This window comes from Ambystoma mexicanum, chromosome 1p, assembly GCF_040938575.1.
Source record: "Ambystoma mexicanum isolate Mex_15411 chromosome 1p, UKY_AmexF1_1, whole genome shotgun sequence".
Lineage (NCBI taxonomy): Eukaryota > Metazoa > Chordata > Amphibia > Caudata > Ambystomatidae > Ambystoma > Ambystoma mexicanum.
Window position 1 is genome coordinate 1,338,219,478 of NC_090921.1, and position 144,179 is coordinate 1,338,363,656.

General features: G+C 46.3%; 2 protein-coding genes across 3 annotated transcripts; one reads left to right on the forward strand and one right to left on the reverse strand.

The window, feature by feature from the left end:
• Window positions 1–17,323: 17,323 nt before the first annotated feature.
• Window positions 17,324–30,902, reverse strand: RPL28 (ribosomal protein L28). Its single transcript, XM_069607006.1, has 5 exons — window positions 30,811–30,902; window positions 20,948–21,038; window positions 19,869–19,992; window positions 19,264–19,382; window positions 17,324–17,457 (listed from the first exon to the last, which is right to left on the reverse strand). Exons 1-5 carry the CDS (start codon window positions 30,879–30,881, stop codon window positions 17,368–17,370), a joined length of 495 nt encoding a protein of 164 aa, XP_069463107.1. The 5' UTR covers window positions 30,882–30,902; the 3' UTR covers window positions 17,324–17,367.
• A 70-nt stretch (window positions 30,903–30,972) lies between these two features.
• C1PH7orf50 (chromosome 1p C7orf50 homolog) lies at window positions 30,973–81,943 on the forward strand. 2 transcript variants are annotated; one of them, XM_069607004.1, is made up of 2 exons: window positions 30,973–31,070; window positions 80,037–81,943. In XM_069607004.1, the coding sequence occupies exon 2, from the start codon at window positions 80,070–80,072 to the stop codon at window positions 80,778–80,780; it is 711 nt and encodes a 236-aa protein (XP_069463105.1). In that variant the 5' UTR covers window positions 30,973–31,070; window positions 80,037–80,069; the 3' UTR covers window positions 80,781–81,943. The 2 variants fall into 2 exon arrangements, with proteins under 2 accessions (XP_069463105.1, XP_069463104.1); XM_069607003.1 differs by lacking the exon at window positions 30,973–31,070 and adding an exon at window positions 31,284–31,455.
• The last annotated feature ends 62,236 nt before the right edge of the window (window positions 81,944–144,179 follow it).

Consider the following 144,179-nt stretch of genomic DNA (forward strand, 5'->3'; position numbering starts at 1 on the left):
AGTGCAGTGTAAGCAGGGAAGCTGATGGATGGGCCAATTACAATGATGGGGCAGCCCGGGAGGAAGTGGGAGCGGGGAGGAGCACACTGGGGAACGAGAACATGAGGGCACCAGAAAGGCTGCAAAAGCACAGGTCAAGTACTCAGGGGGCGAGAGCAGCAACACGCTTACGCTGACCTGCACAATCCAATTGGGACAATACATATAAATGTTAATGAGTGGAGTTACATATATTAGCACTAATGTGAACACTAACAATAATAATGGAAATTATGAGTGGGGGAAACGGTGAAAGATGGTTTACAGCAAGTAGGAGATGGTCTACCACTGCGAAACAATGTTATTTCCGATTGCACTACTAAAGCTGCCATCCTTGAAAGCAGGTATAGAATGATGAAAAGGGAAGTACGACGAAAGCATGACACATATCAAGGGCTGGGTTTGGATGTGATTGAGGCTATGCAACATCCCGAGTTCACCAACTCATGGTATTCTGACATGAGTTGGGTGGGGAGAAACGCTGTGAATAGAAGCTATTGTGCATTCACTCATTACACACGTCAGGCGCTCTCGTGGTGTTAGTACTGCAAGCAGTCCCCAATTATAGAGGCACAACGATTACTACTGGGTCTGTGGCCAACTAGCTTACTTGCACCTGCCACCATCCCTGCTTTGTGCCTCTATAGATGCCTCAAGCCTTCGAAATGCGTCTCCCAGTCTTCACTCTCACTCTGGGATTTTTATATAGCAGCCTGACCCAACAGTGGAACCCATCCCAAAGTGGGCAAGGACACTCAACAACCACTCCCAGTTCACAGAGTCAAAAGCTTTGACAGCGTCTAATGATGGTGTGACGCATTTGCCCAGTCTCTGGTCCACCACATGTAGGAGTACTCGCAGATTCCACGTTGTGTTCCTTCCCGGGACATAGCCCATTTGGTCAGGGTGGATTAGCGTGGGTATCACCTGTTTAAGTCGGTCGGCGAGTACCACCGTGATGATTTTGGAGTTTTGGTTAATCGCAGAGATCGGCCTTTAGGAGTTGCAGTCTAGTGGTGATTTCCCAGGTTTCAGGATCGGTATAATAATCAACTGACATGCTGTCTGGCAACTGCCCAAACGCCTCTTGATAAGTTTCCAACAGTCTCAATGCTAAGGTACGCTTATATTCCTTGTAAAACTCAACTGTCGGGTCCTGGTTCTTTACCAGATGGAAGCTCAGTAATTACAGTCTCCATCTCTTCCACCGTGAGTGGAGCCTCAAGTAGCTGGACCTGCTCTTCTGCTAGTTTTGGTACTCTGATCTCTGCCAGGGTGTCAGCTGTATCACCTGCCTCTACTGCTGGGTTGGGAGCATACAATTGCTCATAAAATAGGGAATAATAAAAAATATTTTTTTGATAACTTCTTGGGTCCTGACCCTCCCCGTCCCGAGCTTCATCTCTTATTAGAAGTTTCGCTATCAACTTGAACTTCGAAAAATATGGACATATGAGAAAGTAAAACTCTATGGCGCAACACTGTAGCCATACCAGATACTAACAAAGAATGAATGTGACATTTGTGTGACCTGCAAGTTTTTTCAATGTGTATTATGTTAATGTTTTTAAGTAAAAAATTTGCTAGGCAAAAACAGGTTCCATGATTAATTTAAAAATGATTTTAAAAAAATGTTTCCTATAATGAAACACAAAAGGTGTTCTATGTGGTCTGTAGAATTTCGATAGATAAATTCCTAGACATCTGTCCTCGGTTTTGACTACAGAGTCAGGGAAACAGGAGCAGGAGGTAGCTTGTGATTCCCCCCCTCTTTTTCTCGTTGTAGAAGTACCCGTATCTCACAGGCCCCTCTAAAAAATAAAAATGTATGGGTACGTCCTTTTACATTACAAGATTTTTCATGAGCAATGTGCATTCTATAGATTTGCATTGCGTGTCCCCACAGGTCTTTACCATTCGAAGTGCTTCGAAGGAAACTTTACTGTATTGTGTGTCTTGGTTGGCCAGCCAAAGGAAGATGTTGGGTTGAATTTGACAGTGGTTGCAAGAGTGACCTACCAAAGGCATACTTTGCCGCCGCACATGCTTCCTCAGAGGTTGATGATCAGATGGGAGATGTTAAAATGTACATCAGGAACAGGAAACATCTTTATTTGTTCATATGGACATGGTGAAATGTATGGGAAGGGAATAGTTTCTTACCTGTAACTCCATTTCTCCAGCATTGGTATCTTTAATGGATTCACATGCTTAGAATATTCCCCGTCGTCAGACTGGGACCCCTCGGTACACATATATAGCCTTTTCCTATAGGAAAACTTCTGACACTTGTGTTCCATCTACATCCTTTTGGGGCCCGCATACGCATGCCCCGTAGGATGTCGCGGTATAAAAGCCCCGCCCCGCGGCTCCCTTCAGATTTCGGCCCCTCCAAAGTAGGAAGGGTCAAACCTATCAAGCATATACATTGCATTCCGGGGAGGCCAGCGGGCGCATGTGAATCCATGAAAGATACCAATGCTGGAGAAATGGAGTTACAGGTAAGAAACTATTCCCTTCTCCAGCATTGGATCTGTCATGGATTCACATGCTTAGAATAGATTGTAAAGCAGTAAACAGGAAGACGGCGGTGAGAATGCAATGCAATATACACCCACAAAAATACACAATGCAGAGGTACACAAGAAATAAGTTTACCCATATATCTGTACCTCCATAAAGCATACGGTCACCAACAGGTAGAAAAACTCTCCAGAGTGTAGAGCTTACCTTATTGAAACAGATGGCGCAGGACTGCTCTTCCCATCTGCACCTCGTCCGCATGCTGCCTCGCAAGGCAGTAGTGACGGGTAAACGTGTGGGGCACCAACCATGCTGCAGCCTGGCATATGTCCGTTAGTGGAATTCCTGCCCATAATGCTGCTGAAGAGGACGTTGATCTTGTAGAATGGGCTCTAGGAGGCCCTTGCAGCGGCCTTCTGGCCTTGGAGTGGCAAAACGCAATCGTCGACGAGACCCACCGAGCCAGACCTTGCTTAGAAATTGCATTTCCTCTCATCGACGGACCATACGCGATGAACAGTTGTCGAGTAGACCCGAGTTCTTGTGTATGATGTAGGTAAAATTTTAGGGCCCTCTTAACGTCCAAGGTATGAAGAGCTTTTTCCACTGCCGATGATGGGGTCACGAAGAAAGTAAGGACGACAATGGACGTGTGTTTGTGATACACTGTAGGAACTTTCGGAACAAAAGTAGGATTAGTTGCCAGAACCACCTTGTCTTTAAAGAATCTTAGGTATGGAGGATCTACGACCAACGGTTGCAGTTCCGAGATTCTCCTAGCTGACGTGATAGCAATTAAGAACGCCAACTTCCACGATATGAATTTCATGTCCGAAGTGGCCATAGGCTCAAAGGGTGGTTTCATTAAGCCTGCCAGCACTAGGTTGTGACTCCATGTTGGTGGAAAACGTTTTACTGAGGGAAAAGTTTGAAATAAACCCCTCCTGAAGTGTTTCACTAATCTGTCGCTGAATAAAGGAGACGACTGTCTCTTCCTCGTGAACCTAGAGATGGCCGCCAGGTGCACCTTTATCGATGTGAAAGATAGACCCCCCTCTGCCAAGTGAAGCAGATAAGGCAGAACTTGCTCCGGAGTCACCTTTAACGGGTGTAAACCTTGTTGTCCTCGACACCACTCACAGAACCTTCGCCACTTACAGGTGTAAGATTTGTTGGTAGAAGGGGCCCGAGCCGCTTGCAGAGTTTTCTGGCAATCCTCCGAAACGTCTAAGGTACCAAATTCCGAAAGGTCAGGAGCCAGGCTGTGGGGTTGAGACTGTCCGGGTCGCAATGCCACACCGTACCTTTGTCCCGGGACAGTAGATTTGGGGCTCTCGGAAACGCTTTTGGTTGTTCCAGCGACAAGTGAAGCAGGTCGGAAAACCACAGTAGCCTCGGCCAGTACGGTGCCACTAGAATTACCCGGCAACTGTACCTGCGTATCCACTGCACCGTCCTCCATATGAGGTGGAACGGAGGAAAAGCGTAAAAGAACTTGTCCGTCCATGGGAAGGAGAACGTCTCCCCCATGGATCCCTCCTGAGGCCATCTGCTTGCGAATTGCTCGCATTTCTTGTTTTCCTTCGTTGCGAAGACGTCCAGTGGGGGTTGACCCCATTTCTCAAAAACCTTCGTCAGCTGAACTGTGTCCATTTCCCATTCGTGTATCTGGGCCATCCTTCTGCTGAGGGAATCCGCTTGCGAGTTCCTCACTCCCGGGAGATGGTGAGCCACAATGGATATCTTGTGCTTTAATGCCCAATGCCACACTTTCTGGGCCTCCATGGAAAGGGTCCTGGATCGCGTCCCCCCCTTGTTTTCTTAAATAAAACATGGCTGTCGTATTGTCCGTCAGCACTCGTACTCTCGATCCCTTGATGTGTGGTAGGAACGCCTTCAAGGCCCATCGCACTGCTCTGAGCTCTAATGTGTAGGAGTGACTCTGTTTGAGACCAACGACCTTGCGTTTGAAGAGTGCCCATGTGAGCTCCCCAGCCGGTTAGAGACGCATCCTTGACTATGGTTAGCTGGAACTCCGGCTCCTGTAGGGGTACACCGTTGTTCAGGTTGTGGAAACTCTGCCACCACTGAAGAGTCCGAAGCAGTTTGTCGTCGATGATCATCTTGTCTGACCACGATCCTTGGGCCTGTGTCCACCGGTCCGCCTGAACTGGCCTCATGAATAGGCGACAGTTGGCCACCAGATGGATGCAGGATGCCATGGCCCCTAGGACCGAAACGTATTTTCTCACTGAAAGCTTGGTGTTTCGCTGTAGTCGACTCACCAGTTAATTGAGTTTTGAGATTCTGTCGAGGGAAGGCATCACTAGCCCCGACTGGGTTTCGAACTGTGTCCCCAGGAACACCAACGTTCTCGATGGCATCAGCGAGGATTTTTTGAAGTTTATGGCAAATCCCAGCTGTTGTAGAAGCTGCATGGTGGCTTGCAAACTTGTGTTGGTCGACGCTGGGGAGGATCCCCTTACCAGCCAGTCGTCGAGATATGGGTATACATGGTGGCCTTGCCTTCTTAGCCAGGCCGCTACTGGGGCCAGGCATTTCGTGAACGTTCTGGGGGAGGTTTTGAGCCCAAAGGGAAGAACCGTGAACTGGTAGTGAGTCCGCCCTATCACAAACCTCAGGAACTTCCTGTGTTTCCGACACATTGGAATATGGAAGTACGCGTCCTGCAAATCCAGGGACGCCAGAAAATCCCCTTCTTGAACAGCTCGGATCACTTCCTGGAGCGTGAGCATTTTGAATTTTAGGCTCTTTAAAGGACTTGTTGAGATCGCGCAAGTCTAGAATGGGACGCCATTTTCTGTTAGGCTTTTTCACGACAAAGTACCTTGAGTAAACCCCTTGACCTTTCTGTGATGCTGGAATTAATTCTATCACACCTTTTGCTAACATGAGTGTCACCTCTTGTTGCAGTACCCTCAGATGGGAATGAGGGTCAAACGCAGGTGGAATGTGCGGAGGGCTGCACTTGAATTGTAGAGAATGCCCGTTCCTTATTGTGTCCAGCACCCATTGATCTGTCGTTATTCGTTCCCATTCGTCGACATAGGCCGATACTCTTCCCCCCCAGAACTGTGTGTTGCTCGTCATTGCTGATCTTTATTTTGCTTCTCTCTCGACGACGACGGATAGGATGGTCTCTTCCTGGAGGTCTGGAAGTTCCGGCGTTGGTTTGCTGTTTGGGAAGCACGCCTGTATCCCTGGGAGGGGTACGCCGACCTACTGAAGGATCTGTCTCCTGACGCAGAGAATCTGGAATTACCTGAAGCCCCTCTAAAGGGACGAAAAGACTTGTAGCTCCGGCCACTCTGGAGGGCACCCAATGAACATGCCGTGTCTGAGTCCTCTTTCATTCCTTTTAGGGCCTCATCTACTTTCTCTCCGAATAGAAGGTCTCCCTCAAAGGGCATATCTAATACTTTGTATTGTACCTCCGGCCTGAAGTAGGTACACTTAAGCCACGACTGTCGTCGTAACACGACCCCATTATTGACTTGCTTGAAGCCCGATTCAGCGAGGTCCACCGTGATGTTTATTGCGTGATTGGAGGCTTCCTCACTCTCAGACAAGTAACATCGCTGCCTTCCTATGCTCTTCCGGAAGATGATCCAGCAACGGAGCCAGCCTGTGCCACATTTCTCTGGCGTATCTGGCTACAACAGCCAGAGAGTTTAGAGCCTTTACTGTAGTTGCTCCCGCAGATAACACTTTTTTGCCAAAGGCATCCTGATGTCTTGCCTCGTTTTCAGGCGGAGTCGTGCACTTGTGCTGGGCCTTCGCTTTCCTAGCCGCTGCCGCCGACACCACCGATTCAGGCGTTGGTTGGGAGGCTAAGCCTTTGGGGGTAGACTCTGGAGCCTTACATTTTTTCTCAAGGCGACCTTTTACCGCCGGTTCCGAAAAGGGGTGACGCATTGTCTGCAAACCCTCCTTCCACACGTGATCTAGTATGGGTATTGAAAACACTGACCTGCTCTTACCCATGTGATCGAAAAGAAAACAGTCCTTTTTCTGTTCTTCCTGGGACAAACCGAATTCCTTACACGCCTTCTCCATCATAGAATGGAATGATGCAATATCATCCGGGGGGATGGGTAAGCCGGGCTCCTTGGGGTTTCTAACTCCACCTCCGACTCCCAGACTGGATCCCTGGAGGGGGATGAGGACATATCCGACATGGCTCCTCTGTCAGACTCCCAATCTGGCAGCTCACCTTCCTCTTGAGGTGCCTGTGGTGCTGAGACTGGCGTGCGAAAGTGAGTCGGTGGACGGGACGGGCCCGGCTCATCGACGGGTGACTGTGGCCGGTTTACCTGAGGTAGTCTCTGGTCCAGCGACTGTACTAAAGACTGAAGCGTGGACAGAATGTCCAACGACAAAACAGATTGAGGATTGAGAAGAGGGGCAGACACCAGAATTCCGGATCCCCTCGTCGACGACTTGTCAACCACTCGTAGCCCGAGGTCTGCCGGGCCAGCTATTCCCCCACTCTCGTCCTCTCCCGAGGACAGCAACGCTGCCTGTTCCTACAGTAAAGTATCCGGAGGGATCGGATCAAAAACTTCAGGCCTCCAGGCTTCCTGTAGAACCTCTGTCGACGAGGCCATCGTCGCAGTCATTGTCGGTGGGACGGTAGATACCGCATGCGTCAGTGGTAGGGAGGAGGCCGATGACTGGACCGCCGTCGATGACGGCGGCTTAGCAGGTGGTTTAGGCGGTCCCGCCTTTTCTGCACTTGGCCCGCTTTTACTCGACTCTCGACTCGTGGTCGATCTATGGTGATCGCCCGAGGAGGATTTCGGCCTTTCCATGTCATGCTTTTTTGACGAAGATGACGATTTTCTCGTCGAAGATTCTTTAGCTGAATGACTCCGAGATGACTCTTTCTCCGCCGGTCGAGATTTCTTCGCCAGTGGTTCCGACGATACAGCGCGGTGTGATGTTTTTGCCGATTGTGTGGAGCCTACCTCCGAAGGGGGGTATGCCCCCGCTCCATTATTCAACCATGCCACCAGCCGTCGATTTTGGTCTTTGAGGGTCTTTTGAGAAAACCCTTTGCATATGTCACAGTTATCAGCCGAATGATGAGGGTGGAGACAGTATATACGATCCATATGTCCATCCCCCTCGTAAACTTTTTTCAAGCCGCACGTCGCGCACAGACGGAACAGCGCCTTTCCCGACATGAAGGAAAAATTCACCTAACTCCCAACTTCAAGTACAGAACCGTGTACAAAATAGTAAGACGACGCAAGGAGATCCCACTACTTTGGAGACGGTTGAAATAAAGATCCAATGCTGGAGAAATACAGTGCAAACAGGATGGGTACTTTTGAAAACGTAGTGTGTGTCTTAAACCCCATATAGCGTGGTTATGAAACAGCAAAACCAAAATAATCGGGTTGGCAGTCTGAAGAAAGACACCCCCTGGGGCCTGCCTACTTGGAGTAACTGTTTTCCAGAATATCCAGTAGTGCTTTTTGAAGCCCTTTCAGCCAAGCTCCTTCATTTGTCCGCTGGCACCCACCTGATTTTCAATAGAGTGTCTTGCTCCGTGGTATTCCTTTTGATTCTGAAAAAGCCTCTTGAAAAAACATTTAGTTTGGTACCCATTTTAAGTGATGGTCTTTTTTTAAAATACTTTAGTAACCTTTAGGGTACAATCATTACCACAAGACTTATGTTTAAGACTTAATAATGATAGCAAGTCCCACACTTAAATGAAATTGAGAATGTTAGCATGTGCCTCACTTACATGGAATCTTGAACATTGTCATGTGCCACTCAGATGAAATTGTGTTAGCCAATACCGAATCTAGATAGAAATGCAAGGATATGCACATGCCACATATAGAAAGAACATAGACACTTAGCAACGGGACAGAACAAATTGGTTGTGTAGATGGAACAGGTAGAATGAATAGAGCGAATAGAATAGGTAGAATAGATGACATTGATAACAGATGAATAGATTGAGTAGACGAAGCAGAAAAATGTACGTAGTGGACTGAATGAATGGGGCAGAATAGAATGAGTGGAACCTGTTGAAATTCACCCCACACCTATCACTGTGCACCTGTTCCCTGTGTTGTTGCCATATATCTGTATCCCCATATATACCTGTATCAATCCCTGTCGCTTTATATTTGTATGTCATGTACGTCCGCACCGGCCTGGTCAAGTGACTGGTCTCAGGCGCTTTAGAGAACCACCATAACACACCACTACGCTTACTATCTACTATACATCATCATTTAACTATAACACAGCGATAACCCTGATAATTCAGCCTAGCAGTTCACATACGAATACGACCCATGAACACCTCATCACCCTAATAAAACGCAGCTAGCTGAGCACATTCCGGCCTAGCTGCTCACATTGGTGTACCTCAGGCCTAACGCAGCCAGAACCCAGTCTGGGTGTCTACCCACCAGACTGCACACAACCAACTGATTGCTTCCTAGCAATAGGTGTGGTGCTGAAGATGTCATCCAATAACTACACCAGCTGCACCCAAGCACCATTCAACACTCACTCTCTCTCTACTGACCTGAACTACGGTTCCCGAGGGTGTTCAACCTACCAGCGCTTTGAGGTCATACCAATTATATATAAAGCGCTATATAAATGCCAAGTAACATAACTTACATTTATCAAAATGTTGTATCTGTGAAATCCTGTTTTATCCAACAAAAAAAAAACTATTCATGAATGTTTTATTGTTTGATATTGCACAGAGGGGTTTGTCAAAAGTGTCAATGGATCTAGTGTATTCATTCTTACTAGGTACTGCGATTAATATACTGGCGTCATCACTAATTACCCCGTGGCGACCACCTCCCATGTGGCCAGATGACGTCAACCGCTACCGGATCCTAACCGTGGGGGCAGCTATATGAGGGTGGATCACATGGAAGGAGACGGCCTCCAGGGAGATGATATGGCTTCATTGTATGAGACATTGTATCCCCCCATTTCCCATAGAAAAAGCCTTCCCATATTCGAAACCCTTATTGCCTATTGTCATGCATCCCCTCCCTTTCCGATGAAGGGCAGGGAAAACCTTTTCACCATGTCCATGGTCCAATCTTTCAACTTTGGTCTGCCTTGTTAATCAACCAGAACAGACTTGCCATTAAGACCATTTAAAAATGTTATCTGAATTCCTTCAGTCAGTTATCAATAATGGACTTCTGTTCACAGAATTCTCAACATGCTGTGACAAGGATGAGGGATCGAGCAATGTGAAGCAAAAGAGACTACCAGCTCAGTGAGCGTTCTAGTTTTTCCTGGCACACACCTGTGCTCGGGAAATTTAAGTAGCCTAAGCAGACTGGCGAGAGACATACGCACCTCTCTGCGAAGAATGGAGAACAGAAAGTCTGGGACTGGTGTGGTGGAGCCAGGCGGCTCACCAACAGTGAAGAATGAAGCTGCTGCAACTGGACATGCTGCGAGAACGCCAGGAACCAGTGAGGGACTCATGGGCATTTGCAGGTGAAAACAAAGCACTGCTTCATTTACCAGAGCCGAGAGGAAAGCAGGGAACAGGCAAACAAAGCAAAGGCAACCATGAGAAAGCAGCAGATGGGCACCCTTCATCAGCTGACTAAGAGTCCAAAAATGCCAAGAAAAGTCTGAGTCTACCCAGGAGCAGCAGGGACACTGGAGGTATCGGCGAGTACGCTGAGTGCAAACAATTGCGAATAACTTGGCTGAGACGTTAACTAACCTAACGCCCATAACGGATAGGGACTTGAAAGGCATCACCCAATTAAAAGCCACAAAAAATAACATTCATACTACTATGATAATCAAGACATGTGCCCCTTCCTTAATCTCATCCATTCGTCACTGTGTAAATACCTCCATTTCAGCTGGTATTGTACCCCAGGAACTTGAGCAATCATTGGTCATGCCATTATTGAAGAAACCAGGGCTTTCAGTCGATAAGCCAAATAATTATCGACCAATAACAAACACAGCATTCCTACTCAAGATTCTTGATCGTGTGGCATACATCCAAATTGCAGAACATCTAAAGGCACACCCCATCCTAAATGACCATCAGTCTGGATTTCGGGTTGGGTATGGCACTGAGACTGCATTACTTGAACTCAAATCTAAATTGATGACCCGTATGGACAAGGAAGCATCCCTGCTTATGTTGCTCGATCTTTCTGCGGCTTTCGACCTGGTGGACCATGACATCGTGGCCACCAGGTTGTGTGAAGTGGCTCATTTTTCACCTTTGGCCTGCAAATGGGTATCGCCTTTCCTTAATAATCGAGACAGTAGAGTCTTTTGCGGTAATGCGGAATCGGAACCTATTGTGACAACTTGTGGCGTTCCACAGGGTGCTTGTACATCTCCCTGTTTCTACAATATATTCACAGCCCCCTTGTTTGCAATGCTCGACTCCCGAGAACATAATTTTTACTAACTATGCGGATGACACGCAATGCGTCATCCGGCTTACTGGCTGTCATAGGGAAGATGAATTAGCCATTAACAGTTTTTACTCTGGAGGCCTGGATGGCCCACAACAAATTAGCACTGAATAAATCAAAAACAGAGCTACTTGTTATATATAGGTTCACCACACACCATTAACAGAATGGGACCAGAGTATGACAACTTCCAATTGGGAGGAGAATCCATTAAGCCCTTAAAAAAAGGTGAAAACCCTTGGAGTAACTTTCGACCAACATATGACCATGAAGCAACATGTCAGCAGCCTAGTATCTTCTTGTGCATACTACATCAAATTGTTAGCACATGTAAGGTCATTGATCTCACAGGAGAACGCTGAAACTATTGCGAGAGCAATAGTAGGTTCTAAAATTGACTATTGCTCTAGCCTACTCATGGGTATCAGTAAATCTGATTGATATAGGTTGCAGGTATCCCAAAATGGGGCCATCAGAGCTGTTATGAATCTTAAATCCAGAGACCATGTCACACTGGCAAGACGTGAGCTACACTGGTTGCCAGTGACCTCCAGATTCCTATTCCGTACTCTGACCATTATACAGAAGTGCAGATCAGGAATTATGCCCGGATACCTACAACAGCTGCTATCCACAAAAAACAAATGTGCGAACACTAAGGTCAAACAATCAGCACTCCTTGGCCGAACCAATATGTCACACTGTCAGAGCAGCTAATTCAGCCTTTGTCTTCAGCGGACTTAGAGACTGGAATACCCTTCCTCTAAACATAAGATCTATGCATTCTCTTGATTTGTTTAAGAAGAGTTTAAAGACATATTTATTCAACTAATTGCTAGAGAGCTTTAACTTCTTTGTATTGGCTCTGCTTCTCGGACTTCTATTTCTTACTCCTTGTTGGTGTCTTGTAGTGCCCTCACGCCTTCGGGTTCATGGCCGCGCTATATAAATGTATTAAAGCAAAGTAAAGAAAGGAAAATAATGGACAAAATGTACAAGGGGGAAGCAGTTTGCAAGCCAACCCTTTGCTAATTAATGTATAAATGTGCACAGTACAGTACAGATATATGAAAAACAGAGGATAATATATCACAAGGATATATTATCCAACACAATATATAAGCAACTTTGGGAGCAAGTGAAGATCCCAAATGAATAGAAGTCCTGGCAGGAGAAAATACCAGGCAGTTCCAAGTGTGTGTAAACCAGAAGCCGTGGCAGAAAAGTATACAAGGCAATTTCAAGTATGTGAACCTAACAGGAGAGCATACCAGGCAATTTGTATTCAACAAAAGGAGCAGCATAACCTCACAGAAAGACATACCAGGTGTCCTGAAAGAAACCAAGATTACAAAGCAAGTTTTGTGTGCAAGTCTTGTAGTTGGCCAAGAGAGGCCCAAAGAACTGCTGTGAATAAAACCTTTAGGAGTTAAGAAGAATCAGGAGGAAGGGATCCAGCCTCTGCAACACAGGCCTTTATCCTTCAGAGGTTCAAGTTTTGTATAAACTCCCAAGAAGCAAAGAAGAATCCAGGGACAGGCAACTACCTCCCGGCACAAGCACCTTTTCCTTGAACCTTTTGTTGGAACCATTTATTCTTTTATGAACACTTTTCTGAACCACCCATTGTTAAAGACATTTTCACATTTCACCTCGGAGTTAGGTTTAAGTGTTAGGGTCAGAATAGAACTTTGGATATGGGACAGTTCTGACAGACAAATGCTTAGTTTTTGGTTTAGGTAGGGAAATTCCTCTTAGGACAGGGTCAGAGACATTTTCCCCAACCCCTTTTTATTTTCAATAAAAGTCTTTAACAACAATCATGGCTGACTTGTGCCAGAGTTTCATTCCAGACTCCTCACAGTACTTTCTTTGAAGATGCTCACTACCTGGCGAGCAATTTGTGGCTGTGTAGCACCTGCCATCATAAGAAAAATGTGCACTGTATTGGTGCCTAATTCAGAGGTTTTTAAGTTAATTGTGCACGTGTTCCAGTCAGTAATGTGTGTAGTAAAGTATGTTCAAAATTGCTACTATTCATCTTCTGTTCATGGGGAGAGTGCCTACTATTGTGCAATATTCTTGGTTGGCCAGCGAGGTCCGAGCCATGGTATAAAGCAGCACATGGGACCACTCCGGTGGTGACCGTGCACGATACAAATATCCTTTAACATTAATAGACACATCTAGCCATGCTCAGATATGTGGTTCAGACCACTGAGTCTGCCCTTAGGAGTCTCTGGGGCAGTACAACAATCGGAGCACATTGCCCAGCATGAATCCCTTTCTGTGCTGGGCAAATCACCAGACAGTGCATGGGTGTGAGTGCATGGACCTATTTTGCTTTAACAGGATTTTCTGCATGAGATCAAACTTAAGTTCATCTAGTTGTGTTGATTTTCTGCTGTATTTAGGAGGAAGGTGCATATTGAGGTTTGTGTCAAATAGTTGATTGCAATAGTGTTCGACCACAAAGCGCGAGTGGAAAACATTTGCATTTCTTCTTTAATATTTTATGTCTCATAGATCATTTTGCATGGCATAAGCAGTTTGGATAAGGCTCGATGGCGCGCCTACTTGTGTGCAGGCATTCTCTAGATTGTACCTCAGTCTGCATAATTATGTCCCGTCCAAATATTGGCTGCAGGACCTTTGAAAAGCATAGGTCTCCAACACACTTGTTTCAGACCCCTCAGCCGTGTGCCATGCTTTCAAATTTGATGGAAAAGGGACCCCAATGTGAATATCTCTGCATTTCTATCTGGATCCGGCACAGACTAATATTCACAATGCTGTCTATATATGACACGCCAATATTCACAATTATATCCAAATGTGACACTGGCCCACCTTCGAAATCTTCTCTAGATGCGAAGCAAGTTAGCATTCACAATTTTATCTAGTTGTTAAGCAGGTTAGTGTTAATATCCTGGTCTGCTATGGTGATGGCAGGCAGAGTGGCAGGGCTTCTGGAAAAGAGCCATTGCTCTACTCCCCCACCCAGGACACACACACCTACCTTGATGGTAGCTGTTGGACAACGGGTGGCCACCCCTGCCGACACAATCTTAGCCGCAGGGGCTGCCCTGCCAAGGTCAGTTATCACCAGGTTGACGTACCAATCACGGGAGGTGGGCGGGTTGGGAGGCGGGACTGGGAAAAGGCCAGTCACAAACAAAGGACTACACCCCAGGGACTGCACACTCTAGATGCAGGTCAGCACAGAAAAACAGTGTCAGAAGCCACAAAAACACTAGAGAAACCCACCATATAGCACACACTAAACAAAATAAACGATTGAAAAACACTCAACCCCGTCCACAAGAGAACATGAAACAGGCCAAAAAACGGATTACAATCAATGTACAACTACTTGATCATCAAACAGCCCATAAAGCTGCTTCTAAAGCCGTTTCCCTGCTCAAAAAGCCCATAAAGCCGCTTCTAAAGCTGTTTCCCTACCAGATCCTTGGAGATTCCAGTCTACAAGTGCTGCACCCATTCCAACACACGTTTGCCCACAAGATTGCGTGCATTTCTTGACACTGCAGAAAAGAGAATCATTCATTCCTCCCAACCAAATGGGGCTTTTAGAATAGTGACCCTACATTATCCAGTTATAATACAGAATGACCTACCCTGCGTGTCCATTGATCAACAAAAGCTAAGTTACAAAGAAAATAAACGTGCGTTTTAAATCTAAAATGTCTAATTTGGATCACTTGCAACTGATACGCATACGTGAACCTTTGATTTTTTTGTTAAAAACATGCAAATCAGCTAAATGCCCAAAGAAAACAATCTCAAAATAGGATAAATGGTCCCCTGTGGTGGGGCAGACAGTAACCAAAGAAAATGATTGTCTTACCAATATTATACCCTCTAGCAATGACCGGCATCCCCTTTAATTATTCCTATTAGGAAATATACTCCATTCGCATACAATTTGTCGAAAATGAAACCCCCAAGAATGTTAAAAAACTTCAGTCAAAAATCAGGCAGGGATCCATTTTAACTTCCTAGCATATAGCCATGCCTTTATTTTACCACGAATCACGTATCATTTAATTGATGGGAGGGGATAAACCGATGAGACCCGAAGCCCTATTACTTCCATTCCACTGGACTGCATACTTAATGAGAAATCAGAAGCTATAAGACCAAAAACTGCTGGTCGAGTACCCCAAAATATTTACTCAGTTCACTAAACTTTAGGGAACCAAAAACAATAAGCTTAGTGTATCCTAAATCTGGCATAATCCCATGTTATTTTTAAAAACATTGGGCCCGTGGGTCGGTAAGAAAATATTGTATAGATACACAAATGGCGCAGGGGAACAAGGCAACTTAAATCACCTAATAGAAACCATCAATAAAAAGAGTAAAGCCTTAAGATCAGACAGCAACTCCCCAACTCCTCTTGTGCTACAGAGCGCTATGGTCAACAGACAACGCACAAGGCCAAAACTCAACTTGCTGGAGATGTAAACATCCTAAGGAAATAGGCTCAATTGAACACATGTCATTTTCCTTGTATCCATGTCCAGATTCTCGAGGGAGATAACACGTCTTGACACATTGCAGCTTAATCCAAATAACTCCGCAAGAGAAGTGTCTCAACCTCTACATGGAGAACACGGTTACCCTCAAATAGCTTTTTTGACTTACTAGCAGTAGACATTCAAAGAATTTTGTCCCACTGGAAAAATCAACCCGTCCCATAGGATATGGCAGAACTCAATATGCCATTCCCCAGTTGGAAAAAAGTCAGGATCCACCCTCGATAGCTAAATGTACCATGTGGCACCCTGTGGAGAACAACCACATCCAGTCTAGTGACCCAAACTACTGTCAAAACTCAGTCGCATTTAACCCCTGAAAACTTTATTTTATTACTTGTGTATATCAAGTTGGCTTGATTTTACAAGACAGCAAAATGTTCATCTTTTTCTTTTGTTTCACTTTCTTACAATGGTTGGGCATGGAGACTCTGAACAGTCCTCGAACGGAGAGAGGGCAAGAAGAGACCTAGTAATTTCAGTTTGTTGCACTCCGCCATAGCTGCTTGTAGGATTTTTGCAGTTGTAATTGTCCATGAGGTTTTCTTCACCACTTAGCAACCAAGGCCACCATTTCTTCTTCTCGTAAAGTATAGGCCGATAGCACTGGGTTAAGGTACGCCTGTCTAATATGTCGCATTGCAGGGCACGACATTAAGAGAGGTCGAACCGACTCAATCTGGTCTGCATCATTACAGAGCCTGCTTTATTTGGACTGCTCCAAACACACACACATTGGGTTACATTGTTCACTACATAGCTCCATCCACGATGCAGCACAAACACCTTCCAGACCCAGCATCAAAACCACTGCATCACCAGAACTTCATATACAACTCTCCCAAACACACTCAAACAGGTCTCAAACCAAACTAGAATAAGGCATACAATGGTTAACTAATGTATAGCTCATGCACACCACGTTATCGGCTGAGTTCTTTTAATCAAAAATAAAAGTTAATTCTCTATTAAACAAAATGTTACAACACTATCACTTCCATACTCCAGTTGTTTGCTCCATATCAATTACACCCTGAAATGTTGACCCCTTATATACCAGCTGTCCAGCTCTATTTCATTCCACCATGTGTCTATACTCCGGATGTGATCTGGAGACTGGCTCTGTGCACATTGCTCGAGCACAATGTCCAGACAAATCTTTTTAAAAGACACCCACCACCATAGTAATAAAAGGGGACAAGGTTCCTTTTCTACGTTTATGGCAGCCGCAGGTGGGACAGAGCTCCAGTCCAGGAGTAAGTGGGTAGGGTACAGGATTTTGGGGAAGAGGAGAGGCTCCCAGTTGCCTCCCCACAACCAAGATGACCGCACCTGGGAATGGCCCCAGGTGGCTGGTGAATGTTCTCGCCCACGTTTCCAACCACCTGATGGCTGGGCACCCTTGCCCAAGTGCAAACGCACAATAGGCCCCTCTGGTATCCGGTAGTAATAAATGCCCAATGCCCATGTCATTCAATTCAGATATTACAATGTGATGATGCTAGTGAACATTGGTCTCTGGATCAAAGCCTCAGACAGAACAAGCGCCAAATGGTACCACAGTGAGAACTCCAGAGTGAAAAATCAAAGCTGCTCAACTTCCATCTCTCACTCGGACATGAGAAACCGATCCAGCGATTGAGAGAAGGCAGAAAGTTAACCTGCGAGCAAAGATTTTAATCTAACCTTGCATGGCACCTAAGCACCTTCTATAACAAAGGACACAAATTTTCTTTTAATATTTATTATGACTGAAACTCTTAGGAAAGAATTTATGTGGTCTTGGTGGCCCTAGTGCGCTTCTTCTTAACTACCACTGGCTTCTGGCTCCTCAGGATCGCACTGGCACGGCGAAGAGCAGCCTAGGAGGGAAACGGAGGGTGAATGAGCAACACAAAATGAAGTCCTGGACACTTAAAACCGTTAGGATGCAAAACCACAATTTAAACAGTGCCATGGAAAGGAAGCATGACAACCACGGAGAAGGATAAAGTAGAAAGGACACGTTTAGGGAAGGCAAAACACAGTAGAAAGGGGAATGTGCACCCCTCATGCTCTGAAAACACACGCAATGCCCAAGTATAATTCCATTTATGCAAGAAAAGCATATCTTTCACGCCTCTCCGTCTAAAAACTGAGCAGAAAAGGATTATTCTAGAACATGCACAATTTGAGCATCAACTTCCCTAATAATGTAGTTGCCCATATGCTCATTTGACTGGACTAAACACTGGGACACTGACAATTGCTGCATTCAGGTCTGAATATGCATTCAGTAACCAGATTAAATAAATACAAATAAAATAACCCACATCTCCTTGAGACGCCAGCACAAATGGTTATCCACGTCCAATAAAATAAAACTAAAAACGCTTTCCTTGACTTACAAAGCCCTCCATAAAGCAGTCCCCAGCTACCTTGTAGACAAACTACAGAGAAGAACTTCTCTCAGACCTACCAGAATTGGGAATGTTAACTGTCTGACCATACCTAAATATAATCTCACCACTACCTGTGGTAATAGCTTTACTGTAAAGGCAGCTAAATTCTGGAACTCACTGCCTCAAGATCTGAGAGCCGACCAACCTTACCTACACTTCAGAAAAAATGTAATAAAACACATCATCGCAACTGACCCCTAGTCTCCCAGTACCCGCTGTGGACCTGCCCACATCAGAAGAGACCCTCTCAGCTTGCATTAATATTGTATTATTGTGTTAAAATTTGAAGACCATGTGTAATCTAGTCTACCTGTGAGCCTAAGTGATATACGAAGGGCTTCAATCCTGTAATATATATTTTTGGTACATTGCTTAATGTTTGTCTGTAATTACATAGGCCATTTTTAGTCTTTGCTTTTGTACATTGTGTATATCTTGTAAGCATGTAAATACTGTATCCTGTGTGTTTCGCAACCTTGTAAGCTTTGCATCTCCATACTGCTGCGGCCTTTTACTTACGAGTCTGGTGCGCATAACAATTGAATAAACAAGCAAGCAGATTACTTTTAAGGTTGATGTATGTACTCAATGCATTCTTATGTGCCTTCTTAGACTGGATGTTTGGATTGTTGCTTCAATAACTTATTTGATCATCCACTTGACAAACCAACAGATAACATTTTGAACAAAGTTTAAAACAAACAGCCATGGGAGAAACGTGTGAAAGACGACACGTGGGGCAGAGTAGCAAAAACATCTGGTCTAGTGCCAGCATGGAAGCAACAAGGCTTCTGATTTAGGCCCCAACATTCCAGAATTACATAATATGGCCACATTGGTGTATTAAACTCAGACCCCAAAACACCCTTTGTCGCATTACCAGTGAGTTCAACATTCTAATGCTACATTTACACAGGATGTAAAACATTGGAAAGTGATTGAATATTTTACAAAATATGGATTTGGACCTACATGGCACGGCACAACAGCAAGACAATTTTTGCCAAACTATGCTGTTTTGTTCAGACCAATACCTTCCCTGGTTTAATCTAGTAACTATAAAACAGTGGCTTTAGGGATTTGTATGGAGGCTCTACACTACAAATAGTTTTTTGGGTTTGCTACATTGGTTTACCAGGCACACGCTCAGCAGTTTAAAGACAGCGCCAAGCTAGGTCACAGAAAGGATTGGAGCTGCAGCATAAAGGGGAAGAGAGGCGAGTTTACCATGCGGAGGTCCTTCCTGTAGTTATTCTTGCGAATAATGTGGCGAAGACTGCTCAAAGTAGCCCGTGCATTCTTGTTAATGGTGATTTTTTCATAGGCAGATGCTGGTTTGCGCTGACCTAAAGAGGAAGCAATGTACAGTGAAAAGAAAGTTACTGACTATTTGGTTTAGAAATCACATGAAACTGAGTTTTAAAAGAAACCGTTTCATATATCAAGCCTGATAACCAGCAACAAAAACAAAAATGGTGTGCAGAAAATATTCAAAGTACTCCAGAAAGTAAGTCTATTAACATGTTAATACCCATGTTATAAAAAAAAGTAGGCCAGCCTCTTGAGGCGTCCGAAAGCCTGGAAACATTGACAAAAAACGATATATGTTTCATGCGAACAATTAGCAATTTTAATGTTCCACAGCATCAAAAATGATTCTTGAGATCTGCATGCAGGTTACAGCAGTACATTCTACCCAACCCAGCAAATTAACTTGCTGCCTCCGCCCCCTATTTGAAAGTACTTGCCCACGTGTGCACTTTACAAAAGCACATTTTATTTAGGTTACCTAACGAGTATTTGTATTAGTCCACTGAAACGACATGAAATACCTGCTCGCTTTTTCAGAACCACAATGACTCCTTTTCCATCAGCTGCTGGCTCCACACCAACTGTTTTCCTATGGATGAGCCCATTGTATCGGAAAGAGTTTCTCGCCTTCAGATTGTTGGGCTCCTACAAAAAAATAAAACATTCAGTTGCACCATTTGATAAGAGGTACAAGAAATCTAAATATTCAATTATTAGAAAAATGACAGTGCAATCGTCAAGAGAAACGGAACACGCAGAATTGCCAATTTAATTTCTGAAAGAGTGCTCGTCTCCGTATAATTTCTGGGAAGATATTTAAAACTAGCAACATGTGACTGACAGCCAGTACAGCCACACCAACCACCCAGGTTTCTGACGGTAATAAAACACTAACAGGTGCCATGAAAAACGTGTTTCCAAAATGTAAATCCCAAATTTCCATTTCCATGGCAGCATCAATAACGTTGCAGGATGTGACCTGAACCACCAGCAGATAAAAGGAGGACAACGGGGCGCACGAGGTGGCTGCAATCAGCTTGTATGGATATATGGCCTTGTATCAACATGCATCTAGCAATTGGAGGAATCTGATGGGTGCCACCTGTCAATACAAACATTCATCAAACCAGAGTGAAAGCAGACAAACTCAATCAAGTGAATTAAAAACAAATTGGCATGAACTACTAACCAATACTGGCAAGAGTACTTAGTGTGTGTTGGGCGCAGGGGGTGCTATAATGTCAATTTACACACGCTGGGAATGGTTTTATGCAGGCACCCTTGCTTACTATGACATTTGCGTTTTTCGCGCCATGATAGTGTCACAACCCTGATTTCATTACGAGAATGACAGCAGTCAGTTACCCATGTCACACCCACCTCCAAAAGCTAAACTCACTAAAAAGCATTGTCATCATACAGGCGTCAAAAAACGTCTGCCCAACTTGGGGTATTTAATCTACAGGAAACCGATGTCAACATTTGACAAATTCACCTTCTCAATCTCTGACTAGCACGCACTCGGGGAGCGTGGTGAAAGCAGTCACTGCAAAGTAGCTGTTAAGCATTGCTGTAGGCCAATCCGAGCCTGCTCACTTACCGTGCTGTAAACCTGTTTGTTCCTTTTAATCAAGAAACTGGAGCAGTTGCGAACGATCATCCATTGCAGGTGAGCAGACATTTTCACGTGCCTGAGAGAAGAAAAAAAAATTAGATCTACTGTTTTCAATCAGACATGCTGCAGGCTTCCCACGGATCACATTCACAGGTTAACTGCGGCCAGAACCCCAAATTGCTATTTAAACTGACGTTTAACAGTCATTTGAAGGGTCACAACCCACACCAGGTGCACCGAGGCGGACAAGAAATTCAGCCCAATGGCGGTGCTCGCTGAATACTTTGAGTAGCAAATATGGATCACATTTGTCAAGTGCGAAAACGCAGGTTCACGTTCTGCAGCGTACAACGAAGGGCTAACGTGTGCAAAGGAGTAACCTACAGTTGCGCAGCTGTTTTCCCACACCTGGGACATCCACGCGTTCATACCATACAATTACATAAGAGCTCACCACAGGTTCATACCATAAGAGCTCAGCGCAGAGAAAAGGTGCAGGTGATGGGAGTGAACTGTACCAAGGAAATGATCCTCTTGAATATTACAAGAGGATTTGGCACTATACACATGCAAGGTCTACAAACGTTAAAACCATCGGAAACAAGAGATTGAAGGAGTCGTGGACAGTGCAATTCTTCCTAAAAGGGAGACCGAACTATACAGCGCTGTGGAGCACCCTGCTAGTGACCTCTACTCAGCTCAAAGAAAAAGCAACAAACTGTACATCCAAAAATCACAGCTCACACTATTACAGGTGCACATAAAGGTAGCCGCCGATTCAAAAACGAAAGTGTGCTTTTTGAAAAACGCCTAGAACCCGGGATGGGGGAGCAATGCTAGTCGTGTAATGCCCCCCTCTGAGGATTCTATTGTATTAGTACCCTGGCACTTTGTACCAAGCTACTAATAGTTCAGCAGCTTGACGTGGCCATTTTGTTCCCCAATACATGAAAACCTGAGTGTCTTCAAGAGAATGGTTTCAGACTTTGCATTTGATGGGGTGTGGGCTACGGCTATGCGAGAACTGATTTCTTGCTAGAGTCATTTGCACCTCTAGCATTGGCACTCTTCAGGCTCATAAGGAGACTGCCAGCTGCCCTTTGAGAGAGTGTCAAGATGTTTGGCGGGTCTCAATGTGGTGCATAAAGTATTCAAGACAGAAACTGACAAAGTGCAATCTCATCACTTGCAGCGCTCCTTTACGGAAACCTGGCAAGCGAAGGATCACCCAGGTGAAGGGAGGAGTATGGATGGCCCCATTTCCAAGTTCCGCCAATCTCAGAAAGGACGAAGTCCTGATGGTGGGCGACCACTATTTCTTTGGCATATGGGAACAATGGTCAGCCGATCCATGTGCCAATTGGGTGAAGAGGCTGGGTTACAAGTTGGTATTTTTGAACCCTCCACTCCCTCCATAATCGATAAGCCCTACAAATAAGGGGTGTATCAGCCACTTTTACTGTGTAAAAAGTAAATATGGAGTAAACCCCCCTACTGCCCCCCCCCCCAAAAAAGACAGAACCCTGTACCCAAGATCCCACCCCCACAGCACCATGGATATGTTTCGACAAGTAGTGCATGTTGTACCACAGGTTTTCGTTAGGTGGACAAATTTGCCGCGTTCAGAGCCTCAAGGGTGGTAGAAAAGCCTTGGTGGTTTCCATCAGTTGATTGATTCAGAATTATTTGTATGTATGGCTTTTTCGACTACAGGGATGGCGATGTCTTGGGCAGATGCACGAGTTTCTCACAAGAAAAAGGGACATGGAAGTAATGCTTAGATTTAGCAGTAACCCTTATCCCTTCCCTTCATCACAGTACTTGTGACCGGTTTACCTCCCAGTGGGGAACAGTAGGGCCCACAAACGTCTGTGGCAAAGGGTGGTATAATACAATACTCACAGGAGCGAAGGGCAGATCACCCACCACGAAGGATGGTTCCAGTCATGGAGGCGTGCCTCAGAAGTATGTGATGAGACGAGGAAGAGAAGGACAAGGAGTAATGATTACCAGTAAGTAATCTAAGCATTATACAAACAGGAAGTTAAAAAAAAGCGCATTGCAGAAAAGCTTTCCCTACACTCCAGTCATTGGGATGGGGTCGTCCATATATTGCATGTAGGAACATCTGTTATCAGTAGCAACTCAACGGTTATCGCCCTCTGAAGAATGGTAAAATGCTGCCCAATCCAAGTTAACTTCACACCTTCACTCCATACTCTACTCAATCCTTTCTGTACCAGAACTGATCGAAGTTCTTCATAATTATCTTACATACTCTAGTCTATGTTGGATATGCTTCGTACCATTCAGCCTTTGATTTACTGAAGGTGTCTCAGTCTTCACTGGCGTATGTTTGAAATACACTACTGCACGCAAACTAAGGTTGTAGAAACAGAGGGTTGCATCTTAAACGCACTAGGCATGCACTGGCAAACATCCCCATTTCACCAGAAACTAAGAATGGAGCCCCCATAACATATGTAACACTCCGAAGAACACATTGGTGCAATAATGTATCCAAGAATCACATTTCACGATGGCAAAAAGATGCTCATTCTTGTAAGCACTCAGCAAGACCAATGATTATCCACACTCACATTGTCAATTTAGTAAAGCCCAACAGCTTGCTAACAATCACGTCCGTTTTTATCACAGCCTTTTCTGAATGCACACCCGAAGAAGGCATTACTATAATAGACACTTCTAGCACCAGTTCGGCGCCTACAGCTAGGCACCCCCCAGTGTAGCGTTGTGGACCAGTCCAACTGCATACATCCTCACTAACAAAATCTTCTCAACAAATAAAATGATCACTCATATTCTGCAATGATTACCCCTTAATTAAGACATCCCCTCGTACATGATTGCAAAAACACCTCTTTCCTAACCAGAAAGCCTAAATGTGCTCATCCAGAATCTCTTCAGCCATGCAAATCCCAGCAAGAAAGACGTTGGGTTTTCTGACCCCAATTTCCACTCCACTAAGACTCAATACAATAAGCTTTAAGTGAACTGGACTACTGCAGCAGCCTAAGCACCTCACTCAAAAATGGCAACCCCTTCCTTTATTATAAAATCACAAGAAGCCTAGTAATATGCAAAATCCATCTACGCTCAATCACAATTTAAGTCCAGACTCCCTCCCCCGTTGAACAATGGCACTGTTCTCTCAAAATCGAAAAGTATTTAGATCCTTGGGCAGGTCTCTGGTTGCTCACCCTCATAACAGCTCAGATTAATTTAATTCCTTCTAACCCACCAGCCGCTTAACCATTTGTGCATGTATCGCACTGAAATCCAAGCATGCTCAATACCCAACATACTGACACTATCCATTGTACCAGCCATGCAAATGTGCATCTTGGTCCAGGGGTTCTATGTGATTTTACAGATTTTATTTTTTTACTAAAGAGGTTTTAAACCATTTTTACAGAAAAACAACTTTTTCTATTGGGGGGGGTCGCTCGTCCACCCCCCATTTCTCAGTGTTTATAACCACACCCCAACTGATCATAGAGCAGAGACTGACCTTTTCTCAGCCTGAGCAAGGGTTCATGCTAGTTGGCAATAAACTAAAATAAGCCTGTGCAATACACTTTTCAAATATTCACAATCCAGAACCTTGTAAATATACCGATTATGTTTAACATTTAAAGACAGCTTACATTTTATAAACATTCTGGACCATCTTCAATGAGGTGTTGGAAGATACTGACTGCACTAGTGGTAGTTTAGCCATTTGCAAATCATGAAAGCACTGCATGATTTGCATTGCAAAGTAGTGAGCATATAACCTGCCACTAAGTCACCATAAACATGCCAAGGGCTCCAGGGCTGTAGTCCATTCATACGAATTTGGGACGAATATGTGGTTTAAACAACATGTTTAATCTGTTTAATCAAGTTGTGTAACCAGTAACAAGTTCACGATTTATTCAGTGCGAGTTTGTCAGCTGTATTTGCCCATCACAGAAGCACATGGTCTTTTGCCATAAAAAAATACTATCAACTGAATGAATTGCTTACACCAATTTCTACGAATTACTCCCCCGACCTGCTACGTGCATACCCAAGTCTGTGGTCCTAAAACAACGGCAAACAAGTCCCTATGGTGTCCCCTACCTCTGAAACACGTTTTGAAAAATCTACACTACAGCACCAAAACTCCAACAGGCTTTTGATAATATTTTGAAACTGGAGTCATAGATCATAATGTCTGAACGTTTTTTATCATGTCTATACGGTGCAAAAGGGCCCAGAGTCCTGCTATGGCATAACTACCAAGGATTCTGGCCCCCGACAAACCTAAAAAAAAACGCTTTCAATTAGATCCATCACACGAACAAGTTAGTGAGGTTTGGGACCCATCAGTTTTCAACCACCATACTAACGAAGATGGATCAGCAGCTGGCATTTCAGATCCTCGCGGCTCCTACCGTGAACCGAAAGACTCACGCCTTCCAGAACCCTAAATGCTACAATCAAGTTAATCTTGTCCCTAAATATGCTATTCCGCAACCTGTACCGTAATTGTCCACCGTATCCATTTCAAAGAGACAGGGTTTGATGGCAAGCTGAAAATGAAGTTATAGGCAGAGGATAGTGGGGACTGAGGGACTATCATGCCTTGCTTTACCCATTAATGTGTTAGGCCTTTTTAAGCTCTCTTGTGTATTTTATGACTTGCTATGTGGCTTCTATACACCTCTCACTAACCCACTCATAGCTAACCACTCGCTACAAAAGAACACCAGCAAGTAACATTTACCCTGCACAAACATACCATACTACCTTTACTACCAGCTGCTCAAATCTTCAGCAGCCCTTGACCCAAACTCAGGGCATAGTTGTAGCACCAAGTGAATAATAACTACACCTGGAGATCCCTTCTTGATACACAAATCCCAAGGGCCCCACAATTTCTTTAAAAAGACAGGACGCCAGTACATCCGATCAGCCAGCAGCAACACCTGCACCTTGCAGACCCCTCACAAAAACATGCCCATTCCTATAAAGCCAAGAACCCTGTCACACTACAAGGCTGTTCATACAGAGATTCCAGTTAAGTGCATTAACGAAAACAAATCTGCAATGCAGAACAGTATGAAGTTGGAATGGTTTGGGTAGGCAGCATGTTACAAGGTTGCATATTGTTAATAGGCTGTTTATTTGTATTTATTAACTTTTATATAGCGCTTTACATTAAACAGTAATACATGAGAAGCAGAATAAAATACATGATTCAAATAAACAAGAACAGCACGAATAACAATTTACTGAGTTTGAGTGGGTAGAAACCTGAAGTGGGGAGGGAAAGGAGAAGGGCAGTTAGGGGGAAGAATGAAGGTGAGATTTTAATGAGGAGCGATAGGAAGAGTAAGGAGTTGGAACGGATGGGGCGAGGTAAGGAGTTCCAATGAAACGGGAGAAGAAGGGAGGAGCAAGATAGTTAAGTGATTTGACGGACGAGGCAGGGGAAGAAAGAGTGGATGGAGAGCCAGCCAAGGGAGGAGAGTGAAGAGGAGATGGAGTCAAAAGGAGACGAAGCAAAGGGTGCGGATGGCGGAGTGGTTGGGGGATTTGAGGGGGGCAAGAGGAGGGGAGGCCAAATAGGAGGGCTGAGCAGTAGAAGAGACAGGAGAAGATAAGGAAGATAAGGGAGGAAATTAAAAGTTAGGAGGCGTGGAAGGTGAGAGGAACGGATTTTACAGATGTTTTGAAGATGGAAGTGACAGGCACGAGAGATATGGTGGGTAAAGGCGAGATTGGTATCAAAATGGAGGCCAAGATAGCGGGCAGAAGTAGAGAAAGCAAGATTAGAGGGAGGAAAGAGGATGGAAGGAGGGCGAAGAGTGTTGGCAGGGAAGACTAAGATTTCAATTTTGTCAGAGTTTAAAGGGAGAAAGTGGGATGACATCCATGTTTTGATAGCAGTGAGACAGGAGATTTTAAGGTGAATGTCCCGGGTGAAGGAGGAGAAAGAGGAAGAATTGGGTGTAATCAGCATAAAAGTGATGAGATGCTGAAGGAAGAGATGATGGGGCAAGAAGAGAAGTAGTGAGAAGAGGAGGGGGCCAAGTACGGAGCCTTAGGGAACACCAAATCCGAGAGAGTGAGTAGGGGAAGAGCGGCCGCCCCAGGAGGACGAAGGAGCGATTGGAGAGGTAGGAGGAGCACCAATTGAGGACAGAGCTTTTGAGACCAAAAGTGCAGAGTGTGTTGAGGATTAAAGGGTAATCGACGGTGTCAAATGCTGCAGCGAATAAGAATAGAAGATTGTTTAGAATAGCGAGCAGTAAGAAGAGAATTTAGAACAGAGGTAAGAGCAGTCTCGGTGGAAAGCAAAGGGCGAAATCCAGATTAAGTAGGGGGGAGGAGTTTAGAGACGAAAGCAGAGTTGAGAGAGGACCAGTCGTTCGAGCATCTTAGAGGGGAAAGGTAAAAGATGGTACAAAATTTGGAAGCTTGGAGAGGGTCAGCTGAGGGTGTTTTCCGATGGGGATGATGGTGGCATGAAGGCAGCAGTTGAAAGGCATATGTTGAAGAAAGAGGGGAGGTAAGGAATGAGAAGGGGTAGACTTTGGGAATAAGAGGAGGGGGTCATCCCGGGAGGATAGCTCAGCGGCAGCGCGCGCGTCTTGGAAGCAAGACACGAAGCAACATCAGGTTTGATCCCCGGGTCCGCGCTTAGAAACCTCTGTGTTTAAGAGCATTATAACTACGTAACTAAGACAAAAAAAACCAATTACGCAACCAAGAAAAACAAACAATGCCTGTAACAGCGCCTCAATGCCTGCGGGCTGTGTGAGCGCTTTATAAATGTAAAATAAAATAAAAAAGGGAAGGGGTGGCGGTAGGGTGAGTTTTGGACAGGAGGGGGATATGTCAGCGTTGGAGACAGGGGAGAAGTTGGACAAGGAGGAAGGGGTGGAGTGGGGGAGAGGATATTTTGGCGCAAGGCTAGAATTTTAGAGAAGTCCACGAAATCAGAGGGAGAGAAGTAGCGGAATGGGTCAGGGGTAGGTTGGGGAAGAAGACTAGTAACGGTTTGGAAGATACGTTTGGGAGAAGCTTGAGAATGGAGAAGATTAAAAAGTAGGAGCGTTTGGCTGAGCTAATGCAGGAGTCATACAGGGAATGGTAAGGGAAGTAGGAGGATTGGTTGGTGGGCGAAGGATGTTTAAACCAGCGTCTTTCAAGCCGCCGAAGAAGGCAGCGCATAGACAGAAGGTGGGAGGAAAGCCAGGTCTGGGCAGATATGCGAGAGGGACAGAAGGGGGAAGATGGGTGGATGGTCAGGGCTGTGGGAGAGAGATGAGGAAAGAGAAGGTGAATGATTCGATGAATTGAGAAGGGTCAAAGTTGAAGAGGTCTCGTCTGTAGAAAGAAAGATGGGGGAAGGGGAGAGTAAGGAAGAAGGGCATGGTCAGACAGGTAAGTAGGGATGGTAGAGACAGGAGGGGGGAGAGATTAATGAGATTGAGAGTGGAGCCAGAGGAGTGGGTGGGTGAGGTAGGAAGGGGGATAGAGGATAGGAGTCTGGAATGGAAAGAGGGGAAGATTAAAGTCACTGAGAACGGTGAGGGGACTGGGGGTAGGGGTTATGAGGGAGAGGAGGTGATCAAGATCATCATAGAAAGAGGTGAGAGGACGGTATATAAGAAAGGAGATGGCATGGGGGTAGGTGAATGTTTTAAACAGGTATTCAAAGGAGGGGTAGACTCGGAGAGGAGTAGAACAGGGGGAAAATAGACAATTAGGGTGATAGAGAAGGCCAAGGCCGCCTCCACGGCCAGAGTGGCGAGAGACATGAGTAAAGGAGGAAGTGAGAGAAGCAGGTACGGTTGGAATTAAAGGGGGGTGTCCAGGCTTCAGAAATGCATAGAAAATGAAGATTTAGTCGAAGAAACAGATCGACAGCTGTGGTCTTGTTGCAGAGAGAGCGGGCATTCCAGAGGGCGATGTTGGAGGGAGGGACAATAGGGGATAGAGGGGGCGTTGAGAAAGGGGGGGGGGGGGGAGTAGAGTGAGGAGATGGCCATGGCTAGGAGGAAGAGGGTTAAGAAGGGAGGTTAACAGTGGATTGGGGAAAAGGGGGGAAGGTAGAGGAGAGAGTAGGGGAGAGAAAATTAGAAACTCATGTCTTGAGAAAGGTTAGAGTAAATCAATAGTGGGAGAAGAAAAAGGGGAGTGAAAGGGAATGTCAGGATGGAATGAGCAACAGAAGACGGAGGAGTGAAAAAATCAGGTAGGAGGGCGCGGTGAGGAGGATCAGGAGGAGGGGAAGATGAAAAGATAAACAAATAAATTCACAGTCATGGGGCATAAAAACAGAAAGTGGTAGATCTCAACATGGGAGCAAAATATGACGGGTAACCAGGTAAAACAGCTTAAAAGATAGTGAGTACTGAATCTGACAGTAACAGGTCAGGAAAGACACTCTGGGACAAGATCAGGGTGGGGCACAGGATCACAACGGTGAGGGAGCAGGCAGAATAATAGGCTGTTTATACTATGCGAAATCACCATACAGCATAGAAGTAGGTACCCGAAAAAAGTAACTTATGCATCCCATATTCACAATATTTCCCAATTAAAGCAGAGGAAGTTGGCCCGCTAAATCATCTATATAGTTTAGCTCTCGCATTACCTTGAACTAACTGCCCAACTTCACTAGTATGGAATCCCCACCCAAAGCCAATAGACTTTCTGGCGAGTGAAGGGACACATCCCAAAGCCAAGTTCCTTGGAAAGGTCTCCAGTAACACAAATTAATATTCTATGTAAAAGTTGACCACTGGCCCAATTGTTTAGAGTTTCATCGCCTAATGATTGTCCCTAGTCCATTTTCTTAGGCATTATCCCTTCTTAGTATGGCACACGACATCATTAGCAACCTCTCCTCCAAAATGCATCTGTACAACCGTTGTGGTAGCAACAACATCCCAGCTTCTACTATATACACATACTACTGCTTCCATCTTCCAAACCCTAGTATTTACACATCACTACCCTGCTCTTTTTGATCCTATGGACCTCCTCACTCTGCCCACCTGGTCGAGGAGATAATGTCCATCCAGTACCTGTACATATACTGTCCCTACTATATTTTGTAATCATGTCTGCCTTTTGTAAATTATAATTGCCTACTTCCTGCGATATCTGTATTCGTATCCTGTACTCTGTATGTAACCAATACTACCCTGTAACTTAAGCTTTGCATCTTCTTGACTGTTGCGCCCGGTTACTCTCTGGTCTGCCGCGCATTATAAGTGAATAAAACAAACAAACCAGTAAAACATTAATCTGATACAAAAAACAAAATGAAGATAAAGCAGCATCAAATAAGTTGCATTGACCGGTTGTAGTTTAGCAATGTATAAACATGAACTATCGGTTCCAAAACGCAGATAAGGTCAATACAGGGCGATACTGTACACCAGACGTAGTCAATTTCGCGATGACAACTTTTCAATGTTACCCGGGACTTTTAATCGTTCGAGATTGAAGGGCAATCAGAAGCTTAACAAGGATCCTCTAACAGCCCTATCCGGCCGACGTGTAATACATAGGATTTGCATGGCAAAAGACGGGTCACTCTAGGAACATTAGGGCACATGAAAGACAGGATATGGGCCACAGGCCACACTAGAAGCGTTGACTTCGTGTTCCGTCTTTCAACTTATGTGTGTGGGCCCGCTGTTGTGTACTACACGACCGAGAGCAGGGGGCCTATGTACAACGAAGAAATCGTACTACGGAGAAGCGGTCTCCCAACACGGGCTTTCGTGGTGTATTAATCTTTTTCCGAAAGTAGGCACCGCAAACGCTCCCAAGCACGTTACCTCGCTCCGCGGTGCTCGCCTAAAAAGAAAAGGAAGTGGGCGGGGAAAAGGTAGGACTTATCACCTCCCATCCAGTCAATGGGGCCACGTAAAGAGGAAGTGACGCCATTCCGCAGACGTTCGTAGAGAACTGCTAAACAGAGAAAGCGGACAGCGGTATCTGACCATCAGTCTATCACTCAACCATGTGACGTTTCCCGATCCAGACAAAATACATTTGTTCCCAACCCTAACGGGAGCAGAGCAGTCATTTAGAAATGGTATTTTTCCTAGAGCGTTCCTTGTAGTACTGAAATTTAAACACAGCCTCTTTGTATATATTTTAGCACTATACTTCAAACTATCGAAACCATTTCAACGTGTTGCTTATTATCTGTACGTGTCATTGAAAACTGCTTTGCATCTCTTTCCACAATATGTAGTATGTTTTCTCTTTCATATAGTTAATCATTAGTCTTTCACAGGTGGCTGCCACGCTTCTTAGCACGGGAACACCGTCCCTTGTTGTCCTCTCCTTTGTGTCTATGGAACATAAACCTGGCGGCCATATTGAAATGGATTACAATTCTTATACTTGACGCGGTACACGACACGCCACGGTGATCTATACTTCTTTTGGGCTAAGGCTTCTCTGTGATCTAGGAGGTACTCAATAACTTTGTTTTCTCGTTTGTGTCTGTTGTAGAGGCATGGTGATTATGGCGAAGAAGTCGGAGTACTACCAAACCGTTGAAAAGTAGTTGAAAGCCCTCACATGTCAAGATTGTTTACCAATAACCCTATCACTTTGAGTGTCTCTGTTCTTCATCCAATTCCTTGCGTTATCTTTAGGTCCTCGTCCCAGTACTTCCTTATTTCCTCCCGTCCCTCATCAGGAATCCATTCAGTAACAGCACGTGTACCACCTTTTATTTGGCCAGTTTATAGGCCCACATAGCATCCCAAAATAGGTACTCCATGAGTTAGTAAAGCTAAACTACAGTGCAAGACTACACTGCTTCCAGGGCTTTCATAATGGCAGCACGATGACGATAAACAGCGGTCTGTAAGGCATTTCTGCAGGGCTGACCCCTTTAAAAAGTGCCATGCTATGACCTGCTCAACACGTTTCTGCTATCACCATGTAATCTGGTTAATGGGGCATTACCTCCACTTCCCTCATCCTCGTCTCAGTACTTACTTTTTAGTATGCCCATACTCAAAGGAACTTTTTCAAGCTGGCCTCCTCTGGCGCCTACCCTCCCAAAGGTATAAACTCCCACGTACCCAATGCACAGCAGTTCTTTTGTTCCTGCCAGATCCTCTCGGTGCAGGGCTCTCAACGGGAAACAGCTGGTATCCCATGCCCGGCAGCTCTTGGTTGCTGCGGGGTGCTGGTGTCCCCCACTGGGAACTCCTGCATTGTTGTGGGGCAGAAGTGGCGGTGCTTGCAAGTGTCCTAGGGCAAACTGACTGTGCCTGTTGGCCTTCTGCTGGAGGTCGTCTTCAGCACCGGGCACGGGGGTCCTGTGCCCTACCCTGTGTGTTCGGTGAGTGTGCTGGGGGTTGCGGTTGCAGGGCCTCCGGCCTCCGCTTCCCGTTTGACGTCCAAGGGCCTCTGCCCACCTTCGGACGGTCTGCTGCTGGTTCATTGTGGCACGACTCGCTGGCCTGCAGTAACGAGGGGCCGAGGGCTCCCGCCTCTCCTGTCACCGTGGCCAGGCTGTGTGCCCTGGTGGATGCTGCCCTACGGGGCAGGGGCAGCCTGGGTGGCTCGTGTTTTGTGGCATGCAGCACTGATAGCTTTTCCACTGGGGGGTGGCAGGCTTGTTGGGCCTTCTCTTTCGGTCTGTGTTGTTGCTAGGGCAGCAGGGATGCCACACAGGGATTTCCCAGGCTTTTCTGTGGATATTTCAGGCACAGTAGCAGGAGTGGGCTGCGTTGTTCGCTCAGTGTGTGTAGAGATGATGAAGCTTGCTAAGAAAAGAATGCTCCCGGGCCTGCCCCCCCTTCTTCCTCCAGGCTGCCGAAAAGGCAGAAGCTGGCTGGCCCTGCTCCTGGGGTTTCTAGTAAGGACTTTAAAGCCCTGTTTAAAGAATTCCTGACTTCACGTGCTACATGTCCTGGTGTGTCTGCGGCTGTCCATAGGTCTTCCACTTATGGTTTCTCTTCCTCGTACGCTGCTGGGTCCTCCCTTTCGTTGGACAATAAGGATGACTCTGGCAAATACTTGGACCGGGCTGAGGTCCAGGACCAGATTTACATTTCTATGGAGTTTCAGGGGCTGTTGTGGATTGGGTTGTGCAGCATTCATTTCGCCGATATAAACAGTCTCCAAAACTGGATCCTCCGTTGATCTCTGACATTCGGGACAAGATCCTGAGTGGGCCAGATTGGAACAGATCTCCATGCCCCATTTTATGACTACGTCTTACCCCCTCTGGGGTGAGAGTCCGCCTGCTGCCTGTGGTGGAGGTTGATGACATTCTGGTCAGCCTTGTGGGCCGTTTCTCCATGTCTGCTGAGGAGGCTGCTTTCACGGACCCGGTGGACCGCAAGGTGGATTCTGCCCTCAAGAAGTCGTACGTGGGGCCTCAGCTGGCTCTGCAGGCCAGCACCTATGGGTCCTATGCCGCAGATATTGTGTTGGCTAAGCTTTTGTAGTCTGCGGCAATCCCTGGAAGATTGCCCTGACTGCTCCCAACTCCTTATTGACATGCAGCGACAGACTGAGTTTATGCCGGACGTTTTCTTTGATGAGGTTCAGGGGACTGCTATGGCCATGGGCGCTGGTAGGTGCCATTTGTGTCTGCAGGATTGGAAGTCGGAGGGGTCCCAAAAGCTTTCAGCTTTGAAGCTTCCCTTTGAGAGTCAGAAACTATTTGGTGACGCTCTGGAGTCCAAGGCTCACTGGTTCTTTAAGGCTGATAATCATGCAGGCAAATTTAGGAAGAATGTGGTTCCTGCGTCCGCTGGTGGTTTTCATCCTCCTCGCAAGTCGTATGTTCCTCGTCCCTGGACGGATCGAAGGAAGCAGGGTTTCCAGGGTCCTTTCTGTCGTCCCAGGTCCCCCCTAAGACTCAGAAGTCCTGATGCCTAGTCTTGTCGGTGGGTGGGTGTTTCCCTCACTTTTCTCGGATCTGGGACGGTTGGCCTCCGTCTTCGGGCTCAGACCACGGTTTGTCTGGGGTACGGCTGGATTTTGTTCCCCCCCTCTGGATTCCGGTCTCCTAGTGACACCTCTGCCCAGGGACTTCCGTCTGCGGGACGCCTTGCATTCTACTGTTGTGGACCTTCTTCACAAGCGGGCTGTGGTCCCGTACCGTTGGATTCCTGTGTGTTTCTGGTCCCCAAGCTGGGGAGGGTGAGGGGGGCGGGAGTCTCTCCTTTAGTCTCATCATCAACCTGCAGAATCTGAATGCCGTGGTTCGGTCTTTGCTCTTCAAAATGGAAACCCTCTAGTCTGTCATCCTGGAGGTGACGAGGTGGGATTGGTTGGTTTCCCTCGACCTACCGGATGCCGATTACCATGTCCCCATCTTCCAGATTCGTCATCGGTTCCTGCAGTTTGCCTTATGGCAGAATCATTTCCAGGGAAATGCTGGGGAAGTGTCTTGAGAGTTGTTCCATGAATACGATTTTTAGTTCTTTTTAAATTGCCAAGCAAGTAAAAAGGATAAAGCAAGTAGATTTCACCTGCAAGGCACTTGCCACACTAGTTAGGTTCATAAATGTAAAGTTGTGCTTTATACAACAAAGTAGTGACTGCGGTGGAATAGTCATAGGGCAAGACTCTGATCTATCCCCTCACGCTAGATAAGCGGCCCATCAGCGCTGTCTAGGGCCATCCACCTCGCTAGGGAATAGAAAGTATTGTTGGAGGGCAAGTTATGCAGTAGTTACACAGAGGGTAACTTAAAAGAGGAAAATAACATTGAATGTTTTACCTGATGATTTGTTGTGTGATAAAATATTGGGGTATATTGTCGGGTACAATACCTTTGTAGTCCCCTAAGTGTGTTTATGGTATCAAGAGAAACTCAGACTCAAAAGTAACAGTTTGAAAACCTTTATTCAATATAGTTCTGGGGTTGGTATATTACCTAACTGGCCCTAACTCTAAAGGGATTGTTCCGTCAACTGATGTTTCTTAGGGCCGTCAATGTCTTTAAATCCAAACTAAAATCCTTCTGTTTCTAAACCTATGCTTGCCCTCACTAGTTGACAAAATGTGATAGGGAGTCTTCTTCAAAGAAAAATAGTGGTTAAAAAGGAAAGTAAACCAAGACTGGTTTCAGGTAGTCTTAACTACCAGGTGTGGTTCTGCCAATATCAAAGGAATTAGTTAAATCCACATAAATTGTCGTAAACACCTTCTCCATGAGGTTCTTGCAACAGTTCTAGGTAATTTACAACGTTTCTAAGGTCCTTGGGTTTCCCTTCCCCAAGTTTCAAGACTTCCAATTTCTAACAAAACAAAACGGGTCGCAGTTTGTTAGGCCTTTCAGGGTTCCCTTCCCCAAGTCTAGGCCCCTCTGATGCAACACAAAAGTTCACCTTCTAATAACTCTCTAAGCCTCTCGGGGTTCCCTTCCCCACGCTTAGGCTCTTTTGATGCGACACAAAAGTTCACCTTCTAATAACTCTGTAGGGCTCTCGGGGTTCCCTTCCCCAAGCTGAGGCCCCTTAAACTCAAAACAAACGTTCAGTTTGTAGGATGCGCCTTTCTTTATTCACGGTTCTTTCAGGGGCAGTATCAGAGACTTTTGTGAATGGCAGGCTCTTTGCTCCTCCTTAGCGCGACCACACTGATGAACAACCCCTCTCCTTTTCTTCTACTTTACAATTCTCTTCCTTTGTTGCGGTCTCCTGCACCCCTTTTCACACTTTCCATATCTTTCATATTTTCTTCTCGCTTTCTTGTGCACACTTGCACCTGTTTGTTGCTCCTTTTCACTTTACTGTGCCTCTTGCACAGTATTTCCTCTCTTTCGTGCTCACTTGCACCCTTTTCCGTTTTTTGGTTGACTCGCACCCTCTCTGTGTTTCGCCTTTTTTATAATTCCCTTCTTTTCTTGTATCCGTGACTTTCACTTTTATAGTTCATTTCTCCTTTTAACTCCATGCCTCTTTGCGCAATAAACCTTGCTTTCCTTTCTGTCTTCTTTCCTTTCGTAACGCTTGCAACAAGCTTTCCTTTATACTTTCTTTGCTTCCATGCTGCTTGCAACGTTTAAATTCCGTTCCAGCCACCTGGACGCTGCTGAGTTTCTCTCTTTCTTTTCTTATGAAACTCACTGGTAAGCATGGCGCTGGCAAGTGGTCTTCCTCCAGCTGCTTGGGTTGAGGCCAGGGTCTTACCACCTTCCCCTCTGACCGGCACATGTCCCAAGGGAACAAGCAATTCCATGAACACAGCCAGCCGCCTACAGTGGAGTTCCTCACTCCGGCTCCTTGGAGACACAGCTCCATACCCACACTGCACCCGCTCTTGCATACCGGGTCAGGATCTCAGCACTCCGTTCTACTCCAAGTTCTCCCGATTATTCTCACTGCTTCCTTCTGCTGCTTGAATCCCGTGCTCCACACTGCATTTCCAGCTCGCTCTTTTTAGAACCACACCTTTTTATACTGCTGTAAAGAGTCAAGTGCAGTCCGGTGTGAATAGTCCGAATAAAGTGCCTGACCCTGCATGACTCCATCAATGGGACAGCCTATTGGTAGGTTGTAGTAGGCCCTGTCCTGCCACCCAATGCTTTTTCTATGGGTAATCCTCATTTTTCTTGGTTGTATCTTCTCTGTATTTGTTGAAAATGGGGGTGGGGAGATGAAATAGATTTAGATTAGATGTATTTATTGAAACATTAGTAGGTGACTGACGGGGGATATAGGAAAACCCTCTAGCCTGGGTTTTATTTAAAGGGATAGATTTCTCTCAGTAGATCACTCTGTAACCCTGACATACTGGCATACAAGCATGGGATTTGATAGTATTCCTGTAGTCCACCTAGTTTTCTATACTAACATTCTTTCTTGTCCTCGCTTGGATCGAGGTTAATGAGGCCTAGATCAGGGATGATGGAACCATCATATCCCATAAAAGCTTCCAGGACTTCTTCCCCTACTGTCCCATTAATATACTGCGACTCGCCTGGGGTATTCCCATAAGCGCAACCCCAGACATCCCTACCCAGGTAATTCTCCCTCGTTCAACCACCCCCAGGGTTGGGATCCGAAAGCGATGGCCCTCCCCTGGGCACCTGAATAGAGGATTCTCAGGGTCTACTTTGGAGAATACCCCCTGGTTTCTCACAGTAGCCAGGAGCTGCTTTTAGCTCTTGTTTATCCAATCGTTATTTCAATCCATGCACTGGCTCACCACATTGAATAAGTACCCATTTACAAAAAGAGCAAACCGTGTTTGTATACTTGCAAGCCGTGATTGCAACGTGTGCGTTGCACAGTAGGGATTGAATATGTGCCTGTGTGTGTAATTGCATAGCTATTTACCCACTTTGTATAAAAATGTAGCTGTAAAATGCACCACTTATTTAAAAAATAAATCTTGGGTTAAGAACCGCCGCCACTACCCTCACCACTCACCCCCAGAACCTGCTGACGTATGTTTGGGCTCCTTCACTACTCTTGGTCGCTCACACACATTCTGGGGAAATATTCACACTCCTGAATGCTCCTACAGCCGCAACTGATCTACTATCATTTAAAATGAAAGTGCCTCATCGGGAGCCCCAATCCCTGGCACCAAAGGCTGCCTCCACCACTGGTGATTAGCAGCACTCCTCACCAAATAAGGACTAGCACAAGGATCTGTGGACCTGAGGGTAAAGACTGCTGCTGACCAGGTTTATTGTGGTAAAACTAGCCCGGAGAGGAGAACTCATTTTGCAAACATTAATGTGCTCAATCCCTGAGTGAAAGTTAAGAGCAACTGTATAACCTTGGAAGCCACATATTCTTCATCTCTTTACTTGTTTCATTTTCCTTTCTTTAGGGTTTCCAATACAATTTCGTTTTTTACATTATTTTGTGAGTAAAAAGTATGTCCACATTTTGTTTTAAATTCAACACACATCGCGTCTTTATTTGGCTCTTGGCAGCGAACGCGAGAAATATAACAGTGAATAGCCTGTGCAGATTCCTTACCGCTTAGAAGCACCACGCTCCCGTTTGGGAGGTTTCAATTATCCTCTTACACACAGGAGACTTGCCAACTATGTGTGCGATACATGAAAGACACGTTTCCAGCCTAAAAGTGGGCATTATTTCCAGACTACGGAAGTCTGAGCTCCTGAAAACTTCCCCACAAAACCAGATAACAGAACATTTGTTAGGAGGTTGGATTCGATGACCAGCATACCTCATACCCATTCCCTGGGTTAAGATATATTTTGAGGGTACGCTTTAGAACACCCATCCAGTTGCCCTGAAGAGACGTAGCCGGCCATGTTTACATCTTCACTGATACTAGAAAACAAGATCAAAATGGCTTGCATACATCGAAACACGTGTCGGCAATTTAAGATTTACATTCAAGATATGCTGTGTTTATTTAGCATCGTATTATAGATGATTCTCTTTTGTTAAAAATGTAAGTAGTTGCTCACATTTCGTTATCTAGATCAGTGATTAATGAATTCACGAGTGACTGTATGACAGATGAGGTATTCACCATCTTGTCTTCTTTACACACACTTGTGGTCTGATCTCGCAAAACCACTGTTGGTATCATCAATATATGACAAATGCATATATTTTGTAAATAACTATAGATATAAATATTATTAAGGTGCGCAACACCATTCTAACTGTTTGCACATTATTGATCAGTAAATCCATTTGCGAGTTTGAATTGTATGATAAGCGTCCTTAGTAAAAAAAATAACAAATGTTTGTCTCGGTTGGTCGCTATGTTTAATTTTTGGCTGTTAAATTCAACCCTGGCATTAATATTATTGTCCTCATTGGTATTTTTAAACAAAACTATTCGACATATCACACACAAACCTTGTTTATAAATCTGCGACCACAGACAAAGTCATACTGAGAAGTCTCAGTCTTTTGGGTTTTAAGTAACCAACCCCTAGGGGGGTGTGGCCAGCAGCCATGCAGTGAAGACGTTTGCTCTGTGAGCTCCCGCCGGATCCAACAAAGAAGATGTGCCCTGCAGTTGTATATTAGTAGGAATCGGTTGAAAGTGCAGAGAAACCAGCCATAGTACGTTGCCAATGCCGGTGGAAAAGCAGGAGCTTCAGGGTGCCTGCAGTACCACAGTAGCGGGAACGAAAGACAGCAGAGCCAGTGGCAGAAAATGGCGACAGGGAGGAAGCGGTGGGCAACATGGCAGGCGCAACTTTGCTGAGGCAGATTGAGCCTGCCCCACTGGATGCATAGCAGCAGACTGAAGGAAGGGGAGCTGAGGCTGCACCCTTGTACACAAAACTGTGTTAGGAGGCTAAGGCGTGGCCAGAGACATGGGACAGGACACCGCCACCGGGGCAATCTCAGGGTCCCAAGAGACGTACTGGATTGAGGTGCGCCTGAACCCCAAGAAGAGCTCCCCACAGAACGAAAGGCACCAGGGCAGCAAACCACGAAGGAAAAGACACAACAGAGAGAGACTGGAGCACTGCTAGGGGCCCACCCTCAGTAAACGGAGGGCAGATCTTGTAGGGGGGGTCTGGCCTCGGACGGCCGGGCAGACTGCACCACAGAAATACATCCAGGCACGAGAAGACATCAGGGGGAGCGCCATAAGGGGGACTTTCCCCTAACTTGTCGGACAGACAACATAAAGGGAAGACCAGGCAGACCATAATGGAGGCCTTTGCGTGCAAAGAAGAAGGTGGTGGTGAAGCATCGCAAGAGTGTAGTAACGCGCAGATGGAGGCTAAATCGGATGAGAACCAAATCTTAAAGGTCATAGCAGCGCTCCAGACCACTTTGTAGAGGAAGATAGACAAGGTCATAACGGATGTGGGGCTGCTGAGGCAGGAAGTCCGGATGCTGGCCAAAAGAGTGCGGAGAGTAGAAACCCAAGCGGATGAGAACAAGGAACATATAGCAAGAACAATGTCGGAGGTGCATGAGCTAAAACTGAATTTGGCAGCGCTGGAAAGTGGGGCCGAAGATGCTGAAGGAAGGGCAAGCCGGAATAGGATCCTGGGTGTACCGTACGGAGCAAAGGGAAAGGACGTTTGTGGAAAACATGCTGCTAAAGGAAGTGGGGCCGGGCGACCTGATTTGACAATTCATGAGCGCACAGAGTGAGATGAATGTTTACTTCGTACTGCTTCCTTATGTCTGTTTCTTTCCCCACTCATTTCTGTGTAGCCTACTGTTTGTTTGCTGAAATGCAAAAAAAAAAAGTAACAAACCCCTACTACAAGTGCCAGCATGCAATATACTAAACCAGGTTTGTCTGAAAGGGGAATCCAGTAGGTATCTATTGCCCCTTTTATGGTATATACATCCTTTTTGCGGCCTTAAAAACATGAAAACATTTCCCAAGGTATGCACGAGTAATGTCAAGTGGTCGGGAATTACAAACGTTAGACAAGACATTCCATGTTCAAGGGGCACTGGTGCTTCCCCAGGTGCAGCAAATGCAGCATGCGCAAATTCTCTGTATCTCTTCAACATTTTCCCCTGTATGGGATTCTAACACTCGTAGCCGGATGAATAGGTTTTTCAGGGGCAATGCTAGCATATATCCTTTGTGATAGGCAGATATTTTTGCAGGGGATCCAGTTCCAACTAGAGTTATTGTTTTACCAGAAGTGGCTATTTAACGTAACAATTTCTAACTATACAAAGATATTACACTTCACACTCAGTTGACGCCTGTGGGACAGTTGGAAAAGGTTCCTTTTAAGGCATTAGTTATGCATCAAAAATGTGTGTACAATGGACACACAAGTGGCTAAGAAAATTGCCTGTAAAAATGATTTCAGATTCAAGTTATGACTTTACGAGTTAATTGATCCTGAAGAATGCTGGGATCTATTGAACAAAAGATCCCTGTAAGCCGATACTCTAGTTGAGTTGATCTTGCAATTATGCACACATGTATTTTCAAACAGCTTTGTACAAACGGAGAGTGCTGACAAAAGAACATTATCAAACTCTATGTAGTCAATTTGATGTTCACATTGTTATATATTGTTTCCTTGATGTGATTGCATCTCGTAGGAAACAAATGATTTTGCATTTGATATGTGATCAGTTATTTTATATATTCTTTTCATTGTCTTGGGTGTCTGTCATACACATTCTATATGTTTGATAGTATCCAACATTTATAGGTAAATTCATTCTAATTGCTATTCAAGTTCGCTTTTTAAGTGTATGTGCCAGAAGAATATATTATTATTTCCTTTCGGACAGGAGTTCGAATTTTCTTTTGGCCCACCTAACTTCGAAGGGTGGTTGCAGCATTGGCATATATTGTTGAGGCAACTTCCCACATGTGGCAACTTTCTAAGACCTGGAGACTATTTGAGGATATATGGTCTAACAGCCAGAACTAAATGTAAATAAAGAGACATTTAGGTACTGCTCCAATCTTGTATAAAATTAGTTTTTGAAATGTTATTAGCTGTAATCTTAATCACAGTCAAACACGCATCCCAGATGTTATGTTATTTCATTTTTTAAGCGTCAAAGCCTGTGGGCATCCAGGCGCTATCACAGAGAAAAAAACACTGCAACAAGTATGCAGTTGAAGTATACAGTTTACTCGAACAATCTGGTTTTCAGCAGTTTTCTAAAGGCTAAAAGATCCTCCTCCTTGCGGAGACGCTCTGGCAATTCGTTCCAGGTCATTGCCGCCTGGAACTTGAAGGCACGCCCATTTCTCCGGGCCCTTTTTACTCAATCGACCCTGAGGTAGAAGGCCTGTCCCGATTTCTCTTTGGCTGGTGAATAACTACTTTTTCATTAAGTTATTGGGGGCAAGTCCAAAGATGCATTTGTGACATACTGTCAATACTTTGAAAGAAATCCTAGTGGAAATTGGGAGCCAATGCAGCTCCCTTCGTGCCGCAGATGTAGGTTCATTCCGACCCAGTTGATGGACTACTCGGACTGCAGCATTTTGGACCTTGTGCGATATTTTTTTAATTTTTTTTATTTTTAAATTTTTTTTTTTTTTTATGTTTTCCTTATTGGCCCCACACTGCAGTAGTCAAGTCATGGGAGTATTACGGCCCTGACTAGTTTGGTACGATTTTCTTTTGAAACTAAAGGGGCTACCTGCCTTAGTACTCTTAAATGGTAATTACTGCTCTTTACAATGGCTTCTACATGGGCCCCTGCATCCAGACTTGCCTCCATGTAGGTCGACCTCAAAGTTGTCAAACTTTTGGTCTAGACTGTCTCGCGCATGTTGTGATCCGTACTCTGGTATGCCTGATTTAGCTTTTCTTGATCTGTAGCATGATTTCCATTCAGCTCTTCCAGCGGATGGAAGTCTCAGCATAATTTGTAAAGAGGAAGCCAAGTTCTTCCAATTTCCTACATAACAGGAAGATATATATATGTTAAAAAGCAGGAGGGATAAACCAGCCCCCTGAGGGACTCCACAAAAGATGACTTCTGATTCAGATGATGAGTCTACCCAGTAAACCCTTGACTTGCGACCTTCCAAGAAGTATTTCAGCCGCATTCTCAGAAAGGTTACCCACGGAAACCAGTCTTTCCAGCAAGATTCCATGGTCGAGCAGATCGAACGCTGCCGATAAATCCAATAAAACCAGCAGGCCCAAACTGCTCTTTTCCAACATAGACAGCATTTGTGTCAGATAACTCAACCATTATCCCTCCTCATCATCTCATGTGTCCCCACAACCCTTTTTGTATATCCACATATCAATATCTGACGACACCCTGGCAGAGTCACAATACATTGCTTCTCGGTGGTGATGGGCGCAGCATAAATACTGAATAACATAAGCCTTTAAATCATGTGTGGGGCACACCTTAGCCACCCCCCAGCCTCATCCCCAAATGGTTGTAGGACACGCCTCTAATTTAATGACCCCAGCACCTTTTCAAATTGTTGAGGGCCGTGTGACGATATCTGGGCGATTTGGTCCCTTCTCCCCAAGGCTCCCCCCCCCCCACCCTGTGAGGGTAGGTAGTTGAGCCCGTTCCGCAACACCCTCTCTAGGGGTCGAGGCAAGTGGGACCTCACCTGAAGAGACACCCACAATTGGGACAAGGATTCCCATTTCTGTGAGGAACTCCCTTAGCCATTCATCTTAATTGCATATATGGGACTATCAGTAATAAGGACAGTATGAAATCCAGAGATTTCGCTTGAAGACAAAGCCACAAAATGCCATCACGAACATGAAAGATACTCTATCTCTTTAAGAAGAAACCTCCATTTAACTGAGATGAGAAGAATGGAAAAGGGGTACACGGAGGAGAGGCTGAAGCAGAGGGAGAGAGAGCGCAAGCACGGGAAGCCCCCCTGACAGCGTGACAGAGGTGGAGCCAAGGAGAGCCGCAGAGCCTATGACTTTCAGAAGTGGTCTACATTCACACGCACTGGAGAGCCGAGGAAACAGGAATCCAAGTCTTGGTGGTGGCGTGACCATGACAGCTTCTTGGTGGGCAGAGCACCCGTCCAACGACACCGAAACCACCATGCTGAGGGAACAGCGAGGCGACCGGTTACCCACAGCCATACCTAATCGCAGAGAAGGAGAAGACCAAGAGCGGGACGCCGACAGGGTTCAAGAGAGAGCAAACTGGATCCAAAGAGGAGAACCTGAGCGAGTGCCGGTCCCGGGTTTGTTTCCTTACCAAACCCAGAGTTAACGGGGAGAACGGGAGATGCAGGATGCTGCTGGGGATAGTTATCCATCCAGAAAAAAAACAGTCCCAGTGAACTTGACGAGATATGGAATAGAAAGACGATAAACTGGAATTGTAACAATGTGAGAAAGAGAATCGCTATTAAACCTACAAATCAAGGCCATTAAGCATTGGATATAAATATCCTGGGGAAAGGGATAAATATCCCATTGAGCAAGAAGTGCAGATTGGAGAATATCAGAAAGAGAATTTATGAGTATGAAGTCAAGGCCAGTAGAGCCCATAAAGGAGAAACGCTAAGTAAGCCACCTCAGGAGAGGGAGGCCATTAACCGCCAAGAAATCCTATCCCAGCTAAGAAAATGTATTTCAGAGGCATACAAAAGACACAGCAGCCTGGATTAAAGGACAAGACGGTAGCTGCCATTGGGCCTGTTTTGGGGTAGGGCCCTGGTGGTATGGGTTGGAGGGTTCCCGAGGTCGTGCTCTTTCTGGCTTACTACTGGGTTTATGGCACACCCCAGAGTGGTGCAGGAAGAGGGGGCATTGACCCGAGGGCCATGCAGGGCCTGGCTGAAGTTCTGTAGACAGCCTGTGGGGCTCTGAGAAGGACGGCTGGCTTGGAAAGACGGATGTTTGCTGGTTCAGTGCCTGGCTTTGCAGCCTGTTGCTCCGAGTTCGGGTCTCTTCTAGTTGCCTGCTCAAATGTGTTTGGAAGGGCCTAATTAGGGGTCTGCCGTTGGTGTGATGAGCTGCAGCGAATGCTTGCTGCCTTATCTGTAATTATTGGCAGGTGGTTTGGTGCATGCATGGTTCCTGCTCTTGGGGTGAAATGCTGTCTCTTAACTTGCACTCTGCTCGTCCCACCCTGACACAGCCCTCTCTACTCTCCACTCTGCTATATCTGATACTCTTGATATCCTTGCCCCTGTCATGAGAATCCGCCTGAAGCCCAAAGCCAAATGTAACTCCTGGTATGACTCGGATCTCGTCACCCTTAAACGCAAGTTCAGGGTGGCAGAGAGAAAATGGCGTGCCTCATGTTCATCCTCTGACAAACTAGCCTGTCGCCTGCTCCAAAGGCAATACCGGCTCTCCGTTCTCACCAAGAAGAGAGCCCTTATCCAATCCCGCATCTCTGCGGCATCTAATAATTCGGCCGAACTCTTTAAAATCTGCAAGGAGCTGGCCAACCCTGCTGCAGTCTCTACCTCTCCTGTCCCCTCCCAGGCCCTCTGCACGGCACTGGCCTCTCACTTCATCTCAAAAACTCAGAACATCCTGTCCTCACTCTCCTCCTATCATCTCCCCCCTCTATTCCCTGCTCTACATCTGGCCCTTCTGCAGCCACCCCTCCTCTCTCCTTCTCTGCCTTTCCCCTGTTTTCTGCTGACAAGGTTTCAAGACAAGTCCGATCTACGAAAGTCTCGTCAAAACAGGTCCACCCCTGTTCCTCCAAAACTATCAAGGACCACATCGACTCCTTGGCTCCGGCTCTTGCTGACTTCTGCAATCACTCCTTCGCCTCTGGAGTCTTCCCATCCCCTCTCAAGCACTCCCTTGTGCACCCCCTTCTTAAGAAACCCTCTTCCGACCCCTCCTGCCCTGCTAACTATCGCTCAATCTCTCACTCCCTTCCTGGGCAAACTCCTGGAGAAACTGGCCATCTCCCAGCTTAACCTCCATGCTGAATCTGTTGGTAGTCTTCATGACCATCAATCTGGCTTCAGAGCTGCCAGAAGCACGGAAACTGCTCTCCTGAACATCCATGAGGACCTGCTCTCGAATCTTGCCTCTAACACTCCATGTGTTCTCATTTTGCTTGATCTCTCTTCTGCCTTTGACACCGTCAACCATACCATCCTGCTCAACCGTCTCCGTGATAACCTGGGTATCACTGGTCAGGCTCTGGCGTGGCTGTCCTCTTTCCTCTCCAATCGACCCTCCCAGGTCCAACTGGGGTCTTTCCTCTCTGACATCTTTTTCTCTACCTGTGGTGTCCCCCAGGGATCTAACCTCCCTCCTTGGCTATTTAACCAGTATCTGGCACTCCTCTCCCACCGCATTGCCGCTCTCTGCCCAACTTTCAGTGCTCTGTGGATGATACCCAGCTCATTTTCAGGCTACCCTCAGCCTCCTCTTCTCTTTCCCTCATCTCTGACTGTCTTTCTGCTATCCAGGAATGGTGTGCCGCCAACAACCTCTGCCTTAATGCCAGTAAGACTGAGATTCTATTCATCGGCACACCCACTCCCTCCTTCCCTGCAGCTCTGTGGGCCGGCCTCTCTTGGCCCTCTTCCTGCTCCTACCTGCAAGGCAAAAAACCTCGGGGTCATCTTCGACTCCACACTCTCCTTCTCTCCTCACATATCCGACATCTCTAAGAAGTCACACTACCAGCTCCACCTCCTCCGAGGTATCCTTCCTTTCCTCTCCTTCCCCCAGAAGCTCACTATCTCTAGAGCCCTGGTTCTCTCAAAGCTGGACTACTGTAACAGCCTCTATCTAAATCTGCCTGCCTCTACTCTCCGCCCTTTGCAACTCATCCAGAACAGGACTGCAAGACTTGTCCTTGGCCTCAAGCACAGGGACCGTATCTCTGCAGGACTGAAATCACTACAATGGCTCCCAGTGACTGCGAGGATCAAGTTCAAAACCTTCTGCATTGTCCACAAGGCCTTCTGGGGCCTTAGGCCAAAATACCTTCAACTCTCTCTTCCTAAATATCTTCCTTCTCGAGCTCTTCGCTCATCCGCCTCCAACTCCCTCAGGGTGAGCCGCTTCTCCAAACAACGAGTTGGGGGCAGATCTCTCTCCGCTGCAGGGGCCTCCCTCTGGAACATCCTTCCTGCCTCCCTGAAACTTGAGGAGAACCATCTCCGGTTCCGGAAGCATCTCCAAAACCTTCCTCTTTGCCTCCACTTTCTCTGCCCCTCTCCCCTGCTAAACTTCTGAAACTGCACTGAATCTGCAACTGGGCCACTCACCGTTCTCGGTCCTTGGCCCAGCCACTCTCCCCTGCGCTGCCTCCCTGGCTACCCCCTGCACTGCGGGACTGTGTCTGTATCCCTACAGCCCCCCTTCCCAGCACTTGTCTGCACTTATCTCGCACTTGCCACTAGCTGGCCCTTGTTATTTATCCTCCTGTATGCTATTAACCATGTACTGCACTCTCCCCTCTCCACTTCCCCCTTGCACTTTCCTTTCCCCTCTACCCTTGCACTTGCGCGATCTGAATGACACCTGGCCTAGTAGGATCGTTGTCTTGTCTCCCCATGTCCCCCCCGCCCCCGCCTCGTCGCTCCTTGAAACACTTGTGTATAGGCGCGTTACAAATGCCATATCATATCATCATATGGCTGGGGGATTTTGCTGTGCTTTGGATGGACTCTGCTGCTGGTACTCTGCTGCTGTCCTGGTGCCTTGCTGGTCGTCCATAGGTGCTCTGCTGGTGCTGGACTGTAGGCTGTCCTGCCATGGGTCTTAGTAAGCGCATTGCCAAACGGAAGCATCTGTCTTCAAGGAGAATACTGGGATAGTGTGCTGTCTTCCTCGCTTGATGGGGAGAGGCGTATCTTCGGGAAACCTAAGAAGGTGCCTATTGTGTCTGAGGAGCAGTGGCCCCCACTTGCCGAGAGGCCTTGTGGGAAGAGGCATGCCTCTGGTGGAAGTCCCGGAAATAACTGGAGAAATGTCGACTTTGTCGTCCTTCGGAGGGGTAGTCTTCATCTTCCTCTTATGTGGAGCCCGGTGATGCAGAGGAGCCCAAGGGGGAAATATCTGGACAAGGAGGCTCTGGCTGCAGTGCTGGTTCAGGTGGCACACTAGAAGGGCTTTATACAAGTGCCGCCTGTTGTGGTGTGCAGAGGACTCTGCTTTGCACAATCAGATGGACAGGAAGGCTGATTCTGCCTTGTGAATGTCTTATGCTTGGGTGTATATGGCCTTTCGAGTGGCTAATTATGCCACCTGCACGTTGGAGAATGCGCTTGGTGGATTTTTGCAGTTGCCAAAGCTGGTGAAAAGGAATGGTCTGACTGTGCCACTGTTGCAGGCTATGCAATCACAGACGGGACTGCTCTCGGACCTGGCATATGATAGGCTTTCGGGCGGCAGTGATGACACAGGAGCTGCAGTACTTCTCCACCGTCATTTGCACCTCAAGGATTGGCATGCCGACGGGCATCAAATTGCTGAGGCACTGAAGATTCCTTTTGAGGGGAAGATGCTATTTGGTGAATCCTTGGAGGACAGCGCGCATCGGGTGTTTAAAGCGGGCAAGCCTTGCAGGCGCTCAGATACTAAGCCTTGTGCTGGGGCGTTTGGGGGGCGTAGAACATTTTGGGGCTATCCTGTGTTGAAAGCCAGGCTATCTAAATACTTTGAGTGGGGTAGGTGGGAGGTTGAAGGTGCCTCCTAAGTCTGGCAAGCCCTTCTCGCCTCCAAGTCAGCATGTGGGAGCTAGACTCTACGGATATACGTGATCTGACCGCGGCTGATTTTACCGCGGCCGAAAAGTTTGCATGTGAAATGTACGAACCACAAAAGGTTAAAGAACAATTTCCAGAAGTGTTCAACAATAAGGTGGGATGCTTGTGGGATTTGCACACAGGGTTGTGTTGAAGTTGGATGCCAAACCTGTGTTACAGAAGCTAAGGCACATTCCAATATCAATCAGGGGAGAAGTGGAAAATGAGCTAGAGAGACCTCCTTGAGGAGGGCATTATAAAGATAATGGAAGCGCCAGAATGGATCATCCCCATCGTGGTTGCACACAAGAAAAATGGAAAGATCAGAATGTGTGTAGACCACAGGGATGTTAACAAGAACATTGTCGTCGACAAATTCCCGCAGTCTAGGATTGCAAAAATGCTAAACAGTGTAAGAGATGTGGTAATGTTTACGAGTCTTCACTTAACTGCAGTGTATCATCAGATACCTCTCACAGAGGATTGGCAATCTGACGACGTTCACAGCGCAAGTTGGTCTGTTCTGTTTTCGCAGAATGACATTCGGCTTAGCGTCCGCAGAGGCAGTATTTCAAAGGGTGATGAACAAGATTCTTAAGGGGATAGATGGTACGTTTGTGTACCAAGATTACATTTTGGTATAAGGGAGAAATGCGTTAGAGCATGATAAGAGACTGCATGAGGTAGTAAGTTGCGGGACAGGGGGTTGACGATTGAACCGAAAGTGCCATTTCACGAGAGGTGGAATATCTTGGTGATGCAGTGAGTGGGGAGGGGTATCGTCCCAAGGTGGATGCCATGAAAGCGGTGAGAGTATCACCGGTACCCGGGAACCAGGATGAAGTCAGAGAGTTTTTAGGCCTCGCAGAGTTTTATAACAGGTGTGCCATAGACTTTGCTGCATTGTCTGAACCCATTCGCAGATTGCTAAAGAAAGGGGTGGAATTTGAATGGGATGGAAATTGTCATGAAGCTGTGGGGTTGATAAAAGAAGGAATTTGTGGATTCAAGGTGGAGGAAGAGTGCATCATCACTGTGGATGCGAGTGTGAAAGGGTTGGGGATCAGTACTCTCTCAAGGTGTTGGCAAGGAGAAGACAATTTGTCATGCTTCCAGCGCTGTGACAGAATGCAAAAGCAGGTACTCAGTGATTGAGAGGGAATTGCTGGCGTGCGTGTGGGGTATTGAGTATTTTAGGAAGTATGTGTGGGGTAGACGCTTCCTGTCAGAATGGATCACAAGCTGTTGGTTGAGGTGATCTCTGTAAAAGGGATGATGAGGTCTGCACCCAGGATTGCCAGAATGCGCTTACGAGTGCAGGAATATGATTTCAGGGCGGAGTATGTACCTTGAATAATTTTTTGTTGTTGCCGCCTTTTAAGTAAAAATGTTTGTCCAGGGCTCCATTGGAGGAGGAAGAGTAATTGGTGGCTTTCCTTGAGGAGGTGTTTGTGGATGAATATGCTGTGGTTAGGAGGAGGAATGGAAGAGTGGTTTGCAGAGGGATGCTGTTCTCGGGAGGGTGGTTGCGTAGACGAAGCATGGTTGACCGACCACGAAGTAGGTAACGGAGGAGTTGGGGTTCTGGGAGATCAAAGATCAATTGACGATAGAAGAGGATCTTCTGCTGAGAGGAGTCGTCTTGGTGGTGCCTATATGTTTCAGGGAGAAATTGGTTAGTAAAGCTCATGAGGGGCACTCAGGAGTTACGAGTGCCAAAAGGAAGTTGAGATAGAGGCATCAGTGGCCTGCAATGGACGTCATGGTGGAGAGAGCGATAAGGGAATGTGGAGCGTGTTGCAATTGTGATAAGGTGTTCAAAAGCCATAGACAACAATTATCTTTGGCTCCTTTGCCTGCTGGTGCATGGTGTAAGGAAGGCATGTCAACAGGAAGACAGACACAAATGACCACAGTTCAAGGATGCTTATTGAACGTCACAAAGATGAAATAAACGACTATCTAACTCTACAGATTGCTGCAGAGTCACTGCAGTTGGAGCAGCTAGAGGCAGAGAGGGGCACTGCTCTATATATTTTCCATCAGAGACCCTGTTGAAGCCCAGTGAATAGGTGAGCGGAAGGAGTGGCTCAAGGGGTCGGTGCAGGTCTGAGTTTTGAGCGTGAGCGTTGTGGTCACGACCCTGACACCCCCCCCCCCCACATCCAGCAAGTGTACCCGATCTAGTAGTCGGCACGCGGCCTGTGTCCCGCTCTCTAGAAAGAGGGTGTGCACGAGAGTGCCCAAATCCTTTAAGCTACAGATTCCCGTATGGGACGTTGCCTTGCACCTCTTCTCTCTCCTACCACCTACTACTTAATGCCCTCTATTTTCCTCTTGTGCAGCCCTCCTTCCCCACAGCCCCCCGTGAACTTAGATGGCCACAAGAAAAACCAGATACTGCTTGAGAAGCACGCTGGCGCTCAGAGGGAAGAGGGGACATGGCCCATCTCTACTCGCACAGGGAAAACTTGGGCCACCACGCGCAAAGAAGGGCAAAAAGGACATAACGGGTATGGGAAAACAACCTAAAATTAAAGGCTACTTATCCAAGTACAGGCCCCTCCCTCAGCGTACAAAGATACTTTGACTGTCCTGTCCACCGCTGCTAGCCCTGAAAGGGTCCCCATTGATGTGACCCAGCCATCCTCCTTGGTAACCTCCTTTACGATAGACAATAATGGTTCCCTTTTAAACCTTTGTGAAAATATTCGAAGGAAATCACTGGTCTTGGAAGTCCTTGTGCAAGCACGCAATCAAGCTACTAATCTGTCTGAAACTCCAGATTTGGATAACTTTGGAACTACTCTTATTAGTGTTAATGAAGACACAGAATTTGGCTCGTTTACATCAATAAGTGAGGTGCTGGACCCAGGTAAGGATGAGGACGACGTTTATCAGACCATGCAGTCCATGGAAGCCAAATTGGAGACTCTATTGCTACTAGTCACAAAGTTGGCTGATAATCGAATACAACGTTGCTCCTCGAAATAATAATGCAGCGGATCATTGCTGGTGAACAATCACAACGGAAACAGAGCCTGGCACATACTAAAATGGGTAGCCAAGCCCCTGCAAGAACCAAACCTCTGGGCAAACCACCTTCTAAAGCCAGCGGTATGCCGCTAAAATCTACAGGGCCCAAATTATCATCCCCCTGCAACGGCAAACATTGGTAAGGACACAGTGAACATTGTGGCCCGCTCCGAGGACCACGCCCTCGAAGCATTATGCACTGAAATGTCTGTTAAATAGCCCGCCAGACCTGATCCACCGCAACGACCATAACAGCCATTCCCCCACCTTGTGTACATGTGTGGGACGGCCGCTGCCTAGTTCACAATCTCCCGCCCTTATCAATAGCCCGAATCCTCCATCTCTTCAACCATCAGTTACAGGCTTTTATAACATCAAAAGGGACACGGGTGAGGGACCACCATGGTAGGTTCGGCTACGTGGTCCCCGTGATGGATGGACCACGGCAACAAAAGGGGATGATAAGAAGGGAAATCAGCTGCAAAGGCCGACTGAGAAAGATTTTCATAAGGCAAAAACGGCAATTGTGGCAAAACCACGTACACCGAAACCCCTGCTACTCAACTAATAACATCAAATAAACAGAATAGTGAGGGCGGAGGATTGGTCTCACCCAAAGGCCCCAGCCCAGTACTGACTAGCCTGGCTAGACAGATGCACCCTCCTGAGCCTGTTGGATGCAGGAAAAAAGGAGGGTGACGAGTTTCGATCAGCAAATCCAGCCTCTCCAACACAAATCCCAGTCATAGGACCCGGACAGGGTGCATTCTAATAACAGCATTGATAATAGTTCCCAGCACTGGTTGGCTCATGTTGAACATCTCCAACCGCACAAAGGAGCAGCAGTGCAAGCCTAACTACCAGACAAATTTGTGTTTGGCTCGAGGTTCTGAAAAATAGTGGAGAAACAACCTACAGACTTGTGCCCTTTTCTCAATCGCACATGGCTTCTCCAGTTATTCTGCCTTATTGCTGAATTAGCTAAGCTAACATTCTCTGATATTCCGTGGAGTTACCACGGATTGGAAGTGCCACTAACTGGGTGTTAGCAACAATGGGCACTCCGGAGACTGCTGAACTGATCTGCAGTCATGCAGAGGATTTGGTTGGTTTGGGATTTGAAGTGGTGACTTTTCAACCATGTGGACGTCTGTGATTTAAGACCAAAGAGCCACCAGAATGGTCTCTAGCGTTTTGCCTCCTAAAAGGTGCCTCATAGACACGGGCGTGTGCTGGGAATCTGGCAGAATATTTCTTCCACCAAGCAATGACATAAGTCCCTATGGTGTGACACCTTTTAATATGATTTCATGGAACCCGCAAAGATACAGTTCCTTTCTGGTTAATCCAGAGGGGACAGCCAAATTAAGGAACTCTAGTATTTTCTTGTTGCAGGAGGAGACTTGGTTGACCCGAAGGTTTGACCTGGATGGGTATACCCTGTTGTTCAGCCTTTCTAAGATCCCTATCGTGGGTTGCCCATGGGTGGTCTTTGTATGGGGCTAAGACTTTGGTTTGAAACTTTTCTCGGGCAGCTTGTTCCACCCTAATTTGCTTTGTGGGTCCTTGTTGTTCCCCCCCCTTTTGATATACGCCCTCTCTTCTAATTACTCTTTATGATGCCTCCAATGGCAACTGCACATTGAAACTAATCCAGGTGGTCAAGGACTGCCTAAGAGAATGGTCGGCCCGATTTCTTAAGAGTAAAATCATTTTGCCCGGGGACTGTATGGCTGCCATGGGAGCGGGCCATACCCTCATCCCTTCTAGGGGGGCGATCAATTGGTGTGGCTTGTTTTTGGAATAATCCTCATACCACCTGGTGGTGGTTTCACACTGACGTGGTCAAATGGTACGCATTCGAGCAGGATTGATTTTATTTTCATAAACGATGCCATGTTACAGAACAACCCAGTGGGAGAAATAAGATCACGCTATTCTTATTATGTCACTCTCAGTGGATTCCACTAGAGAGGACATTCTTAGGAATAATTGAGAAGTAAATATATAGGGCAACCGCCTTTGTTGGACGACGAAGATTAAGAAATGTAATCATACAATTGCATCCTCTGACAAACTTTGAGCCCAGATGCTGGCTTCTAATGATTGGCAACTGACTGGTTTAATTAGATCATTTGGTCCTTCCACTACCAGACACCTCCTAAGCTTTAAACCTAGGGATGTCCATTTGCAACCATTTGACTTTGCGATTGCAAGTAAGAAAAGGGAACGAAATGGAGAGCTTAGGTTGCTCCAAAAACGAGTGGGACTGGACTGCGGTGAGAGGAAGTTGGAAAGCCAACGTATCCTAAAACAATATGTGTCCTGGCTTGCCAACCACCGATGGAGCACTGCTAGTGCCAGTTGGTATTATATCAACAGACTTATCTTAACCAATGACTCTAAGAAATTCTGGTGGACAATTCGCACTGCGCTGTCTATCTCTACTGCAAATGAGGTCATTGCTGTCTCAGGAGTCCTGGGCGTCCCACATAAAGAACATTTACTGGGAAGATGGGGAGGCTCTGGGGTTGCCTGAAACCCAACCAATGAAAGACACATGGGTATGGCAATGCCTTAATGAAATAGATCCAGAGGCAGTTATTATCTCATTGAAATCCTCAGCGGCCACAGGACCTGGCGGGCTGAGCAATGTTGTATTCAAAGAGGATCCTGCACTGTGGGCGGAAGTCCAGTCTCTTCTCACATTGGTGTTGGGCCACTGGGAGGGAACTGCTCCATTATTCCCAAAGTGCTTTAGGAAGAGGCAAAGCACTTCCCATCCTACCTGGGCCTTGCAGACCTTTGTTTCTGTTGCTTGGCACCACAAGGAGTGTTGCCTATATGTTTGTTTTTTTGATGATAGCAGTGCCTTCGACTCAGTCAGAGTAGACTTGGGAGGAAACGGAGTGACTGGGGTACTCGCCGGTCACTCTTGTACTTCCTAAAGATGCTGTACTCCGACACGATGATGAAATCACCTTTCTCACTCAAAGGGGTGAGTTATCGGAATCTCTCTCCACTAAAAATGGGCTGAAACAGGGTTGCCCACTTGATCCCCTACTTTACAACCTTTATGTTTCAGATTTTCCTAGCTTTTTGGGAAAGGAGTTGAACTGTCATCCGCCCTCCTATGGTTCCATGCCACTCCACTGCCTCACCTATGTAGATGACGCAGTTCTGCTTTCCAAAACCCCAATCCGTCTCCAGCGTACTATTAATAGGTGTCACCAATATGCTGCAGATAACGGGCTGATCATCAACATAGCCAAGACCAAGATCTTTATTTTTGGCAAGCGGGCAACGAAGACCAAAAGCTTTGCTTGGCGGTTAGGTGATTCCCTAATTGAGCAGGTGACCTCATACAAGTTTCTTGCTATGTTGCTATCCAATGATCGGTCATTCATACTGCTTTCTGCTAACATTAAATCTAAAGCTTGGAAGAAATGGTTGGCCCTGAGAAAGGCCATCAACAAGTTTAGAACTTGGTGTAACATCTCTCATAGCCCACTGGAAATTGGAGGCTTCTAGACTGTGGGCCAACATCAAATTTGCAGATGAAACTAACAATCAGCTACTGAGCGCTGTTGCGCAACATAAGGATAGGCGGTCTCGCAGCACTTGGTTCTCAGTCCTTGACCGCACAGTGGTTCACCACGTTTGTGCAATCGGAGTTCCCCATATACATCTACCCTGATTGAGTTCCACCTCTCCGGTTTCACAAAAAAAACTTTAGACTATCACCTCTTTGACTAATTTGGCGGCTAAGCCCAAGTACCATAGTTACACCTAGCAAGGTGGCTTTAAAGATTGTCCGCGAAAGTACCTTACCATGTCCCCCCTCCCCCTTTGATACGCTTTATTGTATACCTACGATTAGATCTTATCCCTGTACTTAGTAACACAGGACCATGGATAGGTATCCCTAGAGAGGAGCAGATCTACGTGGAAACGGCGAGACATGTTCTTACCAACTGTGGCCCATTGGTAGAGCTCTATAAAAAGGGCTATGGCCTCTTTTTAGATCATGCCTCCGACCAGTTCTGGAGTGCCCTATACAGTGCCGAATCGCTTGTGGTTACATCTGCCGCATTCCATATTTGGAATCGTGTTAGGGGCAGATTATCCAATTTGTAAACCCTTCAATTTTTGGTTGTTTTAAAATGGTTTTAGTAGGGGCACTTATGAATTCCTAAACGCATGAATTGAACAAGGGGACGTTTGGCCCCTCCTACATAAGGGCTTACCAATGTTTAATTGATTGTGAGAGTTTGTATCACCTTTTTAATGGTTTTACCTCTTAGATCGTTATGCATTCATGAAGTGTTTGTTTTAATTTGATGTACCTCTGGTTATAAGGTTATTAAAAGTGCAATTTTATGTAATCATGTTGATTTTGTTGAAATGTTTTATATGCAAAGGTTGTATTACCAGAGGCACAAATAAAATAAACAGCTTTTTTTTTATCTACAGATGGTAGCAAGCTACGACCATCAAATAATAATAATGCAGTCCTAGTGGAGACTTGTCAAATTAAAAGGGCCTATACTAAAAAAAACTATTGCCAAACCTTACTACTAATGTACAAATGATGTGGGGGAATGTTCACAAATAAGAAAGAAGTGTGCACAAAATGCTAAGTCAGGATGTTCGGGTCATTGGCCTCCCTTCCCCACGTTTTCAACACTGGGCAAGGCAGTTCACTCGAGCAAAGCACACACTCTGGCTTCTGGGGCACAAGGATACAGTTAGATGTACACAGTTCAAGACCTTCTGTGTTCAAGTCTCTTCGCTTCTCACAAGTCTCTTGACTGAGAGGGCCCGTTACATAAAACAATGCAAAAACATTATTTTCCTCTTCTCAGTATTCAATTCTGGGTGCTCACCCTGGATCCCCCTCAGCCATACTCAGAACCCTTTATACAATGAAAGTTCAACGTTGGATCCCCTTCAGTCAGGCTCAGATCCCTTTCAAAGTATGATCAGATAATTATTTCTCGGGTGACTCATGATTCACCCTGCAACCCCCTCAGCCAGGGTCAGATCCCTCTCTTTCACTCGATTATTCTCCCTCAGCCGGGCTCGGACCAATTGACCTACTCTTTAAACTATCGAAGACTTTTAAATGTGCACGGGATTTAGCTTGTCCCTTTACATGACCACTTCGATCTCATTCCTTTTTACTAACACTCAGCATAAGTTGGATACCTAACAGAGACATTTGAATGAGCAGCTATGTGGCGCCGGACCACTCTGTGTATAGTATCTTTTGTTCGCCTCCAAAAGTTCAATTGCAAAGTTCAAATTATCTCAGCGTTGCTCTTTGCAAAACACCTTTCACACTGTTCTCTTTGTACATTGTTGTCACTTGCAACCTTGGTTGAAAACACAAGCTGGTTTGATATCAGAGTCTCCAACCCACCGGCTGTGCTGTCTTCTCTGCCGCCACTTTGTTGTAGGAGCCAAGGACAGTACCATGGCGGCAATCGCTCCTCCCCGCCTGGGTTAGCGATGCAGGAGAGCCCCGGGTACCTCTGACACAATTTATAGGTTTGATCAGCCTTGGTTCCTGGTCTTCGGTTTCTTACTTTTCAAGGCTCATGAAAGTAACGGTCGTTAGAGATCACAGGTACTTCCCTCCTTGCGACTTTCTCTGGTCCGCTGTCTTTCTCCTTGTACTAAACTTCCATCTTGGAGTTGCTGTTTCCTTGTGCAGTTTGCCTCACTCCGAGTGTGCTTTTGTGCTCTGCCTTTTATCTGTGTGGGGAAGTGTGGTGGAAGTCTGTGTGTAATAATCCGTAATTGCCTGACCTTGCCTGTCCATGGTGTTGGGACATGTCCGGTAAACAGGTCTTAGTCCGACTAACTGGTGTTAGTCCGTTGTCGCTCATGGTGAACTGTCTGTGAGAAAAAAGGGGGTGGGGGGAATTCCTAGGTATCCTACCTCGCCTTCCGGTGTCCCACTAAGGGTCGTAATGACATTGAGGATTGGGATGTAAGCGTGAGGAGGAAGGTAAATGAGGCGCAGTGAAAAAATCAAGCCAATTATAATGCCAGGTTGGGAAAGAGGACCAAGCCGGGTATTAAGGTAGCAGAAAGTTTGTGGGTGAGGATCAGGAAGGGCACACATGTGGCTAAAGGAAGGTCCAAGTTTGTGTGATTTATCTTGTTCTTCCTTACAGCATAACGTTATATACACATATGTTTTAGTGTTTTTCCAAGTTGTTCATACGTTTGTCCTCCTGTTTGTGTTCCTTGGGTTTGGAGGGGGTGGGGGGGTGTGTGGTAGCTGGCTCGGGCTCAGGCTCTTGCCAGCTGGCATAGAATGCAGGAATGTGGTATGTTGGGTGAGAGGCGGTTGGGGGTGGAGTCGTAGGGTTTGGTGAGCACCACACACCGTGGGTAATAATAAGCTGCGCTCAGATACCTGAGTGTTCGTAGCGCTATATAAATGCCAAATTATTATTATTATTATTATTATTATTATTATTATTATTATTATTATTATTAGTTGATGCAGGAAGGTTGCTACAGGGTTTAATTAATAAATGAACTTGCCTTCTCGATCGATCCTGCCTCCGTGTGCGCTGCTTCCAGATGTTTTGAACTATGCCTTCCATGATCTCTCTTTGACCATGCCATCAAGAGGGTGTGGGAGTTGTAGCTCATCTTCAGAGCAGTCAGTGGAAGGTTTTTGAAATGCGTGCATTAGTCAATTTTCGTTGTAGCCACCAAGTGGTGCTGTAACCAAAGATATGGTAGTATTAGGAAAGAGGCGGCGAAGCAGAACTTTTAGTCGCGTCTCCTTGGGCACGAGATGTCTCGGTGCGGCCAGCACGGCGCAGGGACCTATGAGCGTCGGCCTTAATAGGAGCTCATTTGGCGCGAGTGCGATTTGGGAGCAGCAGCTGCTGAAATTGCAGCCTACTTCTAAATCGCCCTTGCACCCAATGAAGGACGGCGATTTAGACCCCATTATCTCCTATAAATGTGTCACATTCACAGGCTGTGTGCAAAGCTATTGCACCGAACATGTGAACGTGACATTCGTTGCTGATCAGGTGCGAGGGCGATTTACATTCGACTGCAATGTCAACTGTTAAAATCGCCCTCGCGCCAAAGGAGCTGGCCGCCACCGTAACCTTGCCAAAAAGGCCTCTGTGGCCACAGTGGTGCGCTCAAATGGCTCGCGCCAAAACAGGGCACACCACGAAAAACAATGAAGTCTGTTGTAAGAACTGGGTCTGATGTGATTTTAAATACATGAAGTGGTGGCTTAATAAAACAAGCATTTGAGAGAATGATGGGCCGTAGTGCACGGAAGCACCCTTTTAAGTACTAGAACAACGATAATGGGCTCAAAAGACAATTTATAAGGCCATGCTCTACCTGTTAAAAGACAATGGCAGCTTTGAAAATGAAACAGATTTACACAGGTGTGTGTATTTAAGAATGTAGCATCCATAGCATTAATACTGAAGAATAAACCATTTTAGGAGAAGTATATGAGAATAGTTACTGGGTGTTTGGACCAGGCAGTAGTAATGAAAGCAGTGTTTTCATTTAAACGAATGATTGTCGGCAGCCTGTTTCCTCTCGTTATAGGAATTCGAATCAGAATGCGTTCATATTTTGGGCTTGGTTGTTTCCAATTATTTGTGCCTTACAGAGACAGGGTGTTCAGGAATGCTTAGAAAAATACATTTAATTAGATTAAACCTTGAGGTAGAATAGTCATTTGAGAGCTAGCTAGGCAGTCCCCAACTAACCAAGTCTTGTTTGGAAGCAATGTTTAAACGTGGTGACACTCTGTTTAGTTTGTTTAAACCAGTGGTAGCTTGTGAGGCTTTTTTTAATTGAAGGGCTGTAAATATTCTATACAAATATGCCAGAGCGAACAAGCGTAGTGACGGAGCACAAACCAATCCCTGAGAATTATTTTTGATATTGTGCTAAAATAGTGCATTATAGAGCACACTTTCTGTGAAACTAAAAAGCATGATTGCAAATGGTTTTGTAGGGTAACTCCTATCCAAATATGCATCGCTGCAAGTCACTAATAGTGCACAGGAGCATTTCCCAACACATGTTCATGATGTCTTCACCCACAGTACATGCCAGTATTTTCACACTGGTTGTGCCCATACATTTCCATGTTGACGGCACCATTAAATGCCAGAATTCCGATTTTAGAACATACTCCTGTTGGCTTTGCGCATAATGGCACTAATCATACTAGAAGAAACCATCTGCACCCTGGTTCTGCCAAAATATGGCAGTATCCCCACAAAGAAACATACTCCTATTGGCTTTGCCGTTAAAAATGTTGTGACACTATAAGAAAACATGTCCTAACTGACTGCACAATGTAAACTAGTCTAGACCCATAATAACCCTTAGCATGCTTGCTTTATCATAGATGCTCAGAATAAAAAGCCGTGCCACAGTAAGAAAGGGCTAGACTTTCTGCCCGAAAAATGCCAGTCAAGCTAAGTAACGCATGTCATGCTTGCTGTATGATAGCAGCCCAGAATTTTAAAAAATGCACAGTAACAAATGGCTAGAATGGCTGGCCCAAAATGCCAGACTAGCCAAGTAACACACCATGCTTGGTTTGTCATAGATGCCCAGAACAAAAGTCATGCCACAGTGAAAAAGGGCCAGACTGGCTTCCCCAAAACTCCAGACTAGCCAAGTAATAATACCTACCATGCTTGGTTTATCAGTCATTCTGCAGTAAGAAATGGCTAGACTGGCTGCCCCAAAATGTCAGTATCGCAAAGTAATAACACCTCATCCTTTCTGTCATCAACCGCCAGTTGATGAAAGAAAGGATGATTACTTTTTTTTATGTGGCATCTATGGCAGATGCCCAGTAAAAAATGTATTGTTGCATGCCACTGCCCACATTCCTACTACCACCCACTCCCCGGCCCAGCACAAACCAAAGTACTCATTCACACGCATCCATACACTCACGCATTCACACATACATTAACATTCTAATACAAAATATACAAATCTTAACTGTTCGCTGCTCCAGTCCGGAGTCAACTCCTCTGCAGCCTTCTCTCCCAGCACCTGCTCGCGCATAAACAGGAACTAGGAAGCAGAGAGCTTCCTGGTTCCTGCTTATGTCTGAGCCGGAGCACCAATTACACAGCACTCTGCTCAGTTTGTATGTGCGAGGAGGAGCAGGGTCCCCTGCCCCCAAACATGCAGTTATCCAGCCAGCAATCCCAATGGGCCATGCAAGGCTGGGGAAGCAAAACACCCCTGGCCTTGCATGGCTCAATGAGCACGTGCGGCTGGGGAACTGAACTGTTAAAAGGAAACTGTGTTTCCCTTTTGCATTTTGACAGTTCAAGCCAGCCCAGGAGCGTTTGTGTGGCTCCTCCATAGTGGACAATGGTTCTTGTAGGTCAGCAGCCCCTCGTCCGTTATGGATGTGCCGCCCCTGGTTTAAACCCTAAAGCAGAGCAATCTGACAGTATAATGAACAAGCCCATCTCCAATTTTCTAGACCTTATCAAGAAACGCCATTGGTTTGAAAGTAATGCTTTTACAGTGACCCCTAGTGGTTTCATTGTTTCTAGGTGGAGCTGGGGCCTAATTTAATAACAATTTTCCACCCTCCTTTCTAGGACTCTACTAGGGCTTAGCGCGTCTTGTTAGGTTAGTATTCTATTTTGTATTCTTTGGAGGTAGGTGGAATCTATACCTTATCACTTTATTTGATTTTTGCTATGTACTTGCTTTGTGTATTTTAAAGTTCTTATTTGACAGTGTCATTTTTCATAGTGCAATATTAAATGTGTATATATGTATATATTTAATTTTCTTAGATTGTGTGGTGAACTTTATTGCATATGTGTATAGGGCGAACTGTGCTTTGTTACCAGTCCTTCCCTTTCTGAGAGTGAAGCCTGACTTCTCGGCTACATGACCCAGTGAGACCGTTTTGATCCAGTTATGATCCAACTTTTTCTTAGTCCTGATGGGTCTTTTCAAACCACTCCCCACACGTTTGTGCAAAAAATATCCTTGGTGTCTTTTTGACTCTCGAATAATAGTGTAATGTACTGTAATTGTCATTTTTATAGCACCTTTTCCCATTGGTATGGTCTCAAAGTGCTGTTGGAGAACGTCTCCGGGAGACTGTCTTCGGGGGACCGAAGTCCAGGTATAGGAAATTCATCCGAGGAGTTAAGAATGCATGGGTGTATTTTAGCAAATATAAAGGTAGGTAGGGGTGGTCAAGTCCCAGCTGGCTACCCATGTCGAGCTGGCATGTGAATGGGCCATGTGACGTAGTCTGGACAGTATTGGCGAGCAGGAGGCCCATTATATGTGCAGCTAGACAATTGTTTGTCGTGGGGGATATAGCTGCATTCTTATGGCAGAGGTGTTGTGCAATGTGTCTTAGAGTAGTGTATGATAGCAGATGCGTGCGGGTGGGTGGCTGTGCCTTCAGCTATGTTCCATAAGCATGGAGAGTGATGCGCACCAGTGTGTCCTGGCTGGTTTCTTGGTTTCATATATGCAGCTGAATTTTAGAAAGGGTGACTTCAAAGCTTGGCTAAATTGTACACGGTGGCTATATTCAAAAGCAGCTAAATATAACAGAGACTATACTCAAAATGCAGCTAGATATACCTCAGAGGCTATACACAAAGATGCAGCTAAATGTAACACAGTGGCTATATGTAAATTGCGGCTAAATATAACACAGTGGCTGTACTATAAATGCAGCTAAATATACCACTGGCTATACTCAAAAAGCAGCTAAATGTAACACAGTGGCTATATGAAAAATGCAGCTACATATAACACAGTGATTATACTCAAAGGCAGCTAGGTTTAAATGTGGGCAGGCTTTCAGCGGGGCTGGATTCTACACAGTGGCTATACTCCAAATGCAGCTAAATATACCACAGTGACTACTCAAAGATGCAGTTAAATAAAGCACACAAGCTATATTCAAATATGCAGCTAGATATAACAGAGTGGCTATACTCAAGGCAGCTAAATATAACACAGTGGCTGTACTAAAAGTGCAGCTAAGTATTACAGTGGATATGCTCAAAGGCAGCTAGGTTTAAATGGGGGCACGTTTTAAGGAAGCCTAGAGTCTAAAAAATGCAGCTTAGAATAGAGTGGCTATACTCAAAATGCAGCTAAGTATAACACAATGGCTATACTCATTTCAGCTAAATATAACAGTGGCTATACTAAAATAAAGCAGCCAAGTGTAGCGCAGAGGCTATACTCAAAGGCAGCAAGGTTTATTTGGGAACACGTTTTAAGCAAAGCTAGATTCTAGAAATTGTGGCCAATTATGACAGTGGCTATACTAAAAAACAATGCTAAATATGACACAGTGGCTATTCTCAAAAATGCAGCTAAATATGGCACAGTGGCTATATTAAAAAAAAATGCAGCCAAATACGACACAGTGGCTAAGCCAAATATAATACAGCGGCTATACTAAAAAATACAGCCAAATATGACACAGCAGCTATACTCGAGAATGCAGCTAAACATGACATTGTGGCTATACTAAGAAATGCAGCTCAATATGACAGTGGATATACTCTAAAATGTAGCTAAGTATAACGCAGTGGCTATACTCCAATTACGGCTAAATTTAACACAGTGGCTGTACTAAAAATATAAAGGAGGGATATTTCATCACTGTAGCTGGGATTCAGCGTCCTTACTGACTCAAGCGAGAACTCAACGAGGATACTCCGCAACTAGGAGATACCCCTATTTTTTATAGCCCTAAATATACAAGGTCAACAATCAACATATGCAATAGTGAGGAGGTGCAAATCGAGAATCCTAATTGCAGGAAAGAGAATTTTCAGTAGGTTGCTGAATCCAGCAATTATCGATTTACTGGGGGAAGCTCTTTTTCTTCCCGTCTTTGTTCTTTTTCCACCTTTCAATCATCAATGATATGCGTACCATAAGGAAGCCCAGCCTTGAGGTAGACCAGCAATGGTTGAAACACGTGTTGGCAAAAGGGGCATTTTATGGGTGACCTTTTTATGTATCTCCATAGAGTATGGCTGGAATTATAGTTTCCTATAACTTTTGGGCTTAGGCTAGCTTGCCCCTTTGGGCTTCCCTGTTATTTCTCTTTAATGTACTTGGGTGAACTACTGTTGCCAAGGGGTAAAAAGGGGTTTTCATCCCCTTTACATTTTATATAGTGAGCCAGAACACCCCACCTTGTGTGGAGTGCTGGGGGATACAATGTATCCCCTTTCCTACTTGCCTGGTAACACTGGTTTTACCTTAGTGACTTTTTAGTCTTATTACTCTCAGGTTGTTAAATCAGCCTCAGTAATGCACAGAATGGTGGGCTCCTTCTTTCTTCGCAATTTCTCGTGTGCTTGTTGTTCCTGAGGTCTTCCCCTGCCATTCTAGGCGATAACGACCTCAGTGGAAGGTGTGTATTTGGCGGAAATCCTTTGTATTCCATGCCCAGGCTCCAGGGTGTCTGAGAAGGCAGGAAGCGAGGGCGGAGTCCAGAACTCTGCAGCCCTCTGTCTTTCAGCTTGCCTGAAAGGAACCAAGTCCCAATGGGGGGAGAGGGGCCTGGCTGGCCTGATTGGACAGCCAGACTGTCCCTTTCTGTAAACTGCAGGGAGAGATTGCAGGAGTTGTGCTGTAGTTCCTGATCAATACTCGGAACATGGAAGCTGCTTACAAGTGGCCACTGGGGCTCAATCCAAAGAGGAAGATGAAGAAAAGACGTCTGTAGCGATTTCCAGACACCAGAGAGCCTGGTGTGTAACTGGAGCCTGATGCAACCCTTCCTTCCAATCCAATCAACCTAGTGGTCCCGAATGTGACAACTCCTACCCAGAGCCTGGTGGGATCCACTAGTCTCAAGAAGACCTGCATTTTGAGCCATCCCACAACGTGCTGTGATCTTGCTGCGCTGCAAACTGCAAATACCCTGGGACCTCGAGCCTGTGTGCGGTGCATGGTCTTCACTTTGGTGGACTCCTGCTGACTTTCCAGAGACAATTCGAGTCCTTAAAGTCTTCTCATTAGAGTGCAGGACCAGATTAGTGAAGAGAATCCGACCAGCGATATTCGTTCTTCATCTGGTTGCTGTAAAAAGGCCTCCCTTTTAATGCCATTTCTTTTCAGGTCTGTTCACACATTTGCCAATTTCCGTTCTTTTCAACTGTCTGTTCCCCCTCCCTTCCCCTCTATTTCTTTCTCTACTCTTGGGTCAACACCAATTGAGTTATGAATATATGTATTTAGGTTTGTACTTTTTAGTTGTCCTTTCCAACTAAAGTGTTATATTTTTTTGTATCAACACACTTTATTTTGAATGCTTGTTTTTTACTGTGTTCTTGTTTTCTTGTTTCATTACTATTGCTTAACAATTATTTGCCTGTTTACTCAACCGAATACAGAACTAATTTAATTCTTGACTAAATGGTGTTTCTTTATCTTGTCATATGTGTCAGATCCTCACTCCTCTTGACAGGCGCAGAAGCAGCACAAACGCCTCCCTTCCCATTGGGTTTTGGCACCTGGGAAATAGACACCACAGGCCTATGCAACCCTCTGGGGAAAGAGGGTTAGGGTCCGTGGAGTGGATAGGTAGAGGGAGTTCAGGATGACCGGAAAGAGGTTTAGGAATGAACAGTGGATGGGTTGGGGGGAAATAGGGGTAACGTACTCCTCGACTCCTGTGCCGATCTTGCAGGTATTCAGTTGAGATACACCGCCAGTACCACATATTCAACTCAGAGATTATTTCTTGGAAGGCTTTTGTATTGGAGCCTCTAACCAATGATCACCTTGTGCTCTGGTGTCACTTTTGTAATGCTTGCCCAAGATATCATAAAAGATGTGCAATCACAAGTACCCCACATTTACCCCATGTGTAGGCAACCAACAATAACATGCAAACAAGTGCTAAACACTTAGCTCTGACTTCTGCGTGAGTTCAAGGTCCTGGGGCCTTTCTGTGTTGATGGGCTGTGAAACTTCTCACCTGGTCCGATGCAACTACAGGCTGTGAACAGTAAAACAAAGTCAATGCGCGTGCGTGCGAAAAGTCGTTCCTTTAGAACGTTCCCTGCGGGATTGCAAGATTGTTAATTAGTGCGGTTACTTCACCGCCTAGCCCACTCCAACTTGGGGTTAGTAATCATGCTCTGCATGCAACTAGTAATCGAGTTTCCTGTGCTTCAATTCAGCCTAGGAACTTAGATCCTGCCGCGCGTAGCGCGACTCACTCAGCGCGTCTCACTCCGACAGAAGTTAAACGTGTACTTAGCTTTTTCTTGTACGAGGGGCCGGGGATGTGGCAGGCGGGCGGTGCCCCGCGTACGCGTGCCTCCTGGAGCTCGGGAAGAACATGTCCTCTCTCGCCGGAGACCAGGATTGCGAGCGGAGCTCCCTGGGCGCGGCTCGCGCATGCGCAGTTGTGCGCGTGGGATCCGATTGCTCCCAGCAGGTCTGTGAAGCACACGGCCTGCTGGGAGATGTAGTTTCCGGGCGGTTCTCCATCCCTGGGCCTTCTTTCTGAAAAAAGGATGGAGAACTCGCCTGGAGAAGCTGCTGGCACAACCCCAGGCCTCCTTAACTCCTCCCAGGCCCCCCACAACTCTACCATTGACTCCAGCCCTGACAGTACTCCCCCTCCCTCCAGCAGGCCTTGGTTTAGCGGGATTTAACAGATGAAACTGGCGGAGGAGTCGAGGAGCATGAATGTTACCTGCGGGCTCCCAAGAGCGATCTTCTGGGCCGTACCCTTTCCAGTCCACCAAATACCAAAGGGACCCCTGTCTTCGGCGTGAATCCAGGATATTGAGCACTTCATATTCTGGGACGCCATCTATTAGAATAGGCGAGGGTTTTTTGGATCTTATGGAGGCTGGGGCTGGTTTTATCAAAGAGATGTGAAACACGGGGTGTATCTTCATGGATGAGGGTAGGATTAGTTTCACTGCCACAGGACCCACCAAAGCCTCGATTGGGAATGGACCAATGTGGCGTGGGCAGAACTTGCGAGACCCTCGTAAATGCAAATTGCGCATAGAAAGCCACACCCGGTCCCCCACCTGATATTGAGGACCTGGTCTTCTTTTCTTGTCTGCATGACGTTTATAAGTCGCTTTGGCGAGATTCAGGTTGTGTTGTGCGATTCGCCAAATGTTCTCCAACTGTTTCTGCCTCTCACAGACTGCTGGTACTTCGGGTATTAATTCCAGAGGCACAGGTTGAAATCGGGGATGATAGCCGTAGGCACAATAAAACGGGGTAACCTTGGTTGATGCGGGTACTGCATTGTTGTAAGCTAATTCGGCCAGCCAAATCACTTCTGCCCATTCGTTTTCTTTTCCCTGTGTTAAGCACCGCAAATACTGTTCCAGAGTTTGATTTAATCTCTCGGTTTGACCATCGGTTTCTGGGTGGTAGCTGGTGGATAATCGAATCTCGATTCCTACAGTTTTGCAAAACGCTTGCCAGAATCGTGAAGTGAACTGAGGTCCCCGATCTGAAACTATCCCATAAGGTAGGCCGTGGAGTCGCACCACATGTTGTAGAAATAGGTTTGCTATTGAGCTGGCAGTTGGAGTGCCCTTACATGGTATAAAATGAGCCATCTTGGATAAATAGTCCACTACGACCAGGATAGCTGAAAATCCTTGACTGGGAGGCAGATCAACAATTAAATCCAAAGACACTGTATGCCATGGTGCTGGAGGAGTGGGAAGGGGTTGCAATGTACCTGCAGGTTTCCTGTGTTCGGTCTTGTTTCTCAAACAGATTTCACATCCTGATATGTCCTGGAGCACATACTTTTGTAAACTAGGCCACCAGAAATGGCGTTTGAGTAGCTCCTTGGTTTTCCATGCTCCAGGATGACCCACAAAAGGGGAGTCATGGCACCATTTAATAGCTTGTTGTCGGAGCGGTTTGGTAGGTAAGTACAGTGCAGACTTGTAAAATGGTAAGCCCTCTTTTATGGTCTGTTCTTGACCTCCACTAGCCCATGGTATCAGATCCGGTGCAGACATTGCCTTCCGAATCTTTTCAAATATGACGTCCACCACCACACTTCCCACTACACGGATTGGGTCCACAATCGATTTGGGTTCGTCCAAGTCTTTTGGCAGAAGCGAATTTGACTCTGGATACCGAGATAGTATATCTGCCCTCCGGTTTTCCACTCCAGGTCGATATGTGACGATGAAGTCATATTCTGAGAACTGCATAGCCCATCTAAGTTGTCTCGGACTAAGGGCTCTAGCGGATTTCAAGAATTGTAAATTTCGATGATCTGTATAGATGGTGATTGGGTGGCGAGCTCCCATGAGGTAATGACGCCACTCGTCAAAGGCTACCTTTATGGCTAACAGCTCTTTATCTGCTATCACATAATTTTGTTCTGCTGGTAGTAATGTTCTTGAATAATAAGCAACTGGATGTAATTGTCCATGATCGTCTCGCTGCGACAGGATAGCACCCACCGCATAACTGGATGCGTCAGTTTCTATGATGTAAGGCTTAGCAGGGTCTGGATGTTGCAAGACAGGTGCTGTCACAAATGCTTCTTTCCAGTCTTGGAAACTTGCTTCAGCCTTTTCGTTCCATTGGAAAGGAACACCTTTTCGCAACAACTGAGTGATGGGTCGTACCTTTTTTGCGAATCCTTCGATAAACCGGCGATAGAAATTGGCAAATCCCAATACTGTTTGCACTTCTTTCACGGAACTTGGGGAGGGCCAGTTTGCAATGGCCTGCACTTTCTTTCGATCCATAGTAACTCCTTGAGGTGATAAGATGAATCCTAAAAACTACTGTGGTTTGGTGGAATTGGCATTTTTCAAGTTTCGCATACAGCTTATGTTCACGCAACCTCTGTAGGACAGCCTTCACATGACCCTGATGTTCCACTGCGTTGTGAGAATAGATAAGGATGTCGGCGATGTATACGATGGCAAAAACATCTAAATAACCTCGTAACACCTCATCGTAGAAGTGTTGAAAAGCTGCAGGGGCATTACATAGCCCAAAGGGCATGACCTGATATCCGTTCAGGCCGAACTTGGTCCTGAACGCCGTTTTCCATTCATCGCCCTCTCTGACGCGCACTAAATGATACGCGCCCCGCAAATCCAACTTCGTGTATATGGTGGATCCCCGTACCTGGTCTAATAACACGGGAATCAAAGGCAGCGGGTAACGGTTCTTGATGGTAATGCGATTGATCGCCCTGTAATCAATACAAGTCCTTAGGTCTCCGGTTTTTTTTGGTATGAAGAACAAAGGAGAGGATACTGGGGATGTTGAATGCCGTATGAAACCGTTTGCCAGGTTGGTCTCGATGTACTCCTTCAGGTGCTCGTTCTCGGCTTCAGTGAGCGCATAAATCCTACTACAAGGTAGTACCGCACCCGCTTCCAAGTCTATGCGACAATCAAAAGGCCTGTGTTGTGGTAGGGTCTCAGCGGCCACCTTACTGAAGACGTCCCGATACTCCTCATATTCCTCTGGTAGAACTACATCAATACTGCCTCCTACAAAATGGGGACAACGTTCCTCCACACTACAACTAGTCTGGCAATACTTCGAGGTGAACTGTAAAGTTCCTGTGATCCAATCCACGATTGGGTTATGTAGTCGTAACCATGCTAAGCCCAAAATGAACCCAAATTGAGGTGCTGTGATGACATCGAAATCGATGATCTCTCGATGTCTTTTTCCACACTCGAGCTCCATGAATTGCGTGTGTTGGGTGATGGGGCCCGAAACCAATGGCGATCCGTCCACTGACTTCACTGGTTCTGGTTGTTTCTTAGTTCTCAATGGAAGTCCTAATCTTCTTGCTACTTGGTCATCCACGAAGTTACCCGTGGCCCCGGAGTCGACCATCAGTGACACTGGTATACGTTTCCCCTGCACATTTAGATGACCAGCCAGCATTATGTGAACAGACGGAGTATGGTGTACGTTTGCTAACATCTTTGGGGTGTCTTCAGATTTGCTCGCCCTCACCCCCTTCATGGACGAGCTGCTGCGTTTCCCGACGAGGTTCCTTTACCGGGTGGTTTAGTTGTACATTCTCGGACAAAGTGGCCCGATTTACCACAATAGAGACATAATTTGTCTCTTCTTCTTCTCTCCTTCTCCTCTTTAGTCAAAGGGCCTCGTACAGTTCCAATCTGCATCGGTTCTTCAGTTCCTTTTTCCGACGCCTTGCTGGTTTTTTGTTGATCTAGCCGGACCATAGGTTTGTTGTCCCATTTACGACGGTCCTGGCGACGTTCACTTTGTCTCTGGTCTAACCGTAGTGCCAAATCTATCATAGTAGAACAGTCTTCAGGCTGGGGGTCGACTTGGGCCAATAAATCCTTTAGCTCTTCTCTTAGACCCTGATAAAACAGGGCCATTCTTTTCTCCTGAGGCCAGTCGGTCTCTACTGCCAACCGATTGAAAGCTGTCACATACGTCACCAAATCCTTGCTCCCTTGTCGCAGCTGCAGCAACTCCCGATCCTTGAGTAAGGTCGCTGCCCTACGGTTGAATATTTTACCAAATTCTTCTAAGAATATGTCCCAACTGTACAACAAGGCATCGTCCTTGCGCACCAAAGGTGTCGCCCATGAAGCTGCATCTCCCGTCAGGTAGGAAATCACAAATGCGGTACGAGATTGAGCTGTTCTGAACGCTACGGGTTTGGTCAAAAAATGTAATTGGCATTGCATGATGAACTGGTCAAAGTTCTGTGGGTCCCCATGATACCGCTCAGGAGCAGCAAGCGGCAAGGTTGGCTCCGTGGCTACCCGTACTTGTACCGGAGTTGGTGGGGGTTGTCTAGGCAAAGGCGTTACTTGGGCCTGGGTCTGGACAGTCAAGGTATGAACTTGGCCTGCTAGATTCTGGTAATCCTGCCTGGTTGCCGCCAATTTGGCTTTCGACTCCTGGAGAAGGGCTACTACGTCTGCCATGATTGTGCTGCCTGGGCGCCAAAAGATACGTGGGCTCGCAATTCTGTCAGATCCTCACTCCTCTTGACAGGCGCAGAAGCAGCACAAACGCCTCCCTTCCCATTGGGTTTTGGCACCTGGGAAATAGACACCACAGGCCTCCGCAACCCTCTGGGGAAAGAGGGTTAGGGTCCGTGGAGTGGATAGGTAGAGGGAGTTCAGGATGACCGGAAAGAGGTTTAGGAATGAACAGTGGATGGGTTGGGGGGAAATAGGGGTAACGTACTCCTCGACTCCTGTGCCGATCTTGCAGGTATTCAGTTGAGATACACCGCCCTCTCATACATGCACATCTAGTACCACATATTCAACTCAGAGATTATTTCTTGGAAGGCTTTTGTATTGGAGCCTCTAACCAATGATCACCTTGTGCTCTGGTGTCACTTTTGTAATGCTTGCCCAAGAGATCATAAAAGATGTGCAATCACAAGTACCCCACATTTACCCCATGTGTAGGCAACCAACAATAACATGCAAACAAGTGCTAAACACTTAGCTCTGACTTCTGCGTGAGTTCGAGGTCCTTGGGCCTTTCTGTGTTGATGGGCTGTGAAACTTCTCACCTGGTCCGATGCAACTACAGACTGTGAACAGTAAAACAAAGTCAATGCACGTGCGTGCGAAAAGTCGTTCCTTTAGAACGTTCCCTGCGGGATTGCAAGATTGTTAATTAGTGCGGTTACTTCACTGCCCAGCCCACTCCAACTTGGGGTTAGTAATCATGCTCTGCATGCAACTAGTAATCGAGCTTCCTGTGCTTCAATTCGACTCACTCAGCGCGTCTCACTCCGACAGAAGTTAAACGTGTACTTAGCTTTTTCTTGTACGCGGGGCCGGGGATGTGGCAGGCGGGCGGTGCCCCGCGTAGGCGTGCCTCCTGGAGCTCGGGAAGAACACGTCCTCTCTCGCCGGAGACCAGGATTGCGAGCGGAGCTCCCTGGGCGCGGCTCGCGCATGCGCAGTTGTGCGCGTGGGATCCGATTGCTCCCAGCAGGTCTGTGAAGCACACGGCCTGCTGGGAGATGTAGTTTCCGGGCGGTTCTCCATCCCTGGGCCTTCTTTCTGAAAAAAGGATGGAGAACTCGCCTGGAGAAGCTGCTGGCACAACCCCAGGCCTCCTTAACTCCTCCCAGGCCCCCCACAACTCTACCATTGACTCCAGCCCTGACAATATGGTTGAATGTGATTTTCTTTAAGAAATGTTTAGAAATTAAATAAAAACTAACCATTTCCCTTTTTTTATGGTTAGGTAGAGGTTTGGCATAGAGAGGTTACCAAATTAATTAACCCGTTTCTGTCTAAAACCTCCGGCACAGCAATAACCCTTACCTTGGTTCATATTATGCTGTAAAAAGGCGCCAAATCCACAGATCTGTGAGAATCTGTGAATAAATATTTGCTGGAAGCCTCCTCTTAGGAGTGCTGCTGCAAGTTTCCATCCACTTCTTTCGTCTCCAGACAAAGAGTCCAGGGACTGGGCACTTTGACTTTCCTGCAACTGAACCCTGTCTCAACCTACCTACAGCTAGCACCTAGACCACTAGGGTCCCTCTCTTGCCGCTGAGAGAACTTTTGCAATAGACTAGGGAAGGACTGGATAAGAATGGTATTGTGCCTTGAAAGTATAACAAGTACTTGCTAAATAAGTTAGTGTGGTAACTGTATCTCTGTGAAAGAAGAAGGTACAACCTGTAATTAAGTGTCTGCTTACCTTTGAGTTGCATTCTGCCCCTCTAAAAAGTACTTTGAATGGTGTTTCCCCCTTCTAAAAGGTAATACGTGTTGGTTCTGTTTTATTGCTCAGCTCACAGTGTAAAAGCTTACCAATAGGGTTTACCTGCCTTGAATAACATTGTGTCATTCTTAAAGTGTTACATTGGGGTTTGCTTCCCCTTTCTGCTTAATACAGATCAAAAACAGTCTTCAGGTGCATACCTATCTTTAAGTAGCTGGACTCTCCTTTGAAAAGTATATCGGTCTTACTCCCCTTGATTAGCTGCTGCTCTTCTAAACTTGCAAACCAGGGTTGTGCTTCCCTGAATTGCTTTGGTGCTATTCTAAAATAGTTTCATAAAGTTCGTTCTTACCTCTTAAAAGTATACTAGCTATAACTATCTATTAGATAAGATAGTTATTAGTTATGTGCCAATTGGTCAATTACTTACCTTGAAATAAATTGTGCCTTTCTTAAAGTGTGATAGGTTTTTGCTTTCCCTGATTTGCTTAGAGTATTCAAAAATAGTCATTGAGTGTTCATACTTATCATTGAGTAGCTTGAGGACCCTCCAGAAAGTATGAGTTGTTTTACTAGCTCTGAACGGAGTTCTAAAAAGTAATGTTGCCAGGAGTATACTTGTAATAGGGTTGGTTTATTATGTGATTTCATAACGGAGTGTCACTGCATGACTGACAGGGTCCTCTACCCTTGAAATACTGATTATATTCTCAAAGTATATCTAACCTGGTCTTATTCCCCAAGAATAGTATATTACTATCCTGAATGTATAACCTTCGGTTTGACTCGCCGTGACTTGCTTCTTGCTCCTCTAAATAAGGTTATACCTTGGTTTGCATACCATAGGTATTGAGTTGGTTTCTATGATTGTGTTTAGATGATGTTATAGTACTTACCTACCCAAGAATTATATTGGTCTACTTGTATTTAAATAAGCCATTTATTGTTACAATACATAGGGCCTCATCACAGGTTGGGCGGTATTTGGGCTGTAATACCGCCGAACTATATCAGCGTTAGCGCCCACCGGTCTGGCTATATTACTGCCGGAGCACGGGTTGGGTGCTAACAGTAAGTACCCATTCCCCATTGTGTCCATTGGACCAATGGGGAATTTTTGGCGCAATTACCGTGCGGTGATGCCGCCGGTGGTAAGTGTGCCGAGAATGGGCATTTTTTCAGTTCAGAGCTGGGGGTAAATACGGCAGACTCGTGATCAGCCAGCCCTTAAATGCGGTGGTAATACCGCTATCGCCGCATTTAAGGGCTACCGCCCAACACGTGATGAGGTCCATAGTGTTTCTTTGGACCATATGTATGCTACAATTTCTTTGTATTAAGCTACAGCCTTCTCTCCCTCCAAAGATAAGTCTGGCTGCTCGGTCCATGCACCCACTGTAAGTAAACAACAACAATAATGCAGGCAGGCCCTAAATTAAAGAATGATTCTCTCTGCATGTTAAAACCACATAATGTACTGCTTGGTGCTTAAAAATATGCAGTGACTTGAGTTCTCGCTGCACAAAATGAGCCTGTCGAAAGATTAAAAAGGCCCTGAATGGAGGCTTGACATAATGCTTGTGTTTGTGCCTTCTGTCTGTGTCTGTGTGTACATATGTATTGTCATATCTGAGATGGGACTCAACACACCAGATTCACTCAACTTAAAGTTTAACATTGTTTATTTGAGTCAAGCACAGTGCTGGGCCAGAATAACAAACTGGAAAAGTGTAGCTATATCAGTGCCACCTTGAGGAGGAAGAAGTAGAGCTAGAATTGCTCTGTCAGGGAGGTGTGCATATTCTTCTCTGATAGTCCATCCTCTACGATGACCTGGTTTTCTCTGATCTGCTGGACGGTTGAAACCTCACTTTTCCTGCCTCCCAGGCCCCTGTTCCACCTCTGACCATGAGATAGCCTCCCTGTGGAGTTCTCGTCCCTCCCACCTATTCCCTCCTGACCACCTCTAGTCCCCTGGTGTTCTCCTTCCATCTCCTTATATAGTTCAACATTCTGGACCCTTCTGCCAAACTCATGGTATCTTCCATATTACTGCTTATTGTCTCCACCAATCCCTTTTCAACCTGCATCTATCCGCCTCGTCCTGTTTTCCACTATCCTCCTCCTCAACCCCTTCAGATGGTGCAGCCACATATTTAGTGACGACCTCTGGATCTTTCCCAACCCCCTCCATACCAACACCAACTCCTCCTCTGTACTTTCAACCTCCTCACTACTCTTCCAGATCTTTCCAAACCTCTTCCTTCTTGGTGTCACTTGTCTCTTAATCCCTCCACCAGCCTTCTGTGGTATTTCTACACTGTCTCTAGGAGTCGCCTGATCTTCCCCTTCACTGACTTCACCCTCCTCCTCAAAGCCACCCCGAGTCTCCTGCTGGTTCCTGACCTCCCATTATTGTCACCAGCCTTTAGATTGTATTCCTACGTCCCAGCTCGCTAGTCAGGATGGGGTTTCTCATGGTGTGCCCTCACCGAGCCTGCTGTGCCTCTCTCCACTCCTTTCTCTCCCTTGCATGGTCTCACCCCTCCTCCATCAGGGGGGGTCCCTCTTGCTGTGTCCTCATCCTGGACCTCTATACACCCCTAATTCTCCATTGCCTAGCCTCACTCCTCCAACTAGATCTCTGCACCAGCCTCCTCTATGCATTCTTCAGGCTCGCCATTCCCCTCCAACTCCTCTCTCCAGCTCCAATTCCTTTTAAAAATTCTGTGCACTCCAAAAAACTCCCTGCTCCTCCAAATACTCTCTCATGGCCTGGTGTCCCTGGGTTTTGTGGTGCTCTCCTTCCTCCCCCAGGGCTTTGCTTTGGGTGAGTACCTCGACCTGCGGCCTGCATTTCGGAAGATGCAGCGTTAGCCAAAAGGGGTAGGAGGAGAGAGAGGGAGATGTAGGATTTTATTGGTGTGCTGTTCTAGGATCCTTCCTGAAGTGTAAGGTGATGGGGGGGGGGGGGGGCATTTTGTGTGCATTGGTAATATCCTCCAAAGACAGGGGGTAAAGCAGGTAAAGGCACGTTTCCTAGTTTTTCTCCTTGTGTAGTTCTTTGTTGCCAGTCAGGCAATGTGGCTTCTGGTGGTGCATTGGCCTCTGGCAATGGGAAGATTCACAGCTAGCTATAGTGGTATTTTATATGTGACTGCTTTGTCGCTGAGGCAAGCTGTCTTCAACACGATGCATGCTTGAAAGGGTAGCTAGTGCAGCTCCTTGATTGGGGCAATGTGGTCAGATTTTCTTAGTCATGTGATGAGTTAGGCTGCAGCATGCTGGACAGCCTTCGGAGGCGCCAACGTGGTATCGGGGACTCCTGCGACTGGGACGTTGCAACTGTTCAGGTGGGAAATGACCAGAGCTTGGGCGGCTGTTCTGTAACCTAGTGCAGGAATTATATGATATGGCATTTATAACGCACCTATGCACAAGTGTTTCAAGGCGTGATGAGGCAAGGGAGGGGGAACAAAGGGAGGACAGACAACGAGCGTAATAGGCCAGGTGACATTCAGATCGCGCAATTGCATGGGAGGTGCAAGGGGGAAAGTGCGGGGGAGGAGGGTAAGGGACAGTGCAGTACATGGCATAGAATAATAATAGGTAAAGTAACCGCCAGCAAGTGGCAAGTGCAAAGGTAAGTGCAGACATCAGGTGTCAAGTGCTGGTAGTGGGACTGTAGGCAGTGCTCCAGATAAGATTTTGAGGTGGGAGTATTTTACTGCCTGTTTTTGAACTTTGAGAGTAAATGTGATTTTAAGAGAGTAAAAAAGACTTTTCTCCTTTGCAAGAGAGTAAAATGTATGTGACATCCAGCCGACGCATGCGCAAACTGTATGGACATCACTACCATATGGCAGCTTTCTGCATTGTGACAGAATACACCTTTCATTATTTCTTGAAGGTCTGGCCATTTGATCTCTCCTGTATATATTTAAATGTTGAAATCACAAAAACCTAGCCTATTACATAGTAAAGCAAACATAATAGCAGAATTGTCATTTGATGTTTAATGAGTCCTCATTTTCTGGAGCTATTACTACCTAATGGTATGCCAATGTTATGATACAACAGTGCAGAGAGACAATGACTCCATGCTAAATTCTACATCTAATCTAATGGTCAAATGGTTATTTATATACTGCTTTTGGCCAAGCGCTGTACATAGAACATGTTTATCACAATTATCACCAAACTAAAGTCGGTACTCCTTTATCAACCTCAAAAGGATAAAAGGCTGAGTTGGACTTGCCGGGATTCGAGCCTGCAACCTACAGATCACGCACAGATTGCAGCAATGAGTGCCCAACCGGTTGAGCTATCTTATTGGCTAACATCCTTCAGAGGTCGGTTAACTGAGTATCGACTGAGGTATAATAATCACAGTACCTAGAGGTTGGATAAACCATTTATGAAACACTACATGAAGTTAAATACCTATCTGGATTATCACAGGGACAGGTTTTGCTGAGTTTCTATTTCAATTACAAATGTCATTTTCATTGGTTTGTTTTTGAACAGCGCTTGCACTTCCTGGAGAGTCAGGTTTTGGATGTTTTAATTGTAGTCTTGAAGATTTGAGAGGCTAGAACACCTGTGATTGTTATAATGACAATCACTCACCCTTGAGCAAAGACTCTGCTGCCACTGACCATTTATAGTAATGTACCCCATTGACTGCAAGGTTGAATGGATGTAATGTAGACTGTGCATAGTCATCATTTTACACACTTATAATTAGAGTGTAAATTAAATTATCAGTGTAAAAATGATCTGCCTCCGCATAATTATGCACACAGCACCAGAACTCTGAAAAATACAATTGTGCAATACTGGTTTGCTTTCACTGGAAAAAAAAGCATAATTTGTTACAAAATATTAATTCTCAATTGCAACTTAGTTTTCCATCTAATTATACAATCCGAACATTCTAGGAAATTATGCACAGTGCTTCTAAAGCTGAATGGAAATAAACCATTCCTTTTATCACAGTGCACTTTCTTTTTTTGAAAGGCTTTAGAGAAATGCATTCTGTGTCAGAGGTGGTTTGCAATTACATCCATGTAGATAAAAATCAAAGTCTCCTAGTTTCTATCAATTAACCTGACCTTTGCACTGCCCTCTGCTCTAAACCTGTGTGTAAGCTGTCGTATTTGCAAGATTTTCATGCGTAAAAAGGCCTGTTACCCACCTTATCTGGAGGCCTGACTGTAGGGATACAGAAACAGTCCCCAAGTGCGGGGGTTGCCAGGCAGGCAGTGCGGGTGTGTGTGACTGGTGGGGGAGGGACCTGGGCCCGAGAACAGAGGGTGGCCAGATAACGAGTGCAGATTCAGATTCAGCCGGAGGTCAGCAGGGGAGAGGAGGAGAAAAGGCAGAAGCAAAGAGAAAGGTTTTGAGGTGCTTCCGGAACCAGAGATGGTTCTCCTCAAGTTTCATGGAGGCTGTTCCAGAGGGAGGCCCCAGCCGAAGAAAGAGGTCTACCACCAACTCATTGCTTGGAGAAGTGACTGACACTAAGGGAGTTGGAGGCGGAAGAGCAAAGAGCTTGAGAGGGAAGATATTTAGGAAGATAGAGTTGAAGGTATTGAGGCCCCAAACCCCAGAAGGCCGTGTGGACAATGCAGAGGGTTTTGAACTTGATCCTCGCAGCCACTGGGAGCCAGTGCAGAGATTTCAGACCTGGAGAGATACGATCCCTGGGCTTGAGGCTAAGGACAAGTCTTCCAGTCCTGTTCTGGATGAGTTGTAGAGGCAGGCAGATTTAGAAAGAGGCTGTTGCAGTAGTCCAGGCTAGAGAGAACCAGAGCTCTGGAGACAGTGAGCTTCTGGGGGAAGGTGAGGAAAGGTAGGATACCTCTGAAGAGGTGCAGCTGGTAGTTTGACTTGTTAGAGACGTCTGAGATGTGAGGAGAGTGTGGAGTCGAAGATGACCCTGAGGTTTTTAGGCTCGCAGGTAGGAGCAGGAGTAGGGCCAAGAGAGGCCAGTCAAAGAGCGACAGGAAAGGAGGGAGAGAGTGTGCCGATGTGGAGAATCTCAGTCTTACTGGCATTAAGGCAGAGATCATTGGCGGCACACCACTCCTGGATAGCAGACAGACAGTCAGAGATGAGAGACGGAGAAGAGGTGGCCGAAGGTAGCCTGAAATAGCACTGAAAGTTGGGGCAGAGAGCGGCAATGCGGTGGGCAAGAAGTGCCAGGTATAAGTTGAACAGCCAGGGAGAGAGGTTGGACCCCTGGGGTACACCAAAGGTAGAGAAAAAGATGGCAGAGTGGAAGGACCCAAGTTGGACCTGGGAGGGTTGGTCAGAGAGGAAAGAAGTCAGCCACGCCAGGGCCTAACCTGGGTATCACCGGTCATCACGGAGACATTTGAGAAGGGTGGCATGGTTGACCGTGTCAAAGGCAAAAGAGAGATCGAGCAAGATGAGGACACACAGGGGGTGTTAGAATCAAGGTTGTAGAGCAGGTCTTCACGGATGTTCAGGAGAGCAGTTTCCGTGCTTCTGGCAGCTCTGAAGCCAGACTAATGGTCATGAAGACAATCAACAGATTCAGTGTGGAGATTAAGCTGGGAGATGGCCAGTTTTTCTAGGAGTTTGCCCAGGAAGTGAGTGATTGAGATTGGGCGATAGTTAGCCGGGCAGGAGGGGTCGGCAGACGGTTTCTTAAGAAGAGGGTGGACGAGGGAGTGCTTCAGGGGGGAATGAAAATCTCGACTTGCACAGGAGGGTGAGATGCTACGGTTCTGTTGGGGGTCTTCTTGGCGACATGTGTTTTGAGTCGGGAGTAAAGATGAGCGACTTTTCCCAGGGTCAGAGTTGACGCGTGGATCCATCAAGCTTCATGTCTGTCAGCCATTTCTGGACTTTGGCTTGCTCGGTAGGGTTTCCTAGGAGAATGAGTTTGGTCTTTTGCGGGTTGAGCTTCAGGTAGTACTTGACATCCATGCTTGGATGAGGGACAGACTGTGCTTGTGTCGGTGGATGTTGTTTATGCAGTTAATCTTTAGGTAAAGCTGTGTGTCAAAGGCATATTCGTGTATCTTGAATTCTGTGTTTTTCAAGTTTACCCAAGCATTCCATATAGAGTTTGAGAATGTCCGGGGACAGAATGGTGTTTTATACAACTATTACCTTTTACAATTGTTAGGGGGAGAGCTGACTTTTGTGCCCAGACCAGTGTCTCTTACTGTGCACATTAAAAGCGTTCTCAACAAGATTACAAGTTGTTTTATGTCAATTGGCTTGACATAAAGTACTTAAAAAATGCAATCACCCGAACAGTCAGCTGATTCAAGTATTCCCCCTTCAATGCGCCAAGTCACCTCCCACTCCTGTTCATACTTCATAATTGTTGAGATTTCCCCTTGTCTCCTCGGTCTAAAAACAACCAACCGTGCAACTGTGGCCTCCTCTGCCTTCCATCCTCAGCCCCTCAAGAAAATCAGACCCTTCATTTTTCCCTCAAATTTTCGTACATTAGTTCCAGGTGCGGGCCATTCCCTATGTTTACTTTTAAATTGCATTCTTACCTGGCCTTGGCTAATTTCCTGCATCTCCTCCTACTTATGCTTCTGATCTGCTGACACCTTATGTTAGGACTTAGAACAAATTCTTCTGCTTCTCCGCTATCCTTCTAGACCTCCGTTGGATTGCCTTCAAGTCTCCTCCTAATTTGTCTGCATAGATTTTAGGGCATTCACTTATTTATGTTTTCCTGTCGTATTTCTCCCTAGCCAAGTTAATAATTTCCAGAGGTTCAGAAACAACCTGGCAAAATATGCTTTTTTAACGGAGCCTCCCCCATCACAGGAAATCAAAAACCTCCTGTGAAGCCTGATCCTTCATGCAGATATTTGCTGTGCTCTAGCTTTCCAACCATCCTATGTTTTCTACAAATCTACCCGTTCATGACGACCCTATTGGCCACTGAACCATGCTTTCCTTTCCCTTTCCCTTTCCCTAAAGAATCCTTTTGATGTACTCCTCTTCCCGATTGTAAATGTTTTCTTGTTTTGAAAGTGGTTTGTCATCCAAGGTGCCTTTTGCTCATAACATGTATGAACCTGACCTATTTCTCTTGCAAATCGTAATACATTTTTGAATTCTTTATATCTGTCGTTAGGATTGACGGGCAAGCTGAGACGCACGCAACAGAATGGGGAAAAATAAGAAGAGAGATGCAGAAAACGAGTCACAGAGCATCACAAAAGATGGCCTACTAAAGAAAAAGAAAGTATGCATTTTATCCCACGAGGTGGATAAAGCACCCGGACACAATGCAGGTGAAGAAATCACTGCAGAAGAGAGGAGGATATTGGAGAGAAAACTGAAGAAAAAGCGCAAGAAAGAGGAGCGGAAGCTGATAAGTGAGGCGGGTGTTTGCACTGAGGTGTCACTGCCATCAAAATCGGTGAAAAAGGTAACCGCCCACAAAACAGAGGAAGAGCTGACTGCAGAAGAGAGGAGGATGTACGAGAGAAAATTGAAGAAGGAACGTAAGAAGGAGGAGAAGAAGCTAGTGCGAGATGGACATGTTGACATCAAGAAAGCAGAGCCGGGGAAGCCCTCAGGCTGTGAACTTGCGCTTCAGTATCTGACCAGCTGGTCGCAGAAAGCAGAGGGCTGGAAGTTCCAAAAGACCAGGCAGACCTGGTTGCTGCTGCACATGTATGACCCCCAGAAAGTGCCCAGGAACCACTTTACAGTTCTTCTGGATTATCTGGAAGGCCTGAGGGGCAGTGCGCGCGACCTAACCATGCAGAAAGCTGAGGCTCTGATGAAAGAGCACGAGAAGACTGACACGGACGATGCTGCTGTGCTGGAGGTTATGGAGCGTGCCAGACAAGTGATACAGCTTCTCTCATGAGCCCCCCCCCTCAACCCCACCCTGTATCTTTACCATTAACAGTGTCTCTCTGACACCATAGTGTCAATGTTAAGGTGGTCATTGTCTGATGTGAGTAGCTCACACAGTGCCATTGTTTTCCATTGCCTGCTGGTATTTGTAGCTTTGATTTTCTCCATTATAAATGCAGGACTGCAAGTACCAGGATGTTTATTGTAAAGGGACTGAGTAATCTACTCGCATCTATCTGCCGATTTTGTTTTTAAGAGCAATACGCATTTCTTAATTGTGGCACAAGAACACATGCAAAGTATGCTATCCTGTGTCCTGTGGTATCCCTCGTAATGGCGTTCTGAATATGTATGGAATGAGATATCAGAGGTGACCTAACATTTCAACAATCCTAATGCAATGGCATTCATCACTCAAACACAACTGGGAGGTGGTTTGGATTATAATTGGTGAAATGTTTATAAGCTATTTTCAGACATTTTAGTTGTCTCGTGTCAGATTTGAGTTGCTCATCAAGCCCTCTTCCTTTTGTCTAATTCTGGTGCTATGGCAAAAGACGCAGAGGGCTACTTCGACTCTTACATTCATCATTGTGGAAGGCAAAACTACAAGTACCAGAAGGAAAATAAAAATCGAGACAAGGGAATAGCACAGCTTGAGATGCAAATCCTATAGTGCCCCCTTCAAGTGGGTCTATTTTTAAGTGAATAATGATGGGGTTACCTCGAGGCCTATGTCCATGTCCCTGTTAATGGGTGTATCGTGGCCTATTTTCTGTATCTTCAGATATCCCCAATGCTCTAATAATGTTTTAGGATGTTAGCCTTATACATGATTTCACATCCCTTGTTGAGAAGAAGGCTTGGAGGAGAGGGAGAAAACACGATCCAGGCAATGCCAGTGGTGAAGGTGTTCTTGTTTGTTTTTCATAATCTAATATTCAGATCATTATAAACATGTTGCAGTCACTTTGAAGTGCAATAATGTTTATTAATTGTGTACCCTCAGTTCAGACAGCTGGTTGGTTAGCAAGTGTTTGATATGAAATTCCCACAGCGACCCTTTGCATAACATGAATTTCAAGCATTAATCGTTGAATCGATTTAATGGAATACTGTAAATGTGTTCATCTTTGTTTTTTTTTACATCACCATAAAACAAGTAAGATTACAGTGTATGGAAATCGTAATTTGAACAAAGTTATCTGATTTAATGGAAATGCTTATTTATTAGTGAAAACTCTCAAAGACCCTGAAAGGTAATATCTCCGCCTTAAACTGGCTGCCATTTTGAATGGTCCTATATTCTGGGGGACTGCCACATTCCTGCCTTTCGTGTATTTCTGGGCCACGCACAACTTTACACGTAGGTTTGTATTTGTGCTTCTTTTCACCAGGCAATCTTCAACGTATATACACAGTTGATATGTCCTCCCTGTCATGATATGTGGCTGGTACATCAGAGGAACCACTAGACACGTAGATCAGGTAAGATTTTCTTCATTGTGAATCTTCAAATCGGTAAGTACATAGGCAAAAGGGGGTTCAGGTAAGCACTTGCACATCAGACCAGCGGCAGGCACATCCATGCATACCAGCCTCTCGCTTCCAGCTGTCAACAGTCACTCCTGGAATTCTCAGAACACTCGCTCACACACACACACACACACACACACACACACACACACACTCTACATCATTCATTCCATTCATGCAAGCCAGACACACAAGCATCACCACACAGCCTCCCCTTCCAAATCGAAGGTATGCCAGCTCACCACAATGCTCCCCTACTTATCCTCCTTACAACGAAAAAGCTGCATGTTCACCAATGGTTCCTGCAGGGATGGCGAGAACAAGGCCATAGTTGGAGTAGACCGTGTGACCCAAAACAAAAAAGAGGAAGCAATGCATTGAGGGCTGTGCATGTGAAGGTAGCCAAGTACAAACAAGACTACACTACTTCGACCTACATCACCGCACCTCTTAAGGGTTTCCACCTTCCTAAGTATTGCACATCTGCAAGCATCGTACATTTGCATGTTATTATTCGTCTTCTAGCATTCTAGACCGCTCAATAATGTCAACATGTCGCTGAATATCTGCGCTTATCACAATTTGCAGGCATCACTTACCTGGTATCGCACAGCGCCGAGTAGTGATATTGCCTCACTGCGCATCTTCAGGCAGTGTACATCTGCAGAAATCTCTAATTCACTATTCACATGAACCCGTCTTTCATCACAGGCACAACTCTCGCACGTAACTCTGTGAGTGTGTAGCGCTTCTGGAAATGCAACTGTAGCGGGCAACCCATCTGCGTGTATGTTAGGAAAAGTCTATAATGCAGCGTGGCACATCGGTAAAGAACGTGTCCAAGCACGCACAATCGCCCTGGTTAAATCCCTCAAACCCCATTACCTGAATGCTCGGTCACGGGACCTCCCAACTACACCATCGTACGGGCCAAAGTCAACGATTTTGATGGGCACCGATGGATGGATGGATGGATGGATGGATGGATGGATGGATGGGATGGGCTTATGGATGGTCAGACCGCTGTGTTCACATGTGGGTAAGTAATAAATAATATAGTGCAATAATTGCATTGGGCTAGTAGTCTTCTATCCGCCATTGTGCAAGCATTACAACAGTGTCACACAATTGGAGTTCAGTAATCAGTAGATTCATAATCAGTGCCGACCTTGAAGTGTTAGTGAACAGTGTCATATCAACACCTGTTACTAACTATACGTTATCCTCATTAGTAAGGATTACTGAGTCTACACACCCTAATGGCATTGGAAATGTCATAACCTTTGAGGTTGGTAACCCAATATTTCTGAGGTCAGACAATTTGTCATATACGGGCCGGCGAGTGGTGCTGCGGCCACAGGGCTGCTGACATGCTTCCGTCTGGGCAGGCTCATAGGGCTTTCGGGAGCAAGCACTCCTATTTCGCAGTGCGCTTGCTCCTATCTATGAGCCCTGCGCCATGCTCTTGACCCGCTCTCCCTGGCACTTTCCTGCCACAGGTACTCGCCAGTCCTCCCACCAACGTCTCCATTACCACTGAATCCACTTACCAGTGAGTCCACGCTGGTTTCAGCAACCACTCCTGCCATTTGCTGCCACTAACGTCCTGGCATCTTGCTCTGCGTTCCTTTCACTATGCTCAGGCCGCCGTTTCTGGCATATGAAGCCCTCTGTTCTATTGCTGGGGCCGCTGCTTAAACTTTCTGTTCTTCTCAGAATGGTTGACACTTTCACTAGGAATAGTGTAACTTGGAGCCAGGCCTTTAGCCTTCTTCAGCCATTACTTCACCAAATTCACTCTTTTGCTAAAAAGGGGACTGAGGGTCTTCCTCATTTCCCTGCTTCCACAGCTTTGACTTAGGTTTGGTCTGTGTGCCAGCCGGGGGGAAGGGGGACGAGGGGGGAGGTAGGAGGAAAGAGAGAGAGAGAGGTGTGTGTTGTTGAGCCACAAAAAAGGTCCTGCCAACCCCCCATCCCCATGCACCTTGAAAAATGAATGCTTAACTGACACAATCGTTCCTGCCCACCATATGATGATTGGACTCTGTACCCTCTCCCTGCAACATCGTTCCTGCCCGCCATATGATGATTGGACTCTGTACCCTCTCCCTGCAACATTGTTCCTGCCCGCCATATGATGATTGGACTCTGTACCCTCTCCCTGCAACATCGTTCCTGCCCGCCATATGATGATTGGACTCTGTACCCTCTCCCAGCAGCATGCAGTCCGTAGTTGGACATGGAGCTGTGTGCTTCTGCATCTGGCTCTGCCCCTTATTGGGCCTGCAGTGCAGTCAACTGCCTGGAGCGCGGCACAGAGTGTGTTCCTGCTATGCCCCCATAGAGCATAGAGGGTCCAGAGCAGGAGCATACAGCCACACTGCTGTCTGTGTCCTGTTCCAGACCGCTGTTCTACAGGCAGCCAGGCCAAGCAGGAGTACACAGCAACACTGCTCTGCCGGGCAGGATGCCCAGGAAAAAGGCATGCCAGCGTAAGAAAGGGCTAGACTGGTAGTAGAACGTCACTTACATCTGGTTGCATATGTTTTTAAACCTGTGACTCCTGTGGAATGGAACAACTCAATATATGACATGGGGTTCTTGGCATTTTGAGGAATCTTTCAGCCAACTGCACCATTATTTGGAAGGGGCACTACGCTCCATAGAAGCACTGACTGGCAAGAAGAAGCTGACCCCCTCATGCTGGCTGGCTGGATGTTATTGTTGGTCAAGACCTTGTTTTACCGTCCTGGGAAGTGGCACAAGAAGGCGGATGCATTATCTCGACAAGAGTCGTATTTTAGCATCCAGTGGAACAATTGCCAATTCCCCAACCACCAGTTACTCCTACAGTAAACCAGACTGACGCCCCAGAACGAAGAATGAAGATCCCTCCTCAAGATCCTCTGAGGGTACAGTTGTTGCATCAGTATCCCAACGTGAAATGTGCCCTTGATGGCCCATTCACGTATCAAGAACGACTCTTGGGTTACAAAGGCAGAAGAACTATTGAACATCTAAATTGGTGTTAGGATTACTCTCTAGGGCCCATTCGGGAATCCAGCAAACATAAGTGAAGTCCATGATGAAGAGTGATTCTGGTGGCCATGCTTGTGTAGGGACATTTTGGAGTATATTCTGGATTGCTATGCCTGTGCACATCAGAAAAACAGTGTACGAACCCCCCACAGACCTATTACAGCCCTTCGAGGAAGTTTTTAAACCCTTGGCAAAAATCACCATGGATTTCGTAGCAGAGTTACCTTCCGCAAGGAATAAAACTGCCATCTCTGCTGTCAAAGATACCTGGACAAAAACTGTGCATTGTGTTGCACTGAACATACTTCCTGATACAGAAACCTTAAGAGTCAGTTTCAGTGAGTCTTATGTCACATGGATGTCCAGATGATTGTACCATGGACATCAGTTTAAAGCAAGTCTTTGCTAAATTGTTAGGTTTCCATGTCTTATGCTCCACTGCATTTCATCAACAAATTGATGGTCAAACAGAAAGGTTGGGTTATTGAGACATGCCTGCATTGTTTAATCAATCATGCCCTAGACCACAACCGGATTGAGTTGTTGCTTCGAACAGAATTTGCCTCTTACAATCACTACCATGCTTCTATTGGTATGTCCCTTGCCTTTTGCTTGACCAAATCTTTACCCTCCCACACTCTGTCTACTCGTTCAGTCCCAACAGCACAGAAAGTAGGCGAACGGTTGGTGGGTGTGTATAATAAAGCGGAGACCAATTTAGGAAAAGCACAGGAAAAATATAAAAAATGTGCAAATAGGAAAAGAAGGCCAGCACCTCCTTACACGATCCATGATTTGATGTGACTCTTGTCCAAACACATTAGTTTATCACAGACCCAGAACAATTTGTAAGTCACACTCTGCAGGACCCTTCCGCATCATAAAAGGTGTGTCCCCGTAGCCAGGAAACTGCCTTCCTGAGCAGTAGCCTATTCGCCCTGCGCTTCATCACATTGTCGACATCTGACCCTTCTACCGCCTGTGCGTGCTTCCAGTATCATACCGCGTATTCTAGAATCCAGATGCAAGAATGGGAGTGTGGGACATTTGGTCCATTAGAAAGGTTGCGGCCCCGCATAATGCCCTTGTGTGTCTAGTAAATGTATTGAAGCTTCTAAACTGATTTGATCATTCTGTGCTTGACATTCAAGCAAGTCTTGTCCATCAGAGGATACTGTCATGTGTGCAGGCTGACGTGCTTCCATCCACGTGAGCTTATAGGGCTTGCGGAATCAAGCGCTCATGCCTTGCAGTGCACTCCCTTGGTTTCTGAGTCCTGCGCCATGCTCAGGACCTGCTCCAGCCTGCTCTGCCTGGTTCTTCTGCCTCCACAGATTCTCTCCAGCCCTCGCACTGGCATCCCTCCACTGAATCTTTGTCCCTCCTACTTACATGTGCTCTTCGTTGCAGGCTGGTCCCAAGAACTCCCTCCAGTAGTGGTGCCGCTAGCCGCAACCATCCATCCCAATAGTCTGCCCTGCTTCGGCTCCCTCATGGGTAGGGTGGGTGCAGAGTGGGCTATAGACTCCAGACCGGACAGTAAAGGTTCTCGCTTGTTTCTGCAGCCCCGCTACTGGACAGCAGCCCTTCTTGCGTCATTGAACGTAACGTCCATAACAACTAAGTGAGGTCCATCTATAGAAGTTTTCTGAAGGTTGTTCGGGCCCTTTGAAGGTTACACCTGTAGGTTTGTGAGTTGTGGGGCTGCTAAGTGGCTTGGACCACACTGTCGTTGTTCCCTGTGGGTCTGCCAGGGAGTCTGTTGGTAACAACATTCTGGACCAGTACTCCTGAATTTCTCATGCGCGACCAACTCGTACTGTAAGCAATTAACGTGTTTGCCCATAATATTATAATTTCCCATGAGTGAACAACTCCTACAGTTCCCTACCATAAGCAACCGGTGTTCCCACTGTCTCTTTTTTGCAAACTAACAAACACTAAGCATTAGTGCACAAGGCCAGAGATGGGTCCAATCACGCTGTCACCTGCAAGGAAGATTATCACCAAGACCTAGTCCCAGTTATTTTAAACTAAGCGTTGCTGTCGGTAATAAAAGAAACCTAGTAAAAGAGTGAATAGCTTCACCGCCGGGCAGACCAGGTTGCACTGAGCGCCTCTATTGCTCAGGAGACTTGTCCGTCGTGACGCAGCGCTATGGCTACTTGCATGAGGAAAGACCATCTGCAGGTAGCTTATGGCGTCATAGTCTGGCATGTTGTTGCCTGTGGAAGTAGGCTCCTGCATGCATGTTTAACACAGATTTTCCATACTAATGTTTATGCTGCTCTCATTTTAATCTCCGAGGAACCACATCATTATAAAAAAACATATTGAACCAAAAATAACCGAATTTCCCCAAGAATCTAAGGGAAATGTGCAGTCTCAAAGTGCAAGAGCTGAACTCTATCATCAGCAATGGTCCAATGTGGTTTATAGTCAAAGTTTCGAATGCATAGTTTAAAAAAAAAAAGCAATACTTTCGAATCAAAAGGATCGGGGGGAAAAAAATCGAATGCAGGTTTTTTTGATCCCCCCAATCCCCTGTTTATTGGGGAAAAAACACTAAATGTTCCTATACCGAACCCAAAAAAAAGACATTTAAAAAGAAACATTAAAAACATTTTTTCGATCCTTTTGTTTCGAAAGTATTGTATTTAGAAACTTTGACTGGACACCGTCCAATGTTTCATATAATACCCCTGCCCCAGATCTCTGGTTTGAGGTGAAGGCGGAAGAACTCTTAAAAAGCCCACACTCTGAACCCACAAACGTCTCTTGTCGAAAGACGGTACCCCTGGACTCGCTGAACATGACTCGACTGATTTTTGTCTTCATTCCTGGTCAAAAATCACAAATCTACTCCAATTAAGGTCTTCGGCAGGCAATCCTACTCTTGTCATATGCATATCTCACTCAACCATTAACATGATGCCGTTGGTAAGGTTGACAATAACCATCTGTTTTTGTAAAACCACAACATTAATTATGCTCTCATGACAAAATTGCATAATTCCTAATTGAAACTTGGACAAGACAAAGCTAATGGTTAAAAATGGTTGCATGCCACACTAGCTGCCCTGACTTTAGCCTTGTTAATAGGAGATCACCTCCTCTTGACGAAAGTTCTAGATTTCAAGGGCAGGATAATACTTCGCCTCCATGTCTTTAATTGAATCACGAATATTATGGAAACTGTGTTCTAGGGTAAGTCCAGCGGCTCATATTATGCTTGCTCAGACCTATTGCAAACACACTCATCTGCGCGATCAGTTTGCAGTAACAACTCCCGAAGACTGATTCTTCTGACCAGCTGCTGCTTTCATGATATCCTCCAGCATAGCCCCTGCTCTAAAGGCTTTTGAGGCCCTAGTTTCTCTTACAGAAAACTGAGCCAAAACTCGTTCACGCACATGTTCATAGCGTGATAGAAACACTCTGTAAACCAGCCGCATTAATGCTGCAAACCGTCATTTGTGCTAATGGGCATCTTGCATTGTGCACCCCTCACTTCTGTTCCACCCCACCCTGCACCTTACACAACCATCTCGCCCCGGCTGCCTCCAACATCCCAGGTTTGCTCCCGAGTTGCCTCCTCAGGATTCGTATTCCCCCAACCCCATTCAATATCTGATGCCCTGCTCCTGTGATCACAACCTTTGACCCACTACACACCAGACCACCTTAGTCCCACAATACCGGGCACCCACCAGGATCAAGTCCTGTGGAAGGGCGTACTGAAGAATGCATCATTCCTCACAGGTACTGGACACCAGAAGATAATGGCCCATCAGTGCAACGAAATCTGGTTGATGCTCTCACTCTCACCAGATGCACACGTCCCCACGTCTAGAAGTGCTGGCATGACCTACAAAGGTCTGTGCAGAAGCTGGTTGCAGCCCACCACACAGACTGCTTGGCCACAGGATGCAGTGAATCACTGCGGGAGCTGAGATTGTGAGGGAAGAGGGTCATGAATGTGGTGGACCTCAATTGCCTATAGGGAATTAGAGTCGAAATTGGAGTTGAAGGGAGAACACCACCTGATTAGGTTATATAATTTGTCTTGGAAACTGTCTGACTGATAAACTATGTTGCCAGTGACACAACTGAAAATAACTATGTAAGCAGACAACCATCCACCTAGGACATGGTTAGGGACTAGTACTGCCAAATATCCAATATCAATGGCCAGATCATGATGTCTAAATGCATAAACAGGCCAATTGCCACACCCCACACCAATCCAGGGACTGACTAAGGTGCCTGTTGCATCTGGGTAGTTTAATTGTTGGCATACACATGCCAGAAAGGGGAAATCGCTGTAGGCACCAAAAACCACTCACCCAATCAACTGGGCAGTGTCCCCAGGGTCATGGCACCAACACTTAATCTTATTTCACCTGTGAATGCCTTTACCAGCACAATGTAGTGCCTGTAAAGAACATGTCCCAAGAGGGTGGACAGCTACATACAATTAGCCATGGTAGGTCTTTAGAACAAACTAGCGGAATGCTCGGAAAATACAGCCAATGTATGCACTAAACATCCCTCTGTGCAATCATACTTGGTTGCTTGGCAAAATGCAAACAATGCTTGTAAATGCAGTTTGTCGAGGATTGTTGTCTACTATTTGCACCTCGTACTGCAGCAGTGTATATGTTGTGTCATGTACACATGGGGACAGGAAATCCAACAGGGAGTAGTATAAAATACACCATTCCATAGGAACTGCAAGACGTTCTTACAATCCATAGAAATGGCATGCTCGTATGCCAGCATGAACATTCCATGCTGCCATACACCGACGTTTTAGTCATGTGGAAGGGAGAAGCTGATTCTGACTTCCTGATTTGGGTGCCAGGTCATAGGACCCTAGTTATTACCATTCCCAGTGCTACAATGCTACAACCCAATGTGCAATCATTGTGTTATGGTCTGTAAGAATTGTATTAATTCTAATCTCTCTTTCTCCCTCATATATAGCAGAACATCTGTTAGTTTGTTCCTTATACAATTCCACACTGTTCCACCAATCTGCACCAAAGTTTGCATAGTTACCCGTTAAGAAGGTCCTTATGGGGCCTCCCAAACCATGTTTTAAGGCCCTAGAACGCACCGTTTGAGATATTTGCACTGCAACACACTGCACCGCAGCAGGGGAAGGCGACAGGTGGGAAGATTGCACAGAAGGTCAGATTATGCAGCAGCACGCCAACTCTCTCCTCCACTCCACGTCTGCTCAGGGGTATGACAGCCAGTCCCCCGCAACCATTCTCAGTGCAGTTTACTTCAGAGTGCAAAGCACATCAAGCTATAAACAACTCAGAACTGTGACCTACAGGATCATCGATTTTCAACAATTGAGTGTTATCATGTCTGGCTACGGAACCAGTGCGGAGTACTGGTAAGTTTTACTAATGATAAATAATTCATTTTGTGGTTGAACTTTAGTCATGTCACCTGTGGCTTAATATTCTCAAATAGTTGTGTGCATTTTGCACTTCTCACCTCTGTCGTGTCTTTATGAGGGAGGCTTCAAATAGTGTCTTTCCATTAATAAGATGCGATCTATATTAAGATTTCTTAACTGTATTCAAAGAGAAATTATGAGTGGGCCGCAAACATATCACATGTGGGAAATTGTTCCCTTATAAATGTGTGCATGATGCACAGCTCACCTCTATAGTGAAGATGTAAAGAAGACTGTTTCGTAAGTTATCCGCATTCCCATCATGCATTTCCATCGAACAGGGGGCTCACATTTGCCCACCGCTATTGCTATCGATTATATTGAATTTCAAATTCATCTACTCAAGTTTGTGAGGAAATTGAAACTAAAATAATGTTTTCATGCACAAAACCAATTTAATCAAACGTCCAGTTTATCCAACGCAGATCAGTGACCTAACAGTCTCTGTTGTCGAGAGTATGCATTTGTTACTGTCACTAGAAGACCATCAACATCAGAGTCAACAGCAGATATGTGAGGAACTTGACATATTTTCCAGCAACCTAGAAATGTATGAGCTGAAACCTAAATCAAAATTAATTCCAACAACAGGAGATATAGAGCAGTGATTTTAGAGACACTTTAACAAATGGATAAAGACAACACTAACACACGTTACCCCCAACATCCTAACTAGACAAGGGAAAGAAGTGCTAGTGATACAAGCATCGTCATCAAAGAGGCAGACAAAAAGGAGACACATAGTAGTTCTCAATACACAAGACTATAATGATATGGGTAATACCCACCTAGAGACCCTGGGATGTTATAAACGACTCATTTAGAATTCCAGCAGAGAAATAACTACCAAATTACAAGAGCTATCCAAGAATGGTATAGAAGTGGACTTCTAACAGGTAACAGCAAATTCTTTCTCACTGTTACTGATCCTATTATGCCAATTAATTATTACCAGAAATACACAAACACTATGACATATTACTCGAGGTGAGGCTTATTTTGAGTGGCATTGGATGGGCCACTGAGAGGTTATCAGAATACATAGACACTGCAATCGGGCAACAAGCTATTGCCTTACCCTCCTATTAGAGAAATTTCACTCATGTTTTACAGATTCAAAATCTGACATGGAGATCAGAGTACCTGCTGGTAACTTTAGAGGTAAAGGCACTGTATACCTCGATAGACCACGACTTGAGATCAATTGACTATACCCACGCTGGCAGCTCAGCATCATATTTCACACATCCAAATGCTAAAAGAAATTTTACAGTTTACTTTGTACAATAATATATTCTTGTTCAATGATGAATATCAACAAGGCGAAGCGATGGATGAGAAATATGCCCTGTCATAAGCAAACCTCTCTATGGGCCAATTCGAACCAACCATGAATATCTTCCAAATATTGATATAGAGGATATCTTGATGATATGGCAAGGGATCAAAGAACCTATTATGGATTATGTCAGCAAACTCAATACCAACACATTTGTAATACAGTTGACATGTATCTATAATGATTTTGAGATTGATTTTCTAAACTTGCACATCTATGTAGTAGACTCGATACTAAAAGGTAGGACATACAGGAAACCTACAGAGGTTAACTTGATTCTCTTTGCTACTAGCTGCCACTGCTAAAGTACAATAGAAAATATCCCAACTGGGGAGTTCGTAAGGGCTCAGAAGAGCTGTAGTGATGATGACAATTTTAAATCCGAATGTGCGTTATTAGCTCAAATGTTCAATGACAGAGGTTACAAACCAGGATGTGTTAATAAGGCACATGCGAAGACCAAGAGCATGAATAGAGAAGCATTATTGACACCTAAGACAAAAGTGGCAAATAACAAAGTTAGCAAGATTCTCCATGGTATCTTACACAAACATTGGCACCGCCTTCAAATGAAATTGGATCTGAGATATATATATCATAGACAAGAAACATGGAATTATTTTCACTAAGGCACCCACCCTTAGAAACAGGCTGAGTCCTTCATTTTTAAATATCCGTAGAGACAGATCTACGAGTGGGATTAATTAGTTGAAAGCACTAGACAAAAGGTTTCATAGATGTGGCAGCTGTAGTATATCTAGGTTTGCACATGAAAATATCAGTATCTTTACTAACCACCCAGGGATGAAAGTACATGCCAAGGACTTTATCAACTACCAGACCAAATGTGTTGTTTATGCGATTATATGTGTGTGTAGTAAGATCTACATAGGTAGCACAATTCAAGAACTGCGAATCAGGATCAGGGAGCACCTTGCAACCACGAGAAGCCAGGACCCTAAGCTGCCTCTGGCAAGCTACTGTCAAAGATCTCATCGGATGGACGATAGGAAACCAGTCCAGTTCATTGAACTCCAAAAAGCATCTGCTGGCAAGAGAAGAGGTGAACTAAACTACGCCAGTTGAAATCCAGACTAATTTGCAAAATGCATACAGTGTTTAATGGAATATGAGATTAATGTATTCCTCTAATCTCATGACTGTCTCATATTTTTCTCTTCTTGTGATACTAATGGCAAAGGATGTGACAGGACCTGTGGCATAGACACATCTTTTTATTCATGCAATATATTCACTGTAAAGCGCAAAATAATTTGCCACATCCAGCGATCTTGCAACCAGTTCATAATAATGTTTTGAGGTACAGACAGCAAACAATGGGTTTTAATATGATCTGCAATAGAAATGCTGAAGTCGGGCATACATGAGAATGGACATAGATGATTGTGTTTCTTTAATCATTTGATTGCCTGACATTTGTCTTGTCTTGTGGATTGCATTGGTTAAGGATGGTAATAGGAGATATGGCATGAAGACATTGTGTTAACAATATGCTTTAGATATATCTATATACGCAACCCGTTTTCATGTTTATGGTCGCCACAATCTGGTTCACGATAATAACGTTCTTAAGCACAAAATGGCAGAAATTATTTTTGAACACTATGTCAAATAATGATGTTGGAGACAGGTGCCAATGAGAATGGACTACATGTGCGAGGGCATACACAATGGAATAGGATGGGAGTGGGGGTGGGGTGTTTAGGATGCCATAATGCCTTACACCAATTCAAAATCGACAGATTCAGTTGTTTCACCTATGGTAACAAGGAATGAAGAGACTGACCAAGTGGTGCCATGATGATTGCTATATACTTTGATTCAAAGGAAAGATAAACCTATCTCTCCTTAACTCTAATGGGGTTTCCGTCCCTAAACTAAAGAAACTGGTGCTCGTCAGGAAGTTTGTGAACAAGTCCAAATCAAAAGGCACCGTCGAAGTCCAAAAGCCCCTATGCTATCCCTGCCACTACAATAAACAATAATAAAGTCTGGGTTCTGATCGTGATCCAGGAAAATGACTCCTTCTCTTGGATGTAGACACCAAGTCTTCTCAAAGTAAAAGTTCCATTAAAGTTCAAGCTTTTCATAACAAACCGCTCTACAGGATCCTTGTGGGACTAGGCGAATGACTCCCTTAGCTGGTTCCCCAATGTTCCTTATAGTTTTCAACAAAACATGTAGTTCCTTCAAGGAGGTTTCCACACATTCAGCTTTCTTTATACTTTTTATCCTGCTCCCACTGCGATGACGAAGATGCTTCCTGAGTCCCTCGCAACTCTCCAGCACCACCCTCTTGTGGATCTGCCCAGGGACTTGTGCTCCAATTCACTACTTCATCTACTTCATGGATTATAGTCTCGAGCCATCCCGGCCCCCTCCTGACTCGTACTTGCTCCTGTTAGTTTCTCCTGGGGGAACTCTTCACTGGCTTCACCAGGGGTCTCGGGTCCCCTCTCTCTGCTTTAGCTTCTTCTTTCATGCTATGCCTGCAGCCTGCTTCTCTCCGTGGGCAATTACTGCTGGCGGTCTCGGCACAGTTGTCGGATCCCTCGGTTCTCCAACGACAGGTCATGCCAACACCACAGACTCTTGTTCCCTCTGCACATTTGCCTACACAACTCTGCTTTAAGCTACAGTAGGCGATCTCGGCTCCGTTGTCGGACCAGATAGTCCACCCAGTACAGGTTGCGCCACCACGTTTCCGGCGCTCCAGTGCTACTGCACCGGTTCCCAACCGACTCATAAAACGCTTCTCAGGCATTGCACTGTTCATCTCTCTAACTCTGGAGACGTGCCTCGTAGCAGTTTCTCATAATCCAAGTTCGCCCTTATGGGTTTCGATGTGGTCACCTCCCCGCCGGGTTCTCCTTCTGGACGTACAGCAGCTCTCAGCATACCAGAACCGCACTGACCATTGCCAGATGGGTCAGAAGACAACAAAGACCCCATTTCTTCTTTGCTGTTCAGTTTAAATAACGGATAGACTAAGCGTAACATCTTTGTCCGTGTACCTATGATATTAAGTTGGTTTGATATTTAACAATAACACATAGTTTTGGACATGAGCCTATGTGTAGAGGAAATAGGCATTAACATCAGCCTGCAGGATTAAGGTTTAAAGGGGCCATGTTTCCATGCTGCATGCTAATCCCCAGGAGAGGAGTCACTCTCCATGAGATTCTCCAGCATTTTACTACCCCTAGGGGGACTATTGGTGATGCTATCTGAAGGATCGTCACACATCCAACACATTCTACACAAGCACTGTTAGAACCAACGTAGCATACATTAGTACAGATAGAATGCACAGCCATATGTGGAATACGAAAGCTTTATCATGCACGTATATTATAATTGGAATATTTCGAGCATACACCAATAGTAACTTGGATAGCAAGTGTGATGTCACACGCATCAACACGGCGCGTCATCAGCTGTATATAAACAAAGCACTGACATGGCGACTGCAGTGAAAACCACGTAGAACGCCAAACACAGCCAGGCGACACACTAATTCTTTTAAATTATTATTGTTGTTTATTAGTCCAAAAGAACTTTTACAACATTACACACAAGAGTGCACATACAACTTCAACTCAACAATTCATCATTTAGATATAAAAATAAATACAAGTAAAAAAAGACAAATTCTAAATGAGCACAATCATACACTACCAAAATTCATGCTGAAACTGTAGCATACAACAGCGAGAATAATCACACGTCCTAATATTTGTTTACGATGTTGAAAGTTTAACCAAGTTTTCCAGAAATTCATGGCAAAAGCGATTATCACTGTAAGAACAGATGTACCCCATCAGATACATCATCACCGATTACACCGTTTGACCTTCTACTTCAACTACCACCAAGAGACAAAATCATTTCGTGTGCCACAGTCCAAACATTGTACAAGGCAATGATTAAAGTTTCAGAGGAGGTATTAAGACACAGTTTCCCAAAAAAGCTACCCATTCGAACGAATGATAGAAACAACTATACCGGGCTCTATATAGATGCTCCATTTTGGAGCATGCAGTGAGCACATGTTGCACTATCTCCAAATTACTCTCCACTGCACATATGCGGCATATGCGTTGGTCGTATGCAAGCTTCCATTGCGAGCCATGAGTGGCTCTAACTGGTAGTCAGTTAATACGCAACTGGAGGCGAAATCTCCTCACCTCAGGGCTAGGACACCTTATCAGGTACAACTGAGGACTGCGGTACCTGTAGACGATTCCAGCAAGATGCGTATAATTTTTAAGGTCACTCAGATGACTGATAATAGCTTCCCAATCTTTAAGACAGGATTTATACTTAAAGGTCCTTTGAATAGCTTTGTATCTGCCACAGGAGGATCTCTCAGTTAACCAATTCAGGGTTGAGTAGGACTTCATACACATGGCATTGTATGCATTTATCGGTACAGTTCCTGTTTTTACAGCTATGACATTTTGGCCAATGGCATGAAGCAACTCACTGGTGGGGTGGCACAAGGCTCAAAGAGGCAGGAGATCTCTTTGAAGTATGGCTAGGGCTCTAAGCGATGTTAGACCGAATTCCGCTCTTATATATTGGATTGAGCAAGATGTGGGGAGACCCAGTAGAGACCGCCAAAAGAAGCCTTCAATTTTGTCCAACCAAGAGAGATTTTCAAGAGTGAGAGCTTGAAGGCCATATGTCAATGCGGGGATAGACCATTGTCTGTACAGCAATAAAATACCCTTAAGAGCGTAGCCAGCATATTGAATTACATGTTTACGAGCTATCAGAGTGATTAATTATGCTTAGTTCGAGACTCTGAAGGATAAATACCCTGGTTTGTTATCCATGTCCAGGCCAAGATATTTATAAACATCTGTGTATTTAATCATGCCCCAGCTGATATTCATAGTAGGTCTAATTACCTTCTTGTAAGAGATAAGCATGGTTTTGGTCTTTCTTAAGTTAACTATCCTGTCATGTTCAGCAGAAAAAACACCTAGTTCCTCTAAAATGGATTTCATTCCCGAGATGGTGTGGTCGACAACCACAAGGTCGTCTGTGTAAAGCAAGGCAGTGACCTTAATGTTAGAGAATCGCACAGGACAATGGGCACGGCTCTGTAATCGTCTTATTAATGCGGTTGAAAAGCAGTGCCGCTAATAAGCAGCCTTGCTTGACTCCCTTATCAAGTTTTATAGGCTTTTCTTTTTTTTTTACACCTTTAATGTTGGCATGGAAACAAATATCAGGCAAAACCCTGTGGACATTTAGGAAGCAAGGACACTTATTAAACTCAACGTTTATACATACACTGTTACACGTTGTACGTAACAGTTATTAATTGTCTCTGTCTACTCCTCTTCATCCGACCGGTCCGCCGATGGTTGTAGGTAAGATCTGAGTGGGGCCCAGATGTCTTTAGGCCTGGAGTGAGTTTGTATGCCCTGCGTGTAGAACTCCTCACTATCCTGAGTGTGGATCAGGTCTCGAAGCCAGGTTTGGACCGTTGGGGGAGTTTTAGACTTCCATTTCATCAGTATGTGCCTCTTGGCCACTGCCCCGCCACGGCAAACAGTCTACAAACTTTTATCGAGGCCTTTCCAATATCTCCTAGTAGATATTTCAGCGGGGTTGCCGGGATATGGATATCCAGTATGTCACTCATAGTCTCTGCTACGTCTTCCCAGAATCGGCAGATCGGAGGACAATTCCAGTACATGTGGATTGCGTCTGCTGCAATCGCTCCGCACTTGGGGCAGACTGCTTGCTTGGATGGGTTGAATTTGGCGATCATTTTTGGGGTAATATGTAATTGATTTAAAATTTTGAATTGAATGAGCTGGAAATTGGCATTGAGGGAGATAGTCTTAGTATATCTGACACCTATTTGTACTCTGGACTTGCTTTTGGATTGCCCTTCTGTTTTTGCCACCCTCGGATTGCTTCACGTTTTGCCACGGATCCAGTCTTGCTCCACCAGGTGCTTTCAGGAGTGCCAACTACATCATCCCAGCCTGCTGTGGGTTCCCCTGCATAGGTTTCCTACCTACACTCCACCCCTTTTAGGTAAGCTGGTGTCACTGCATCTTGTTTACTCCTTCTGCCAATTGCCAATTGCCTTTTTGAGTGTTTCCTTGATTATAACCCTTTGCCTTACAGCACTCAGGGGTCCTTCCGACGTTCCCGATACCAGGCTGACAACGACACTCCCACCTGTGGCCTCAAAGATTGCTAGGGCAGTATTTTACATTCTGCTCGAGCGGTACTTGGGGACGGAGGCATTACATAACTGCACGACCATCAAGTCGGACCCATCAAGTTAGAACAGACTGTGAAGCCTTATGGTCGTCCAGTTATGGATGTTTCAGCCGGGGACCCTGTGACTGCTTTAATGCAAGCAGTGACATCGCTTAGGACAGATATGGCAGCTGCTACCACTGCCCTCCGCACTGACCTGGCCTCTGCCACCACTGCACTGAACCACCGTCTTGATGCCATGCAAAGCACACGACATCCCTTACCTGTTGACGCCGAGTTCGGCGATGCTGCCCCATCCCAAAACACGATTCCCGTCACACCACCCACTCTGCCAGCCCCGTCTGTGGTGGTTCAGACCCCATTTCCTCTAGCAGCCCCTGAGAGGTATCAGGGGGATTCCCAGAATCGGCAGATCGGAGGGCAATTCCAGTACATGTGGATTGCGTCTGCTGCAATCGCTCCGCACTTGGGGCAGACTACTTGCTTGGATGGGTTGAATTTGGCGATCATTTTTGGGGTAATATGTAATTGATTTAAAATTTTGAATTGAATGAGCTGGAAATTGGCATTGAGGGAGATAGTCTTAGTATATCTGCAGTAGTGTGTCCAGTGTTGCTCATCGATTTCTATGCGGAGGTCTTTCTCCCATTTGGATCGCATCGTGTTGATGGATGGGGTGTGCGTCTGTACCATTCTGTATATTTCTGAGATGCCTCTCTTGAGCCCCGTTGGTGTTAGGGTATCTGCAAGGAAATTATGTACAGGCAGCTCTTCGGGGAACGACGGCCATATGGTTCTGCAGGCTGCCTTCAGGCGCTGGTACTGTAGTGTCGTGATCAGGCCGGTACCTATTCTGCCCTGGATTTCGAAGATCGTGATAAAACGGCCCTCCGGAAAGAGGTCACCCAGTTTGGCTTCACGTTCCGGGTCCCATCGGCTCTGTAGAGTACGGTCCATGGTTGGTTCAAGGTCTGGGTATGCCTACAGTGGGGCATGTGGCCAGTACGGTGTCTCACATTGGACTCTTTTCAGGATCTGCATCCACGCACGGACCTGTCACGCCCTCTCGCACAACCCATCTCTCACTTCCCCCCTCACACCTGTCTCCCTCATCAGGCGCTTCTCGCCGTTGTATTTCCCATCCACACCAGCGGGGGAAGCACGGCAGGCGGAATATCATGTTGGGCAGACCCGCCTCTTTTCGCCCTTTTCCGCGTTGGCGGTTGCCATGGCGCCTCCTGCACAGCCGGCGACGCCAGGATACCAGGACGTACCGGCAGCCCCAATCGCTGGCCGCGTTGCGCTCCACGCAGCGTGCGCGAGCAGTCACGTGATGCGTCACGTGATATCGCTCGCCGCTTCAAAAGAAGCCGGCAAACAAGACTCTTTGCTTCACAGCTACTTCTACGGAGGACTGCCAGGCGTTACCTTTGCTTCTTGTTTCTCTCCTTGCTTCGACCTTGGAACGCTTCTTGGAACTGCTCTTGGATTACCCTTGGACTCTGGCGTGCTCTCTGATTTCCCAGACATCTGACACCTATTTGTACTCTGGACTTGCTTTTGGATTGCCCTTCTGTTTTTGCAACCCTCGGATTGCTTCACGTTTTGCCACGGATCCAGTCTTGCTCCACCAGGTGCTTTCAGGAGTGCCAACTACATCATCCCAGCCTGCTGTGGGTTCCCCTGCATAGGTTTCTTACCTACACTCCACCCCTTTTAGGTAAGCTGGTGTCACTGCATCTTGTTTACTCCTTCTGCCAATTGCCAATTGCCTTTTTGAGTGTTTCCTTGATTATAACCCTTTGCCTTACAGCACTCATGGGTCCTGCCGACGTTCCCGATACCAGGCTGACGACGACACTCCCACCTGTGGCCTCAAAGATTGCTAGGGCAGTATTTTACATTCTGCTCGAGCGGTACTTGGGGACGGAGGCATTACATAACTGCACGACCATCAAGTCGGACCCATCAAGTTAGAACAGACTGTGAAGCCTTATGGTCGTCCAGTTATGGATGTTTCAGCCGGGGACCCTGTGACTGCTTTAATGCAAGCAGTGACATCGCTTAGGACAGATATGGCAGCTGCTACCACTGCCCTCCGCACTGACCTGGCCTCTGCCACCACTGCACTGAACCATCGTCTTGATGCCATGCAAAGCACACAACATCCCTTACCTGTTGACGCCGAGTTTGGCGATGCTGCCCCATCCCAAAACACGATTCCCGTCACACCACCCACTCTGCCAGCCCCGTCTGTGGTGGTTCAGACCCCATTTCCTCTAGCAGCCCCTGAGCGGTATCAGGGGGATCCCTTGAAATATCGCACCTTCATAAATCAGTGCAAACTGCATTTCTTATGCCGACCCCAGGCTTTCTCTGATCCGGTCTCTAAGGCGGCTTTTCTTCTCTCTCCCATTTGTCGGGTGTGGCAGCCACATGGGCTAACCCATTGTTGGAGGGCAAACATCCTGCTCTGTACGATTTCGAGTTATTGACCCAAGAAATGGCCAAGGTTTTTGACACTAGATATAAAGCCCAATCCAGAGACATGGAACTCTTAGATCTTACTCAAGGCCGATCCACTCTCATTGAATATATTACCAAGTTCAACCAACTCGCTACTGAGACTTCCTGGCCAGAGAACAAGAAAGCAGTGATCTATTATCGGGGCTTGTGTGGTTCCATGAAGGATGCTTTATCTGTGGTGCCTTCTCTTCCCTCACTCTATATCGACCTAGTTGATTTGACCTTGCAAATCGACGCCAGGCGGGCAGAACGTAAGGGGGAAGCAGGGTTATCCCATACCTCACCTTCAACCTCATCTGGCACCTTACCTGAACCCATGCAGATCGGCGGGGTACACAGTCCTATTACTCATGCGAGAGCGGAGAAGGGCGGACAACGCTTGCTTCTACTGCAGTCTCAACGGGCATTTTGTAAAGGAGTGTCCCCGCCGGCCAAGGAACAAAGTTCTGGGTTTTCCGAAGACTCGCCCTTGAGATCAGGGGTTGGGGCGAGTCCTATACAAAATACCTCTGATCCAGCTTTTGGTCCCGTCCGACCTGTGGTGGTACAAGCTTCCTTAAACCCAGCTGCAGGAGTCTCCCATGCAGTACAAATAGTGATCGACTCTGGAGCTACAGGCTGCTTTATAGATATAGCGCTAGCCAGTTCGCTAAACTTACCTCTGATCAAAAAGAAACACCCCGAACCGGTTCATGCAGTAGACAGGACGTCCCTAGCCTCTGGACCAATCTTACAACAGACAGCCCCGTTGGAATTAGTCATACAGGAAGTCCATAGAAAGACCATGTCATTTGATCTCATAGCCACGCCTCAGTTTGGTGTTATCCTGGGCATTCCTTGGCTAAAGAGGCACAATCCTCTGATTAACTTGGGCACGGGTCAGGTCTCCTTTGAATCAGAAACGTGTCAATACTACTGCCTGCTCGAGACACCTCGGGTTTCCAGTCCCGCAGACATCCTAGGGGTAGTCGCTTCTTTAGCCATAGAAGACAGATCCGACTCCCAGGACACTCACATGATAGGGGCGGTCACGAACAACATACCTCCTGAGTATTATGAATTTCGGGCTGTGTTTGACAAAGGCTCTGCGGAAGGTCTTCCTCCGCATCGATCCTACGACTGCCCCATTGATTTAGTCCCGGATGCCCCCATCCCAAAGGGGCGGATCTATTCCCTAACCCAGACAGAAGAGCGAGTCCTGCAAGAATACATACAGCAGGCCCTGCGTCTGGGTCACATTCGCCCATCAACATCCCCAGCTGCAAGTCCTATCTTCTTTGTGCCAAAGAAGGGAGGGGATCTCCGTCCTTGCATTGATTACAGGCGTTTGAACGCCATCACGGTAAAAAACCGTTATCCGATACCTCTCATTACCCCATTGTTAGACAAACTCACTCATGCCACGATCTACACCAAACTGGATCTGCGGGGAGCGTACAATCTCATACGCATGCGGGAGGGAGATGAATGGAAGACGGCCTTCTGCTCACAAGGGTTGTTTGAGTACACAGTTATGCCATTTGGCCTCTGTAATGCTCCTGCTACGTTTCAGCGCTTCATGGATGACATATTTGGCGATATCCTGAACGCTTACGTGGTAGTGTACTTAGATGACATATTGGTTTTCTCTTCCTCCCTCGATGAATACATCATGCATGTCAAGGAAGTGTTGTTGCGTCTTCAAGCCAACGCACTATTTGCTAAACCCGAGAAGTGCATTTTCCACACCAGTCAGGTTGAGTTCTTGGGGTTCCATATCTCTCCCGGGGGTCTCTCTATGAATCAGTCCAAAGTCCGGGCAATTAACGAATGGCCAATTCCGACCACACTCCAGCAACTGCAGTCATTTTTGGGTTTCGCCAACTTTTACCGACGATTCATAGCTGGGTTCTCCTCTATTGTAGCACCACTCACTGCGCTCACTAGCCCTTCAGTCCCCTATGTCTGGTCCGTGACACAACAAAACGCCTTTGACTCTCTGAAAACTATGTTCACCACTGCTCTGGTGTTACAACACCCTGACCCTGAACTCCCGTTTGTCCTCGAGGCAGACGCATCCTCCTATGCACTAGGAGCTGTACTGTCCCAACCATGTGCTGCCACTGGTCGTTTGCATCCGGTTGCATTTCACTCTCGTAAGTTCACGGCAAGCGAATTGTACTACACAGTCACAGAAAAAGAACTATTGGCCATTAAGGACGCTCTACAGACCTGGAGACACCACCTCCTGGGCGCAAAACACCAGACGGTGGTGTTCTCCGATCATAATCTCCAAGACCTTGCCTCCCTGAAATGTACAAACAGCCGACAAGTACGTTGGCATCTCTTCTTTGCTGCGTTCGACTTCGTGGTCAAACATAGACCTGGTGTCTGGCATGGGAAAGCAGACGCTCTGTCTGGTTCCCCTGGGGGGGAGGTTCTCCCATCCTTCCCTGAAACCTTGTTGAGTGAGACTCATGTAGTTTGTGTCTGCACACCATCACCTTCATTACAGTCCACCATACGACAGTGGGTCTCCCGCTATCCACAGTCACTAACAGAATGGGATCCGGTTATGCTGGATGGGCTGCCCTTTGTACACGGGAAGCTTTTTCTTCCCACAAGTGAAACCAGGAACCTGGCGTTGGAGTGGTCTCATGATGCTGCCATTAATGGTCACCCCGGGCAGCATCGTACTTTGGAACTACTCAAACGCTGGTGTTGGTGGCCGACTATGAAACGCGACGTACAGAACTACGTCAATACCTGCTCAGTCTGTGCCCAGGGCAAGTCACGCAGGGGCCGACCTTTGGGTCTTCTTCTTCCTCTCCCGGTTCCTCCACGTCCCTGGCACACGGTCTCAATGGACCTGATTACCGACCTGCCACGTACACAGGGTTTCGATACTATTTGGGTCGTTGTCGACTCCTATACCAAACTGGCCCGTTTGGTACCATGCAAGGGGGTACCCTCAGCCCCGGTCTTAGCCAAGCATTTCTTTAGGTCTGTCTTCTGTCTCTTTGGCCTGCGCCATGTTTTGGTGTCCGATCGAGGCACACAGTTCACCTCCCGTTTCTGGCGGGCCCTCAGCTCTCTGTTGGGTATTGATGCTCATTATTCCTCTGCTTACCATGCAGAGAGCGATGGGCAAACCGAGAGGGTCAATCAGACATTGGAGCAGTATCTACGCTGCCTAACGTTACAGTATCAGGACACTTGGCTTAACCTCTTGCATCTCGCCGAGTTTGCTTATAACAATACATTGCACTCTGCTACTGGGTTCTCACCTTTCTTCGCCCTCTATGGCCAACATCCCCGTACTCTTCCCATTCCGGACTTCTCCTCTTCTGATGCCCCCCCCCCCGCTTCGGCCTGCGCTCGGGATTTGGTCTCAGTCCATGCCCAAACATTGGTCCACCTGCGTGAGGCCCAATCCTCCATGAAAACCGCTGCTTGCAGGAGGAGGGCGGATGCGCCTGCATACAAGGTGGGGGACTGGGTTTGGCTCTCTACCCGCCATTTACACATCCCTGGCTGTCGCAAACTTCTCCCTCGCTTTGTGGGTCCTTATGAGGTGGTCAAAGTCCTGAACCCGGTGGCTATGCGCCTGGCGGTGCCCCCCGCTTGGCGGATCCACCCGGTTTTTCACGTCTCCCTGCTTAAACCATGCCCTGGCCCTACCCGATTGGCTGCCCCTCCTGCCCCGGTCTCTGTCTCGTCCCACGATGTATTTGAGGTGCGGGCTATTCTGGGTTCCCGTATACACAGGGGCGGGTTGCAGTATCTAGTGGACTGGCTGGGGTACGGCCCTGAGGACCGCTCCTGGGTTGCTTCCTGGGATGTTCACGCTCCTCGCCTGGTGGCTCGGTTTCACTGGGAGCATCCTTCCAGCCCACGCGGTCGTGGGCCTTTGAGGGGGGGCTCTGTCACGCCCTCTCACACAACCCATCTCTCACTTCCCCCCCTCACACCTGTCTCCCTCATCAAGCGCTTCTCGCCGTCGTATTTCCCATCCACACCAGCGGGGGAAGCACGGTAGGCGGAATACCATGTTGGGCGGACCCGCCTCTTTTCGCCCTTTTCCGCGTTGGCGGTCGCCATGGCGCCTCCTGCACAGCCGGCGATGCCAGGATACCAGGACGTACCGGCAGCCCCAATCGCTGGCCGCGTTGCGCTCCTTGCAACGTGCGCGAGCAGTCACGTGATGCGTCACGTGATATCGCTCGCCGCTTCAAAAGAAGCCGGCAAACAAGACTCTTTGCTTCACAGCTACTTCTACGGAGGACTGCCAGGCGTTACCTTTGCTTCTTGTTTCTCTCCTTGCTTCGACCTTGGAACGCTTCTTGGAACTGCTCTTGGATTACCCTTGGACTCTGGCGTGCTCTCTGATTTCCCGGACATCTGACACCTATTTGTACTCTGCACTTGCTTTTGGATTGCCCTTCTGTTTTTGCAACCCTCGGATTGCTTCACGTTTTGCCACGGATCCAGTCTTGCTCCACCAGGTGCTTTCAGGAGTGCCAACTACATCATCCCAGCCTGCTGTGGGTTCCCCTGCATAGGTTTCTTACCTACACTCCACCCCTTTTAGGTAAGATGGTGTCACTGCATCTTGTTTACTCCTTCTGCCAATTGCCAATTGCCTTTTTGAGTGTTTCCTTGATTATAACCCTTTGCCTTAGAGCACTCAGGGGTCCTTCCGGCGTTCCCGATACCAGGCTGACGACGACACTCCCACCTGTGGCCTCAAAGATTGCTAGGGGAGTATTTTACATTCTGCTCGGGCGGTACTTGGGGACGGAGGCATTACATAACTGCACGACCATCAAGTCGGACCCATCAAGTTAGAACAGGACCGTGGAAGACAATGGGTCTGCCAACACCTTCTCTTCCCTTACTTTAGTGAACATCATAATCTGAAGATCTTTGGGTGCAGCTGCAACCTCTTTGGCGTTTATGTGCGCATATTGTTTCGTATCATTGAACCAGTATCTGGTGAATTGGGCTTGGGCCGCATAATAATATACAAGGAAGTCTGGCGCAGCCAGGCCCCCTGTGTCGTAGTGTTCGCACATCCTGGTCCAGCTAATCGTGGGGGTGCCTCCTCTCCACACAAAGTGTACACTACATTTCTGTAAAGTTTTGAAGAATTTTCAACCCGGCCAGATGGGGATGCCACTGAAGAGGTATAATAATTTGGGGACGATCACCATTTTTAGCAGGGATATTCGGCCATATATGGATAGCGGTAGTTTAGCCCAGAGGTTGAGTTCACTTTCCAGCTGAGATAGGAACGGACCATAGTTGTTGGAGTATAGCGTATCGTTATCTGTCGCCAGAATTATCCCAAGGTACAGGGCCGTAGTGGGCGACCAGCGGAAACTAGTAGTGGCCTCGGTTTGTGTGGCAGAGTTGGTTAGTGGTATTATTTCCGATTTGGATTGGTTGATCTTGTATCCAGAATATTTTGTAAATTCTGCAATGTCTTGCATTATCTGGATCCCTGATGTACAGCATAGTATCATTGGCGTAGAGTGAAATTAATTGAGTTTTCCCCATGATACGGATCCCTCTCCACGCGTGTTTGGTCTGCAAAAATGCCGCCATTCCCTCTATAGTGAGCGCAAATATCAACGGAGAGAGGGGACAGCCTTGTCTCGTACCTCTTTGTAGTGCAAAACTGGCAGAGCGGGTCGTGTTGGTCCTGACTCTGGCTGTAGGGTTGCAGTATAATAGCTGTATACTTCGAATAAATCCCGGGCCGAATCCCATCTTCTGGAGGATGGCGTACATGAACCTCCAGGAGATGGAATCAAACGCCTAGTGTTACTGCAATGGTCTTCTTCTCGGGGTCCATTTGAGAGGAGATTGCGAAAAATCTTCGTAGATTCAGGGCTGTGGACCGGGAAGGTATAAAGCTGGATTTATCTGGGTGAATCAGTTTATTCATGAATGGGTTCAACTTGTTGGCTATGGCCCTGGGCATTATTTTCGCGTCCACGTTGATGAGAGATAAGGGCCTGTATGAGGAAGGGTCTTGAGGAGGTTTATATGGTTTTAGCAGGACAGTGATTATGGCCTTGGGTAAAGATGGTGGTAGGGATCCTCCCTCCAGGGACTCCTCCCAGACTCTCAGAAACTGGGGGGCCAGCTCCATGACGTATGCTTTGTAAAGATCAGAAGTGATGCCGTTGGCACCGGGTGCTCTGCCCGCTTTGAGGTATTTGATTGCTTTGGTTATGTCATCCACCGACAGGGGGGTGTCCAGCATTGCCCTGTCGTCATCTGTGAGCTTTGGGAGTGGGTAGGAGTCCAGGTGTTGCAGAAGATCTTCAGACGACTTTTGGTTTATGTTCTTGTATAACTTGGAGTAAAAGCGTAGGAATACCTTGTTAATCCCTCCCTGTTCCGTATTCATCAGTGATGCTAGTAATTTGTCTGTGGCCTAGTTCCGATCTGATGATTGGCCAGTAATCTGTCGGATTTGTTTCCCTCTCCGTACCTCCTGGCTCTTATCGGTTGCTTCATATAGAGGACTTCCTGGTCCACCAATGTTTTGAATGTTGCGGTGGCATGCTGTAGAGGGGCCAGGCTATCTTGCCCAGGTGATCTGGTTTATGCCTCTTCCGCTGCTTTTATGCAGACTTTGGTCAGGGTCGAATGGATCTCTTGGAGTCTGCCATGTACCGTGGCGATCAGATGCCCTCTCAACCAGACCTTAAACGTTTCCCATATTGTGTTGAACGATTTCACAGAGCCCTCGTTGCGTTAAAATAAATCAGTTACCTCTATGCGCAGTATCTCCACCAGTGTCTCATCTCGCAGGAGATGCGGTGGCATTTTCCACATCCGCGGGCCTCGAGATGTTGATCCAAACTGGATGTCTAATATGATCGGGGAGTGGTCCGACAGGGTGCGTGGCAATATAGTGCATTCCTTAATCTCCTGGATACATTCAGTGGAACATAACCAGTAATCGATCCGGGAGCTTGAACCATGAACATGTGAGTGAAATGTAAACTCTGCGAAGAGAATGGAGTTCCCTCCAAGCGTCAGCAAGCGGTATTAGGAGCATAGCCTGCTTAATGGTTGCTGCTGCCTTCGTCTCTTTTCTGCCGCTAGTGGTTGTTCTGTCTGGTTGTATACGAATTGTTCGTTTTACAACTGTTCAAATTACAATTGACCTTTTCACAATTGACCGAATTGTGATGGTCAGTTGTAACATATATGTTGGGGGGAAACCCCCCACAACCCCCCACCTAACGCCAAACCCCCCAAAACCCCTATATATATACATATATAAATATATATTACCAAACAGAGATATATATATATATATATATATATATATATTTATATATATATATATATACGGTCAATTGTGAACAGGTCAATTGTGACCCTTTAAATTCGGTCAATTGTTCATTCGAACAATTGTAAACGAACAATTTGGGTAATACCATTCTGTCCATATCGGGATCGAGGATGATATTAAAATCCCCTCCCCATACTACCTTCGCCTCTCCTAATGGCAGTATTGGCGTTAGCATCTGGTGGTAAAACTCCAGGGTGTCCAGGTTGGGGCCATACGTATTGAGGATAATTATGTCTTGTCCCCGAAGCATTCCCCATATTATTATGTACCTGCCTTCGGGGTCACACTTAGTTTTGGATATGACGAAGCCTGTTCTGCGATGGATAATTGTTGCAACCCCTCTGGATTGCGAAGAATAATCTGTGGTGCTTACTTGTTGACCCCATGAGTGGTTTAGAGATCTGACTGTCTTCTCAGTAGCCTGGGTTTCTTGCAAAAGAATTATGTCGATTTTGTGTCTTGCAGCATATGCCATAGCTTTCCTGGCTTTAATTGGATTGGACAGGCCTCTAATGTTCCAGGACAGGAACATTGTGTTCACCATCGTACCTTGTGTTGCCATTCTTTTCTCAATGTGACATGTGTATTACGACTTCGTTATCCGGGTGTCTCTCTTCCAGATTTCACCATGCCAGATTTTCTATTTAACTTAACATATTCTAACAGTCCCCCCCAACATGGGATGAATGTCCAATCCCCCTCCCTCCCCCCACCCTCACCAACTCCCCAAACGGGTGGTGTATCCCTCTTAACTACATGCAATACTGCAATAATGGAGGTGGCGTGGTCCGTTGCCGTATCCGGGGCAGCAGCCTTCATGGGTGCAGTCTCCTCCATGGTGCACCTCTCCCCGTGGAGTGTATGTGGAGGACCATCTGGGAGCCTGGCTCTGTATCATGTCGGATGATGTTCAGCTGTTCTCGGCTGTGTTAGGGATGTTCGATTCAACATACGTCATAGCTTCGTCTGGAGTCTCAAAAAAGTGGGATCTGCCAGCGTGTTGGATGCAGAGTTTCCCTGGAAACATCATGGCATAGACAATTTTCCTTTCTCGCAACGCCTTTTTTACACCATTGAAGGAGCGTCTGGCAGATTGCACTGTTGTCGAGAAATCTGGGTATATGTGCACACGAGTAGAGTCGTACAGCAGCGGGGCGCCTCTCACATGCAAGTTTTAGGATCAAATCCTGATCTCTATAGTTTAACAGGCGCGCTATAATAGTCCGAGGAGGGGCCCCTGGCTTTGGGGGAGGGGTCAGTGCTCTATGTGCCCTTTCAACCAGGAATTGTCTGGAGAACTGGTTGTCAGGGAACAATGTGTGGAGCAGCTCCTCAAGGAAGTGTTCCATGGCTATATTGAGTTTTGTTTCAGCTACTCCGACCACGTGTATATCATTATGCCGTGACCGGGATTCTAAATCCACATATTTTGCCTTTAGGGTTTTGATGTCCTTATGGATGTCTTCTATACTCTTGCTCTGTGAGGTGGTCACATCTTCTAGGGTACTCGCTCTCCCCTCCGCCTCTGAGACCCTGGCGTTGACCTTCCGTATATCCGAACGTATGGAAGCTATATTCTCACCGATGTCGGCCAGCTTGTTGTTAATAGCTGCAAAACCCTTCTCCATCCCCACCATGTAGGTGGCCATGCATTGCTCAGGTGGTTCTGCCGAGGAGTTTGCTGGGGATTGTGGCTGGTTTGGTCCGAAGTAGAAGCAGAGGCAAATGCATCCATGGGACCTTTCTTTTTGTTTTGGGATCCTCCACCCATCATGGGGCCCCTTAGGCTGGATGCGCAGCGCTGTCCCCGTATCTGGTAAGTAGCTGAGCTGTTGGGGCTCTCTCGTGGTGATGAAATGTCTTGGAGTGGCTGTATGTTGTGGGTATAGCACCACGCTACAGGAGCTTTGGACAGACGGCTCGGGGTTGCTCTGGCCGTGGAGTTCGCAGGGCCGTCAAATTCCTCCAAAGGAAGTGTCCCTTTATAGTTGGGTGAACGGGTGGTGCGCAGTGCTTGGAGTCCTGTGAGGCAAGCGGGACACTGCATATGCGTTAAGCACAGACCAAATGGTGCCTTCACAGGAAATGTATTGGTCCGGGCCGGGGGATATGTGTTTATGAGGACTTGCGTAGCAGTGTGGCTGGGGGCAGCGTTCAAATCGGATGGTGACACAAGCCTGGGCACTGTGCTGTTGCGGCCGCCTGCTGAGAAGAAGTGTGCGTATTATGGGGAATCTGCGCCGACACATACCTCAGAGCAGTTCCAAGCATGCCCCGATGAGCCGTCATCTGGAGACATCAGGCAGGTATTGGGGGATTGATGCTGCTGCGGTGGTAGCTTGTTCGGTGTGCAGGTATCTGGGAGCCACACGGCTCCTACACTGCCAGGGAGCGGGATTGCACAGGTAACTTCGGTGCAACGCGGCCCCCTCCTTCTCAGTGTCCGCTTCTGCCCGAAGCAAAGTATAGCGGCTCCGTGAACAGCAGCACACCACATCCGCTGGTATGTTCTCCGGGACTCCGAACCAAAGGGCCGTAGTCGAACTGGTCCGGCGACAGTGGCTGGGTGTTACTTGTCAGGCTGCCGTCACGGATATAGAGCGGAGCGGCGCGCGGCCCCACAGTCGTTGGTGCACCCCACTCCTGGTCAGGGGGCTGTTTCGCACAGATCGGGGCCGCGTTACCGGCTGAAAGTCGGCCCAGGTATGCTTGCAGGTCTGCACTCCTCGTTTTAGGGGAGAAGGTGGCAATTTGCAGAGGCGAACTGCAGGATTGTTTGTACAGGAGTTTGCAGGCTGTGGAGCTCTCGGATCAGGCGGCCATTTTAAACGGCTTGCGACAGCGCCCCTCCAAGTTTTATAGGCTTGGTGAGTCTACCTTCATTGTCTAAGCGTACACAAGCAGTGTTATTCTGGTGAAGTTTGACAATAATTTCCAACAGCCATGCGGGCCATTTATGGTCACGCAAGATCTCCCATAGTTTATTGCGATTGACTCTATCAAAGGCACTACTGAAGTCGACATAGGTTACATAAATCAACGGATTGGAACTATGTTTGGCCTTGGACATGATGGCATCAAGAAATCAGATGTTGTCAGTGGTGCAGCATCCAGACCGAAAGCCCGATTGAAATGGATGGAGAATCTGGTTAGTATCAACCCAGGATTGCAAGTGAGTCAATAATATGGCAGCAAAGATCTTACTGGTGGTGTCAAGTATGGAAAGGATCCGGTAGTTTGCAGGAAGCTTGCGGGCACCTGCTTTATACACAGGAATTAGTATGGATTTGGACCATGACTCAGGGATAAGTTTTTCGTGGCATACCTTATTGTAGAGGGACACTAAAATTGTAGACCAGGCAATGGGATCGTTTTTGACGACACATGACGCAAGACCATTAGGACCGGGGGCCCCGGAATGTCATGCGCCCCTTCTATGTAAGGGTATGGGACCGATGGAGACTCAGCCGCCATTGAATTGCTCCACTATGCTGCGCTGCAGTGTTTTCAGCGGTCTAGTTTTTCCTTCTGTCATGGCCGCCGCCGCCGGCTTTTCTTCACTCCTGACCGGCAGCGGTCGCGTTGCAACTGGTTCGTTTCTCCTTCGTTGCCAGTGCTCCCGTGAGTTTTCTCCTTGGTTTACCGCCCTCTTATCTGGCGTTTTCGCCTTTCCCCTTTTCTGTGCCTTCTTTCCTTTCTTTCGTCTTCGTGACTTCCCTGGCCCTCGGCGTCTCCCTGCCTTGCCTCGGGTCCTGTGTCCTGGCTTCCCGGTTCTCTCTCCACTTACCTGGGTTTACCTTCTCTCCCCTCGCTTTCATTTCCTTTTTTCTGTAACGGAGTGGAGCAGTTCTGTTCCTGGATTCATTGCTTACCTAAGTGTCCGGAAGACCTTTACCGACATACCAGTATTCTCTGGGGTTTTTTGCCCTCGCTGCTTTTTCCCCTTCTGGCGGCTGTGGATCCGGGGCCTCTGGTTTCCGGATATTTCTCCGGCAACCAGTGTGGCGTCGTTCCACGGTCGGCCATACCTGCATAAAAAGAAATCAACAGTGAGAGATAAGAAGAAGACGAAGACACCCGCAACACTTTCTTCAGGTGAGGAAGAGAGTGGAACAAACTATTCGGATATAGAGGTTGATTCACATGACAGCTTGCAACGCCTAAAAGATCCTGGTTATGGCAACCTCTGAACAGGTCCAAGAGCTGGTAGCGGCAGTACAGTCCTTGAATATGGAAGTGCGAAATTTAAATCAGGAGTTACAAAATATCAAGGCCGAAAACACTGTGGCAACTAGAGAGCCCCGCAATACGGATCTTCCCCCCATGCCACTTTCATCAGGAAAGTTCAACGGATCTTCTAAGAAACTCAAGGAATTCATAGAGGCCTGTAATATACAATTTGCCTTTCGACCGACTACATTTTCCACCGATCTAAGTAAGGTCGGGTTTTTGGTTTCTAATTTATCAGGAAACACTTTGGCCTGGGTCAGTCCCTTGGTCACAGCAGACGATCCGATTTTGAGGAATTGGAGCGCCTTCCTTGCAAAGTTTAAACAGACCTTTGAAAGGCCAGAAGTCTCATATATGGCCTGTGAAGAATTGCTGGAGGTCCATCAAGGGCAAATGGATCTTTTATCCTACATCACCAAATTTAAAGACCATGCTACAGAGGCTAATTGGCAGGAGCAAGCCCAATTCACCATCTTCAGGAGGGGACTTAAGGAGGAATTGAAGGACGAACTCGCAAGAATTCCTCATCCGGCCTCTTTCTCAGAACTTTTGTCCGTCACTCTACAGATTGAACATCGTATCAATGAAAGGAAGCAAGAGAAGAAGAAGGCCAGAGGGGCTTTCAGCCTTCCCAGTCCCTCAGTTACTCTGAAGGTTCCCCCGGATCTCTCTAAAGAAGAACCCATGCAGATTGGCTCCATGAGGGCGCCGCTCACTCCAGAAGAAAGAAAAAGACGCCGTGAAGCGGTTCTCTGTATGTATTGTGGATCTGCATCTCATCTGCTTAGGGATTGTCCCGATGTCCCACCAAGGAGGTCGGGAAACGTGGTGCCTCGAACCTAAATGGGACCTCGGTTCGAGGAATAAACAAGGGTCCCTATGTAACCTTGTCAGTCGCCCCTTCCCGCCTGAACGAAGACGCTCGTTTTATGGTGGTTTCACTGCATCTGTCCTGGGGGAAAAAATCGGTTGACACGCTGGCTCTCATAGACTGTGGCGCCGTGGGAAGCTTTATGGACACAGTATGGGCCAGCAAGATGGGTATCCAACGAGTCCAGAATAAGGAGAACCTCAAGGTTGAAGGTGTGGATGGCACTCCTCTCTGTTCCAGTCCCATCACCCACTCCACAGAAGCCATTCAGGTGGCATTCAGGAACATTAGGAAGAGATGTTGTTCGATATCATTAGGGCAGCCCACTTCCCCATAATTCTGGGCATCTCTTGGCTACGCCGTCACAATCCGACTATCGACTGGGCCACTAATACCCTCAGCTTTCTCTCCTCCTACTGCAGCCAGTCGTGCTTGATTTCTCAAAGATATCAGACAGCGGTATTACGGACTTCAGAGTCTCCCTGTTACACCCAGATTTTGGCGTCCTACTCTCTGGAATCTTTGGCGGTTACAGCCACGGATGCGATTTCATACCAGCAACAGGGAGCCTCCAGCTCAGAGGAGCGGTCTAGTGGTTCGTGAGAAGGACGAGAGCGAGACTCCTCCTTCTACTCCGGAAGTACGATATGAACGAGAGTTGCCAGGAGTACTACCCGTTGCTACGATTCATCACAGCTCCGCTCCGTGAGTTACTGAAACTGCGATACACGCCTCTCATTGAATCAGATTTGGGGAAGCCTTTCTTCACTTTACTTTGCTTACATTTCCTACAGGACTTTCCTCTATATTCCCCTATTCAGTCCGACCCAGCCGCTCCACCCGGCTCAGTCTTACGGACGAAATACTCAGTGGTCTTCTTACCCTTTGGTCGATCCCGTCTTGACACTACCCCCGAACTCCCAAGACTCAACACACAATCTCTGCATCCTGACCTACCCAACAGGTAGGGATCTAAACATTCAGGCTTTGTCCCCCTTCACTTCTCTTCTCACAAAACCTATGCAAACACTTCCCTTCTGTTTGTCTTTAACCAATAGTAGACCGGACCGCATCACCAGCCATCAGAGACTCTCCATAAACATTCCTTGGGCTACTCCCACAGGTACATCTCACTCATTCAACCTTGAGCAACCATAAGGCGAAGGGTGTTATAACTACTTAATTCTACCTATCCTATTACCACAGAAGAGTCTCACCTAAGCCAATTCATCGCAACTCCATCTTGTTAAACTTTCTACTCCAGCCGTGAGGGAACTACGCGAAACACCTACAAGACTATATCCACACTGGGTTTTTGTCCCTCTAAGAGGGTTTCCCGGAGAACCCCTTTTTTGATACCTGTGTTGGAAGGTTCGGGAAGGGTTCTCCGGTAAACTTTCACTCCTTCAGGATAGACCGAAAACAAGGTAGGACTTTTCCATTGTTGCTTGCAAAGTGCTTCTGAATTGTATCGGCAGTCATTACAGATAGCAACGCCCAAAGAAAAATAGGGTACGTTTTCAAATTTAGTTAAACAAGCATTTTTGCTGGCAACAATGGAACAACAGATACAGCAATTAGTCGCAGCGATGCAGAACATGTCTGCTGAGGTGCAATTACTGAAACAGGAGAACGCCGCTCTTAAGCAACAGGTAGGGCGTTCCGCCCAAAGTTCGGAGGCCTTTATCAGGAGGGCGCTTTGACGGCAATCCTCATGCCGTAAAGGAGTTCCTGGAATCATGTACGGTCCAATTTACGTTTAAACCAGCCTTTTTCCCTACTGATAGAGATAAAGTAGGGCACATGATTGCCCAGATGACGGGAGCCGCTCTGGCCTGGGCCACCCCATTAGTCACCACCAACAACAATCCAATCCTTGATTCATTCCCTACTTTTTGTAATAGTATCCGAAGCATGTTCAGCCGACAGGAAGTAGTAGTTGCCTCCCAAGAGAAACTGTTGGATTTAAAACAGGGTAGTCAGGATATACTCACGTACATAACGGCGTTCAAAAGAATGGCCGCAGATACCTCCTGGGCCGATGACGCCCTAATGACACTATTAAGACGTGGTCTGTCAGAAGACTTAAAGGACGAAGCGTCTCGTGTTCCCAAACCAACAAACCTCGCAGAATATATTGCCTTGGTTATGCAAATGGATTACCGTTTTCAGGAGAGAAACAGAGAAAGACGCAAGGGAAAAGGGTCTTGAGCTCATCTAGAGGTATTTACCTCCCCTAAGTCAGGCCCTTCAGAAGAACCCATGCAATTAGGCACAGCTAGAGGTCCATTAACCCCAGAAGAACGAGCCCGAAGAAGAACACTAGGCTTATGCATGTATTGCGGGTTTAATAGCCATACTATTAGGGAATGTACTCTGATCCCGGAAACCGGGGCAGGGAAACGCCAGTACCCGACCGTAAAAGGGACGACGGCATCGGGTCTTTTCACCATACCTAGTCCCTCTTCTCACATATCCGGTGGGTTTTCCGCCCATTCATCAGAGAGCATCATGATCAGTCTGAAAATCTCTTTGTCCTAGAACAACACTTCTTTACTTAATGTTCCTGCCCTCATTGATAGTGGTGCCGCAGGAAACTTCGTGGATGATACCTGGGCACTCTCTCATAACGTTCCCCGGACCGCAAAAGAAATGGCCATACCTGTGGAAAGCGTGGACGGGAGTCCACTTACATCAGGACCCATTAAGGATCAAACCTTGCCCTTGTTGATGGTGGTTGCTTCACATCAAGAGAATATAGAGTTTGACATAATCAAAACAGCCCATTACCCAATCATCTTAGGGCTGCCCTGGATAAGACACCATAATCCCTATATTAACTGGGCAGCAGGCACAATTTTCTTGGGTTCTGAACGATGTGTACAACATCACCAATTGATAAACTCCCCCAAGGTAGAGCAAATGCCAGATCCCGGGGTCTCGACTACCGTAGTCAATGAGGTCTCTTCCTTGCCTCCAGAATACGAACGTTTTCGTCCCGTATTTTCTCACCCACAGTTTTCAGAACTCCCACCTCACAGAAGAGATGATTGTGCAATAGACTTGGTCCCAGACACCCCCCTTCCTTTTGGCAGGATGTATATTCTGTCGGCAATAGAGAAAGATGTTCTAAAGGAGTACTTACACACCCATCTCAAGAACGGATTGATTACAGAATCCACATCCCCGGCAGCCGCTTCGCTTTTTTTCATTCCGAAAAAAGACACATCGGAACTTCGCCCTTGCATAGACTTCAGAGGGTTGAACAAAATAACCATGCCAGACAAGTATCCAATGCCTCTTATTCCAGACATACTAGAAGCAGTGCAAGGGGACAAATTCTACACCAAATTAGACCTAAGGGTATCATCTGATTCGCATCAAAGCTGGCGACGAGTGGAAAACGGCATTCAGAACAACCTTTGGTCATTTCCAGTATAAAATCATGCCCTTTGGACGTATGAACGCTGCAGCAGATTTTTCAAAGATTTATGGACCACATCTTTTCAGATATTAGTCTTCATTACGTTATAGTTTACTTAGATGACATTTAAATTTTTTCTTCCTCTTTGAAAGAACATCAGTCCCAAGTGAAGGAGGTCTTGCACCGATTGCAGGAAAACCATTTGTATTGCAAATGAGAGAAATGTGCGTTTCACAAGACCACCATAGCATTTCTGGGTTATATTCTCTCCCAAGAAGGGATTGCTATGGATCCTGCAAAAGTTTCCGCAATCACGGAATGGCCTCCTCCTCGTTTTATCAAGGAGATACAAAGATTTCTAGGTTTTGCCAATTTTTACAGGAATTTCATTCCACACTTCTCTTCTTATACTAAACTCATCACTCAATTGCTAAAAAAGACACCCCATATCTTTGGAACTCCGAGACACAGGAAGCATTTGACCACCTGAAGATCCTCTTTACCCAGGCTCTGATACTTAAAGTCCCAGATCAACAGCGTCCTTTTATTGTGGAATCGGATGCTTCGAAACATGCCCTTGGAGCGGTTCTACTTCAATCGGACAGTCATAACATCGAAAGACCTGTAGCCTTCTTATCCAAGACCCTCTCACCGGCAGAGATCAATTATACAGTCTTAGAAAAAAAACTTCTAGCCATCAAGCGGGCCTTTGAAGAATGGCGACATCTCCTTTTGGGAGCACGATACCCTATCGAAGTAAGAACTGATCACCACAACCTTCGTTCTCTCCAGTATGTACAAACCTGCAACAGCCGACAAGCATGATGGGCGCATTTTTTCTCGCCCTATCAAATCACATTTTCCTTCATCCCGGGAAATACCAATCTCCGGGCCGACGCTTTATCCCGCAAGGATCCTGCGGGGAAGATCCCCTTCCGAGCAGAACCTATGTTTCCAAAGGCAGTTTTTGTTCCTGTAGTCCATCACTTCTTGCAGACACTGGAGGACAAGACTAAGGAACTGCTGACAGCAGAACCAGAAAATGGTCTCATTAGGGGATTGACACGCAGCAGAGGGCTCCTATTCAAAGGGGAACAAGTGTACATCCCGGATATAACTCTCCAAAAAGAAGTATTGAGACTTTGTCACGATTCACTTGCAGCGGGTCACCGAGGAATCCTCAACACTCTCGAGTTGGTTCAGAGGCATTTTTGGTGGCCCTCAGTCCGTACTGATGTCCGGGATTATATTGCGTCATGCACGATATGTCTTCAGACTAAATCTCCCCGGAGACCACCTATGGGAAAACTGGTCACGACCCCTATTCCGGAGAGACCATGGCAAATAATTACAACAGATTTCATTGTGGATCTACCGAGATCGGAAGATTGTACCGCTATCATGGTAACCATAGATACATTGACCAAAATGGCTCATTTTATACCTTTGCCCGCAGTTCCTTCAGCAGCCCAGATGGCTCACATATTTTTGGAACGCATTTTCTCTCTACATGGCCTTCCGGATACCATCATTTCGGACAGGGGTCCACAGTACACTTCCAGATATTGGAAACGACTATGCTCCCTTCTAGGGATATCCTGAGCGTTGAGTTCTGGGTTCCACCCGCAGACCAATGGTCAGACGGAACACCTCAACCAGACGCTGGAAGGGTATCTTCGGTGTTATGTCTCCTGTGCTCAGGACAATTGGAAACGTCAACTACCGTTGGCTGAATTTGCTTATAATAATGCGGCACATTCGGCTATCAAAGCAAGTCCATTTTTTTGCACTTATGGCTTTCATCATACGGTCTTCCCAGTTGCCGCATCACCGGACGCTCAATTCCCGGCTCTTGAGAGACTGGTAGACGCCATCCAACTAGGACATCGGACTGCTCGCCTGGCTCTTCAAGAAGCCCAGACTCGCAGCAAAACTCAAGCAGATAAACATCGTTCTCCAACTCCACAATTCCAGATTGGTGGACGGGTCTGGTTGGCGAACAAATTTCTACCGAGAAGGCTTGTCCCGTCCAAACTGTCTCCCAGATATTTCGGACCATTTTCCATAGTGGCTAAACGGGGTCCTGTGGCCTATACCCTGCAGCTACCCAGATCTTGGAGCCGTATTCATCCAACTTTTCACGTCTCCCAATTGAAGCCAGACGTACGAGGTCTCGGGTATCTGTGACTCTCGGTATCATCGTGGTGTCCTTCAATACCTGGTGGACTGGAAGGGTTATTCTCCTTCTGAAAGGTCGTGGGAGCCGGCTTCGGCCGTCCATGCTTCCCGATTGATTCGCTCCTTTCATCTTCTTCATCCTGGCAAGCCTGGTTTCACTTCTTTGGGGAGGGGGTATACTGTTACACCCAGATTTCGGCGTCCTACTCTCTGGCATAGTTGGCGGTTACAGCCGCGGATGCGATTTCATACCACCAACAGGGAGCCTCCAGCTCAGAGGAGCGTCTAGTGGTTCGTGAGAAGGACGAGAGCGAGACTCCTCCTTCTACTCCGGAAGTACGATATGAACGAGAGTTGCCAGGAGTGCTACGCGTTGCTACGGTTCATCACAGCTCCCCTCCGTGAGTTACTGAAACTGCGATACACGCCTCTCATTGAATCAGATTTGGGGAAGCCTTTCTTCACTTTACTTTGCTTACATTTCCTACAGGACTTTCCTCTATATTCCCCTATTCAGTCCGACCCAGCCGCTCCACCCGGCTCAGTCTTACGGACGAAATACTCAGTGGTCTTCTTACCCTTTGGTCGATCCCGTCTCGACACTACCCCCGAACTCCCAAGACTCAACACACAATCTCTGCATCCTGACCTACCCAACAGGTAGGGATCTAAACATTCAGGCTTTGTCCCCCTTCACTTCTCTTCTCACAAAACCTATGCAAACACTTCCCTTCTGTTTGTCTTTAACCAATAGTAGACCGGACCGCATCACCAGCCATCAGAGACTCTCCATAAACATTCCTTGGGATACTCCCACAGGTACATCTCACTCATTCAACCTTGAGTAACAATAAGCGAAGGGTGTTATAACTACTTAATTCTACCTATCCTATTCCCACAGAAGAGTCTCACCTAAGCCAATTCATCGCGACTCCATCTGGTTAAACTTTGTACTCCAGCCGTGAGGGAACTACGCGAAACACCTACAGGACTACATCCACACCGGGTTTTTGTCCCTCTAAGAGGGTTTCCCGGAGAACCCCTTTTTTGATACCTGTGTTGGAAGGTTCGAGAAGGGGTCTCCGGTAAACTTTCACTCCTTCAGGATGACCGAAGACAAGGTAGGACTTTTCCATTGTTGCTTGCAAAGTGCTTCTGAATTGTATCGGCAGTCATTACACTCCCATTCGAACCATTCACTCGGTTCCACCGCAATTTTCTGAATATTCCCAAGTGTTTGTTGAAAAGATGGAACATGATCTCCCCCCACATCGCCCGGAGGACTGTTTCATTGAACTCATTCCAGAGGCGTTGGTTCCATTTAGTAGGATGTTTTCCTTATCCCTCAAAGAGAAATCTGTTCTTCGACAGTACCTGGATGCCAACCTCAAAAAGGGCTTAATCCAACCTTCCAAATCACCCGCTGGAGCTTCACTTTTCTTTATCTCTAAGAAGGATTCAGAGGAGCTTCGGCCTTGCATTGATTATCGCGGACTCAACAAGGTCACCATCAGAGACAGATATCTCATGCCCTTGATATCCGACATACTCGAGGTTGTCAAAGGGGCAGTGATTTTTACCAAGCTGGATCTGAGGAATGCATATCATCTCCTACGCATCCGCGCTGGGGATGAATGGAAGACTGCATTTAGAACCCTGTATGGGCTTTACGAATACAGGGTAATGCTCTTTGGCTTAGTCAATGCTCCTGCGGTCTTTCAACGGTTTATGGACCGAACCTTTTCAGACTTACTTTTCCATTCGGTCATCATCTATTTGGATGATATTCTAGTCTTTTCCAAATCGGCCCAAGAACACTCTCACCATTTACATGAAGTATTCAGGCGCCTTCAAGATAATCATCTGTTGGTCAAATCCAGTAAATGCCTTTTTCAGGTATCCTCAGTTCCTTATTTGGGGTTTATTCTTTCCAGGGATGGTGTTCAGATGGATCCCAAGAAGGTGTCTGCAATCACTGAATGGCCTTCTCCTTCCTCCATAAAGGAAGTTCAAAGATTCTTGGGTTTCTCGAACTTCTATCGCAAATTCATCAAAGACTTTTCCTCTACAGTGGTTCCCATCACTTCTCTTCTCAAGAAAGATCAACTACCTTTCAAATGGTGTTCGGAAGCGGAAGAGGCTTTCAGAAGTTTAAAGGGAAAGTTTTGTTCTGCCCCCATTCTGAAGCAACCAGACCAAACCAAGAGATTTATTGTGGAAGCTGATGCTTCAGCGGACGCTGTGGGAGCAGTCCTATTGTAGGAGCATGATGGTGTAGAACATCCGGTGGCCTATCTCTCCAAGACTTTAAACCCCAGTCAAAAGAATGACTCTGTGATTGAGCGAGAGCTTCTGGCCATCAAACTGGCGTGTGAGGATTGGAGGCATCTTCTTCAAGGTGGAGTCGGACCATTCACCATTAGGACAGACCATAAGAATCTGAGATCATTAAAGAACATGGAGTGTACAAATGCCAGACAGGCACGTTGGGCACATTTCTTTGCTCAGTACGATTTTGAAATTACTTATTTTCCAGGAGCCCAGAATGTGGTAGCCAACACACTTTCACGTCGATGGAACACCGAAGAACTCTTGACTCCGATCAAAGAGAGGCTTTTCCCAGATCAGGTATTTATTGCAGCCACGGTGTCATTCCTCTCTCAGGTTAGGTCCGCCTATGAAAGGTCACCGCTCACTGACTCTGTAACCTCCAAGTATAAGACTGTAAAAAAGGAGGGTTTGGTATTCGTCGACAATAAGTTGTACATCCCTTTACCGGATCTGCGCAATCAAATATTATCATGGTGCCATGACCATAACACAGCAGGACATCGAGGCATAAAGAACACTGAAGATCTGGTCAGAAGATCTTTCTTTTGGCCCGAAATCTCTGCCGACGTCAGAAGACATGTACAATCCTGTCTGCCGCGCCCGTGGTAAGCATCGATACCGGAAACCTATTGGCCTTCTTGAGCAAATCCCACTACCTTCAAGACCCTGGGAGCAGATATCCACAGATTTCATCGTAGAACTACCAGCATCTCGGGGGCACACTTGCATAATGGTTACTGTGGTTTCCCTCACTAAGTTAGCCCACTTCTCCCCACTTCTGGGACTACCCTCCGCATCCGAAATGGCGGAGGTTTTTATCCGAGATGTTTTTCACCTACACGGTTTACCCAACAAAATCATTTCGGATAGAGGGAGTCCATTCACCTCCGAATTCTGGAAAGCCTTATGTCATCAGTTAGGTATCACTCGGGCCCTCTCATCAGGCTTCCACCCACAGACTAATGGTCAAACTGAAAGACTCAATGGAACTCTTGAACAATATCTTCGATGCTATGTCACCAATGCCCAAGATGACTGGTATGATTTACTACCCTTTGCCGAATATGCTTATAAGAATTCCACACATTCCGCTCTTGGTCTCAGTCCTTTCTTTTGTACCTATGGGCAACACCCCAAGGGTATCCTACCAATATCATCCTCCAATGCTGTGTGCCCCTCCATTGAGGCTCGTTTATTGCAAATCCAGGAGGCCCACAAGATAGCTGAACGAGCATTGGTGGAGGCTTGTTCGAGTTACAGGAGATGGACGGATCAAAAAAGAACGGAAGTCCCATCTTTTGGACCAGGCTCCAGAGTTTGGTTATCCACCAAATACCTACCTCGATGGATACGCCCTTCCAAGTTATCTCCTAGGTTTATAGGCCCTTTTACTGTGGTATCTCGCATCAATACGGTAGCCTTTCACCTTCATCTACCCAAGAACATGAGTAAGATACATCCTGTCTTTCACTCCTCCTTGTTGCGTCCAGCCCCGGCTGACATTCCCACTACCCCTGTACCTTGGCGTAAGGGAGTGGAGGACACTGCTGAAGAAGAATATGAGGTGGAAAAGATCAAAGACTCACGTTACCACAGAGGGAGATTGGAATTCCTTATTTCCTGGAAAGGTTATCCTTCGTCGGAGGACTCTTGGGAACCCAGTTTACATGTCCAAGCTCCACGTTTGTTGAGAAGGTTCTACCGGACCCATCCGGGTAAACTGGGCTTCGCCCGCACTGGGGGGGGCATACTGTAATGCGCCCCTTCTATGTAAGGGTATGGGACCGATGGAGACGCAGCCGCCATTGAATTGCTCCACTACGTTGCGCCGCAGTGTTTTCAGCGGTCTAGTTTTTCCTTCTGTCATGGCCGCCGGCTTTTCTTCACTCCTGACCGGCGGCAGTCGCGTTGCAACTGGTTCGTTTCTCCTTCGTTGCCAGCGCTCCCTTGAGTTTTCTCCTTGGCTTACCGCCCTCCTATCTGGCGTTTTCGCCTTTCTCCTTTTCTGTGCCTTCTTTCCTTTCTTTCGTCTTCGTGACTTCACTGGCCCTGGGCGTCTCCCTGCCTTGCCTCAGGTCCTGTGTCCTGGCTTCCCCGTTCTCTCTCTACTTACCTGGGTTTACCTTCTCTCCCCTCGCTTTCATTTCCTTTTTTCAGTAACGGAGTGGAGCAGTTCTGTTCCTGGATTCATTGCTTACCTGAGTGTCCGGAAGACCTTTACCGACATACCAGTATTCTCTGGGGTTTTTTGCCCTTGCGGCTTTTTCCCCTTCTGGCGGCTGCGGATCAGGGGGCCTCTGGTTTCCGGATATTTCTCCGGCAACCAGTGTGGCGTCGTTCCGCGGTCGGCCATACCTGCATAAAAAGAAATCAACAGTGAGAGATAAGAAGACGACGAAGACACCTGCTACACTTTCTTCAGGTGAGGAAGAGAGTGGAACAAACTATTCGGATATAGAGGTTGATTCACATGACACGGAATTGTTAAGCTGAACAATTATTCTCATAATATCACTTCTAGTGAATTTTAAAGACCAGGGACCCTTAGAATGTAAGACTGGTTCAACAATAGAGGCATCATACATGGATTCAGTCAAATGTTTGGCCCATATAAATACACCAATAGCATTTAGTGGTTGGGCAAGTCTTCCCCTTTGATTTTATTTAGTAGTCTCCAAATGGAGCTACTATCACCTTTCTGCATGGTGTTAATTAACATTTGCCATTTTCCATTGATCTTTTCAATGCGGTGACGTTTACACCAACCACTATATACATTGATTAGTTTATTCCTGTGGAGTAAGTATTCGTCCCAAGGGATTGGGAGTTTCTTTAATTTCCGTAGTTCACAGCGATGCACATGCCTCACCAACACCAATTCTCTGTCATAAGCTGATTTATGATGTTTACCATTAGCAATGATCAGGATACCAGGTGTGGCAGCAACCTCGGTGGTCCATTGCTTAATCCTGTATTCAATATCATTACTATTCAAAAAGGTGTTGGTAGAGAGTAGCGTATACATTCTTTTGTTCATTCTCTTTACCTTTCGGGTACCAGAATTGGATACACCAAGGTTAGTGGGACCACGATCAGAATGGATGGGTATGGGTAAATCTAATTTCAATTTAACGAGGGAGTGATCACTGAAGAGAGTAGGAAAAAACCTCAAGATCACCTATATGGGAGAGGGCAGGGATATTACCGCACAGGTAATCTAACGTGGCAGATTTGTTACCAGCAAACCAGGTACACTTACCGGGGGTGTCACTTAACGTCCTGCCATTCAAGGGCCATAGCTTCCAATGTTGGAAAAAAATAGACCAAGCATGCCCTCTATCATTACACTTATTCCTAAGCATGACATTAGTTTGGGAAATATTGTCGAATGTCCTCTTCATAGTGGAGACCCCACAATAAGCATTAAGATCACCACCAAATATAACCATCTCATTACCACAAATCAATAGCAAGTTGGTCAAAATCTCATCGAGACTCTCATGGATATTATTCGAGGATGTTTTAGAGGGGGAATCATAGATGTTAACAAATAGCATATTAGGAGGCTGCACTCCCGATTTAGCTTTGATTTCCACAGCCAATACACAATCATTAACAGTTGCAGCAGAAAATTCATTGGCGTGGTAATCATGGGAGACTGCCGTCATGAAACCGCCGTAAGGATGCCCTTTTGGTCCTTTTTTGGTGTGACGCTGAAAAATTTGATGAGTGTCAATGTGGTAATCAGCCGTGAGACATGTTTCCTGAAGTAAGAATATAGGGGTTTTAACTAGGGAGCTGAGGGAGCCGTCCATTTTCAAGAAATGAGTGTCCTCCAGTGTTCCATGTAATTACTTCCAGCACTCATGGCTCAGATTTCTGCAGCTTCCCAATCAGCTTCTTCAACCATTTCCACCCAGCTTGATTTTCTGTATCCCTTGCTGATTCAGTAGTAGTAGTAGATGTTTTTTGTTTTTGTTCTCTTTCGATGTTCCACAATGTTCACATGGATTAGACATCGCAGTTTCAGGGATAGGTATGTCCAATTCGTAGCCCAGAAAGTTAATCGAATCCTCATGTGTACGAATAAGTAAAGCAGTCGCAGGAAGCACACAATGAATTCGAGAAATTGCACCAAACTGGCGCTTTATTGGCTGCACAAAGTCAAAATCACATGATTTGAGAATTCTTAAGGCAGGAATCTTTGCACAAATTGCAAGAATAGACATTCTATTCAAAGTGTTCTTAGTGCGCTTATCCGGTTGCTCACTTATGGTAACAATTCTGTTATTACTAAGCACACGGTTTACTTTACAATCCTTTTCTGACGTCTCATCACCTTCTTCAACATTATTATACGAGTTTGTCTTTGGTCTGTCTGAATGCCCACAGGCCTTTACTTCACTCGAGGAAGTATCGCTAATGGAAATGTTTTCTATTTCATTGGAGACTTCCCTCACAGGATTGCCATCAGGTATTAACCAACTAGATAATGTTCCATTTTGTGTCACTTGCTTTTGCTTTTTCCTATTTTCGCGCTTACGAAGGCGTTTAGATCTGTGTTGTAATGTAGTCTTGTATTGCCACTGGCCTGGATGCTTGCTATAGAATGTTGGTGCATGAATGCAGCTCAGGAGAATGTTGGGTGGATCTGTGTGTGAATGTTCTGCGAGTGTCAGTTGGGGGCCTGAGCTGGGTTGAATGGATGGCCGGTGGGTCAGCTCCTTTGTTAGTGATGTTTATACCTTTCCATGTCAATGTCTACACGTGCTGTAACTATAATAAGAGTAACTGGAGTAATGTACAGATTTGTACATATGTGAATAAAGCCTTGCCTGGAACTAACTTAGACTCAGCAGCTGGTCTGTGATTCAGTAGTGCACACTGAATGTCTAACATAAGGCTTCACTACAAATGGCGACGAGGAAAACCAGAAACTATGAAGAACATGTGGAAGAAGATGAAGCTGACTCTAAATGTGCTGATTGAGGAGCTGCAGCAACATAAAAGTACAGTAAGGAGTGCTGTGGGGGGGAAGCAGCGTTTAAGAGACCCAGTGTTCCCCCAAAGCCCTGTATATAACCATCCTGCCCAGCAAAATGGAATTAAAAATTACTTTGGACTGGACTCTGGGAGGGAGGTCTCCAACAATTATAATGCCCCAGAGATCCCCGCAAGGTTGGAAAGGACCTGTTTGTAGTCTAACATCATCACAGGATAGCAGAAATCCACTTCTCTGCTGGGAATACAAAAAGACTTTGAGTGACTTTGAATTTAGATCCCACTAAAGTCCAGCAGATGGCGCCTGTGCTCCATTCAACTACCTAGGAAATTTAGAAACCTAATGAATAATGCCGTGAAAGAAAAGTGCCGTGTGTTCCGAGTAAAATCAACTTTTACCAGTGATATCTTGAATTTGTATACGGAGATTAGTTTCCCGTGAAGCCTTATGAGTGGGATGTTTTTGGTAGACAGGTGGGCAGCATGGAACTTGCCCTTTGAACAATGTTGTGTGTGAAGTGACAGTTGATAATGTAACTCCTGCGAGGTCCGCTCTGCTCGGTGCTCTCAGGCAGAATGATGACGTAGAATGGAATCCTTGGGGTATTGGCGAAGCTGAAGGGAGCTGTGAACATTATTTGTGAATCCGTTCGTAATTCTTTGGCAGTTGACAGCCTGACGTTTACGTCCTTTCATTCAGGCACATTAAGGAAACAACATTAAAGGAAAGGGCGTGCGTACGTCTATCAGCGTGGGAACGCACACGGAAGGAATGTGGACTGCCTTCCGTGTGATTGGATGTTATCTGTGTGCACATTTAAAGAAGGAGTGTGCTTCCAGTACAAGGATTGGAGGAAGCATTTTATTTGATTTTAAAGCTGCACATTTGAATTAGATTTGAGCAGCTGTGTTTATATGGTACCACTATTGAAGGGAGCATTGTCATTTCGCCATCGGATTTGAAAGGAAAGAGATTTGCTTATATTTTATACTTAATGTTTTGCAGATCGATCATTTAGGGAATGAGTATGGTACATGGTAACATGCTGTTGATTGCAGTAGGAATGAGTAATGTACTGAAGTTATTTGCATAACATTATTTATTTACAGGGTATATGGAAATGATTTCATGTGAAGCTGCATAAGAGACTGGATTATATAATGCTGGAATATATAATGCAGCATGTTTTGTTTAGCTTCAACAATTGAACAGTGACTTCTAATATTTTATCAGTGGAAATCATTTTCGTACAGTATGATTGTGGGACTGTGAATCATTTTTTAAAAATGTTTTTAATGTTGATTCAACAATGCTGGGGAATTGATCTAAGGATCGAATTTCAATTTTTGAAGTATTGTGAAACTAATTACAATTTTTGAAGTATGGTGATACTAGTAATTATGGTGACATCCTAAGCTATGTATGGGCCGTTGTCCTGTGGAATGTTGTTTTGTGTTGTGGCCCAATAATTTTATATTGGTGAATATTGGAAAAATAAGCAAAGGAAGGAAAAGTCGAATTCATATGTTTATTGCATGACACAGTAAAAGGAAAATTTAAATTTTCTGTAGGCCACACCGCTTGGTTTGCAGGTGTGGTTGAGGTCCTGTTGTTACAGGAAGGTAAAGTCACATTAAAAGGAACATTTATAATTTTCTGTAGGCCACACCGCTTACTTTTGCAGGTGTGGCTGAGGTCATGTTGTTGGGGACATCCTCCAAGTTTTTTTTTTGTTGGTTGGATGGTGCGGAAATTTTTCAATAATTACGCACTTATATCAAAAGGTGAAGTTTATGCAAAATTTAAAATGCAAAGTCTATGGGGACATCCATAAAAGTATAGATGGTGAGGAAATGTTTTTTAGATGCGCACTTATGAGTTAAAGTCACAGGAGGTTTGAAGTCTATAAAGGCTATGCAAATTCTTTTAAAGTGTAGTATTTTGAGCTAAGAATATTGAGTAAAAGAAGAAAGGCCTTAAAATTTACACTTAATGCGAATTTGAAATGTATATACAGTGCACTAAGGAAAATAAACAATGTATAGGTTGGTAGGGTACCCAAATTTATTTTAAGTTGTTATAGTTTTAATTATTAGAGCAATGTTAAACAAAAAGTTAATGCTACGAGGAGCATTTCATTTGTTTTCGGTGTCTTGGCATGGGTCTGGTAGTGTCTGGTTTGAATGATATTGGTGATATGTGACATGTACGGATGTTCTCCTTGAATGGTTGTAGTTGGTTTAGATGGTAGTTGCTTTTCTGCGTGTTGGTGATTCTGTGGGTTGTATGAGGGAGATAAGTGGGAGCGATTTGTATTCGGATGTGATGTGATGGTGTTAAGAGGAAGAGGAGTGATCTAAGTAGCCCTCTGCAATTGTTGACCTGTCATGGCAGCACCTCTTGTTGTGTGTTAGTTGGTTGGACTTGGACCATGTTTCCCCAGGGTGTCATGTTTGTGGTGACACCGGGTCCGTGGTGGGGCAAATGCGTGATCCCCCCTGTTTTTCCTCACCCGAATGTATGATTGGTTCCCTTGGCTGTGTATGGTTGGTGCCAGAGTGTGGCAGGCTCTGTGTTTGGATGTGGCAGGTCCAAATGGAAGGTGATTGTTGGTTAGATGTTTTGGTGATCGGGAGATGTTGTGATGAGTCTGTGGTGAGTCTGTTATGGAAGGGAGATGTTGTGTGTGGAGAGTCTGGTATGAAAGGGAGATGTTGTAATGTAGTCTTGTATTGCCACTGGCCTGGATGCTTGCTATAGAATGTTGGTGCATGAATGCAGCTCAGGAGAATGTTGGGTGGATCTGTGTGTGAATGTTCTGCGAGTGTCAGTTGGGGGCCTGAGCTGGGTTGAATGGATGGCCGGTGGGTCAGCTCCTTTGTTAGTGATGTTTATACCTTCCCATGTCCATGTCAATGTCTACACGTGCTGTAACTATAATAAGAGTAACTGGGGTAATGTACAGATTTGTACATATGTGAATAAAGCCTTGCCTGGAACTAACTTAGACTCAGCAGCTGGTCTGTGATTCAGTAGTGCACACTGAATGTCTAACATAAGGCTTCACTACAATCTGGCTTTGTTGTTCGCTTTAACGGTGATTGTAGAGTTCATGGGAGGATGGTTGTTGCCAAGCACTACTTCCATGCTTTGCTCGGCGATTGGTGGAATCAGTTTGCGCTTGCTAAGTCTAGCTTGTTTCCTTCTTTGTTTGCGCGAAAAGTAGAAAAATAGGGACTCCGAAACATTATAAGAGTTTTTGGCTTCTTCCATTAACGACTGTGGTATAGTAGCTGCGGGTGCAGTAACCACTTCCACCGGAGGGACTTAAGTTCTCATCAGACACCAGGCATACATTTGATTTTGTTTGCAAGAGTGATTCAAGCATGAGGCCATTTTTCTGTGTTTGATAAAAGGTTTGGTCCGTAAGTTTGATTAAAGTTTTAAGGGCGAAATGTAAAAGGCCTACATTGGGGAACAGGTTGTTTTCAGTTGAAGGTCTCTCCTTCACTCTTTCAGTTTCAGCTTGGCTTCCATCGGAGATATTAATAGCTTCCACTCGTTCATTTTGGGACGAATGCTGGCAGCTGGGAATGCCAGTTAGGGGAAGAAATGACGGAGTACTAGAGAAACGAGGAGAATGATGATTATTTTCGATCGTGACATTATTTGAGTGCATAGATATTTTGTCACACATATGTTATGCCATAACAACTTCAGCCTCTGCGGTCTCCCTGTTCGTCCCACAGAGTCGGTAGCAGAGTTCGAGTAAAGAGTTGTCATCAATGGCATCAAGCATGGGACACGGAGAGGACAACTCTTTTGCCCCTTTGTTGTAAGGATGAACGTCAGCAACTACACTCAAGCAGTGCGGCTTCGGGTTAGATTGTCTTCGGTTTCTTTGTTGGTGGGAGGGATGCATGCGGGGGTAGTATTTTTTTTAAGTGATATTGCTGGATTTAAAAAAGTCAGTGATCTGTGCTGAAGAATTCGGGTGAAAGAATTTGGATTTGCGAGATGCCTCAGCTTCAACTTCCGAGGAAAGAGAGACACTAACTTTGTCCAATTTACTTAACACACCGCTTTCCTCTCGCGGGTAGGCAGCATTTTTCCCATACGGTTTTCCTTTCCGTAGGTTGTAATGTTTGGTTTTAATAGCCCCTTTAGCAGGCATCACGAGAGTCAAGTCGGGGAAGCACTTACCTCTGCACTGCCAAACACACTCTGCCCACACTCCGCTCACGCTCCGCGTGGTGGCTATGGGGATATAGAGTGTCAGAAATCCAGGCTAAAATGTCCAGCAGTAGACGGGGAAAAGGCACTTCCAATGTTCTGTAGCACGGAGAAAAACGAAAGAAGGAGCTGCTCCTACACAGCCAAACACACTGTGCCCACACTCGTCTCATGCTCCACGTGGTGGCTATGGGGATATAGAGTATCATAAATCCAGGCTAGAACGTACAGCAGTAGACGGGGAAAAGGCACTTCCAATGTTCTGTAGCACGGAGAAAAACGAAAGAAGGAGCTGCTCCTACACAGCCAAACACACTCTGCCCACACTCCGCTCATGCTCCACGTGGTGGCTATGGGGATATAGAGTATCAGAAATCCAGGCTAGAATGTCTAGCAGTAGAGGGGGGGGCACTTCCAATGGTCTGTAGCATGGAGAAAAACGAAAGAAGGAGCTGCTCCTACACAGCCGAACACAGCGGCACACTAATCTGTCTCCCCAATCAATACTTGATCTGAGGTAAGCAGCCTCGCTATTGGCAGCTCAAAGTAGTCATAGGGATTATAGTGGTTATAACCATTGGGACTTAAAATCGCTTGTTTTCTGCTGGAAATGTACAATACGAATGCGGAGAAAATGTGGATAATTTACGAAACATTCATCTTTACAACTTCACTATAGAGGTGAGCAGTGCACATACACACATGTATATGGGAACAATTAGACACGTCTGATATGATTTAAGATCACTCATAATTTCTCTTCTGATAAAGTTGAGAAATCTTAATATAGGTTGCATTTTATTAATGGAAAGACACTACTTGAAGTGATCCTCATGAAGACAATATAGAGGTGAGAAGTGCAAGATGCACACAACTATTTGTGAATATTATGCCACGGGTCACATGACTGAAGTTCAACCACAACATTCATTAGTTATCATTATAGCTAAAACATTTAATTACAGAGCATAACACAATAATTGAAAGACACTATGTGGTACTAAAATATCAGTTACTTTACAGAAAGACAACTGTATTCTAAGGTGGACTGACACACTTGATGTATTCTGTCCTTCATTTTGGCACTTAACTCCACTGGCTTTCACTGTAACGTTGAGTTAGGTTTATATATAATAACGCTAACGAGGCAGCTTACCACAAACGCTACCCTTTGGATGAAATCTTTTTCATCCGACAGAACAGTGAGAGTCTAAAGCTGAAATACCACCCACCATTGTTACTTGTGGAGTACCCCAATGTTTTGTGCGTATCTCAAAAACACTATGCAATGTCTTTACTAAGCCCCTATTGGACTGCCTTGATGATTTGGGTGTCACCTACACTAACTATGCAGATAAATCCGAAATCCTAATACCCATCACTGGGGACCATGACATTGACACTGCCACACTCAATGCGATCTACCTAACCATACAAGCTTGGATGAGACATCATGGGTTATGCCTAAACAATGCTCATCATAGGTTCCCAACTCAGGCTAGGTAAACTAAACAACTCCTTCAAATCATTTAATATTATTTATTTATTTACATTTTTAAAGCGCTCACACAACCCGGGGGCATTGAGGCGCTGTTACAGGAATATGTCTCTTAGTTGCGTATTTATAAGCGCAGACCCGGGGATCGAATCTGTGTTCTTTTGGGTCGTCTTGATTCCAAGGCGTGCACGTTGCCGCTGAGCTAGTCTCCCGGTAACACCATCAAAGTCTCCAATGAGGTGAAAACGCTAGGTTTCTACCTAGACTCAGCCTAATCTTGTCTAAGCAAGTAAATGCCACTACATCGGCCACATCATACACTTGCAAACTCATCAATTCATGCAGACCATTTCTGTCATTTGAAAACTATATCAAATTGGTCAGAGCCTTAGTCCTGACCCGACAAGACTACTATAACGCCATATACACAGGCACCAAGAGCCAGAACATCAGTAAACTTCAGGACTGTCAAAATAATGCCCTTAGAGCGGCACTTAGCATACCTAGATCAGCCCATATCCCATCAGCTAGTCAAAAAATTTACTGGTTGCCGGTGCAAGAGAGAATTGTGTTTAAAGCACTCACCCTTACACACAGATGTCTTTACTGGATGGATCAAAATACCATCCGGCTAGGCCCACTAGAGCAGCCTACATGCACCTCCTTACCACACCACGGTTTAAGTTACAAAAGGCGGGGGACAGCAGCTTCCCTACTGTAGCTAGCAAGCGATGGAATACCCTGGCGGTCCATCTTAAATTACAAGAATCTATCTGGACATTCCAGAGACAACTAAAGACTCACCTATTTACACAAAGCCTGGGTAAATAATGTTCACTAGGCACTCTGTTGTACATATTCTGCGGGGGAATACCAACTAGTCTCCAGTAGACTCCCTCATGTAACTTTGTAAATAATGTAAATGCATAAACTGTGGATACTGTATTGTAATATACTCTTGATACATGCGTAACTGTGAAACCACTGTAACTTTTTTCTCTGTAAGAAAGCGCCCAGATTCATTTGGACTTGGCGCGCTACACGAGCTACAAAAATAAAGTTAAATAAAATAAAGAAACATATTTTTTCCCCGGGTGGGCTAAACATAGGCTGCACAAAGAGTCAATGATATGTTTTAATGCCGATTGCAGCTTATGTAGTATTTATGTAACATTGTATTGATGTTTTGAGGATATGCAATTAACAAGATATTTTCTTTTTCCTTTTGTTCTCACTCTTCTTGATTGTTTACCTGCTATGGTTTTATGTTGCAAATTCATTTTGATGCTTGTTCATAACTTGATTCATCATTTGAACCTAGGAGATTGCATTGCTGCCACTCTTGGTAGTTAGATACTTAAATCGATTAGCAATCTGCCAACGGATAGCCTTGACAAGGGCCTTGGGAGGCGAAACACATGTTGGCTTAGGCAGACAGTTGTTAAGTTCCTTTCTATATGATTAATGGAACTTTCACACTACAAATTGTACATTGTGATATCTTAAGAGATGAGCATTTGATGTTGAGATACTGTCTTTGCCCATATTAAAATCATAGACGCGGGGCATAGCCTATACCTTTCCAACACATGCAGTAGTCCACAAACGTTATCTTTTTTTATTCCAATCCCTTGCGTGCAAGTGTGCACAGATGCCGCAACATTCCAGAAATGTACAAAATGAGCCCCCAGCCAAGTCCTGCAATGTTATGTAACCTGGTGCAACACCCCAATCCTCAAATGTGCATGCATGCACTGTGGTGTGACCAGGCAGACTTGAAAAGGCTTTCATTTCATTGTGGGCAGAAATTATGCATTCATTTACTTGACCAATACATACCCGCCCTGTATGCTGTGTCTGTAATGGATCTTCGTGAAATGATAGAATCCGAAATGACCGAGGGAGAAAAAACGTATCTTCTGGCAGCACACAGCGAAGTGTGCTTCCGCCTACACAACACCTCTGCAACGCCGGGTTCCCTTCATGCACATGGAAGGGAACCGGCACTGCAGGGTCCTTTCCTTTTTAATTGTTAACTTTGCTTGTCCCCCGCTTTCCTTTTTATGTAAGTGGGGACACCCCAGCAACCCTCGAAGACCTAGAATGTCGAACAAGCAGAGCGGGGGACACTGCGCACCCCCCCATTCCTCTTGATCGACATTTTTGGAATTTGTATTTTTTTCAGATGCCCTTTTCACCGTTTTCTGCCATTTGTTTTTTTTCCGTTCATTTCTTTGGATTTCTTCTGTAACAGTGATCCCCTCTCTATTGATTGGCCACTCATCAACACGTATGTAGGGAGCCTTTCAAATCCCCCTGAACACTGTCATCTGAGGCAACTGAACTTTATGGTTGATACTGCAGTGCTGGAGGGGGAGGGGGGCGAGAGATGAAAATGTGAAAGTGGACCATGTGCCTTTTGTATCCATGCCAGCGTAAACGCATGGCAGACAAGTCAATGAGTACATTCATTGCGTGTACAACCACAGCAGGCTTGTGAAAGAATGCCAAGGTACAATGTGCACAGATACCACAATTACAGGGTTAGCAGCTGGCATGCATAATGCACAATGTCACCCCATGCTCACACTGCTTGGTGACATGCTTGAAAGCTGGAGGAGGCTAACATGAAGCACTATATCTATATAAATAAAAATGTAAATATTTGTTTGTTCAAAACCTTAAATCTCTGAAAGTTCTTCACAGATTGCTTTGAAATTTTGACACAACGTTGCATTCGAATAGACACATGTTTTTATATACCTACTATACATAGATGTCACACCTGTGACATGTAAAAACATGCTTTTTCTGAAAAACAAAGCCATCTGTTGGACATAAAAGCAACACATGCTATACTAAAAATTTGACTGCAAACAAGCGCCAACTGTTGGATGTAATAGCAACACACGCTGGCTCAGATACGTGGCGAGGAAGCAGCAGAGTGACGTGCAGCCAGACATTCGGATACACGGTTGCAAGGACGGCGATCGCGTTCTGCAGCTTCAGATCTGCTTCGAACGCGACAGGCTGAGAGTGGCTGTGCCCATCAGCATCAAACAAGACTCTGTGCTCAGCAATCACGCGATTATGACCGCCTTGCATTCTGGTACAACCCAGCTGATTATAGTTTGAGCCACATGTTCTCATCGGCACCATGACTGTAGTGTGTCCTTATTGGAAGGCTCTGAAATTTGATGGAGAAACGAAAGGAATGTGTTGCGCCGCCGGGAAAATTAAACTGCCTCAACTTGGAGAACCGCCAGAGCCATTAAAAACTACCCACAAGCATTGTGCATCAAACACGACTCCATGCTCAGCAATAACGCAATTACAATCGCCTTGCATTCCGGTACAACCCAGCTGATGATTATAGTTTGAGCCGGCATGTTGTCATCGGCACCATGACTAAAGTGTGTCCTTATTGGAAGGCTCTGAAATTTGATGGAGAAACTAAAGGAATGTGTTGCGCCGCTGGGAAAATTAAACTGCCTCAACTTGGAGAACCACCAGAGCCATTAAAAACTACCCACAGGTATTGTGAAATTAAACATATTCGAAATGTGCGCTTTATCTTTTCTTTCTTTTCCATTTAACCAGACTGAGCTACAGCAACGCGTGGCCGGGGACAGCTAGTTACTTAATAAAGATGTTTCATACTATGCTGAATAACCACATAGTGGTCCCAAAGCACCTATCATTGCCTGAGATTTTAGGGTGTGCTGTGTCCCCACACAGGGATCACTAGCACCAGACCTTGGTTTTTTGCAGGAAAATAAAAATAGGGGATTAGTGATAGCTAATCTATAGCAAGGAGGATAGGAAGAATGGAAGGGAGCTTGAATTGAGGGAGAGCGTGAGTGGAGAAATGGAAATGATGACATTGTAAAGGTATAGTCGGAATGCATGAGGGGCTTGAGATGTGCTTGGGTTATCCTAAGTATAGTGAGGGCATGATTGACCGGGATAGACCGTGCCTTCTAACGCTCAGAGCAGATGGCTGCCAAGGACAACAAAGTCCAATATATATGTGTTGCTTATGTGTAAGTCATTTTGAAAAAAAAGACAAAAGGAGTGGAGGAGGGAAGAGAAGATAAAGGAAGAATGGTGCCAGGATTTTACCCAGTGTGTTATAAACATTGTAAAGTTATGGGTGATATAGGGAGCATCATTTAAAAAGAGCTATCTTCCAAAAAGTCAAAGATATAAACATATCATAAGGTCTCACAATCAAGTCTGCCTGGAAAATATACTTTGAGGTAGAAATTAGCAGTAGATATGGTAGTGTGTCTCTAAGAGGCCCGGGGACGTTTGTCCGAATCACCTGGACTTTCACTGTATTCGGATGAGTCAGGCTCAGCTGAACTTTAGTGGAGGTAAAAGTCAATTCTACTCCACAAGTGAGGATTCTCTGGCAAACAGCCCCAGGAAGACAAGAAGAGTCCCCAAAGAAAAGTTCAAGAGGTTGATGGACTAACCAGGAGCCTCCAGAAGAAGATGTTGCAGAGCAGGAGTTCCCCCATAGAAGTCTATTGGAATGCAGTAGAAACTAGTCTCCAGAGAATCTCAACTCGTAAGTACTCCAGTGATTCTGATGAAAACTGTTCCAGCAACACAAAACAACCCGGTGAGTGCAAGGCTGTTTTGTGCTGCTCACAGGTGCTGTATACAGGATCCTGTACCCAGGGACTCGCACCCTGAGCCAGCAACGACCAAAGAAAGGGACATAGGGTATACCTACAGAGTTGACCTTCAACCTGAAGTGGAAAACTCCATGGAGATGTGGGAACCCGTGAAGATGGCATCTGGCGGCTCAGTGTACAAAACATGAAGGCAGCACAACAGTAAGGTCCTATGTTGTTTTACCGACAGTATTTTGTTCGATGGATTTTTTACTGAAAAAATCCATCAAAAAAATCTAATTATTTTATTTTTCATTTTAGAGGTCCCCCCCATTTCCCTGTTATTAACCCCACCATGTGCCCATCCCCATCTCTTTTAACCCCTTACCCACCCCACATACATGTTTTGATTAGTTTTTTAGATGGAATTATTTCAGTAAAAATTCCATCAAAACTACTGTCGGCAAAAGGATGTCGTACCCAGCAGTAAATAATAATACCAGCACATGAACAATGGCTGGAGGCAAACTCGGACTCCTAAACTGAAGAATTGGTGGGGTGGTGAAGTCTCCTGATTCTTCTGGATACCAGTAGCACCCCATAACCAACTAGATGATCCTGGCAGACAACAACCCAGAAACCTTGCAGGGTGGAGTGTTCGGCCAAGCGCATGTGGGGAGTCAACAGGAGTCTTCCGAAATCCCGAAATGGAATTCCAGACATATAAAATCCAAACTGGAATAGATCCAAGCCACTGCACATGGCAAGTTTGCCAAGTGAAGGCTTTAAAATCGTCAGGAAGCGTGGGAAAACTGCTTCAGTGGGTCGTCAGATCTGCCATCTCCAATGTGCAGGAACAAGGCAGCAAGAGAGAGAAGCAAGAGCTGTCCACATATCCTTGCAAATAGGGGCAGGCCAAATGCCAGCTGACCAATCACTAAAGGGGGCTGGGGCAAACGATCAGATGACCAACCATTCTGGTTGTTCACTAAGGCTGCTACTTAGCTGCAGTGGAAGTGCAAGAGAGAGCCCAGAGATATATACTAGTTTAAACCAATTTGGGCCAATATGCAGTCCGCCTTTATGTGCTCGCAAAGATCCCACGTGGTCAGATTAACCATTTTAAGGCCAGCTTGTGGTTACCCTGAACAAAGGAAGCCCTGAAACAAAATGGCCAAAAGCAGGATTTTAACCGAAAAAAAACCTTGGTACCCCAATGGCTACCAAAAAGGGACATTGGGCTAAACATGCAGTAAAATGGGTTGCACCCTGGGTGAAGCCAAAATAAAAGTATAGCTGCCACCTACCTACTCCCGAAAACCTGGATAGCGTGACAATCGTCCTAGGGCAACTGTGGGGAGTGTGAAAGGCACCCATGAGACTGGGCACCTATGAGACTGGGCACCTTAGGGTTGACACAATACCATATACCTTAAAGAAGAACACATTATAATTATTGTCCTATTGTGATTGCCAGAATATGTCCATATGCTGGTACAATCATGTTGAGGTGGAGCTGGTACATATGCCACATCTACTGAGGTATTCAGGTTGGGCACAGATCTCAACCTGCTCAGCTATCTTTCAAAATATGTTCTGCCTCAGAGCACCCTGCCACATACCATGAAAATATTACAGCAAAGCTGAGGATAGCTGCTGGGTCTGTCCATGAAGCCCCACACCCTCACAAATGCATGCTGATGAGTGGGCGCTGTTGCACGGCTAGCAAGATGGCTGACGCCTGAGAAGCTCTGGCGACGGCTTAGAGATACTGGCAAATATCCTGTACTCTGGGACCCAGTCTGACCTACAAAAGTAACCCTTGGGGTCCGTGAAAGCTGTGGGCGTCTATTGGGCTGCTCCACCGCTGCCTCTGAACTCTGGTGAGCGAGGAACAAGTGCAGTGTGGCCGCGGCCTCTCCGGACCGGAGAGCGAGGTGGGGGAGGAGAGACCGTGTTGGTGCCAAGACACTCCTGACCCAGCGAAGGGCTCCGGGTCCCTACCTGGCAGCGGGGGAAGTGAGGACCCGAGGTGCCTGTGACGTGGCACAGAATTGCAGAGGCCGTGTGGAGGGGCCGCTGTTTAGAGTTGTCGAGCTTCCTCTGCCTACGCTGGCGGCATAGAGCGGTAAGCGGCCCCGGAGCCGTTGGCGGGGCTGTGCAGTTCTGCTCCCTCCTGTCCCCTCCCGGAGGAGTGACCATTCATCGCGGATGAAGAGGACGAGCAAGAGATCCTGCACTCGCCTGGGGGATTGCCTGGAATGCTGCAGCCGGCGGGATGATCTCCACCAGCCTTGGGTAGTTGGATTTCAGTGTGTGCTGCTGGCGGGGCCTGGGCTCGCTCCTGTTGCCGGTGTGGTGCCCCAGGGGTAACAGCCCAAATGATTATAATCACTGGATGGAGGCCTGGGTCACCTTTGGGCACTAGGTGAGTCCACTTGTCTCTACTCTGGTCCGTTGGCTGGTGTGCGCCACTGGAGGCATGTTCGTAGTAGTGGCTTAACTCACTGGTGTTCCTGTGCACTGTGCTGCTTGAGTCGGCTGACTTGGAGTCCATTCTCCGGCGCTGCTGAAGGGAGACAACTGTAAGGCCAGGCCACTACGGATAGCTGATACGTGGATCTACACGGGGGGTTCCATTACCCCCCTGGTGGCTACTTGTGCATAGGAGCATACACTCCCTGTAGTTCCCTGGGCATCAGACATTGGCTGACCTCATTGCCTTCACGCCGGGCTTTCGCAGGCCGCGTGTTGTGGCTCTTCTCGTGGCTGGGGTGAGTGCCCTAATTCCTTATTTGAACTGTACGGACAATACAGCTGCAACGCATTGTGCAAGATTAGGCACGAGTATGGGGAATCCCCAGAAGCAAGCAAAGATGGATCAGTTCACCCGCCAGGATCAGGCCCACATGCCGCCGGTCACTGTGTCCACCCCGTCTCAGGCCCAGTTGGATGTAGCTGCCCTGAACCAGACATTGCTTGCCTTAAAGAGCAGCACAGACAATTTGGGGGCAAAGATTGATGCTCTAATGTGCAAGGCCGACGTGCACATGCGGTGCAAATTGAGAAACTGTGTGGTCGCATGACCGAGGCTGAGCTGAGGATCTGAGAGGGTGAAGACAAAGTGGCCACTCTCCAGAAGGAAATGGCGGAATTACAACACACGGTGAAGAAGATCCTGGCCAAGAACGAGGACTTAGAGGGTCGCTCCAGGTGCAATAACGTCCGGATACTAGGTGTGCCGGAATCGACTGCCATCGATAATATGGAAATATTTGTCGAAAATCTACTGGTGGAAGTATTAGATAATCCTCCCTTTACGGCAATGTTCATGGTTGAGAGGGCCCATCGACCCCTGGCTGCCCGCCCTCCGCCTGGGGCCCCCGAGCGTCCAATTATTGCTAGAGTATTCAACTACAGAGACTGGGACCTAATTCTTCGTACAGCAAGGGAGAAGGGGGAGCTGCGGTGGGGCCCCTACACGATCCGGCCGCAAAAACAGTGTTACGCAAAAAAGGTCTTAAATATGCTATGCTGTTTCCTGCCAAGCTACGGGTGCAACATAATGGAACATCAGTTTTTTTCACATCACCGGAAGCTGCTGAGTGATTCGCCTCAATGTGCCAGACCCGGGTGGCTCGCCAGGTCGCTCCCCTCAACGCTCCTGACTGGTTACAGCACAATGTTGTGCCCTGAAATGTTTGTATGGCTGTGATCTCATTAGACCCCGAAACAAGTGGAGTAGGTCTCAGTGGTAGCTCAATGGTAGCCGTCACCATTGTGGAGCATGCAAGCCGCCCAAAGCGCCCCAATACCTGCATTCTCGGCGGCTGATCTGGTTTGAACATGGGATTGGTTATAAAAGGGGGGGAGGGTGGGTGCCCCTTGGTTCTGGTTACTGGCGTGGGAGGGGGGCAAGGGGAGTTTCTAACTGGTTGGGGGGTAAGTTGGTTTGTTCCAAGGGTTTGGGGTTCGCATAGGCAATTGAAATCTCACATGGGTTACAAGAGTATATCCGACATAGGTACAGGAGATATCACACTGCATGCTCACATCGCCCTCATTACAATGGTACTTGTCAAGATCCCATGGGGGACGTGAGTAACCAGTCACCGGGGAGGTGTACAGGGACGACTCTGACCATCCTGTCGTGGAATATCAGGGGGCTTACTAATCAGAAGAAGTCCCGCTTAATAGCGAATTATGGTAAGAATCACGGGGTGAACGTTCTGTGTCTTCAGGAAACACATTTGTCCCGTGGCACTCCCCTTCCCAGACTACCAGGGTGGGGTATTCATAGATATGACTCCTCTTATACATCGCACGCTAGAGGGGTAGCCATTTATATACATAATACACTACAATTCAGGCTCCACGAGCAGATCAAGGATGAGGAAGGGCGCTTCTTAATGCTAGCTGGTGAGGTACTTGGTACTAAACTCCTTTTAATAAACATTTATGCTCCTAACACTGACTCGCCCGGCTTTTTTCACCAATGTGCTAGGCACATACACAAGTTCCCGGGATACGAAACACTGTGGGCTGGTGACTTTAACCTTGCTCTCACATTGGACCTTGACCAATCCACAACATTGCAACTAACTCTTCCGCAGGCAGCTAAAGCTTGGTCCTCCTTATCCCAATTTCATGAGCTGCTTGATGTATGGCGATGCAAACACCCTGAGGACAGGGAATACACATATTTCTCTGAAGTACATGGGAGCGCGTCAAGGATAGATTATATTATGGCCTCATATTCTATGCTGAGAGGTGTCTACAAGGCGGCTATCCTACCCCAGACTCTTTCTGATCATTCGCCGGTTAAGGTTCGCCTTGTGATCTCTAAGAATTCCCTTGGCCCACCCAGGTGGCGATTTAGAGCATCTGTGCTGCAAGACGTAGCATTTCGATCGGAAATTGAACAAGATGTTCGTATTTTCATTCATGCTAATGAGGGGTCGGTGCCTGATCGGGGTGTAATCTGGGAAGCGTTTAAGGTTTATATAAGGAGATGCTGTATCTCTAAAAAAGGGGGGGGGGTACTGGGGACCATTAGGCGTTCCATGTGGAGGCTGGAGGTGGAGATCCGGGACAGGGAGATCAGTCAGGGCGTACAGGATACTCCTGAATTGCGTAGTGAAACCAGGGCGCTTATGGAAGAACTACTACAATTGGCAAATATTGAGGAGAAGTTTATTGGTGACCCAATCTTAGCGATTAGACATGGGGAGGGTGATAGGCCGAGTAAAACCCTAGCATGGGCCATCCGCAAAGAACGACAGTCCACCAACATAGTGGAAATTGAGGAAGAGGACGGGGTGCTCCAGACAGACCTACTGGGGATCAATGGTGAGTTCAAGGAATATTATGATCGCCTGTACTCTGCTCGCCCCACCCCTGGACACGATGAGTTGATACGTTACCTGGATGAGATAGCCTTGGGGTGGATCAATCGGGAACAGGGTGGTGCTCTGAATGACCCCATCACGGAAGATGAGATACAGGATGCTATTAAGTCTCTTCCCAGCGGGAAAGCCCCCGGCCTGGATGGTATAACGGCAGAATTTTATAAAGCTTACTCTGACCTAGTGATTCCCCATCTCCTGGGTATGTATGAGGATGTTCTGTCTTCCAAGACCCTGCCTGAATCCACGCGGTCCGCCCTAGTGACTGTTCTTTTGAAACCCGGTAAAAACCCCGGCTGATGTCTTCATACAGGCCGCTGTCACTGATAAATACAGATAATAAAATACTAGGTAAGATCCTTACTAATCGTATCCTTTCCCATCTGGCAGCCCTGGTTCTTCCGGATCAGACAGGATTTATCCCCAGTAGGTCACACACAATAATCTGCGGCGGCTCTTTAATCTTATGCATAATGTAAACCAGGAGGTCCCAATGGCGGTGGCAGCCCTGGATGCTGAAAAGGCATTCGACTCTGTTGAGTGGCCTTTTCTGTTTGAGGTGCTACGCCGTTAGGGACTTGGGCTTACCTACATCAGCTGGGTTAAACTGCTCTACAAAGCCCCATGAGTGGCGATTTACACGAATGGCTTGACCTCATCGTATATCTATCCCACTTGAGGCACCCGCCAGGGCTGCCCATTCTCCGAGGTCCTATTCGCGCTTTCGATGGAGCCGCTGGCCTGCCATATTTGTGAACTTCATGCGCAGCGTGGGATTCGGGTCCGGTCGCATCTTTCCATCATATCCCTGTATGCTGATGACATACTTCTGTATGTTAAGTACCCACGTGAAAACCTGATCCCATTGACGCAGGAGGTGATTCGATTCGGAGAGCACTCAGGTCTTAGGATCAATTGGGATAAATCCGAAATACTCCCCCTGTCCCCTGGTGAGCAGCAAGCAGATGTGGGTGACAAATTCCGCTGGTGCCCACAAGGGATACGGTACTTGGGCATCATAGTTTCCACAGAAAGGGATAGGCTATACAGAGACAACTATATGGCTTCACTCGAGGCGACAGAGCAAAAAGTGGAAACATGGTGTGGCTCCTCATCTCGCAGGCGGCTCGAATAGCACTTGCCAAAATGGTAATACTTCCCAAACTCATGTATATCTATGGCAATGTACCGGTGTGGCCCCCGGCTAGCTACTGGAACCGCATACGGAGCATGATGACCAGACTGGTGTGGGCTGGGAAGCAGCCCAGGATAGCATATGATGTGTTGACCCGACCGTATGACCTGGGGGGGGGGGGCTGGAATACCCAGATATGTATTTATACTATTTGGTGGCTCAGGTGCAGTACATAGCAGATTGGAATTCCTCGGCTGGCGGCTTTCCCCATACCCGGCTAGCAAAAGCTGTCACCACTCCTGAGTCCAGGGTGGGCATACTCTGGGGGGATAGAGGTACAGTTCCCCGGGGCGAGATTCAGCTGGTAATAACAACATGTCAGGCCTGGGATAGGATGAGCCACCTGGTAGGAGCATCCCCCAGTTATGGACCCTGTTTCCCACTGTATAACATAATCAGGACCCCTCTTACGCATGAAAGGTCATTCAAGGAACGGTTCCGAGCGTTAGGAGTTCAGACCCTCAGGGATCTAGTGCACAATGGATGCTTTGGTTCTTGGGAGGAGCTGCGAGACAGAGGAGAACATAACACGGTGACATTGCTACATTACTACAGACTTCGCAGCATTCTCAGGAGCAAATGGCCCAACTTCCCACAAGTTCCCATCACACATCCTGCACAAAATCATGTAACCAACCCCGCCCGCCACAACTGGGAAAGTGGTCTCCACCACCTATAAGCTAATTAGGAGCGGGAGGGGGGCGGTGATTCATAGGTACAAAACCAAATGGGAATTGACGCTGGGGAAGACGTTAAGTGAGGCTCAATGGAAGCTTATTTATATGTAAACTCGCCATATATCCATCAACTGCCGATATAGAATAATTCATTATAAGTTCGTGCATCAGATTTATTACTCTCCGTACACCCTGTATAGATACTA

Coding starts and splice junctions, on each gene's coding strand:
- RPL28 (XM_069607006.1), bottom strand. CDS start 30,881: ATGGGAGGTGATAAGTCCTACCTTTTCCCCGCCCACTTCCTTTTCTTT. Junction 21,039..30,810: donor GGCGAGCACCGCGGAGCGAG/GTAACGTGCTTG, acceptor TTCTTCTCTCAG/GCACGTGAAAATGTCTGCTC. Junction 19,993..20,947: donor ACAAACAGGTTTACAGCACG/GTAAGTGAGCAG, acceptor ATTTTTTTGTAG/GAGCCCAACAATCTGAAGGC.
- C1PH7orf50 (XM_069607004.1), top strand. CDS start 80,070: ATGGGGAAAAATAAGAAGAGAGATGCAGAAAACGAGTCACAGAGCATC.